Source organism: Bos mutus, chromosome 28 (genome assembly GCF_027580195.1).
Source record: "Bos mutus isolate GX-2022 chromosome 28, NWIPB_WYAK_1.1, whole genome shotgun sequence".
Lineage (NCBI taxonomy): Eukaryota > Metazoa > Chordata > Mammalia > Artiodactyla > Bovidae > Bos > Bos mutus.
The window spans coordinates 30,092,023-30,236,201 of NC_091644.1; the positions used below are offsets into that span (position 1 = coordinate 30,092,023).

At 43.9% G+C, this 144,179-nt stretch overlaps 2 protein-coding genes across 4 annotated transcripts in view; both read left to right on the forward strand.

Moving 5' to 3' along the window:
- The first annotated feature begins 1,249 nt into the window (after positions 1–1,249).
- On the forward strand, positions 1,250–113,734 carry CCDC6 (coiled-coil domain containing 6). Its single transcript, XM_014477649.2, has 9 exons — positions 1,250–2,004; positions 55,397–55,546; positions 71,035–71,163; positions 84,841–84,944; positions 89,573–89,733; positions 95,333–95,489; positions 99,018–99,118; positions 108,187–108,311; positions 109,366–113,734. The coding sequence occupies exons 1-9, from the start codon at positions 1,693–1,695 to the stop codon at positions 109,558–109,560; spliced, it is 1,434 nt and encodes a 477-aa protein (XP_014333135.2). The 5' UTR covers positions 1,250–1,692; the 3' UTR covers positions 109,561–113,734.
- A 26,341-nt stretch (positions 113,735–140,075) lies between these two features.
- The window catches only part of MRLN (myoregulin), a 17,425-nt gene continuing 13,321 nt past the window's right edge, over positions 140,076–144,179 (forward strand). Inside the window, exon 1 of one of the 3 annotated variants that reach the window (XM_014477651.2) lies at positions 140,076–140,220. The gene's annotated coding sequence lies outside the window, so the exon portion shown is untranslated. The remainder of the gene's footprint in view (positions 140,221–144,179) is intronic. The other 2 variants (XM_070364618.1, XM_070364617.1) reach the window with 2 other exon arrangements.

The following is a 144,179-nucleotide window of genomic DNA, read 5'->3' on the forward strand; positions in this document are numbered from 1 at the left end:
ATTGCGGTTGGCATTTTGGAGCTGGCTGCCAGAAAGCAGCCATCTTGGTAAAGGATGATGTCATTTGGAATACTTGGAGGTTTCACTTTATTCCTGGGTACCAGTTTTCATTAGCCATTGAATAACTGTAATCATTAGGCTAAATTTAGTTTTAAAGATAATGGAGGAGCTGAAATAAAAATCATTAAAGCCACTTCTTTATCCTTCCTAACACATTATAAACTTTCCCCAAAGTTCAAAGCAATAGAAAAAACTTCACTCCATTTTCCCTCTATATTTTGCTTCCATATGTTTGTTCTTCTGTTGACTAAGCTTGGGTAATAAAACTAGTCTGGTCGGTTTCATTTTCTGATTTTCATACATAAGTGAAAGTTGTTTTGTGTCAACAGTGTAAAGTGTTAAGAATTATCTCACCTGCTGGGCCAATTTCCTGTAAGCCTTTGTTTGGGAGGGGAGAAAGGGAAATGCAAGTTTTGATTTTGAATTACTTATTCTTTAAAACTAGAACCCCGAATTAAACCACACTAGCATAATTAATCTGTGTTTAGTTTTGACCTACTTAAGTCTTCTAGGAGTGGGCAAGATGATGGGAAAGAAAATGATGGTTATGTTGCATTCCCACTTGCATTCATCACTATTCGTATAGCAGAATGCTCTGCCTGCAGTTGCTTTGGAAAACTGGCACTTCAAAGAGATGTTTTAATCCACAAAAATTGTTTGTCTTTTTTTTCTTTTTGGATTAGATAAATGTTACTGTCTTAATCCTATTGCCCAACAGGTCCTGGCATTGTCTGCAAAATGCAGAGAGAAAAGAAAAAACTTGCACCTCGTTTAGACAATTGAGCGCAGGGTGGTTTATGGGATTATTAGGAGGAGTAAAGAGGGCGGTGTGTCTCTTCTGCAGATCTTTTCTTAACGAGGTTAACCTGTGGCTCCTGTCTCGTCGCCCTCCTCCGCTCCTCGGAGGGGAACTTTCTGTTCCGTGAGCGCTATCCGAAGCTTCCCAGGCAAGCTCACTGAGAGATCAAACTAAAAGGGCTGCGTGTCTGTTTGAAACAGATAGAGGGAGACAGGAGCACACACGGTCAGCGGAAGATGGGGCCACGGAGTCGGCGGGGGCTGGATCTCCGAGCCGGGCTGACCTTTCCACGTGTCCCCAGCACCTGCGAGGCTAGTGGGGCATTAGGTTTCTTTTTCCCAGGAGCGGGCGCGAGCCCGGAAGAGGCTGGGCGGCCGCGGGCTTAGGTCAGGGGGCTGGGAGGCCCTCCCTCAGAACACGTGCGGTTGGCGAGCGGCTGGTGCGGAGGCTGGCCTGGCTTTCCCGCCCGGGTCCGGCCAGCGCGTCCCCAGCCAGCCGGCGGACGCCAGGAGGGCGGCGGCGGGCGAGTCTCGGAGCTTTCCGCCGGCTTAGCCGAGCGGCCTAGCGAGCGCGCCAGGCCCGGCTGGAGCGAGCCCCAGTGCAATACTGCCCGAGCCCGGGCGGGGTCTCTGTTCTCTGGCAGAGGAGGTCCCTTGGCAGCGGGAAGCTCCCTCTCTTTCTCTCGCCGCCGCTCCGAGTCTGCGCCCTGGTGCCAGGCGCCCAGCTCGGCGCTCCCCTGTGCTCGCCCCGGCGCCCACTCATTCGCAGCCCAGCCCTCGCCGCCGCCGCCTCCCTGCTCCTCCTCCTCCGCGTCTCCTCAGCCCGCCGCGGCCATGGCGGACAGCGCCAGCGAGAGCGACACGGACGGGGCGGGGGGCAACAGCGGTAGCTCGGCCGCCATGCAGTCGTCTTGCTCGTCGACCTCGGGCGGCGGCGGCGGCGGTGGCGGCGGCGGGGGAGGCGGCGGCGGTGGGAAGTCGGGGGGCATTGTCATCTCGCCGTTCCGCCTGGAGGAGCTCACCAACCGCCTGGCCTCGCTGCAGCAGGAGAACAAGGTGCTCAAGATCGAGCTGGAGACCTACAAACTCAAGTGCAAGGCGCTGCAGGAGGAGAACCGCGACCTGCGCAAAGCCAGCGTGACCATCGTGAGTGCCCCCCCGGGGTGCGCCGCGGTGCTGACCTCCGCCCGCCCCTGGGAGATGCTGCCTCCCGACCCGGGGCAGCCCCAGGGCTCTTCGAGGCTTCCGATGACCTGCAGCGAGCACACTCGCTGCTAAGACCCGCCGGCCCCAGAGGGTGGAGGGAGTGGGAGGTGTCCCTTCGGAGCCGCGCGGGTCTGCCCTCCCCGGGGTCCAGGCCCCTCGCGGGGTGCTGGAGGAGGCTGCTGGGACCACCCCCACCCCACCCCCACCCCCCACGTCCCCTTGTCGCCCCTGGGGGAGGAGGCTCCTCCGGGAGGAGCTGGAAGCTGGCGGCGTGGCTGGGGGAGGGGGGGGCGGGGTGGGACTTTTTTCAGTCCTAGTTTGCTTGAGGGGTGCGTCCAGAATCGGGGAGTCCTACGCTGAGGGAGAGGCAGGAAGCCGGGGCCTGTTCCGGGGGCCTGGCCGGGGGTGCGGGGGGTGTGCAGCTGGGCTGGGCACTTGGTTGGCATCAGAACGGCGCTAGCTGGATCGCCCGGGGAGGGGGCGGGAGAGAGTGGCCGGGAATCCGGGAAGTGCAGTTTTTCTGGCCAGGATCGAGAGGGAAGGGCGGGTACCGGAGCTGATGCTCCCACCTCCGTTGGAAGTCCTTTCCCTGGGTGGGGGGTGGCGGCGGCCGTGTACTGCTGGGAGAATGCAGCATCTTACACCGGCTTGGACGGAGCGAAGGGTATGAAGCCTGGACCGGCTGAAACCAGGGTGAAGGGAATCGACTGACTCCTTCGCCGAGCAAGAGGGAGTTGTTTTTTTTTGGTTTTTTTTTTTTTTTGCGTGTGTTTGCTTCCTTGGCGGTGGAGTGTCTGTCTGGGGGATATTTTGGTTCGGCGTCTAGATACTTGACGGGAGAACGGGCTGTCTGTTCTCTTTCCACCTGGTCCCCGGAGGCTCCCCCAAAGAGGATAAGATTAGGTGTGTAGGTCCTTCTCGTGTAGCAGGCCTTTGGAAAGGCCACTATTAGCTGTGATGAGGCGAAACATAACTGGGAAAAGTACAACGTGTGCTCTCACCTACTATCCCTGCCGGCTAGCCACATCATTGACATGCAGAATCCCCATACTGGCAACCCTGTTGAGATCAAAACAGTTTCCCAGCCAGGAGGAGAGAGGAAAATGTCAAGAAAGCAAGGGGATGAATTGCCATAGTTACTCCACAATAGCTGATTAGGTTGAACCTTCAGATGGAGAAAAAATCGTGCATTTGGGGATGGATGGAAGATCACAACTCTGCAAAGGAAATGCGGCAAGTTTAGGATGTCCCTGTACCAGAAAAAAGTCTTCAGTGGAGGATGGACTGTGTGTATCCACCAACCACCCCTCCCCCCACCCCACCCAACCCCCCGCCCTCTGCTGGCTTGCACTTGGGGACTGGATGGCATTCTGAATTTGCTTAGAAAGCAGGTTTTCACCAAAGTTTCATTGGGATGGGCAGCCTAAATAGAAATCGATTGCTGAAAGACACCCCGCATGCTCCGATCCAGCTCTGGTGAATGGCATTGGAGCAATATTCAGACTGTAAAGTTCTTGAAGTGCCCTTTTGGTAGGATGGGGAGGAATTTGCAGAAGCAGCCACTTCCAAGCCTTTTCTGAAGCTTTCTTGGCTGAGAGAGATGTCTTTGGTGAGTGGAGGTTTGAGAAGAGGGGGAAGTTGGTGGAAGCAGTTTATTTAAGATTGGAGTTAGTAAATGAGAGGGTGAGTCTGGTCTCTTGGAGAATGTGAACCACGGAAAGTTGTAAAACTTGCATAAAATGGAACCTCTGGCTTCTTGCATACTGTGAGCAATTCAGGCTGTTTTTGTTTGGGAAGGAGGATGGCGGGGTGGAGAGACTGTGAAAGGGTTAGCTGTTTGACACTTGACCATATTAAAAGTAGGTCTGTAAATTGTACACAGTCACATTCATTCCTGGTGTGTAAGATCACAGGCCACTGAACACTTGGCATGAAGAGTTGTGCGAGGTGGTGGCTTCCTTGGAACTAACTTCCCTCAACTAAAACTGACATCTCACCAAATATGCTTTGTGAAAACTTCTGAGGCCTCACTGAGTCAAATTTTAAAATTGCTTTGGATGACAGCCTATAGGTACCAGAAACCTCTCCATTCTTTGATCTCTGATGAATATATTCAGGGAGATAAATAAAAAGTGCTTGTGGTTTATTGAGTTCCCTGATACCTGGCAGGTGTTACTCAGGCAAATGCAGAGTAGAGATTCCTTTGAGGGTTCTGTTGGAGTTGACTGACTTAGGACACAGATTGTGGTGAGTGGGTTTGACCTTTAGGGTTTGTAATTTGGGAGGAAAAATGTGTGTGACTACATGAAGTAAGTCTGTGGATGTAAGGATTCCGTCTATGTGCAACACTGCCATAGTCTGTGTCAAAGTTAAGCTGCATGAAATTTGCTGCTAGCAATCCAGGAAGTTTGTGAAAAGACTTAAATATTCAGTTAAGTGAAGGCCTTGGTAGATTTCTCACTAATTTTATTTGAAGAGAAGATGGTACCAGAATCTTATATTTGTCTTCATGGCTCTTACTAGTTTCTCTAATTATGATATTAACTTTAATATTTTTGAGCACAGAAGGTGATTGTGGATGTCTTTTCCTTGAACGTATTCAGCAAGGTACCTTGCTGATCAGCTACACCCTGGGAAGAGAGAGGTGTTGCTTTTTTTTGGGTGAGGGGGAGTAGTTTTAGGTTAGCAACGAACTTAAGCAGAAGGTACCAGGATTTCCCAAATACTCCCTGCCCTTCTTCCCCTCCTCCATTATCAACATCCCCCACCTGAATGGTACATTTGTTAAACCGATGAACCAACTTTGAAGCAACATAATCACCTAAAGTCTACACAGTTCACTCTTGGTGTTGTACATTCTATGGGTTTGGGCAAGTGTACAATGACTTGTAGCACCATGATAGTGTACAAAGCAGGTCCAGTGCCATAAAAATCCCCCGTGCTCAGCCTTTTCATCCCTCACTAACCCCTGGCCACCACCAGTCTTTTTTCTGTCTTCCATCAGTTCAGTTGCTCAGTCGTAACCGACTCTCTGCAACCCCATGGACTGCAGCATGCCAGGCTTCCCTGTCCATCACCAACTCCTTAAGCTTGCTTAAGCTCATGTCCGCGGAGTCGGTGATGCCATCCAACCATCTCGTCCTCTGTCGTCCCCTTCTCCTCCTGCCTTCAGTCTTTCCCAGCATCAGGGTCTTTTCCAGTGAGTTAGTTCTTCACATCAGATGGCCAAAAGCATAGTTTTGCCTTTTCCAGAAAGTCATATAGTTGGAATCATACAATCTGTAGGCTTTTCAGATGGTTTTCTTTCACTTAGTAAGATACATCTAAGTTTCCTCCCTGCTTTTTCATGGCTTGGTAGCTCATTTCTTTTTTCTGTTTTGGCTACGCTGAGTCTTTGTTGCAGCACGCAGGCTTCTCTAGTTGAGGTTCAGGCTTAGCTGCCCTGCAGCGTGTGGGATCTTGGTTCCCTGACCAAGGATTGGACGCATGTCCTATGCATTGGAAGGTGGATTCTTAACCACTGGACCACCAGGGAAGTCCCTCTTTTCTTTTTAACATCCAGTGAGATTTGTTTGGCTGTACCCCAGCTTACTTATCCATGTAACTACTGAAGGACTTGACTTGGTGGCTTCCAAGTTTTGGCAGCTATGAGGAAACCTGCAGTAAACTTCTGTGTGCACATTTTGGGGTAGACAGAAGGTTTCTGCTCATTTGGGTAAGTAGGGAGGAGCTAATTGCTGGTAGTATGGTGAAAATATTTTCATTTTGTTAAGAAACTGCCAAACTTAACAAACTTAACATGCCAAAATGTACCATTTTGCATGCCCACCAGCAGTGATGAGAGTTCCTGTTGCTCCACGTCCTTGCTGGTTTTGGGTGTTATCTGTCTTGGATTTTGTCCATCCTAGTAGGTGCGTAGTGATATCTCATTATTGGGCCCTCATTTTTTAAGCCAAGTCCAAAGGCTAATAGAAGTTCTTAACCAGCAGTCATTTCTATCTCTTTTGGTATGTAGGTGCTTCTTCTAGTCAAGCTACCCTTTTAATAAAGGATCGGTTTCATGGTCTGTATTCTCCACATCTGTAGGGAAGAATCAACTGTACAAGGCCCTTCATCCTTGTCTACAAGTGTCCACTGCCACAGCTTTCCCCGGTGTGTTTTATTTGGGTTAGGGGTGGAATGGAATGTTTTGAGTGATTATCCAATTTCTCCCAGTAAATCAGCAGTGGAGCCAGACTGGTGATTATCAATCATAACTACTTCTTTGGAGTGGAGAAAATAAACAAAACAAAACAAAAAATGCTCAGTTACACTGTTGAGTAGCTTTCAGATGTTAGGCTTGATCTTTCTGACTTGTCCTGTGGGTTAAAATGTAATAGGAGATTATCTGAGTCAACATAGAGGAATCCAGGGGTCTCTGGGAAGATGAAATGTAATTGTGGGCAGTAATTGAATGGCTTCTAAGTTCTGGACTAGTTTCTCCAAGTATAAGCAGGGTCTTATTCCTGGGATGCTAGTTCACCAAGGTGTGTTTTCTGGACCAGTTCAGACCTTTGCCATGTGTTTGGTTTGGAAGTAAAGGCCCATGACAAATTACTAGAATTTAAGTGTCTTTCTCTATCTATAAAATTCGTCTTTCATTATAGAAGTTGAGGGAAATAAAGGAATACAAAGATCTTTTGAAGTTATAGAAGAAAAATGTGTTGGTATGGCATTTAGATTAGAAAACTTGGCTATTTTAAATACCAACAGTGTAACAATTTCATTAACCAATAAAAGCCACCATATAGTTAACGTTGTGGATTTTGGATTATTTACTCTGGAAGCCCAATACACTATTTTCCATTTCTTAAGACTTTGTTTTGGCAGATTATGAAGCTGTCAGATCAACGTTGCCCTTATAAAAAGGGGTAGTGTGTGACTTTTTTTTCCCCTTGCCTTAATTTTTTTTTTCCCCCTTAGATTCTAGTGAAAGCACCCAACTTTAGGTGCAACTTTGAGAAAAGTATGACCTCACAGTTAGGTCTGATTATACACAAATCCAGTCTTCTTACAGAGGCTATTCTTAGATTTCTTCTGTGTGTTTCATATAATCTCTTTGTATTTGATTTTTTACAAAGCCCTACAAAAGTGTAGAGGAGGTCAAGACAGTCTTTTCTAGGGCTTTTATTTATTTTGCTGAGGATGGGAAATAGTTCAGAGAATCACCAGTATCTGGTTTGTGCTGACTCTTGTTCAAGACCAGAGACACTGGGCTGGAGCCGAAATCTGAAGGGACTGTTGATTGCTCAGACTGTCAATGGCTTCCATTGCCCTCTGGCTCCGTGAACTTTCTGTGGTTTACCAGGCTCTCTGTGATCTGGCCCCTGCCTGCTTCAGAGACACACCCCTCACATTCTCAAAGCTCTCACTCTACTGAACTGCCGGCTCCTGAATCTCAGTAGGTTTCTCTGGCTTCTCTAAGATGTACCTCCTTGCCCTTAAATGTCCTTCCCTACCCTTCAACCTGTAAATCCAAACAGACTGTACTTCCTTCTGACCTCTGTGTGCACTAGTACCGCCTCTTTGCCAGCCACACGCTGGGTTAGTTGCCCATTCATGAGACCGCTTCCTCTCCAGACCCCCAGCATGTAGGTCTCTCCTTTGGGAGCAGAATTTGCCTTGTTCACGTCCATTCTTCAGTGCCTGGCATGCAGTAGACACAAGAGTATGTTGGGCTGACCTCAGAGGCATTAAGTTATGAAGTTTTGTTTTGTTTTCTCTTGGGCGAGGGAGCCAAGACTGTCTCCAATCCTTGTGCTCCTAGAGCTGCTCTCCTAACTGTGTCAGCAACAACAGCAAACACCATCTTCACCATCCTTCTATGGATGAATGGATACACTGTATACTTTGGGGGGCCACCTCAATTAGTGTGTGCCCCAAACCTTTGCCTTCTGGTTATGGGTGATATTGTGGGCAACCTTGGAGCTCATACCTAGGCATTTGTGATAACGTTTTCACCTCTAAAAGGGGACACAGTGTCTTTGGGTTCACTTTTCCAAGGGTTGTTTGAACAAGGCTTAGAGGAGAAAGGGCTCTGTTGGAGGGGTTCACATTTGCCACTTCCGTTTGGTTGATGGTGACAGGTCACTCCAGGCATTCCTCATAGCCTTATTTGATGTTGAAATGCCCCATGGTTGCTTCTGGAAAACAGCCTGTGGGCCATCACAGCGAGGAGGTATCAGTGCAAATAGCGGGCACCTGAAGCTCCAATTGGGGCGGTACCTGCAAACAGGACGGCGAGATTTGTTGAATCCTGGTGGATTTCCGTGTGTGGTTTGCAGAGTGGATTTTGGGGGGGTTGATAGTGTCACACAATGTATACTTGCATTCTTGTTTTCTTCTTCCTCAAATCCTGCGTTGTAGCATTTACTCCTAGAAATGCTGATCTGAGCCTTTGGATTCATACAGCCAGGTTGAGGAAGGAGTAAGGTCACCTTCTTTGTTCCCTCATGTACTTTGTCCCTCAGTGGTTAGGTGTTGCTTTTTGTTTTCAATCATAGGCAGTTAGTTGCTTTTATTAATAGATGGATTGAATGATCGTCAGAACTGGCGATCACAGGTTCAGGGTGTTCCTGCTCAGTGGTGGTTGAAATTTTCCTGACAGTGAAACGAATGCTCTGAAAAGTATTTCTAATAGTCAGGATCTTGGAGAGGTATTAACTTGCAGACTCTTCCTACCTCCCCAAGGCTATCAGATTTTCTTACCTTTTATGCTTGTCAAGCCCACAGCTATGGATTTTATCCCAGTGCTCCAACTCATAAATTGCAAATATCACTTTGTGTAGGTGTTCTTTTTTAGGGAGAACTAACAAAGGATTAATAGTTTGATGGTTGTTTAGAATGAATTCACCCCCTTATTATTATTCATCCCTAGATCTGAGGCATGGGGTGCAGATTAGTGCTTAAAATTCATTTTGATACTCACTTGTTTAACGCTGGGAAATTTTCACCTCTTCAGTAAGGCACAGAATGACGAGTCATAAATACAGCCTACAATAGGCAGGATTCAACCTACAAGTACTTGGGAACTGCCTACCGGGTGTCAGATGCTCCAAAATACCCAGAAGGAATGTAAGGGCTTCTCCAGCAGGATTGCACTTGACTGGTGTTCAGCTTGGCCTTGGCTGGTTGCGGCAGGGAATTCAGAGCAGAGAGAACTGGCCTTCCCTCTCCAGCACTTTGCAGCCCAGAGAGTTGTGAGGTGCGGAAATAACCAACATACAAGTGGAAGCCAGAAAGGCGGTCCAGGCTGACAGGTGCCAAGGTTCCAGGGAGGGCTGGCTTACCTTCCACCTTCCAAAATAAAGTTCATCTCTTATGGTGAATACCTTTAAGGGAAACAATGTGTCGTATTCACTCACAGTTTAATTAGCTTAGAGTTTATTTTGTAAGGCAGCGATGGAGAGAACTGTGGCTCAATTTGTCTGTATCCAGGTGGCACCGAAAGGCTTTTTTTTTGTTTGTTTTTAATTTTCTTTTAATGTGGTGATGATTGAAAAGAAATGTCAGTGATGTTTTTAATTTCATAATTTACATCTGCCCATAGACAGAAATTATCTGGGTGGTTTTTTCATCTATTCCTATTACACTCCGGGGCCCACCCACTTTCCTTACACAGACATTATTGGATAGACCAAATTTCTTAAATCTTTAATGGAAACTGTGAAAACAAAGACTTCTTAAGGTTAAAATGGATTAGAGATACTAGTTTATGGGCAGTTGCAAACTCCGGTTTTGTAAAAAAGCAGTGTTGATGGATGGGATAATCTTGCACACGCATCTGCTCCAGATCAGACCAGCCTCCATGGGTGCCAGGTGTGTGTCCCGAGTGAGCGGGTTAACACCCTCCGGGGCATCTCGGGCCACTTGGGATCAGATGAGGCCATTCGGTACTGAGTAGCAGAGCTGGGATATTTAGCCAGACAGATGTAGCTCATAATTCAAAAAAGTTTTCCATAGAAGGAAAGAGGAAAGTGAGAGAAGGAAAACAGCATGGGCTAAGGGTGAGGCTGAGGAAAGTTCTTAGAAATCTACTACCTGCATTAAACCCTTCCCATGTTTATTTCACTAGTGAGCTGAGTCTTGGGCAGTCAAGGATTTTGAGAATGAATTAGAAGGGCTAAAATAGTCCTGAGAGGATGGGGAACACATGTATACCTGTGGTGGATTCATTTTGATATTTGGCAAAACTAATACAATTATGTAAAGTTTAAAAATAAAATAAAATTAGAAAAAAAAAATAGTCCTGAGAGAAAAATTACTTGGTGTTTTAATTATAGAAAGAGCTTCTCAACGTATGAAATTATTTGCATATAAACAATGTTTTTTTTTTCCCAGTTATCTTAATACACTAACTCAAGTAATAACTTATTCTATTGAGATTTTTTTGTTTGGGTTTTTTTTTGGTTCTTCACTAGGCAGGCCTTAATTTATCTAAACAAAGACATTTGCTTAGAGTCAAAGCATTGTGCCTCTGCTTCGTTTAGTAACCTCTGATTATAGAAACACAAAAATTTGAGAGAGAAAAAAAACCGGCTAGATGATTTTAACGTCTTTGTTAACCAGAGTACAATTTTAAGTGTATATGCTATAAAGTAGCAGTTTGGACTTCTTTCGGTCCAGGTGACTACCTGGTGAGGTACCATGTCTTTTGAAAAACGTTGTTAACTGTTTCACATCATTTTAAACCTTGAGTGCATGTAGCTTATCATTTTGAAGTACTGAAGATACAATGACGTTTTTTGGTGGTAAAATATACACAATATAAGTGTTGCCCCTTGAACCATTTTTCAGTGTACAATTCAGTGACGTTAGTTAGATTTACAGTGTTAGGCCACCATCACTACTATGCATTTCCAGAACTTTTTCAACATCCCAAGCAGAAACTGTTTACATTAAACAGTAACTCTTCATTTCCCTCCTACCTCCAGCCCCTGGTAACCTCTATTTCTAGTTACTTGAAAAAAAATTTTTTTTTTTTAATTTTTAAAGGAAAAATGGAGTCTGGTGTGCAAAAGCAGCTAGCTGCTTTTTCTTGTTTTAGTGTTGAAGTTGTGAATTAGGACCTAAAGCTTTAATTAAAATGCTGGTTGATATCTTGCTCCAACTTCAAGTGTTATTGCCTCCTGGCTAATCCGTATCTGGTTCTTTTTGGTCATTCAGCAAACATATGGTACCCTAGCTCTAGGCTCCACGCCATAGGTCTGAATCTGCTCTCAGAGGGGGCACCCAGATGTGGAGAACTGGGGAGGGACTAATGCACAGGGAAAGGTTGTCTTCTGGGAAAGAAAAAGGATTTAGCCCTAGCACCTTGTAGATGATGTTTGCCATTAAGAAAAAAAAAATCTAATGTTTAATTTCCTTGATAGCATTGCAGATAAACCATCCTTTAAGAAAGTCTGAAAAAGAAAAAAGATGCTTGAAATTCTTCCTTATCAGCATTGAACTACTTGCAAGTAGTTGCTATGACAACCACCCATGTTTACCCGGTGCTTATTGTGGCGTGGGTACTGTTGGGAGGGGTTTACTTATATCCTGATTTAATCCGCACCTCTGATGTGTAGCCTTACAGATTTGCAAATTTACACCCAGAGACCTTCTACAACTTGCCTGAGGACCTGTGGCTAGAATGGGAACTCTGACCTCAGAGTTTAAGCACAAGGCTACCCATAAACAAAGTTATGAACAGTTGTGTCTTGATCCTGTTGGGGGCGTTTTTCTCTTAGCTGTGTTCCCACACTATCGTGTTCCTTCATTTAGAGTAGTCAGGGCTGCCCCGTTCCTGCCGCACATTCCCAGGATGCCAGCCCAGGCCTCAGGGAGTGTTTCCAGGGTTGCAAACTCTCTGCTTTGGAAAAGAAACAACGATAAAGAGGGTGCCTTCAGTACGTGGGGTGTGCAGACTTTCTGACTGACTGGCCTCCAGTGTTGGGTCTGGGTCTGTTGCACCCCTTACCCTGTCTCGTGTTACTGCAGACTGTGCCACCTCTGCTGATAGCTGTGCCATGGGGGCCCCCCTCCTCCGCTCTCCCGCCTCATCCAAGGCTGGAACCAGTCTCTTTATACTTAAGGTATAACCTCTACTTAAAAATAGTCTGACGAGCACAAGAGGAGTGGATTTTTTTCAGCCACTGTATTGATCACCCGCTGTATGCCAGGCAGTGCGCCACGGATAGCAGCTGCGAGGAGAGCTGGTGGAAGGCCCCTGACTCAGGCCGGGAGAGGGGCGGCAGTCACCGAGGGCTCTCTCTCAGGAGGTGGTGTAGAAATGAGAACCTGAAAGATGAAGTTCATCTAGGCGCAGGCGGGAGTGGTGGAAGGAGGAGGCCTTTCATCAATGTGGGGAAAGAAAGGAAAGTGGGGGGTGGTGAGCAGGGCCTGGCTGCCTCTGTTCTTGGGTCCCTTCTGGGGGCTGATGACAGAAATGGGCAGGGACGGGGAAACAGTTGGAACGTTTCTGGATGTTCAAAATCTGCTCTGGCTGCTTAGTGGAGACATTTGTGTTTTCCTTCTAAACTGTGTTGTCATCTATAAGATGATCTGTCTTATCCCATGGTAATAACAGCTCGGTATTTTTGTCTCGCTCTGTGCCTGGCGCGGTTCTAAAACACCTTACGTTCAGGGCCTCACTTGATGCTCACTGCAACCCCTTTGCTTCCTCTGTGTCCTGGATGAAGAAACAAGGTGGAACAGCCTCGGAGTCCTGGTGGTGGTGCCGGGAGCGGCGGGACAGTGATTTGAGCCAGGTCGTCTGTGACGGTAGCTTGACCAGCATATAAAACCTTGCCATTTGAAGCATCACTTGCCTTTTTCCACAGTCTTAGCACAGCCACTGCTCAGTAAAGTTCATGGAATGTATTTGGGGGATGTCCAGGTTTACTTTGGTTAAACTCGCTAATGGAGTATAGCATACAGTAAAGCAGGGGCCCCCAGCTTCCCAGCCATGGACTCACAGCAGCAGCGTTAGATTAGAAACACAGTGCTCAGTAAATGTGATGCGCTTGAATCACCCCAGACCAACCCCCCACCCCACCCCACCCCGGCCCTGTGGGAAAATTGTCTTCCTCGAAACGAGTCCCTGGTGTCAAAAACGTTGGGGACCACTGCAATGAAGTCTCCAAGCTTTGAATGCACAAACTGATGCAAAAGTGCTCAGTGAATTTACCCGTAAATTCACCAGTGTAAATCACTACCCCACTTAAGATGCATCTAGTATCAGCACCCCAAACACCCCCCCAAAGTTCCCTTGTACTCTGTTCCACTCACACCACACCCCCAGAGTGACTTGTTCTTACTTCTAACTCTGTGGATTAATTTTGTGCTTCTTTTTGAACTTTATATTGTAAGTAGCTTTATACAGAATGTATTTTGTATGCGTGCAGATTCTCTGGTTTCACATCCTAGTTCCTACATTGACTAACGTTAAACAGCGTCCGTGTTACCTGTGGCAGTGGTTCTTTGCAGCAGCTGTGCAGTATTCCGCTGTGGAATTGCCTTTGGCTTAGCTTTGCCCCTTGCGTAGCCCCGCCTCCTTCCCTAGTGTTGATCACTGGACATTGGGAGGCAGCACGGGCCCTACGGAATGTGGCTTCCAGTTGAGGTTCTAGCTACATTGCTAGTTCGTTATGCTGCCCTCAGAGCCTTTGAGCCTCCATGGACTCACCTGGTAAAACCATAGTCTCTAGGGTTAATACTAGTCTTGCTTCCACCCACTGTCATTACGAGGATCAGATGAAACAGTGCACGTCAAAGTGTTTTGATAATTTGTGAGTTATTCTTGTAGAAAATAATATTAAAGATGATGCGTAAACACCCACCCCACAAATGTACATACATACTTTCTCTTGTTCTCCAAAATGTGCTTCAGAATCAAAAGTGTTCTTGATAACCCTGTTTATATGTAATATGATGGTGCAAAAAAACGTCTGAATTGCTGAGAGGGGGCGATCTCTCTGGAAACCTCAGGCTGGGGAGCTGTGCAGTCTGACTTCTCAGGGCCTGTGTTTTTCTGGTGCTTGGGGATGCCTGGGAGCTGGGCTGATTTCCTAGGGTTTGATGAGTCAGGATAAAACTGACCTGTGTGGCTGTGCGTAAGTAATGAGAGGCAATCAAGTTTCCTAAAAGACCCATTTTTTCTTTAGGCTGGTTGTCGGGCTCTTTCCATTATTTCATGAAAAAAGACCCAATGTGCACCTTTGCCCAGTTTTCTGCCTTTAGCGCCGTGGGCAGCAGGCAGACAGCCTGCTTCTCTGTTGTGTGACTTTTGACCCTTTTCCACGGGGGTGTGGGTTCCAGAGGGTGGACTTTGATGGCGAGACATGCGTTCCACTCCTGCTTAGCGGCTGCTCTGAAGCACAGAAAGCACAACAGGACTCTTTGAAGCTGCCCGCCTTTGCAGGCTTGCAGTGCCCCTGTGCTGGAGGGACTGCGTGGCCTGGGAGCCCAGGGCGGGTCTGTGGAGGTCTGCGGTGGGACTGGTTTTCTGTCTGTCACCTCTGGCTGTCTCTGTAGCGGTAGCAGTGGCAGCCTAGGGGTTTCGTGAAGGTTGAAGGAACGTGCTTTTCACCAGGGCACTGTTGGGCTTTTAGTGGCCTGGTATGAAGGCTTTTGTTGTCATGAGAGGGGGCAAGAAGACAGTCGGTGTATTTCAGGAAGTCATAAACAAGTTGAAGTAAGCCTTCTGGGAGCCAGGAGTGCCCTTCTGTCTTTCTCACCTGTCTGCTTCAGCCAAGGCTGCTGGGGTCTCTTGGTTTCTCCCTGCCTTCTTCCTAGACCACTTGGGGGGCCTGCCTGTCAGATTCTTTCAGGTTGAAGGAGATCAGCGTTGATGACTTTGAATCCCTGATTCGTGTGCTTCTTTCTTGGCCCCGTGCCTTGCAGCTCTGGGTACTTGGAACCTGATGGGGATGTGAAGAGGCACCTGGGGTCCACCTGCCAGCCCACACTTAAAAGCCAGTAGGCTGCGCTGCTTCTCATAAGTCCGGTGCATTCTGTTCTCAAATTCCCATGGGTTCCACTGCTCCCCCTTCTTTGTTCTTTAGCTTTAAGTTGATGTGTTGCAGATTAGCATCCTCCATAAGGCTGTCTGTGTGAATCATCCCTGTTTTCCTTTTATTCATTAACTGTTTTCTATTTTTCCACACCGGGGTTCTTGGAGACAGCTTGGTATAATGAAGACTCGGAAACCAGATAGGGTTGCCACATTCAGCAAAAATACAAGATGAGGAGCCATGTTTAAATTTCAGGTAAATGATGAGTAGTTTCTTAGGGTATATGTGTTCCCACTGTGGAACATATATGTACTAAACGGAATATATATGTACTAAAAAAATTATTTGTAGTATTTGTCTGAAATGCAAACTTAACTGGGTTCTTGGTTTTTTGTTTTGTTTTCTTTTGCCCTGCCTCTTGGCATGGGAGATGTTAGTTTCCCAACCAGGGGTGGAACCTGACCCTCCTGCATTGGAAGTATACAGTGTTAACCACTGGACTGCCAGGGAAGTCCCCGGGCATCTTGTATTTCACCTGGAAATCCTGAAACCCTAAGATTTAGAAAAAAAAAAATCTCAGTTCTGCTCCGGCCTCCCTCTGTGATCACATGGCATCTTATGTGACCCGTAAGCCACCGTATCTTCTCTCAGAAGGGTTCATGGTCTCTCAGAACTCAGGTTTGAGGGATACCTGATGAGGCTCATGGAAGCCCTCAGGACGTGTTCAGTATCTTCCTTTTCTGCCTTTATGCAGTGATGGTGGGTTTGCTTCTTGCCTGTCTTCCTTTTCCTCCTCTCCTCCCCTGTGAAGCCAGCCCACTGTCCTCTCCTTTAGTGTGGCTATTTTGTTTTGGTTTTTTTTGGCTGTGCCGCCGGCATGCAGGATCCTAGTTCTCTGACCAGGCATGAAACCCATGCCCCCTGCAGTGTAAGCACAGGGTCTGAACCACTGGACTACCTGGTGTAGCTTTTTGGGTCTTCTCAGGGTGTCACCTCCTCTCCTTCCTCAAGCTGCTCTGAATTCACTTTCACTTTTTCTGCCCTTCCTCTACCAGCTTCCTTTTTTCTTTTTCCCTGGAAGCCGTCTTTGACCGTATGTCTCAAGTAGCTCCCTTTATTTGGCTGCATGTTACCGACCCTCTTGTTCAGTTTCTCCTTTCCTTCTGAGCCTATAGTGACTCAGGGAGAATGGGACCCTTTGGCCTTACTGGGGGGCTAGGCAGCACACACACATCCTTTCAGGGCCTTGGTTTTTGTCTCGGTTTGCTGAGAAGGCTTGTTGAGAATTCAGGGGTTGCAGGCTGGCGGGCTGCCTTTGGCCCACAGGTGAGTAGTTTGGAAAGCCCTTGAAAAGAGACGTCTTAAGGAAGGAACGGCTCGGATGCTCTCGCCTGCCTTGGGCAAACCTCCCTGTCAGCTTCTCAGGCTGATTCATTTTGTGCCCTGATGGTACTTGGGTTTGAGACTGCTGAGCTCTGCTGCAGATAATGACTGATGCAGCCAGCGTGCAGTCCTTCACGAGTTGAGCTCTTGGAACAAAGCCACAGGGCACAGTTGGTGCAAATTTACAGATTGGGAGAGCAGAGGTAGAGGGAGGTACCTTGCCAGAGTCATTGGATTGGCAGCCCTTGTTCTGAACCACTGTGCTGTATTTCTGTGACCAGGTGCAGCTGTGAGGGTCTATGAAATTCCTTGCAGGAGTTCAGACTAGAGCACAGTTTGCTTGTCTTTTAGATTCATAATCTCCAGTCCTTGCCTTAGAGTCTGTATTCTTGGGTAGTGAATCCTTAGATTCTGTTTCCTCTCAAGGATCATTCTTCTTTTTCTTCGTATCCTGAAAACCGGCTTCACATCTTAGTGGGTGTTGAGCCACAAGACAAAGCCAAGCCAGTGATCCACAAAAGGAAGGATTTATTTGCAGCAAGTAAGGAGAACACCTGGGATCTTCCCCAAAGCAGCGACTCCCCAGTAGCAAAACTGGGGAGGTTTTAAGCTAAGGGTACATGCATATTCAGGGCTTCCCAGGTGGCTCAGAAGGTAAAGAATCTTATCTGCCTGCCAATGTAGGAGACCCAGGTTCGATCCCTGGGTCAGGAAGATCCCCTGAAGGAGGAAATGGCAACCCACTCTAGTATTCTTGCCTGAAAAATCCTATGGACAGTGCAGCCTGGTGGGCTATGGTCCATGGGGCCGCAAAGAACCAGACACAACTTAGCGACTAAACAACAGCAACATTTATACTTGTGAAGGGGCTGGGGCAGAGGATTCAGTGTAGAATTGGGGCATGGTTTAACAAAAGTCTAAGCTTTAGTTCATTGAAGTTGTGAGGGTCAGAAAAGGTCAACTTCATCATTCCATCTTCCACTGGGTTGAGGCCTTTGTTCTTGCAGAACTCAAAGATCAGTATCAGATTGTAATGAATACCCCTCGAGGAGGAACTGGGATTCTATATGTCGCTGGATTGTTGTCTCTTGACTGCTTTTCCTTTGTTCCTGCTTCCCTCACTTCCCTTAAGATCTTTAATGACTGAGACCTGTTCAAGTAAGGTACTATGTATGGCCAGGCTTAGATCACAGAGTGGCTTAAGCCAAAAATGGCTTCTCATGTCAAGAGAGCCGTGGCTGGTTCTCTTTCTCCAGGAACCCCCTACTCTTATCTGCATACACTGTAAAGATGTTTCGAAGAGTTTTCTCTTCCTGTGCCTGGCATCTTTATAAATGATTAGGTATCCTTGGCATTCATTTAAGTAAGTTTAGTTTGGGGGCACCTACTAAGTGCCAGCTATATGCTTGAGGTGTCCTTTGAGGAGCAAGGCAGGGTATAAGTAGTGAGCGAGTGCCCTGCCCTGGGTGGAGGACATCTAAAGCCAAAGAAGACTTTGTGAAGGAGCTCAGAGGCTGCTAGGAAACTGGTGAGAAAGTGATGACCATAGCATGGTTGAAGAAAGATGGAACCTGTTTAGGGTTCACACAGGAAAGTAGACCCTGTAGAGTAGGAGGGAGAGAATTCAATCTGGGGAGTTGGTTATCCTACTGGTAGAGTTGCTGAGAATAGAACTCACCAGGAGGTGCAGTGAGACAGCCCAGGGGATTGGAGCAGCAGGACACCACTCCTCTGGAGGACAAAGGGTGGAGGTAGTGTTATCAGAGCCCAGGGCAGGGGTCACTCAGAGAGCTGGAAGCACGAGGGCCTTGAGACCAGAATGCTGCCCAAGGTGGGGCGGAGAAGGGAGACATTCCCCCACCCTCCCTCCTTCCAGCCTCCAGCCTCTTGCCTGTACTTTTCATTGGCTGAATTTGGCTGGAAGCCTGGAAGTCTCTGACTTGAGGGAGCAGGGAGAGGAAGCCTGCAGAGGTTTCCCCCTCTCCCTTGCCGAGCAGGACAAGGGCAGTGCAGAACGCTTGGGCCAGACCAACGAGGACTGGCTCAGCAGAAATGAAAGTGCAGTGATGACGGTCGATCGGGGTGGTTGCTGAACGCTTCACAGATGGCAGGATGTTGGAGCACTCGGAGGTTTTTGTTCCCTCTGGAGGAGGGTGCGAAGGGCATTCCAGGCATTGCATGGACCAAGGCCCGGCAGCCGGAATCGCAGGCTGCACTTGTAGCATCGCAGGCGGCTCCGAGTGGCTGCAGGGGTGCCTGTGGTCTTGTTCCCGTCCCGCTTTCTTCTGCCTCAGAAGCCACTTTCCCAGAGTGCTTTCTCCTGTCCGTGGTGACACAGGGAAAGCCTGGGTGGGCAGCTCTGCACCCCAAATATCCTCAAGACCCACTGCCTCCTTCACAGAACACAAGTGTTCCACAGTGCTCACACCTCGGGCGTTTCACAAGTTCCAGACAGCAGCAATTCAGGGCCGAGGCGAGTTACCTCTGATACCTGGGACCTGTCACACCCCCAGGGCTCTGATGAAGATGCAGATGCTTGGGAGGAAACAGAGCTGTTCGTGTTAGTGACTTTCAGCGACTTGTCTCCAAGCCCTGAATGGCTGGCACTCAGTCATGCTGTTAGAATACGTTTCTCACATCCCCCTGCTGTGAAATTCGTTTTTTATGATGATAGAGGATATTGTTGAAACTTTCTTTATTATGAAAAATTTCCAGCAAGCACAAAAGTAGAGTGAACATACAAACCACCCGGCTTTACCGGTGACCATCACAGTCAGTCTTCAAGTGGTTTCACTGGGAAAGTTTCATTCACATCTCTGATAAGGGTTTTATAACCACCACACCATTATCTCACTTATATAAAAAAGTAGTATTTCCACTAGTACATTTATGTTTGGAAAGTCAACAGCAGAGAATTTTCTGGAATCATATGTGTTATCCTTGCTTCCCCTCTGCTTTGAAGCTTTACCTGTGTGACCCGAGGCTGTTCGCCCTAGATGGAAATGTCTTTCTCCTTAGTGTGCTGCCGGCAGGCTCTGGGACCTTTTACCTGCTGCCCTGTTTTTCTCGGTATAAGCATCTCGGTCATGCTGCCGCTGCCTCTCCTCAGGAAGGTATGTGGACTGGCTTCCCACACAGGGGTGTGAGTCTCAGGTCACCCACCATCCTTGTATATGTAGGGTGAGAATCTTGGCATGCATTTGCAGCTCTGCTGCAGGAAAATCTTAGTCTTCCCCTGGAAGCTTTGAGCTGGGAAGCGTCTGCCGAGCATCCTGGGAGGAATCATGCTGTACATAGCAAGGTGGGCCGGCATTGAGGGCTTCTAAAAAGTCTGGCACAGTGTCGGGTGTGAGGCCATTCAGGATTCGAGAGCACCAGACAGGAAGCCGTGGGCAGCGTGTGCAGGCAGATGGCTTCTGGACAGGTAGAAAATGAGCGTCCCGGTGCAGAATCTCCAGCTAGAAATCTGCAGCTCGTGCAGCATCCACAGAGTGGTTCCAACTCAGTTATTTCTCTGGACTCTCACAGCAAAGTCTCTTCAGTGGGAATCTCACCTGAAAAATAAAGGACCTGAGGCTCAGGGGAAACTGAAATTCCTGGCCAGGGAGGAGTGCTGGTAAGTGGAGCAGTGGGATTGCAAGGTAGCCGCCTGACTCCCAGGCAGAGGTGCTTTCCATTTGGTCAGCTCTTCATCAGAAAAGGGGAAAAAAGGGATCTGTTCATTCAGCACTTAGAAACAAGGGGAACTTAAGGGAGCTTTGACAGTAATTCGTGAAGGAGAGTGAGGTGACCAGTAGGAAGTGTTCTTTTACCAAAAATTACCCAAATACTTGCCAGATCTCTTGCCAGCTAGGACCAGTCCACGTGGGTAATGAAGCCTCAGTGGGGGTTGGGGCAGGATGGCCAGGCCCTTCACTTATGTGAGTCTAGGAAAAGAAAGGGTGGGTGGTCCCAGCTGTTGACATCCAAGGGATGATCCGCATTATTTGACTCTGCTCTTATGTCAGCTCGTGTTTAAAGTGGGCCACTGACTTGGGGGGCTTGGGCCTCTGGTTACTTTCAGAGCCACTGCCCTTTGTAGGAATCATTTGACCTCTGCAGGCAATAGCCTTTCACCTTTCAGTGTGTGATTCCCAGACTTTGCTCTCCAGATAAGTCACCTGGAGAACTTCACACATCCTGATACCTGGTGTCACATCCTTCAAAGTCTGGGGATCAGAGCCAGGCGTTATTTTTGTTGTTGTTGTTGTTGTTTAAGGTTCCTAGGTAAGTTCAAAGTTGCTTTGGACTCAGCAATAAAATCTAAAAGTATACATTTGTGAATATATATCAATCTCATCTGAGTCTTGAGGAAAAAAAAAATGTGTCTGTGTGCTCAGTTTTGTCCAACTCTTCTTGGCCCTGTGGACTATGGCCCGCCAGGCTCTTCAGTCCATGGAATTCTCCAGGCAAGAATACTGGAGTGGGTTGCCACCTCCTACTTCAGGGGATCTTCCTAATCCAGGGATCGAACCTGCATCTCTTGTGTCTGGCATTGGCAGACAGATTCTTTACCACTGCTAGCGCTACCACCTGGGAAGCCCTGAGAAAAAAATACTGCCCCTTTAAACAGTTCTTTTGTGTGTTTTTCCCTATTGGTTATTTTTTCTCAGCTTTATTGAAGATGGAGTGGATATAAAACATTGTGTAGGTTGAAGGTGTTGATCTGAGAGACTTTAAATTGCAAAATGATTAACTGCTATAGCATCCGTTAACTACCTGCATGGCGTCAGTCATGTAATTACCTAAAATGTTCTTTGATTTTTTTCATTGTGTTTTTTGAATAGCAGAGGCAGCCCATTATATGCTTTCTCCTTTTTTACACAAAAGGTGGTTAACTGAGTCTTTGTTCAGTGCCTCTCGCACTTAATTATATTTTGGAGATTTTTCGTAAGGATCCACTGACTGCTTCCTCATTCTTCTTTACAGTTGCATAGTAATCCATTGTATGACTGGCTCTTACTCTTGGGTACCTCACTTGTTTTCAGTCTTTGGTCTCAGAAACAGTGTTACGATAACCTTGAACTTGGATCATTTTCTACATGCGTAAGTATTTCTAAGGGGATATATTGCATTTGTTAATGCTTACCAACCACATATTATACACTGGCCACTCTCTTAGACCATTTTCTTGTATTGGCTCAGTCCTCACATTAGTCTGTGAGGTAACCAGTATTCTTACCTCTATTTTACAGATGAGGAAACTGAGTCTTAGAGTAGGTTGGGTGATTTGCTCAAAGTCACAGCCCAGAGAGTGGCAGAGTCAAAATTCATACTTAGGCAAGTTAATTGCAGAGGAGCTCCTTCACTCTGAGATACTGCCTTTCTGGGTAAATTCCCAGACATGACATTGTGGGGTCAGATGCACTATGCATGTGTAATTTGAATAGATGTTCCCAAATTGCCTTCAACAGGTCTTATACTAATTTATTTACACTTCCATGTGCAGGGTATGAGAGAGGGTGTGTGTGGCCCGAACCTCATTTTTATCAGACTTGAATTTTTGCCAGTCTGGTAGATCAAAAATGTGATGTTGACATAGTCTCTCTGTATTTCTCTCAAGGAAAAACAGGTCAGCGTCTTTTCATATGTGTGGAAGAATATTTGGACTTCTTTCCTGTAAATGCCTAGTTATAGTCTTTCTCATCTCTCTTCGGGGACGTTGGTCTTCCTCTTAACCCATTTTTCTCAATACTTTGTTTATTACAGAGAATTGCTTCCCCCCTTTATTTTTTTCTAATTTCCAGTTGCAAAAAAATTTCCCACTTGTCATTTATCTTTTGACTTGGCTTTGGTGGGTTTTTTTTTAAGCCACAGTGAAACATGTTTATGCTTTCTTAATGCCATTTTTAATTTACAGGAATTACTGTTATGATATTATGGTAAAACTACTGTATATTTATGCTTTTGGGAAAAAAAAGTAGGACAGATGATTGCGATTTTGTTTCAATAGTAAACAGTACATTTAAAAGGGATTCAGAAGACATCAAAGAAGAAAACATGCTAGATACTCTTGAGTTCCATTAAACTTGAATTCATAGCTGAATAATAGAGGTACAGCTACTGGTGTGCCTCATCTTTTTTAAAAAAGTTTTTATTGGAGTGTGGTTGATTTAACAATGTTCTCCACATCTTCCTCTACAGTATCACTTTATATTTCATGTAAGATCTTGTATTAGGAGAAATCCTCTTCTATGAGGGACTGGTCAATTCCTGAATTATGTGCATTTTGTATATTCTTACTGTAGCCATTTCCTCTCTCCAGAACCTTCTTAAATGACTTGCCATCTAATTGGCATTATTTCTCTCTCCTGCTCAGTTTCAGACTGTTTATCTGGTGGTTTTATTTTACTCTGCTGTATTTTCCATTTCCCCTGCTTTAAAGAGAGGTTAGAAGCTCTGGACCTTAAATTTAATCATCTTCCATATTGACCAATTAGCAAGTCATCTTTGTTCGTCTCACAAATATTTTTGAGGATAGGCCTTGTGCCAGCTACTGTACTGGGTTTTAGGAGACAGTCTTTGAGTCTTGGAGCTCATATTCTAGGGGGAATAGACATCAGACATCTAACTTTAAGTTATAGAACTAAAATTGTGAGAGATGCTTTAAAAGATACGCCTGTGGTTCTCAGAGGATATGATAGGGGAACTGAATAAGTGTGGGGCAGCCCGGCAGAGTTCCCCAGAGACGGCGTGTGGGCTGCCGTCCTCTGAAAGATGAGTAAAAGTTAGCTACACAGAGGATTGGTAAAACATGTTCTGGGCCAAGATAACAGGCCATGCAAAAATCCTGAAAGCAACAGCAGCAGGGTGAGTTTGAGGAACTGAAAGATGTGTGATCAGAGCACGATCTGGATGTGGGCTGAGGAAGGATCTGGAAGTAGGTGGGGCCATGTTGATGAGGTTGACAGTCTGCCTCCTACGCTACCGAGTTTTCCTTTGAATAAACCTTGACCACTTAGTGAAATCTGTAAGATGTCCATTTGAAGAGAACAGACCTACTCGTTAGCTTTGTCTTCAAATTTCTGAGTTGGAGAATACCTTCAATGTTGCTTATTGCTAATCTGATGCTCACTTTTACAGATGACAGTCCAGGGAAAGCCGGTGACTGGTAGGAGTCCATGCTGGTAGCCAGTGTCAGAACTTGAACTTTGGTCTCCTGGTTTGTAGACGGTGCTCTTTGTACTCTGCACTTCCTCTTCCCTTAGAGAACATGTGTTCTGTCTAAAAATGGAAATGTGTTTTGATGTGTAGTTTTTTCTGATTTTCATGAGAACACTTATGAAGGTATGAAAAGTAAATCCTTTAAGAAGTTCATTGAATGACATTTATTAAAAAAACACCATGCAAAAGGGGAGACTGCCTTCTAGATGGAGAGATCTACTGAGACTATGTACATGCCTCTAATCTTACAGCTTCTGTATATGCTTTATTATCTAGAGCGTCTAATTCAAGTAGCAGTGCAGGCATATGTGTCTTTTCAATCAGGAATAGGTGTCTATTCTAGGGTCTGTGCCAATCTAGAACATTCTTTGGATGAATGAATTTGGCCTGCAAAAATGGCATTTTAATCCATCCTTTTTTAGTTTTTCTTCAGGACATGTTTTTGTCAATCATCTTCATGTTTCAAAGACCATATGTAGCCAAAAGATTTACTGCTAATCAAGCAAACCTCCACTTCACTGAAGGACTAAAGAAGGAATAAAGATGGGAGGACCATCAGTATGTAGCAAATGTGTCCAAAAACGGGTTTTGTCCTTCCTCCCCCTGGTTCACACTTGATTATGTCCCCCTTTGAAATTAAAGGATGGGTAAGCCTGCTCTGTGCTTTTTTTGTACAAGGGAAGGAAAAAGGGGAGATAGTCAAGGGTCTGTTCTTCCTACATCTATAAGAGTCTTAGGTCCTTAGGTGGTGGAGGGCTCTTGCCTGTCCTCAGTGGGATTCCTTGACATCTTATTGATGTGTTGAGTTCTGTAACCTGCCCCTTGAGTGAGTCAAAGCCTCAAGACCTTCCCTTATTGGACCCTGTACATTTATCCTCCTGTAATGCAGGAGTCGCAGGAGACATAGGTTTGATCCCTGGGTTGGGAAGATCCCCTGGAGGAGGAAATGGCAACCCATTCCAGTCTTCTTGCCTGGAGAATCCCATGGACAGAGGAGCCTGGTGGGCTGAGTCCATGGGATTGCAGAGTCAGACACGACTTAGTGACTTAGCACACACATTTTTGTGCTGTATTTACCTCTAAAGTGTCTCGTGTGCATGTTTCAGGTCTTGGCTGCTTACGTGGGGAATGGAAAGGAAGTCTGGAAGAAAAGGTGGATTCAGTGGTGTTAGCAATGAGGTAGGCCAGAGGCTGGCACCAGTGGGGGAGGTTAAGGTGAGTGGGGAAGAACAATTAATTTTAGGGTCTTAGATAGGCAGGGGTCAGACATAGGGAAGTTCCTTCCTGTTGGGATCAGCTGCCTGGGGGAGTGGGTGGAAAAGAGTCAGGTTATTTAGGAAGTGGTCTGGTCAGCAGAGGGCACAAGGAGCCTGGACAGGACTTGCTTATCAAGGTGGGAATGTAGGAAGCTGGTTTTTGTATTTCTGCCCAAGGTTGTCAAATCTCTGCTTAAGTCTATAGATGAAGACAACCAGCAGTGTCCTCCTGGCGTTTTTCCATTTTGTATTCTGTGTTCTTTCTTTTCTCCCTTCCACCATTAAATATTATTATTTTAAATATTATTGTCCATTTTGGGTGTGCTGGGTCTTAGTTGCAACTAAGACTATGCTCCCAACGCAGGAGCCCCAGGTTCGATCCCTGGTCAGAAAACTGGATCCCTCATGCCTCAGAGACGATTGAGGATCCCAGTCGTCGCAACTGGGACCTGTCACTTGGGATCCTTGATCTTCACTGCGGCATGCAGGATCTTCAGTTGTGGCATGTGGAATCTAGTGCCCTGACCAGGGATCGAACCTGGGCCCCCTGCTTTGGGAGTGCAGAGTCTTAGCCCCGGGACCACTGGGAAAAGTCCTGCGTCATTAACTCGTACTAACTGCTCATGCTTTGTCCCCAGGGCTGAGCTCTCTACTGCTGTTCGCCTTGTGGAGGTCATCTGAGGCCCCTCTTTCACTGATCGAAAATGCACAGGCTCCATGTTCACACTGAAAAAACATACATGGTTTTATTATTTTTTTAAGAAAGATGGGTTTAAAAAGTTACATAGTTGGTGCTTTTAGAAAGCAAGCCACATCAAAATCAAAGATAGGTCCCCCCTGTTGTGGACCCTAGTTTGTTCTCATAGACGTAAATGCTGACACTGGTTTCTTAGGCAGTTTCTTAAGGTATTTTCTGGATGTTTTATACAGATGCACTTGTGGGCCTCTGTGGTCCCCCTTAAACCATACACAGGAGTGGGAGCGCACTGTACGTGCTGTGCTGTCTCTGGGAACAGAGAGACAACAGAGACAGCTTTTTTTCACTTAGCAGCATGTCTCATGAATTCATCCCTGTTGGCCATAGAGCTGCCTCATTCTTAGAAAGGGCTCTCTATAAAGGGTTCCAGTCCATGGGGGTTGCAGAGTCGAACACGACTGAATGACCGAGCACACACTCATTCATAAGGGTTCCATGAAATGGGAGCTCTGTATTTCTGCAACTCTTCCTCTTTCGATTGTTTCCAGGCATTTGCTTTTTTACAAACAAAACCACAGTAAACATTCTTTTCTTTGATTTTTTTTTTTTTGGCACCTGTAATAATATTTGTTTATTTAGCGACACTGCACTGCTTATGGGGCTTCCTAGGTAGCCCTAGTGGTAAAGAACCTGCCTGCCAGTGCAGGAGATGTAAGAGACATGGGTTCAATCCCTGGGTTGGGACGATCCCCTGGAGGAGGGCGTGGCACCCCACTCCAGTATTCTTGCCTGGAGAATCCCATGGACAGAGGAGCCTGCAGGGCTACAGTCCATGGGGTTGCAAAGAGTCGGACATGACTGAGGCAGCTTTAGCACGCTCAGCTTATGGGATCTTAGTTCCTCTACCAGGGATTGAGCCTGGATCCATATCAGTGAAAGCCCGAGTTTTACCCACTGGACTGCCAAGGAAATTCCCTACAGTAAACATTCTTTTTAAAATATATTTGCATAAATCTTAGCAATAGTTGGTGAGTATTTATGGAATAAATATCTAGGGGTTGGAATTATAGATTCAAGCAGTATGGGTTCTTTTTTTTGAGTAGGTTTGATTTTTTTTTTTTTTAATGTTTATTTGGCTGTGTTGGGTCTTAGTTTCGGCACGTGGGATCTTAAGTTGCAGCATGGGGAACCTTCTGTTGTGGCTCACGTGCTCTCTAGTTGTGGCAAGGCCTCAGTAGATGCAGCACACAAGCTGTCTGGTTGTGGCACATGGGCTCCAGAGCGTGCAGGCTCAGTATTTGTGGCACGCAGGCCTAGTTGCTCGGTGACATGTGGAATCTTAGTTCCTTGACCAGGGACTGAACCCGCTTTCCCTGCACATCAAGGCAAATTCTACACCACTGGACCACCAAGGGAATCTGAAAGAGTATGTGTTCTTTATATATATATATATATGTGATTTCATATATTTATTTTTGACAGTGCTGGGTCTTCATTGTTGCGCAGACTTTTCTTTCATTGCGGTGAGCAGAAGCTACCATAGTTGCAACATGTGGGCTTCTCATTTTGGTGGTTTGTCCTGTTACGGAGCACAGGCTCAGTAGTTGCGGCGCACAGGCGCAGTGGCTTCACAGTATGTGGGATCTTCCTGGATCAGGGGTCAAACCTGCGTCTTCTGCGTTGGCAGGCAAATTCTTTACCACGGAAGCACCAGGGAAGCCTGAGTTCGAGCGTGTGTTCTTAAATGCTCTCGTGTATTCTCTTGGGCAGTTTTAAGTCACGTTTTGCTGATTGTCATCTCTCTGCACTTGTCATCCTTTCTTCTTTTCACTCTCTTGTGTGTTTTGGCCTTTTCTTTATCTCTTTCCTTTATTCTTTATCAAGTTTTGAAGGGATTGGTTTTCCTTCAAAATAACTGCCATGTTACTTACCTACCTCACCCCCAAACTTAGCACTGAAATTCTCAACAGCGTAGAAGTCAGTGAGAGAACAGAGATAAATTGAACACCTGACTTTTATGACCAAACTCTCCTTTTACTAAGAACCTGTGAATTGCTAGATATTGAAAGTTCAAAACTGTTTTTGGAATACCACGCAAGGCTTGTCACTAGTGTGACCTCCTGCTTCAAGTGACAGAAAGAGGTGATGGTTTTGTAAAATGCCAGGAAACATTAGGAAGTTTGTTCAGAGTTTGAGGCTCTCTCCAGAAGTTTGAAGGTTTTGAACTCTGACATTGACACATTAAACTTCATCCGGTGTGTAGCATGTACAGAGTCAGGGTTCAGGCTCATTTTTTAAATTTGTATCGGCGTATAATTGATCTACATGATAGGTTCAGTTTCACAAAACGAGCTGTACTCCCATCTCCATCAGGTCAGTGTCATGATAGGAGTCTTAGCTCTATGTTCTCAAATATATTTTAGGGCGTTTTAAAGTGGATTTCCTCATTAAATACATAATCAATTGAATTCACTCCAAAGTATATAAATTGAACCAGTAAAAGGAACACTCTTAATGTTACGGTTTGGTCAGACAGGACTTATAATTTGAGCAACGTCTCAGTAAAACTTTCTAGTTAGTTAATAATAGTTCCTATCATTAACTTGTGCTTACATGTGTTCAGTTGACAGAAAAGGAACATGCAAAGAGAGGGAGAAGGGAAGCCTGGATTTATAAAAACAGAGCCACGTGAGGTGGTGGCTCCCACGAAAGTGCTCGCACCGCTTCTAGTATCGCTCGTGACAAGTCGAGTCATCAGCTACGTCCGAGTGTGTCTGTTTTTGACCCTTTGTAAGATGTCAGTGCTGTCCGCTCACTTGGTGATCGTAAAGTGGTGCGTTTATCTCCCTTCCCAGTCCCCCAGCTTCGCTATCGCATTTACATTCATGGCTAAACTTCAGTCTTTTGCAGAACTGATGTATATTGCAAAGACTCATAGTGTCTGAACTCAAAGCCTAGGATGCTGAGGGCATTGCTGGAACAGAGAAATGGAGAGAGAGCGCCATGCGTAGTGAACCCCGCCAATTACTGACTTGACATGACCCTTTAGAATCCCTGTTACTCACTGTACTCTGGGGGTAACAATATATCCCTTTTTTCCTTTTTCCTACTGAGTTACATTTTTTTTTTTTTTTTAATTAAAATGTAGACAGATCGGGGAATTCCCTGGCTGTCCAGTGGTTAAGACTCTGTGCTTTCACTGCTGTGGGCCCAGGTTCGATCCCTGGTTGGTCCCACAAGCTGCGCGTCCAAACAAAAAATGTAGATCAGGGCAATGGACACCTTTATACTGCTCGCCTGAGCTCAGCGATTTTTAACGTAGGATTCTATCACACAAGCCGCTCCATTCCTCCCTTCCTGTCTCTGTCTGTTTCCTTTTGCCCAGCCATCTGAAAGGAGGTTTCAAATATCAGGCCACTTCATTCCTAAGGAGTCAGCGTGCATCTCCCAGGAGCAAGGACATGCGAGCGAGAATATTTTTGAGGCTGCTATCCACCCTGTCGCACTGTGTCCCCTTTCTGGGGACTCAAAGATGACACTGTTTTCTTCGGTCTTAATACCAAGTAAAGCTCTTCAGCTTTCAGGCCATACCAACCGCTGGGCTGCTAGGATAGTCAGGACTAGAGTTTCAAAATGCATGCGACCTGTCGATTAGCATCTGTACAACTTTTAACTTTGTTTGACTCTTAAGCCTCTTTCCCCGCCCATGACCATTCATATCTCTTCGTTTTAAAAATCTTACATGTTTATGCAGAGAACCCCCATGAACCTGAGAATGAATTGGTGAATAAAAATTAACTTGGGACTTCCCTGGCAGTCCAGTGGTTAGGACTCAGCACTTTCTCTGCTGAAGACCCAGGTTCAATCCCTGGCTGGAAAACTTAAGATCCTGTGAGTTGCGCAGCATGGGCCCCCACCCCTACCCCACCCCTGCAAAGCTTAACTCGGAGTGAATCTGAAATGGCGGTGTGCCCTCAGCCGGTCCCTCCCAGAGGAACCTCATTATCCAGCCTCCTCATGCCGCTTCTGGGTCCTCAGGGCAAAGGGGGTGGAATTTCCCCCACCTAAAGTCCCACTACTTTCTTTTTTTCTTTTGAATATACCGCCTCGATGCTCATCTTAAAGGCATTCTCATCTTAAGTGTCACAGGACGTGTCACACTGCAACGCACCCACACCCACCTCTCAGAGAAATCCCCAGGCCTCATGGTCTATTTGAGAGAGCTCTGGGGCCTGGAGTGAGCATCCTTTGAGGGTTGCATCTGTGAGAAGTGAAGATAATAGGAAGGGTCTTGACTGTATGGTACAGACGGTGCTGTGCAGTTTTGAGAATGGGGATGGGTATCTCCAGAATGAGTAGAGATGGTCAGAAGGTACAAGCAGCTAGAGGAGCTTGCTGAGACCTGCTGAGCAGGACAAGAGTCCCAGGTCAGGGGAAGGGGAGATAAAGGGATTGCAGATGGGGTTGGTCAGATTGTGGGGTTGATCTGCTCGGATCATGCCAGAAGTGACCACCCTCCCTGAGTGTAGGGAGGGGACCCTGGGCAGAGACTGGATGGTGGGACATCCAGTTGGAATCCACCGTGTTCTGTTCACCAGGCTGTATGCAAGCGTCATCTCGTGTAGTAGCCCCCACTGGAACCCTGTGAAGTATAAGGAGCTTTCCTCATTTACGGATGGGAAAGTTTACGCTTAGAGAGGCTCAGAAACTGGCCTTAAAACGTGGACCTGTGCTGCCTCCAGAGTCTTAGTTAAGTGGAGGCTGCTCTGTGACATGCTGCTTCATCTTTCCCTTAAAAAAAAAACAAAAAACTTCCTTTGAAGTATAACTTAAATAATTTACACATATGCTAAATGTACAGCTTGACGAATTTTCACAAGGTGCTTGTATTGATTGAAGGCACTTGTATAACTGCTTTTGACTGCACTGGGTCTTGGTTGTCACGTGCGGTCTTCGTCTGGTTGTGGCATACAGGCTGCAGAGCACACTGGCTCAGCTGTTGTGGCTGGGGGGCTTTAGATGCTCCACTTGCTTGTGGGATCTTGATTCCTTGACCAGGGATTGAACCCACCATTTCCAATGAGAGCAGAGTAGAGTCAGTTGAAAGCTGTAATTGGAAAAGCAGCAGCAGTCATTGACTTCAGCCGAGAGAGGGGATGTTAGGTATTTTGTGGGTTTCACGGTGATCTTGTTTCGTCTCATTCTGTCATGGTCTCAGAGTGACCTTGTTTGATGGGGATGTTCTATGAAATTGTTCACGTCCTACGGGAGAACATGATGCCCTGGCTGTGTCACATGGGTTTGTAATGTTGAGCTTTGGCTGTGAGCCTCAGATCACCTCATGGATACTGGGGCCTCTGTTTTGTTTTGTTTTGTTTTTCTCAAGGAAAACTTCTAGGCTTTTGTTTGCCATAAATCTGCACTTTGTGGGTGTTCTTAACATAGGATTGACCTTTGGTAGATACTGATGCCTTAAGATGCTGGATAAGAATTCTAAACAGAAAGTATATTTAGAACACTGCCCTTTGGATTCTTGTTTCCAGGCTTCTTAAGTGACTGGGTTGCCCTATGTGGACTGGTTTTTAGGGGTTTTAGGTAATCCACGTGAAGTCACATGAGCCTTTGGCAGTTGCTCTTTCACACCAGACCCTTCTCTCCTTACCTGTTGAGTGAGGGCAGTTATAACAGTGACCCAAATTTCTTAATGGCTCTCTGTGATGTCATGTTCTAGTCTCATGATTGTATGATACCTGCTAATTTATACAGTAAGTAAGTAAAGTCGCTCAGTCGTGTCCGACTTTTTGCGACCCCATGGACTGTAGCCTACCAGGCTCCTCCATCCATGGGATTTTCCAGGCAAGAGTACTGGAGTGGGTTGCCATTTCTTTCTCCAGGGGATCTTCCTGATCCAGGGATTGAACCCAGGTCTCCTGCATTGCAGACAGACGCTTTACGGTCCGAGCCACCAGGGAATTTATACTGTACTTGCCTCCAAAAAGAATTTGAGGTGGCCAAAGTGATATTCCTTCCCTCTGAGCATTCCAGCCACATCTTTCCCCCGCTTTTTTCTTTCCTTTCCCTTATGGCCTGGCCTAAATGAACAGTCATGATTATGAGACAGCTCTTTGCCTGCAAAGAAAAAAAATTTTTGGAAGTGGGGGTGGTTCTTCATCTAAGAAAACTACATCTAAGGATATCCCATGGAAGTACTGAAAAAATTCATTGTCTTTGCTTTAAAATGTTTTAAAAATTTTTTCATAATTTTTTAGCTTAAAAAATTGAAGTGCAGTTGATGTACAATATCATGTTTCAGGTGTACAGCATAGAGGTTCACAACTTTTAAAGGTTATACTCCATTTTTAGCTATTATGAAGTATTGGCTGTGTTCTCTGTGCTGTATAGTGTATCCTTGTAGCTTATTTATTTTTATACATAGTAGTTTATGTCTCTTTGCTATCCCTAACTTGGCCTTACCTCTTCCTTCTTCCCACTGGTAGCCACTAGTTCTCCATATGTGTTCTGATTGCTTGTTTGCTTTCCTTTTTTTTAATACTTATTTTTATTTGGCTGTACCGGGTCTTAGTTGCAGCTCGAAGGATTTCTTGGTTGTGGCATGTGGGACCTTAGTTCTCTGACTAGGGATCAAACCCAGGCCCCTTGCATTGGGAGCATGGAGTCTTAGCCATTGGACTGCCAGGGAAGTCCCTGAGGGCTTTTCAAGTCGGGAGTGAGCAGAAGTATCTTACTTGGATGAACCCTGCATTCTGGTGGTTCACGAAGCGTTAGGGGCTTGTATGTCACGTGGGATCCTCTTAGACTCCTGCCCTTTCACAGGGGCAAGGGACGGGGCTTGATGAGCATGTGCTTTTCTAATTTTCTTGTCTAACAGAGCATTTTACTTGCTGATCCCTGGCCCCTCCTTTGCTGCTTCAGTGCTTGTAAATGTAGCCTTATCTGTGAGCTGCAGCTGTGTGTTTCGTGGACCAGCATGGGAAACCAGCTTTGCGAGTGGCGAGTTTTACCTTGCATCATCCAGCATGCCCATATTCAAGAAAAGGGAGGGGAAAAGAGAGGAGGACTTGGAGCAATTGAATAAGAGCCTCAAACCAATGCAAGGAGGTGAAAGAAACAAGAGGGGAGCTAGAAAGTAGATATTTTGGGAGTTGTGTGGTACTTTGTGTGCATGTTTTGATTTACGTTTTAATTTTATTTTTGTCTAAATACATGGCTGTTTATCCCATTGAAATGCCTTGAAATGGCATCTAAATTCATAAATACCCAGTTTAGTTGTGTGTACTTTTCTGATATTTCAATCTCTGTATTCCTGTATTAATAATTACTGATTACTATACTTTTATAGTAGGTTTTACTGTGCCCTATAGCAAGTCCTGACATCATTTTCAGTACTGTTATGGCTGTTATGACTTTCCCCCTCCGTATCACAGCCCTTAAATCCTGTGAGAGTTTTAGTTTGAGGAGAATTAACATCTTAAAAAATCTCCCGTTTGTCCATTGATGAAGGTTCATATTTCTTTAATCTGCTAGTGAGGTTTTTGAAACTGTTTTCCTTCATTTAGGTTTTGCAGACTCTCCATCATTTTCCTTTTCGGGAAGGTCCCCTGGAGGAGGAAATGGCAACCCACTCCAGCATTCTTGCTTGGGAAATCCCATGGAGAGAGGAGCCTGGAGGGCTACAAAGGGCTACATGGGGTTGCCAAGAGTTGGACACAGCTTGCACACACACACACACACACAGTTCTTATTTCTTTAACCCTCTAGTGAGGCTTTCAGAAGTGTTTTCCTTCACGTAGATTTTGCAAATTCATCATCTTTTTCTTAGGTACCTTGTTCCTGCCATTATGAAGAACTTGCTATTTTACTTTGTCATAGTCAGGAAGGATTTTTGTGTATGTATGTTTTTAGTGTGTTTTTCAACAATTATTGGTTGGTTCTCTTGGTTTCTAGCTGGATGACATCTGAAAATGACAGACTCCTTTCTAGCAACTTCTAATCTTTTACTGTAGAATCAGTCCATACATTTAACTGAACATGTTGGCTATTTGGGGCTTCCTAGGTGGCGCTAGTGATAAAGAGCCCACCTGCTGATGCAGGAGACGTAAGAGACATGGGTTTGATCCCTGGGTCAGGAAGATCCAGGAGGAGGGCATGGCAACCCACTCGAGTATTCTTGCCTAAAGAATCCCATGGACAGAGAAGCCTGGCAGGCTACGGTCTATAGTGTTGCAAAGAGTTGGACACGAATGAAGTGACTTAGCACGTTCAGCTATTTACACCTAGTAAACAGAAGAGAGTATAGATTTCAACAGTACTGGCTCCTCTTTCTTACTGCATGAACATTTCTAGGCCCTGGGTTGGTCTCTCCTTCCCTTGGTTGGTTACTGATATTTCCTTGTACCTTTCCACAGGTACATGTGTTTTTTTGCTTGTTTGAAACAAACATATCCCAACCATATCATAGTCAAAGGAAAACTGACTTTGTCATTTCCCACTCACAAGCCTACTTTGGAAGCTAACCTAAGTGTAAGAGCCCCCACCCCGCCCCCACTCCGCACCGTATTTCCGGTTTAATTGTGTTAAGATGTTCTGTACAGAGTTGAATAATACTGATGAGGGCCGGTGTCCTTCTCTTGTTCCCACCTTCAGTGCTTCAACTGGGAGTGCTTCTAGTGCTGTATTGATGAATACATTGTCTGACAAGAGCGTTTGGGTAGAAGCCTGGACACAGGATTTTGCTTTGTTTGGTATCTCGTGTGAGCTGAATTTTTGGTGAATGTTTTGCATCTGTTAATATCTTAAAAATCTTAATATAATATAATGAAGTACAGTAATATAACACCTCACGTTGAACTATCCACTTGTTCTTGAGATAAACTTTACTAGGTAAGATTTTTCATTTTAATACATTGCTGTATTCATATTCATTCTGCTAATATTTTAGTCAAGGTTTCCTTACATGTATTATATAGAAATGGCCTTTGGCTTCTTTGTTGTACAGTTTTGGAAGCGGGGTCATTTTGGGTAGCTTTCCTTGATTTTTTTTTTTTTTTTCCGGTTTGTATAACATGGCAGTTGTCTTTATCGTAAATATTTGGTGGAACTTTATGTAAAAAAAAAAAAAAATCTGGCATGGTATCTTTTGTAGATAGGAGAGACTTTGAGAAACATCAGGCGATTTCATGGTGGGAAAATAGTCCTGGCAAGTAACCTATCCGGGATGCAGGTGGGCCTGTCACACGTCAGTAATGATGCTTTTTAAAAAATGACAGGTGTGGCCACACATTCTTGTCTGTATTGAGACAAGAATGTGTGTGTGTTGCTCACACATGGTTGGGGTCATGAAAATGCTCCTCAGGGCTTTTTAGTAACCACTGTTTTTTCAGGATTGCAGAATTTACCTTAGTATTTTGGTCGGAGTAAATAGTACCAGATTTATGTCCACGTATCAATATTCTTTGCGTAATTATCATCAGCCATATTCAGAATACCATTTGGCAGACTTGAGCTGGTCAGAGCTTTCAGCTTGGTTAGTTTTGGCCAGTTCTGTGCCTGTGCAGGTCTCAAAACATCCAAATGAGTACAGGATTTCTTTTCTAACATACTACATGATCTATGTGTTCCTTAAAAATACTGGATTCTGCAAAATCACACACTAAAGGTATCAGGGCTTACGGGGACAATAGTGTTAAGGCAGGCCAGCTGCTATGTCATGTAACCGGAGAACTAACCAGACAGTTTTGGTAACTTGGGAGATGTAACTTGGACTTGTGGAGTAGTTTTCAATAGATCAGCAACTTTCAAGTGAACTGCCAGTGCTAGGAGTGCCCGCTGTGTGCCCAGGACTCAGCCTTTGGAGATAGAAAGATAAAAAAGGTCTTTGTCCTTGAAGTTCACCTGGACAAGAGTCTTTGAACTTCTGTGGTCTTCTGACCTCTTAGTCCCTCTGCATGTTCTTCGTCACCCCTTAGAATTTGTCTGTCTCAGGCCTTCCCTGGTTCAGGCGTGAAGGGGCCTGTTACAGTCACCCTGGATGAGCAGACCTCTGCCTATTTTCAGTATTTTCATATTTTCAGTATTTTTTTTCTGGAGGATAAACAACTACTTATTGTAGAAACTGTGAAAAACAGATCCATTGTACAAAGACTGTGTCATCAGTGCCACCCCCCAGAACCCCCTTTACTGCTGTGGTTTATGTGCTTCTATCATTTCTAGTGCCTCCAAGGATTGATGTGGATCTTTTCAGCAAGCAAAATGGGGATCGTGTTGTTCATCCCACCCTATTCTTCTGCTGTTGAGTGCCTGTGACAGTCATTGCTTGTTCTTAATTATGGTTGTGTAATTATTCCTTTATTAGAAGAACAATCTGTTTGCAATAACAGATTACACATACAGTGTATGTAGCGGTTTGGTGGTGGTTATTTGCAAAGTTGTGTCCAACTCTTTGCAACCCCATGAACTGTAGCCCACCATGTTTGTGGTTTTGGACAATATAAATGCATTTTCTTACAGTTCCGTAGAAGTACAGCACAGGTCTCCCTGAGCTAAAACCAAGGTGTGGCAGGGCTGCCTTCATTTCTGGAAGTTCAAGAGAATCCATTTCTGCCTGGTCCCACTTGTAGAGGCTGTCTCTGTTCTTTGGCTGGTGGTTCCTCCTCCGTGTTCCAAGCCAGCAATGGCAAGATAAGTCCCTCTCATTTGGCCTCACTTTAACCTCTTCTCTGCCTCTATTTACCATTTTAAAGGACCCTTGTGATTACACTGATCTCACTCAGATAACCTAGGATAACCTCCTTATTTTAAGGTCAGATGATTAGCAACCTGGATTCCATCTCTTCCCTTAATTCCCCTTTGTCATGTAAGTTACATATTCACAGGCTCTGGGATTTAGGATGTCTGTGCCTGTGGGGCGGGGCGGGAGGCACTTCTGCCCTTGCTTGTCTCCTGTGGTTGTTTGCGTTAGTGTGGATGACAACTCAGTGAACACTTTCATATGTCCATCTCTGTGTATCTCTGGTTAATCCCATGGACCACCTTCCTGTAAATGGAATATTTCAAACTGATCATTTTCATACGCTTGACCAAAAAAAAAAAAAAAAAATCAAGGTATTAAAATTCCAGTCTTGATTGGGTAGGAGAACAGGAGGCAAGTTTAGTGCTAAAGAGAAATTTTCAGAGCTGGGAGGAGATCATTTTGTCCCTCTGTTGCATCTCACTTAGAGTGTATGGTTCTGTTTCTCATTATAGCTTTTTTGTATTCCCTGTGGCTTCTGACGCGTGTTAGACACGTATATTTGGTATCTATTTGCTAAATAAACAAGGAAGTTACACACACGTGCACACACACACACACACACCACCATTAAACAGCCTTTTTTTCACTCCATTCTTTTCTAATATTAAATCTTAGTAGATTTACCGTGGTTAATTCTTTAGTGTTTTGGACACTGCCAGCTGTTTTGTGTTTAAATGTAGTACTGTCAACATCATGGAAATGGGGGACGTTGGTTCTCATACCAAGCATGTACTTGGATGATTTTAGTTGTTCTGTTTTGCAATTTTTTATTTTTTTTTTGCCACACTGTGAAGAATCCAGAATGTTAGTTCCCCGACCAGGGATCAAACCTGTGCCCCTTGTAGTGGAAGCACTGAGTCCTAACCAGTGGACCGCCAGGCAGTTCCCCTGTTTTGCTCATTTTAAAGGCTAAACATGTGTCCTGTGTTCTCATTCCCTCCTTCTTTCTTCTTCTTTTTTTAATACAAAAAGTTTATTACAAGAACTCCACAAATTTATTTAAATACCAGTTGTCAGAACGAATGATACCAAGCGTTACTTTGATATGGTCAGAATAAAACGCTTGAAATGACCCTTACAGCCCTTTTTCCTTGGGACCAGATGTCTTTGAGAATTAAGGCTTTTGGGTGGGAGGAATGAACGTGTCTTCATTTCCCAGGGCTGCCATAACAAAGTACCACAAGCTTGGTAGCCTAAAACTGCAGAAATTTGGGACTTCTCTGGTGGTCCAGTGGTTAAGAATCTCCCTTCCAATGCAGAGGACACAGGTTCAAACCCTGGTCAGGGAACTACCATATGTTACAGGGTATAAGCCTGCATGCAGGGAAGACCCAGTGCAGCCAAAATGAAAAAACACACACACACACACACAAAATGACCGAAGTGTATTCTCTCACTGTTCTGGAGGCTGACAGTCTGAAATCAAAGCATTGGCAGGGCTGTGCTCCCCCGGCAGCCTTGAGGGAGGATCCTTCCTGCCTCTGCCAGCTTCCGGTGGTTCCAGGCGTTCCTGGGCTTGCAGCTGCAGCATTGCAGTCTCTGCCTCCGCAGTCACATGGCATTGTCCCTGTGCGTCTGTTTCCCCTTCTTGTAAGGACACCAGTCATGTTGGATGAGGGCCCATTCTAATGACCTCATCTTAATTTCATTACATCTGCAAACCCTCTATTTCCAAATAAGGCCACACTCACAGGTACCATGGGGTTAGGCCTTAAGTGTATCTTTTTGTGGTGGGGGCGGGGGGGGGGGAGCACACTTTTCAACCCATAACTGGGTGGGCTGTGGAAAGGTCACGCTGAGCATCTGCCACATACAGCACAACATGTCCATTGGGTTGGAACAGTGGTCCATCATCAAACGCGCAAGCAGGCACGCGCAGCCCGCTCGAGGGCTCATAATAAAGCTGCAAGCAGCCTCATGTGCTGCTGGGTCAGGCCTCGCCACCAAATGAACTCAGGTCAAGCTGGTTGGCTTCGTGCCCAATGGGTGCAGCTTTTGGTTTTCAAAATCTCCTGGATTTGGATTGACAACTTAATCAATCCTTGATTCCTAACAGTGGGTTAGTGAGCTTTCTGGGCACTTCTGTCAAGGGAGAGTTACTACACATGGACTAATTTTTTTTTTTTTCCCTCCTCCTATCTGGAAAGTGACTCAACCCGAGGTATCAAGAAGCTGACTTAGTTTGACCACCACATCTTCATGTCCAACCAGAATAGAAACTTTATTCTGAAAATTAATCCCTTGCTTGATGTTAAACCTTCTGTCTCCCTCACAGCAAAGCAGATACTCTCCAGATACCAACAACCCCCAAGTCACAAAGCCAGGCAGGCTTCTGTTGAACCAAAGCATCGTGCCTCTCCCCTCTCCAGAGGGGTTGGCGTCCACAGAACGTCAGCACAGAAGCCAAACCCCTAGCTACCTTAGAAGAAGCAAGCAGAGCATGAGTGGGAAGTCAACTGGCTACCACCTCCCCGCCAGCAACAGCAGAGGAAACAGACACAGCTTTGTAGCTGCGAAAGTAGGAAGCAGTTTGCTTACATCCCCACATCGTAACTGCTTACTGAAAGCTGCTAGAAGGAACATCCAGAACAGTATTAGACATTGCTGAAGCATGTTCATTGTAACAGTCCTTAGGGCAGAAGTATTGAAAACATCTGGAATGTCAGGGAGATGCTTATCAGTGAGATGGGACATTCGTGATATCAGAAATCTTCAGAGGAACATTTAGTCACAAAGAAAACTTACAATATAAGTGTGGGGAAGGGACGCAGTATCCCTATGTGGTGAAGTAAAAGTTGCTCAGTCGTGTCCAGCTCTTTGCGACCCCATGGACTATACAGTCCATGGAATTCTCCAGGCCAGAATACTGGAGTGGGTAGCCTTTCCCTTCTCCAGGGGATCTTCCCAACCCAGGAATTGAACCAGAGTCTCCTGCATTGCAGGTGGATTCTTTACCAACTGAGCTATCAGGAAGCCCTATGACATGAACCAGTTTTAATCAAATACATAAGCATAAGGTCTAACAGGGATGGATAACAATGCTTTGTGTAACAGACTGCTTATTTACTTCAGAGTCTTTTCTGCTTCTCTGTAATAGATCTGTTCTTTCTTTTTTCTTTCCCCTCCTCCCAACTAAGTCCCTTGGTCCAGGGGCCTGCTATCTTTGCGGGGAAAATTGTATTCTCTTATATTCAATCACAGCACTATCCTCATTGCAGCCAGGTATCAGCTGAGTTTGGGTGATGTCATAGGAATTACTGTTCCAAGCAGGATGCCTTGTACCCCCAGGGCAGGATGGTGATGGAGAAAGAGAACCTGATGGGGAAGAGAGATATTTGGCTCTGGTTTTTGCTTCCCTACTGGACAGCCCGATTGCATGGCCTCTGTTCCTTCCATGACAACAGGTTTTCCCTAGAGTCCCTCTTGAGTAAGTGACTGATTTTTCTCAGCTGCTGTGTCATAAAGGATTATCTCCCAATTTTACAGAGGGGGAGTGTCGGCATAGGGGAGAAGGAAGCTTGCTGAGGTTCATTAGACGTTAACAGCAAAGCCAGGACCAGTTCTGAGGTCTTCCAAGGGCTGCTGCAGTGTCCATTCTTCTGCTCCGGGTTTGCCAACTGGACTGCTGGCCAGAACCTCTGGCCCCCCTTCTCAGAGCTGGCCCAGAGTGCTGGGAAAGGGGCTAGGCATCAATAGTTTTGACTACCACCACCTCCCCCGCCCCTTTTTAAAAAAATGATTATTTGGTGATGCTAATGCCATCTTGGGCTTCCCTGGTGACTCAGATGATAAAGAATCCGCCTGCAATGTGGGAGACCTGGGTTCAATTCCTGGGTTGGGAAGATCCCCTGGAGGAGCACATGGCAACCCGCTCTGGTATTCTTGCCTGAAGAATCCCCATGGACAGAGGAGCCTGGCAGGGTACAGTCCATGGGGTTGCAAAGAGTTGGACACGACTGAGCAACTAAACACAATGCAGTCTTAGTACTGGATTTTGGGAATCCCTAAATTCCCGAAAGGACTGCAAGGCAGTCCCTACCAGGGGTGTGTGTGTGTATATGTACGTGCACACATACAAATGCAAGATGAGTATTTATTTTTATAGTACTTGAGTGCTTAGTATGTACAAGGCGATGCTCTTAGACTAGTGGATGTTGTATGACAAATTAGTCACCTAACAATTCTGAAGGCACTTTTAACATTGCTGGGGTGCACTTTTATTAATTTTTAAAATATTTACAGTGATTTGGATGTGTGATATTTACATACATTTGTATAATACACTTTTATAATTTATACTTTTTATTAAATGAGTGCATTTTACATATCCTTGTTACATATACCTTTGTTCATGGGATCATAACGCTTATGCTGTAGCTTTCTGTCTTTTTAATTTGGGGGAGATTTTCTTAGACCTGCCTCTCCTCTCATACTGATGAGTTTTCATTTCAGAAATTGTGTTAGTTACAGTAGATGCTAAACTGCTGAAAGGGAGACCCCTTTCCCAACTTCGGTAGCTCCGAGTGTCTTTTGCTCCCACTTAACAGCCCAGGGCTCCATGAGGTTGTTCACTTGCCAGTGGGGCACCGTGAGGGTTGGTAAACCTGGCCTCTGGGGTGGGAGCCGGCTCCTGCCTGCCAGGTCTGCTTCCAGCCTGTGGGAAGCAGACGTGAGCCTGGATGAAACCTCTTCCCTTTTTAAAGATGTGCCTCCAGAGTTACTGCCTGCCACTTCCATTTGCCTCCCGTTGGCCAGAAATGAGTCTCATGGCAGCACCTAGCTGGCGGAGAGGCTGGGAGGTGTAGTCCAGCTGGGGGGACATGAGTTCAGCTCTTACGTGGGAGATAACTGGTGGCACGAGGAGGAAGGAGAGAGTCCATCACTTTACCGTCGGGTGCAGCGTGAGCGTGGTCAGCGCCGATGATGGGGAACGGGATGGAAGTCCAAGCTGCCAAGCACAGGCTACAATTTGGCAGTGACAGCGTCTGTGAGAGCTGACGTTGGGTCGTGAAAGGCTGGGAAGGGTCTGGAGACACTGGACTGTGAGATCCTCCAAGAGCAGAGATAGTACCTTCCATCATTTGTTCTGTCCTGAGAACCTTTCCTAATGCTTTGACTATGAGGTAGCCAACCGAGGAGGGGAGGGAGAAAAGGCCCGAAGATGAAGAGGAGGTTTTTCCTGCCTGTAAGTGTGTGCACCTGTTGATCCAGCGTCCGAGCGGTTGTCCTCTGCCAGGTGCGGGTCTAGGCTCTGAGCCCACGTTAGGCCCCAGCAGACCCAGCCCTGCCTCATAAGCCCATACTCTAGTGAGGAGTGACAGGGGGGCAAACAAGAGAGGGAAGAGAAAAAGAAATCCCAGTGGATCCTCTGATGAAAAGAAAGCAAGGTTATGGGGCGGCAGATGACTTAGGGCTGCCTCTAAGTTTGGTACAGAGCCAGCCTCTTTGGGAGATGGGAAATGACAGGTGGCCAACCCGCCGTGGGTCAGAGGGTCTAGTGTAACTCCCACCACAGGAATTGTGACCATGGCCTGGGTGTGGATAGGTTTGCTGGTGTGGCCCATGTACTGTGAGCTTGGGCAGAAGAGGCAGGCAGAGGCTCCATCACAGATGGGAGGACTGGTGGATTATGGGAGGAAATCTCTATTTCTGAGGATGGTGAGAAGTCTGTGGAGAGCTTGAAGTAGGGCAGTGAAGTGATCAGTTTTCTGCCTCTGATACCACTATGGATGCCAGCTGGAGTGTAGATTGTATGAGAACAAGAGTAGAAGAATCAGCAGGGCCAGCAAGGTGGCTGTTGTAAACATGAAGAGAACTGGTGGTGGTGGCTGCCCCTTAGGTAATAAGAAGAAGGGAAAGGGATATTCTGGATCTGTTTCAGTTAGAAATGGGGCTTTCTGATAGATTGCATGGGCACATAGCAGGGAAGAAAAGGAAAACCAAGGTCCACTCAAGAGACGTGTTTGGTTTGTTTGAGGTGCCTTAATGAGCTCCAGAGTCTGGAGGTAGGGGGAGATTTTTCTGGCTAAGTGGTCTCAGGTCCATCTTAGGTTGCACTTAAATTTAGGTCTTTGGGTTATAGCTTATACCATTGCACTGAGATCATTAGGGCACAGTAGGTGTGAGGTGTGCTCTGTTCTATGGCTCCCTGTGGCCTTAGAAAGATGAAAGGGCATTCTTTTTATTTTTATATTAAAAATTTTTTTAATTAATTTTTATTGGCGTATAGGGGAGAAATATCAATCACCTCAGATATGCAGATGACACCACCGTTATGGCAGAAAGTGAAGAGGAACTAAAAAGCCTCTTGATGAAAGTGAAAGTGAAGAGTTAAAATAGTTGGCTTAAAGCTCAACATTCAGAAAACGAAGATCATGGCATCTGGTCCCATCACTTCATGGGAAATAGATGGGGAAACAGTGTCAGACTTTATTTTTTTGGGCTCCAAAATCACTGCAGATGGTGACTGCAGCCATGAGATGAAAAGATGCTTACTCCTTGGAAGAAAAGTTATGACCAACCTAGATATCATATTCAAAAGCAGAGACATTACTTTGCCAACAAAGGTCCGTCTAGTCAAGGCTATGGTTTTTCCTGTGGTCATGTATAGATGTGAGAGTTGGACTGTGAAGAAAGCTGAGTGCTGAAGAATTGATGCTTTTAAACTGTGGTGTTGGAGAAGACTCTTGAGAGTCCCTTGGACTGCAAGGAGATCCAACCAGTCCATTCTGAAGGAGATCAGCCCTGGGATTTCTTTGGAAGGAATGATGCTAAAGCTGAAACTCCAGTACTTTGGCCACCTCATGCCAAGAGTTGACTCATTGGAAAAGACTCTGATGCTGGGAGGGATTGGGGGCAGGAGGAGAAGGGGATGACAGAGGATGAGATGGCTGGATGGCATCACTGACTGGATGGACGTGAGTCTGAGTGAACTCCGGGAGTTGGTGATAGACAGGGAGGCCTGGCGTGCTGTGATTCATGGGGTCTCAAAGAGTTGGACACAACTGAGCAACTGAACTGAACTGACTGTTAGTTTCTACCATATAACAAAATGAATCAGCTGCATGTATACATATAAGCCCTCTTTTTTGGATTTGCTTCCCATTTAGGTCACTACAGAGCAGGGGATTTTTTTAGATATAGGGTTATCAAGAGTCCCTAACACCACCCTCTGGTTTGATGGGAGAACTCATAGTATTCAGAATGTAGTCATACTTGTGGCTAAGATTTATTACAGTGAAAGGCCTTAAAGCAAAATTAGCAGAGGAGAAAAGTACACGGAGTGAAGTCCAGGGGAAACCAGGCATGAGCTTCTGGGAGTTTTCTCCTGGGAGAGCTAATCAGGATGTGCTTAATGCCCCAGCAGCAAGCTGTGACAGCACCTGTGAAATGCTGTCTCCCAGGGAAGCTCACCAAGAGACGCAGCACGGATGCTTCTTACTGGGGACTGGGCCTGTAGGCACCCTCTGCTTAACATACACCAACATTTGAGACTCCTTCAGGAAAGCAGGTGTTCATCACAAACCAATTCTTTTCAGTTTTTTTTAAGTTGACTTATGGCTACACTGAGTCTTCGTTGCTGTGCATGGGCTTTCTCTGGTTTCAGCACGCAGAGGCTGCTCTCTGGTTGCAGCACACAGGTTTCTCACTGTCGTGGCTTCTCCTGTTGTGGGGCACAGGCTCTAGAGCGTGTGGTCTCAGGAGTTGTGATGCACAGGCTTAGTTGTTCCCCTCCATGTGGAATCTTTCTGGACCAGGGATGGCATCTGTGTCCTGTGCATTAGCAGGCAGATTCTTAACCACCGAAACACCAGGCAAGTCCCACAGACCATTTTGTTTGAAACTTTTTGACACAGTAGAGCCACTTTCATCAACTTGATGGGAACCCACCCCAAATCCAAGTTCTCAGTCACCAGCCCAGAGCTACCTTTGCAAACAGTCTTCCAGAAGATAGAAGTTTGGCCTGCCGCATTAACTCTTTTCTGCACAGCATGTGACTTTTCTTATCCTGCAGTTCTTCCTTGTAGACTTGAATCCATGTCCTCGTTGACCAGCTTAAGGCAGACCTGTCCCCTTGTCTCCTTGACATGTCTTTCTGTAGCCCTGAAAACTACCCCTTTATTCACTGTCTGAAGGAGGAGGGGAGAAGAGCTTCCTGTCAACACCCAGAAGCGATACATACACGTACACACATGGCGCGTGTACCACCAGGATACATGTGGTCTCCTTGTAGCAGCAATGGCAGCAGTAGCAAAAAGTGGCTCTTCTGCAGTTCTTAAAGATCACCTGTCACTCACCTAACATTTTGTTACCTTGTTCAGGCAAGGAAATTACAGGGTGTCTCCTCCCAAAGGTGAACTGCTTTGTGATGCTCAGGCACTGTGACAGTGCAGATGATGTTGGTTTTAGTAATTAGTGGGTATAGCTTCTGGAGCTTGGTTGGTTCTACATCTCTTGAACCAGTGAAAGACATTGTTCTTGGATCCATGGAATGACTAGGCGCTTGGGAGCTAGTCCAGGATTGAGGATTGAATTGTAACCCTGATATTTAGTAGTTTGGATCATTGGGCAAGTTGTTTCACCATTCTCAGCTCCTCTCTCCCCTTGTATGATGTAAGGCTGAAATGGTGGAGCCAAGGTGTGGATGAAATGAGAGACTGTATGAAGGAGCCTGCTGCAGTGCCAGAAATGTAATCAATGCTTCACCATTGAGTGCTGTTATCATTTATTATTGAAAGAGAGTCCATAGAGTTAAGCATTCATTTATAAATATATATACAAACACACTTATATATGTATACAATATAAAATTTGTATCATCATATATGATTACGCTCCTCGTTATGCAACAGGTGTATGGGCGCTCATGTACCAGGCCACTTCTTCTGTTACCATAGTGCATAAAATACTTAGCTTTTTCTTCTGTGCGTCTCAGTTCAGTTCAGTTCAGTCACTCAGTCATGTCTGACTCCATGAACCGCAGCACGCCAGGCCTTCCTGTCCATCACCAGTTCCCAGAGTCACCCAAACCCATGTCCATGGAGTCAGTGATGCCACCCAACCATCTCATCCTCTGTCGTCCCCTTCTCCTCCTGCCCTCAATCTTTCCCAGCATCAGGGTCTTCTCCAATGAGTCAGCTCTTCGTATCAGGTGGCCAAAGTATTGGAGTTTCAGCTTCAACATCAGTCCTCCCATTGAACACCCAGGACTGATCTCCTTTAGGATGGACTGGTTGGATCTCCTTGCAGTCCAAGGGACTCTCAATTGAGAGTCTTCTCCAACACCACAGTTCAAAAGCATCAATTCTTTGGCGCTCAGCTTTCTTTACAGTCCAACTCTCACATCCATACATGACCACTGGAAAAACCTATAACCTTGACTAGACGAACCTTTGGTGTCAAAGTAATGTCTCTGCTTTTGAATATGCTATCTAGGTTGATCATAACTTTCCTTCCAAGGAGTAAGCATCTTTTAATTTCATGGCTGCAATCACCATCTGCAATGATTTTGGAGCCCCAAAAAATAAAGTCTGTCACTGTTTCCACTGTTTGCCCATCTATTTGCCATGAAGTGATGGAACCGGTTGCCATGATCTTCGTTTTCTGAATGTTGAGCTTTAAGCCAACTTTTTCACTCTCCACTTTCACTTTCATCAAGAGGCTTTTGAGTTCCTCTTCACTTTCTGCCATAAGGGTGGTGTCATCTGCATATCTGAGGTTATTGATATTTCTCCCGAAAATCTTGATTCCAGCTTATGCTTCCTCCAGCCCAGCGTTTCTCATGATGTACTCTGCATATAAGTTAAATAAGCAGGGTGACATTATACAGCCTTCACGTACTCCTTTTCCTGTTTGGAACCAGTCTGTTGTTCCATGTCCAGTTCTAACTGTTGCTTCCTGACCTGCATATAGGTTTCTCAAGAGGCAGGTCAGGTGGTCTGGTATTCCCATCTCTTTCAGAATTTTCCACAGTTTCTGTGCATCTCAATCTCATTTTAAATCCCTTGGTTCTTGCAGGCTATTTTATATGGCCAAGATCATTCTGAGGCCAGTTGCTAAATGTATGGGTTAAATTCCTCTGTCTGTTAAATTCTCCAGGCGAGAATACTGGAGTGGGCAGCCATTCCCTTCTGCAGGGGAACTTGCCAACCCAGGGATTGAACCCAGGTCTCATGTATTGTATGCAAACTCTTTACCATCTGACCCGCTCAATCTTATTTTAAATCCCTTGGTTCTCTAGGCTATTTTATAGAGCTAAGAGTATTCCAAAGCCAACTGCTAAATGTTTGGATTAACTATGTTACTTTTCTTTAATTGCTGGAAGGATTATATATCTCTCCAGGGCAGGGGCAATGTCTGTGGTATTCGCTGCCCTGTCCACATAGAGCTTACTGTGTAGGAGATGCTGTGTCATGAGTGTTGGATTGCAATTTAAGAATCTAATGACTGTAGTTTGCTTTTACTTGTCAGCGGTTCTGACAAGGGAGTTTATTATTGGGGGAAGAGAAGCTTCTAGAAGTAGCATTGAGGCTGAGCACTGCTTGTGTCACAACAGTGGGGACACGGTTCGAAACTCAGGGTTCCTGTATTCTACAGGATCTGGGAAATGTTACAGTAGGAAATAAAAAATTTTGAGAGGGAAAAATGAGAAAATAATACCAAAGAAACTTTTTGAAAACTATCTTGAACAGCAGTCTTTTGCCAAAGAAGGGGCAGGGATGTGAGTATGGTGCTGTACCCCCAAACCTGAACTTTAAGAGAGAGCCACTTGGAAACCAGATAGGGTGGCCAGATTCGGCCAAAACAAACACAGCATGAGGAGCTGTGTTTATTTTTTTATTTTTGGTCACACCCCTCGGCTTGCAGGATCTTAGTTCCCAGATGAGGGATTGAACCCAGGTCCCTGGAGTGAAAGTGCAGAGTCCTAACCATTGGACAGTCAAGGAGTTCCCTCACGTCTTTCATTGGATTACTGCAGCTGCTAAGTCATTTCAGTCATGTCCGACTCTGTGTGACCCCATAGACGGCAGCCCACCAGGCTCCTCCATCCCTGGGATTCTCCAGGCAAGAACACTGGAGTGGGTTGCCATTTCTTTCTCCAATGCATGAAAGTGAAAAGTTAAAGTGAAATCGTTCGGTCGTGTCTGACTCTTAGTGACCCCATGGACTGCAGCCTACCAGGGTCCTCCATCCATGGGATTTTCCAGGCAAGAGTACCGGAATGGGGTGCCATTGCCTTCTCCGTTCATTGGATTAGTTATGGGATATTCTCAGATTGTATAGAAGCCATCATCTTTTTAGATATTCTCACTCTCTTTTTCTCTTTCCTGTTTTTCTTCCTAGTCTTATAATTAGTTGTGCTTGAAATCTTTTCATTTTCCTTCCTGTATCTATTGATATCTTCCATATTTTTGGTCTTCTTGTTTGTACATGTTTTAGGTAAAATTATTGTACGGTTGATGAGAATTTGGAGGTCTGAAGCCATTGCTTATCATGAGAGTAGGGCAGTTAGTGTCTGTGTGGATTGTCAACAGTTTCTGTTAACCGACTTCCAGTGTTTTGTGTCCTTGGCATGTGGTTTTTGTTTCGGAGCTCAATGTAGAGCCCTTCCACCTTTACTTTCTCTGTTTCACTTAACCATTTTTTGCTTTTTTAACATTTTATTTCTTTACTGGTCTGCACTGGGTCTTAGTTACAGCCCACGGGATCTTTAGTTGTGGTTATATGGGATCTAGTTCCCTGACCAGGGATCAAATCCTGGCCCCCTGCATCAGGAGCGTGGAGTCTTAACTGGTGGACCAGCAGGGAAGCCCCTGGACATCTTCTTATGACAGTACATGCAAACCATTTTTTTTCCTTAATTCTTCCACTGTATATTATTTTTCTGTGCCACAACTGTGTCCATTTCTCCTTTTTTCTTTTTAAAAATTTGATTGAGGTATAGTTGCTTTACAATATTTTGCCAATTTCTGCTGTACACCAAAGTGAATCAGCTATATGTATACATACAGTCCGTCTTTTTTGAATTGCCTTCCCATTTAGGTCCTCACAGAGCACTGAGTTGAGTTCTCTGAGCTGTACATTAGGTTCTCATTAGTTATCTGTTTTATAGTGTGTATCTATGTCAATCCCAATCCGCCAGTTCATCCTACTCCTTCACTCCCCTTTGGTGTCCGTGTGTGTGTGTTCTCCACGTCTGTGTCTTTATTTGTGCTTTTGCAAATAGGTTCATCGCCCCTTTTAGCTAAATGAAGTGAGATTCCCTAAGACTTCACTGTTGTCTCATGAATCATCCTGTACATACCCCCTCTTCAAGCTCTTCTGCTAAATGTCTCTCGAGTGCTTACTCATGCAAGGTATGAGCATGGTAAGCTCTTGATGTGAATTGTGTGAATTTATCTTCATAACCAACCTGGCGGGAGGTGCCATTATTTTCACTTTCTAGAGGAGAATGTCATGGCCCAGAGAAGTCCCGTGACTCAGCTGGGGTTTCACAGCTGGAGGTGGGCATAGGCACCTTATAAACCAGGCAGCCTGACTCCAGAGTCTGACGGCATGTATGCACTGTCCCCCTCGCCCACCCCAAGCCATGCTGTTCAAAGTTTGGCCTATGGACTTGTTCTGTTTGTCACTGGCCCAAGGGGAGACAAATTCTTAACCCATAATCCACTGTAAACATTTAGTAACTTCCCTAGCAATTTCTCATTGCTCTGTATCCAAGCAAATGACCAGGGCGCTTATCTTCCTGAACTGGGCATGGACCGGTTTGGGTGTTGTTGAATTCATGGGGCGAAGCATGTCTGTAGAGCTGTTTCTGCTCGTGTCCAGTAGGACACGCATGGAGGGATGTGTTGCCCCCTGCGGACTGGTGGTGAGGGCTGGTCTTTCACTAAGCTGGTGTGAGAGGCCTTGCAGCTTGATGAAACTGGCTAACCATTAAGGTCCTTTTTAACATCAAGATTCTCCGAGTTCTTGTCCTGAAAGTCCCCTTTGTTGTGGTTTCCGCCCTTGCCCTGCAGTCCTGGAACAATGGCCTGAGCACAGTGTCTGGGTCAGCTTAGCACACTTGTGAGGGCTAATAATGACTCCTTTCTGGCCCTTGTGTACTTAGTGATCTGCTGACGATACTGGGAGGAAATAAATAATATAAATGCTTTCATCTATCAGTTATTAATTGCTTTTACTGTGGGCTGGTACACAGTGTGTGGAGGAAGCATGAGATAACCTGGTGCTTCCATGGCCTAAATAGAGGATTATAATTCTCAGGCATGTAATTGACATCACTTCCTTAGTTCTTCTAATAGAAGAACCACAGGTGTGGGCCTTGGGCTTGTCGCATGTCCTCCCTGTCACCCACCACTGCAGTGTGTATTAGTCGCTCAGTCTTATCTGACTCTTTGTGACCCATGGACTGTAGCCTGCCAGGCCCTCTGTCCATGAATTCTCCAGGCAAGAATACTGTAATGGGTTGCCATCCCCTTCTCCAGGGGATCTACTGGCACTTAAAACGTTAGCCCGTGCAGGACCATGGCAGGATAGTAGTTTGTTCTGATAAACCCATGGGTATGACCGATGTCCAGGTTAATCTTGTAAGAGGTGCCAGCCCTCAGTCATGAGCTCCACCGAATGCCAAGCATCTCCCAGAACAATCGATACAGGCAGTGGTGTACCTCATAAACGAGAGCAGAGAGAGAACACAGTGTTACTCAGTTTCCTGGCTTGGTATTGGTTTCTGCCATCCTGACAATTTGGTTTCAGATGCTTTATCAAACTGAGGTGTTAAGATCGTTAAAATTTGAGTTGTAAGTTACTAAGCAACAGAACAATAAATTTAAATAATTAGAATAATGTATGTAAATAGGTTCCTAAATTTAAGGAATTTAAATAATTAAAATAATAAATACCAGCCTGCCTGAATTTTTAAAAATTAGAGCTCCAAGGTGTTTTTTTAAATCAGAGGATAACTGCTTTACAATGTTGTATTGTTTTCTGCAGTACAACCTGAATCAGCCATTAAGTGTGTATATGTGTGTATATTCCCCTTCCTTCTTGAGCCTCCCTCCCAACCCCCAAGGTATCTTAGTATTATGATTTTTTGTAATTAAAGCAAACAGCGTTCAAATTAAAGGTAATTTTGTAAAACAGTTGCAAAATCTTGGTAGGCACTTGAGCTTTCTCTTTATTATATCCTTTACCTGCGCCTGCTGTCAGATAGTTGGAGAAGGAAATGGCAACCCACTCCAGTGTTCTTGCCTGGAGAATCCCAGGGACGGGGGCGCCTGGTGGGCTGCTGTCCATGGGGTCGCACAGAGTCGGACACGACTGAAGCGACTTAGCAGCAGCAGCAGCTGTCAGATAGATAAATGCCTGTATTTTTTTTTTTTTTTTTTGCTTTGGAAACCATCCTTTTCTTACTCTTAACAGATTATGAGTTGCATCATCTTACATAATTTTGGTCTTGGTACTTGGAGTTTCTTGCCAGCAGTGAGTGCTCTTGTTGAGAGTTTTCAAATTCTCCTTTCTGTACTAACCCTTGATCTGCAGAATATCACTGATAGAGAATAGAAGCACTAAACAATCACGGGGGAATCTCCTATCAAATCTGTGCCCTGCTCATAATAGCAGTGGGTCAGAATGATTTCCTTATCAGCACAAAATTGTGCTCATTTGAGTATGGTTGCCTAAATAAATATGTGGTGACTCAGGAGGAAATAATTGTTTTCTAAGAATTTTTTGATGGATGTTTACTTTTCCCAGTTTGTTGTTTACTAGCTAAGTCGTGTCTGACTCTTTGCAGCCCCATGGACTGTAGCTTACCGGGCTCCTCTGTCCATGGGATTCTCCAGGCAAGAATACTGGAATGGGTTGCCACTTTTTCCAAAGACCTTGGTAAATTGCTCCTGTGTCTCCCCGACCCGTCCCTTTCTTTGTTTCGTTTTCTTTTCTTTTTTTTAATCAGACTTTTGTAGAATGAGTAAAGAGTGATGGAGACTGAGAATTGCTTTGTACTCCTCACATCAGCAGAAGTCAAGTGAACCCTGCTGGGTGGGGGGCAAAGTAGCAGACACCGATAAATGAATAAGGTAATGCTAGCATTCACTCAACTTCTGAACATAGCAGTTAGAACCTTATCGAACATGAAAATATAATCACATTTTAAAAATATTAGTATAGTTGCTGCACAATATTATGTAAATTACGAAGTGTACAATATTATGATTAATGATTTTTAAAAGTTTATTTATAGTTATTATGAAGTACTGGCTATATTCTCCATGTTGTACAATATTTCCTTGTAGCTTATTTTATGCCTGATTGTTTGTACCTCTTCCTTCCTTCCTTCTGTAGTCACTCTCCCCACTGGTAACCACTAGTTTGTTCTTTATATCTGTAATCACAGATTTTTTGATTTCCCCCAGATTTTTGCAGTCTTCAACTCTGCAAACATATGCAAAACAAAGAGTTTGTAATTGTTGGCTCATATTTTCTTTTGAGAGTTTAGGGAGTTATAAGCTAACCTTGATTGATTTTTTTTTTTTTTTAAGTTTTGAGAAGAGAGTTTGATTTTTGAATTTGGATGTGTTTAGGTATGCTGAGATTTTCAAGCATTTCAGATAAAAGGGAAATAGATTGATAAAACTTAGATTTCGTGTCAGCCTGTTTTTATATCTGTCCTGTCCACCTGTCCAACCCCAAGCTCCTTGCAAATAACACTTGGCCTGTTTTGCTCCTAGGCTGTGGTCTACCTAGCTCTTGGCTTCTTTGGGGGAGATAAATTGGAAAAGTGATTGCTTTTACAGCCTAAACAAAAAGGCCTGTTTTGGAATGTGTGTGTGTGCATATGTGCTAAGTCACTTCAGGCATGTTCAGCTCTTTGCGACCCTGTGGACTGTAGCCTGCCAGGCTCTTCTTTCCATGGGATTCTCCAGGCAAGAATACTGGAGGGGGTTGCCATTCCCTACTCCAGGGGATCTTCCTCACCCAGAGATCGAACCTCTCTCTCTCTCTCGGCGTTTCCTGCATTGGCAAGCAGTTTCTTTACCAGTAACGCCACCTGGGAAGCCTGTTTTGGACTTAAGGGGAAGAAAAAGCCAGGATTTGAGATGAAGATTGAGATTAATGCCTAAAGAGTAGGGGGAGAGCTGCAGGGGAATCCAAATGGATGCTTCTTGCTTGTCTGTGATGCCTGGCACCTACTGCGATGATCATGTTTGCCCATGGTCGTCAGTACACTAGAGCTGAGTCTTTAAACAATTTTCTCTGGAGCCGTATTGGATATAACAGCCTGTCTTTTTCCCTCATTTGTGAGTTAATTCCTAAAAATGCTCTGTGACCAGTTGGAGAAAGGGTGAACTAGTTTTCTGTTTGGGGACCTGAGTCTTATCTCCCAGATAGATGTTTTTTCTCTGTGTGTTTAGATGCTACGGGAAGCAGAGTAACAGTCCCCAGTGCAAAAACTTAGTGAAAGGAGCTCTGTGTCAGGCCTGGTTAATCCCTTGTTAAATTAGACAGACTTTAGCCAGCCTCTATACAACAGTTCCTCGTGTTGTTGGTGGGTCCTTGGAGGGCTTTTCCTATTTCTATTGCCTAGAAATAAGTGGCTATTCTAAAATGGTGACAAGTTTAGTTGGCTAAAGCCTGGGTCTCTCACAACCATCACTTACTTTGGAAAGCACTGACAGAACAGACTTAGCTTGCCCCCAATCCTTTTTATTTTTAAACTTTTAGGGCCTGGCCTCTTATTTTCAGCTTCTCACTTCTAGGTCCCTGTGCAAAGGGAGTGGTAGTCTGCTGGGCCGTGGAGCCTGGTTCTCTGTTCCTGGACTGTGGGTAAATTTACCAGTCATCTAAATAGAGAATGCCAGGTAACACACAAGAAGTTGAGTCTGATCTGATAATGAAGTGAGTTTATGGTAAACATCGTTTTGAAATTTAAGTGCAGAATCACCTGCTAAAGGCATTACAGTTCCCCTCTCTACCTTTTCGTCCTGTTCCTTTTAGAATAATCAAGATTCAAATCATATAGAACTTTGTCAGTCAAAACCAGAAAAACAGGTAACTTGAACAGATTGCGGGCTTGGATGTGTGTGTCATATATGCCCGAAAGAAATGCTTTGGATTCCTGCCCAGTGCACTAGTATGAGATCTTAAAGTCTGAGAGTTTTGAAGCCAAGTTGGGGGTCAATTTAAAGGGGAGAAGAAGTGCGCCGGTCCTGGGCTGTGCTCCCTTGACCATTGGGTAAAGAGCATGACCTTGAGAAGCACTGATGAGTTACAGAGCGTGTAAGGGAACCCTGAGAACCTCCGGCCTGCTCCCCTGGTGCGCTTGGCTGGTCATAAAACCTTATTAGCTGAGTGATGTGTTCTTTGTTGCTTACCTCTCCCGGCCTATGCCAGATGGTGTCTTAAAGAACTGGAGAGCCAGACTTCCTCCCCAAGCTTCCATTTTCTATGTAGCTCTTTTTTCAGTCTTAGTACTACATACACGTGACTTTCTTCGATAGATTTGCTTGGCAGGCAGTCCCAGGCACTGGCGTCCTTCCTGCCTATGATGGGGAGCAGGGAGGATGAACTCCTCAGAAACCAGGGCTCTCCAGGTGGGGGTGACAATCCAGCCAGCCCAGCCAGGCGAGTTAGGAGTGGCTGTCGGACCTTTTACAATAAAAGGTGGCGATTGTTTCAGGTAGGTCCCCTTTCTTCTCTTGCCCTCTGGCTGTCTTGTATAAGTGACAGGTGTTGGAGGCTTGGAATTGCTGCAGTTCTTTCCTTCCTGGCTTTGGCAGATGAAATAGGACTGCGTTACTGGGGACTCATGCATCAAAATGTTGCAGCTTAAAAGATACTTTGAAGAGAGTTGAGTCCATTCGGAACAAGCCCCAGTTTTCTATAAAAATTAGTTTCCTGCAAGGATGACTAGGTTTTTCTGTTTATTCTGTTAAAACACAAGTGGAGGGGGGAATCTATGGGAGAATATTTTCATCTCCATTGAATGATGCCTGACTCCCTTTTCTTATGTTTTTAACATTTAGTAATGCCTGTCCTTGCCCTCACCTCCAAAATATTCCCAGTAGGGAAATAAATAAGTGAAAAATGATGCTCCTCTCATCCATCCTTGTTTTCATCCCCTGGACTCTTTGCAACAGCTACTTTTTAGCTGTTTGCTATATTTCCTTCCAATAAGTATTTAATGAACATGTAAATTCATCTAAATCTATCTGTATTGCTTTTCAAATTGCATATCCAAACCCTTTCAGTAACATCTTGAAGAGGTGACACAATTTTACTTTTGGTAAACGGTACTTCTTTGCTTCAGTAAAAGATGTTACCTAGGTGTTTTAACTCTGAACCCTTCAAATGAGAAGACTATGGAGAGTTGTCATGAATTGATACACATTGGACCCGTCTGCCATAGGAGAAGGAGCTTTCTGTATTCTGGTGATTGATTTGGGATAGCTTCTAAAAACTGCAAACCATCTTTGTTAATTTCTTTGAAATATCTCCTTAATAGGGCTTGCTGGTGTCTTAGACAGTAAACAGTCTGCCTGCAATTCAGGAGACCCGGGTTCGACCCGTGGGTTGGGAAGATCCCCTGGAAAAGGGAATGGCTACCCACTCCAGTATTTTTGCCTGGAGAATCCCATGGACAGAGGAGCCTAGCAAGCAGGCTACAGTCCAAGGGGTCGCAAAGAGTCAGACACAACTGAGCGACTGAGACACTATCCATTTAAGATGATAGTACAGGGAGTCCCTTTGGGGTAACAGATTTACTTTTATGGTTGCTACTCAATTCCTCTGTTTTGTCATCTTGGGGTATATTGGTTCAGTTAAAAATAGAGCTCTAATTAAAATGGGCGCCCTCTCTGAAAATAAGAACTATATTTCAATTAGTAAATTCCTATTTGCTTAACGTATTTTTGTTTTGTTTTTTTTCTTTTTTTGAAAATTTTAACAGCAAGCCCGGGCTGAGCAGGAAGAAGAATTCATAAGTAACACTTTATTCAAGAAAATTCAAGCTTTGCAGAAGGAGAAAGAAACCCTTGCTGTAAATTACGAGAAGGAAGAAGAGTTCCTCACTAATGAGCTCTCCAGAAAATTGATGCAGGTAAATTACCTTTTCTGCCCTCTTATCTTCCCTGCCTGTTTTCTTCTCTAGGGGGAAAAAAATGACTTTGATCTAGCACTTTGCTTGAAACATTTGCTGATGAGGTTGTAGCTAAAATTCTTTAGAGATTAAAATACCTAAGTGAAGATGGCAGCAGTGTAATACTCAAGACTGTGGTTCCCAGCTGATCTGCTTAGGTGAGGTAAGGTATTTTATACTCTGACCATTTTAAGAAATTGCTGATGAGCCTGAGGCCTTAGCACAGGAGTCAATGATGTATGCAGTATTTTGGGATTATGAGAGTTAACGCCAAATGTGAGATTTCTTTCTTCTTTTATATTGAATCTGTAATGAATATATGGACATTTTTGGCAACCAGAAATAGGTCTTTTGTACCAATATATGAAGATACAAAGGGAAATGCCACTTTGAGGAGAGAAAAATATATGTATCTGTGATAGTCAGTTGTGTTCAGATGGGTGAGTAATATGTTACTGAACAAATAACAAATGTTGAAACTTAACATCAACCACTAATAGTGTATAGAAGACAACACACAAAACATACAGAAATTTTTATTTTTCTAGTTAGATTTTTCTACCTTCCCCTCCTGTTTGTTTTGTTTTCCTCTCCTTGAAGCTTACTAGTAAATTATAAAAGTAAGATTTGTTTAGGGCAAATATCATGCAGGTTATTTAGTATGAACTTGAGAACAAGTGGGACATTGAGTTTTCACTATTTAACACAACATGTCCAAAATAGTGAATAGGTATAAAATTATCCAAAGACAAATATTATTGGTATTTTTTTCAGATGGCTGTAAAAGGTAGAAATCTTTCCTTGTATTTTCTATTCACTGGCATTACTAACAATTTCACTCATTAATTTGATCGAAATATGTATTCTAATGAGATTATAGCAAAAGGATATTTGGAGCCTAAATTCTTCTCTTACCTTCTGACATATCAAATGTTGGAAGAAGATTCCAGAAACTTTAGTGTTAAGACCATGCAATGGTCCAGGTACCTTTTACCCCATCTTTTTATTCTTATTTTCCTACCTAATTATTGAATAAAGATACCACTATAATCTTGTACAAAAATTGATTTATATGGTAGCTGTTGGAATGTGAAGGATAGAGATCCTCGGTCAGTATTATCTAGTGGAGATTTATGGTGGAATTTCTGTGTTGAAATGTTTTCTTTATTCCTGTGCATTCTGATTTAGAGGAAAAATGAGGCAGAAGATTAGTTTGACTTTTAACTCTTATCGTACCTTGGCAGCATTAGACTAATGATTCTGCATGTTGCTTCCAGAACTGTAAGGATATGATTATGGCTTCCTTTTCTGTGTTTTGTGTGTAATCAGATGCCCTAATTTTTAACACTTCGAGAAACATTTTTTTGTTTTCAATTTGCATAGTCATTGGTATTTGGAACCTTTGATTAAAGTACATTATAAAGCAGTCAATATCCTAGCCAGATCATGCTTTCTTTTTCTCTAGAAAGACTCATTTTCATTATGAGTTGTTCTGTAATGTGTAATTTAGCATCTCATTAGCTTCTTATCATGACCCACCTACTTTCCAAGGACACTGATGTCCCTTGAAGCAAGCTACTGGATAGAGTGAACACCTAAGAGCCATGTGCAACAGAAAGAGGTTAATTATAGTAATATATTTGGCATAAGAAGGTTTGAACTTAAAATTTAATAAATAAAGCTATAACTTGGAGAAATGTAGTTTTTTTGGTTTTTTTTCAGAATTTTTTTTCAGATTATTTTTTCAGAATTCTTATATTAAAATAAATAGTTTTACTTGGTCAGGAGAAAAATTTTCATATATTAAAAACTTAAATTTTTTGAGGGGCATGGATCTTTCTAAAGAGACTGGGTAATACATTAATACAAACTGGACAGTGTGAAAAAATGTTCCCAAAGTAGTTTGTAATGTGGAGCCCTGGTCTTCACATGGCTGGGTCTTATGTTCACCCTCAGTCAAAACAAAGTGTTCAATATGAGGATGTAAGTCTGTTGTTTGGGGAGTTCTAGGTGATCTGTAGCTTATTAGTAATCCCACTTGCAGAACCTGGGCAAATGGATGGTCAACATGTCTCCGTTGACCATGCGGGGAACCAAGCGGGGAGACATAAATCCCCGCTTGGTTCCTAGGTTTTATTTTCATATATTATATATGCATATATATATCTAGAGAGAGAGAGAGAGAGAGAATGTGTGTGTGTGTGTGTGTGTGCGTGCTTAGTCTCTCAGTCATGTCTGACTCTTTGTGACCCTTTGAACTGTAGCCCACCAGGCTCCTCTGTCCATGGGAGTTTTCAGGCAAGAATGCTGGAGCAGGTTGCCATTTCCTCCTCCAGGGGATCTTCCCAACCCAGGGATTGAACCCATGTCTCCTGTGTCTCCTGCATTGCAGGCAGATTCTTTACCCAGAGTCATCAGGGAAGCCCTATATCAGGGAATTCCGTATGTGTATATAGTAATAACGGAGAAGGCAATGGCACCCCACTCCAGTACACCTGCCTGGAAAATCCCATGGATGGAGGAGCCTGGTGGGCTGCAGTCCATGGGGTCGCTAGGAGTCGGACATGACTGAGTGACTTCACTTTCTCTTTTCACTTTCATGCATTGGAGAAGGAAATGGCAACCCACTCCCCTGTTCTTGCCTGGAGAATCCCAGGGACGGGGGAGCCTGGTGTGCTGCCGTCTCTGGGGTCACACAGAGTCGGACATGACTGAAGTGACTTAGCATAGCATAGCATAGCATATAGTAATAAAATACAGGAGCCTCTGGTTTGAGTTCTGGGTCAGGAAGATCCGCTCGAGAAGGAATAGGCTATCCACTCCAGTACCCTTGGGCTTCCTTCATAGCTCAGCTGGTAAAGAATCCACCTGTAATGTGGGAGACCTGGGTTTGATCCCTGGGTTAGGAAGATCCCCTGGAGAAGGAAATGGCTCCCCACTCCAGTATTCTAGCCTGGAGAATTCCGTAGACTGTACAGTCCATGGGGTCACAAAGAGTGGGACACGTCTGACAACTTTCACAAAAGAATATATAACATAGATGTAAAACTCGCCATTGCAGCCATTTTTTAGTATATAATCCAATGGCATTAAATACACTCACATTGTTGTACGACCATTCCCACCACCCATCCCCAAGAACTTTTTCAAACTGAAACTGAATCCATAAGAAATAACCCCTTATTCCATGTTCCTGGTTCTTTCTAAGACTTTTGAAAAGACACGGATGGCAGATAGTGTGAGGTTGCGGTCTCTGGCAAGTTCCAGAGCTGTGCCTACTGTGACATGAATAGTGATCCCGCACTTGACACCAGGGATCAACTGCACGCCATTTTGTGGTAAGTCCCTGTACCTTTGGGCAGCTGGAAGGCTCTTGTATAACCGCTGGAAAGAAGGGCTGTAGGCTACTGTACCCATCCCCCAGGCTTTCCTGAAGGATTTCCGCCAGTCCTTTGTTGCAGTCTCACATTTTCTGCCACCCAGTGTGGTAGAACTAATCTCCATCTGGAAGATTTTTGGAGTAATTGGTACCAATAGACTTTTCCAACTGTGTAATTACTTTAATATGACTCTCTAGGATGCTTGCTTCTGGATAAGAACTTGTTATGATAGCCTACTAAGAGAAACTGTGCTGCCGGAGACACTGACGGACAGAGGAGTAAATTGACCTGTTCACCAGGGAGGTGTTTAACATTTTTCACCAGAGGCCGCTTAGAGGCTATTTATGGAGCAATTTTGGTTTTGTTGCTTGTGCTATGGCTGTTGTCTTTGATAGTGAGTGTGGCTTTTATGTGCATTTCAAAGGAATTCTTTGGTCTTAAGAACAAAATGAGATTATTACTATAAAGGAGATACCTCCTTTTCCATCTGCTGTGATACAGATGGTGTCAAATACCTTTAAAAACTGAATCAAATGTATTTAAGTAGATGAATAGAAATCTCTTTTTCCTGTTAAAAGATCATGTTTGGAAGATAGGTTCAACACCTCCAAATATGTTAATCCTGTCTAAAGCAAACAAAGAAATATGCACAAAACAGCATGCAGTTTTTCTCCTTTATTTTTGTATACATCTGCTAGATAGATACCTTGGTTTTGCAAAGACTCTTGTCTGAAAAATCTGCTTCTTTCTGAGCCTGGACCATGGGATCGATGACTTGACTGGTAAGAACTGTCCTAAAAAGGAGCCTTCTAGTCTAATGCCAAGCCTACACTAGGACTAAATTCAGCTCCTGAATGCCTTGAAGAGATGTTTGTTGCTTAATCATAATTTGTAATTAAAATGTATAAGGAATGTTTTGTGATCAAATTCTTCATCAGAATTTGATTCTTAATATCTATGCTAGGGAAAAAAAAAGTCTAAAAGACTATTCTCTGGAATGCTGGCTGTAATTGGGTGCTGAGCTTAGGGATGTTAGTTTTCTTGTGCTCCTGTCCTTCTCAGTTTGCAGAAGCAACACGCATTACTTTTGTAATTAAAAAATATCTTACTTCCTAAGAAGAAAATGTTAAAAATACCTGTTTTGTCCTTATGTTTTGAAACCTCCAGCTGTATCACTGAGCTTGAGAGCTCACAGTCTTGCAGTTGTTACCAAAGTAGACTGGGGTCTGCTTGCCCGATGTGCAGCAAAGCTGACCCACTGACGGGGCTGTGGTGAAAGAAAGTACAGTGTTTACTGCAGGGCACCAAACAAGGAGAATGGGCAGCTTGCGCTCAAAAGACATGAGCTCCTCGATGGCTTTTCAGGAAGGGTTTTGAAAGACATTGAGGGGAGAGAGACACAGGGTGCATGTTCAGCTCATGCCCAGTTCTCTGGTGGGTTGATGGTGAGCAAATAGTGATGTTTCAGGAATCTCAGCCATCAGTCTTCTGGTTCCGACCAGTCTGGGATTTATGTGTACTGGTGGTCAGCATGCAGCTAACTTCTTCCACCTAGTGGGGGTTTTAATATCTGCACAACAACTCAAGGACATGGCTCAGGATATTATTTACAGCCCTGAGGAGGAAATAAAATAAAGGTCTTTGTCTTTGTTGTATGACTTAGCTATTTGTCTTGCTTGACTATTTTCTCACTTCTCTAATTAAATCTGCTTTGTAACCAAAGAGCAAATTTAAAGCTTTTCTACAAACGAGGGGCAGGGGCGGGGATAAGATGGAGGTCTATCCCGGGGTGGTCCTGCAGGGTCTTACTCGGTTTCACTATCGTAATTGCATCTGTTTATCATGGACCGCATAGACTGCAGTGCAGTGGAGCCCCTTGCAAAGTCAGGAAGATTCTGGACTACCCAGATTGTTCATTTAGAGCTAGCATAAACAAAATGCTCTTATGATTGGCTTAACTGTCTTGTCAGCTGTGATACGATTCATTCCAATGGCCGCTCTTTAAAAAAAAAACACAAAGCCCCCTAATTCCTCTGGCTAACAGTTAAGCACCAGTCACCAATACCAACTGGAAGACCTATTGTTGCTGAGATGGATAGTGATTTTAGCCCCTGTGGATTTTCTCACTTGCTTTTATGTAAGCCCAAGGCATCAGGTTCACTTCCTGCTCTTGGGAAGCTCTGTTCAATTGTTGCCTACACTTTTCTCCACCAATACTGCTGCCAAAAGTTAATGAATATTTTTTTTTTCTTTATTTAAAAGCCTGGAACAGGACTGAGATAGGAGTACTGAATATTATATATCGCTCTGAATGTTTTCACTCTAATCCAATTTTCAAATTTTAGACCTTAAAATAACAAATAAGTTTGTAGTCTTGTACTGTAGAGTCATATTTGAAATTGGATCTAGTCCTCAGAAAACAATGCCACTGTAGCTATTAATATAATAGAAATGATTGTACTCATTCTCTTACTGAGGAGACACATCTTTCTTATTGATGGCGGAAGGCACTTAAGAACACAAGTTTTCTGGATCTCTTGTTAAGTGGCACGACTTATTGTTACTATTATTGACTTGGTCCCTGAGGTGAGAACGCCTCCGGGAATTACAGCAGTTGCAGTTTCCTAGCATCTGTGGAAAGATGATATATGGAGGGAAGGAAGGAAGTTGTGGGCAAAAACCGCTGCTGAAGCCGCCATTGCCAAGTGATACAGAGCTGAGTTGTTCAGAAGGCTGATCTGTAATAGCATTATTCTCCCATCTGTGTTCACACAGGAATGAAACAGAGTAAGGCTTGCGAGAAGTCCCTGAATCTGCCCATTGACCTAGACAAAGGCTTACTTTCCTGTACCTCTTCTCTCCCCTCCCCTCAACCTGGAGTAGTAGTTTCTCCTTCCATTGGCATCTGAACAGAGGCAGGTTTTCTTCTTTAGTCCCTTCAAGGCTGTGTCTGTGGAGGGCAGGCTTGTCTACAGGCTCTAGGAGTGAGCGTAGATGCCTAATTCCCTTCTCAAGCCTGTACGCCAGAATCTGAGGCTGCCTTCTTTTACTCCAAGTTCTCCAAGTCACTAAGATGGCAGTGCAGTGATCTTGTTTGTTCAGGCAGCAGAATCACATGTCAGGGTGATAAATATGTATGAAACCCTGTTTAGTTCATTTTAAAGGCACCGAGGCGAATGCTGCTGTCGAATCCATTCAGGTGAAGACTTGTTCTCCTGTGGCAGGGAGACCTTGAAATATGTTCTTCATTAAGCTGGCTCGACCAGTGGCCCTCTTGGCTTTTAGTTTTTCAGGGCTATTAATGCTGAGCAGAAAAATTGGCTATCACCTAATAGCTAACAGAACATTTGGGGCAAAGTTGAGTTGTGGGTTTTTTTTTTTTTTTTGTCGTTCTCGTTGTTGTTTTTCATTCCACATTATCTGACTCTCAGCTGTGTGTGTTCTTTGTTTCTTTTCATGGAACAGGGGGCTTATACATTGTGTTCACGATACATCTGCAGAGGGCTTCTGGGATGTGTTTATTGCATTTTAAATGCCACAACCACCAGAGGCCAAATTATAAGGCAGAATTTTCCTGGTAGCAGCATGCCAGAAATCTCTCAGTCCAACGTAATTTGCATTATGATTAGAAAATACAATAAACTTGAGGCAATTCTTTTAGTCTTCACAAATCACTGAGGGTTTGTTTTTTTTTTTTCCAAAATGTGTGTAGTATGTTACCATTATGGCTGGAGTTAATGTGCCAGCCTGGATTCCCCAAAGTACAAGAGCAAGGGTCAGGGCTTAGCAGCTTTTCAGGTTGACTTCTTTGACAAAATATGGAGAAATGCAGGTAGAAAGTAAAAGTAGGAGAAGGAAATGAAAAATACTGAGATGAAGCTGGAGTGAGAAGTTGCTTTACTCACTAGGGTAGGGGTAAGTAAGCATTGTTATTTCTAGTTGAAAAGGTGAAGGTGAATCTTGGAGATTGAAAGACTTGTCTGCACTGTAGATGGACTTGAACCATTGCTGGAAATGCTGTGCAAATTATTTTAAAGCTTTGCAGTTAGAAATGTTGCAGTGTTCTGCATTTCTTGGGTAATTTTTTTTTTTTTAAAGTTTACAGTCAGCCCAGTTATTAATTACCTTAAAATACAGAGAGATATCCTAACACTAATTATCTTTACTTTCCTTTTTCTTTTTTCCTTTTAATTTATGATAAGGTCTCAGCTTTGAGTACATTCTTTCTTTGGGTTAAATATTCTCTACTCCTCAAAGAAGAAAGGGTTAATTTTTACAAAATGGATTTTTTTTTTTTGCAGGTTGAGTCCAGAGCCTCAAGAATTCCTTTATCTTATTCATGGAGCATCTTTTTTTCAAACCTTCCTCCTAACTAGATTTTTTTCAAAGGTGTTAATATTTTAAGCAGCATGCTGCTGCTGCTGCTGAAGTCGCTTCAGTCGTGTCCGACTCTGTGTGACCCTATGGACTGCAGCCTACCAGGCTCATCTGTCCATGGGATTTTCCAGGCAAGAGTACTGCAGCATGATGCTATTAGGAATCAAATCTAGGAAGGTCAGACTTAGCCCCTGAGGTGTTCTAAGTGGGCAGGAAGCCTCATGTACTGGAGCCCTCCACTCAGGTGAGAGCTTGTCCTCAGTTTTGAGGAGGCTGACAAGAAAATAACATCCAAAAAATTCTGGAAGGGCCTACCAATTTTTTTTCCTTGCAAAAGTTAGGTATACTTTTTCCCTTTTTGAAAATCACAATTAGTTAATTCAGGCAAGCTTCACTGAAGATAAGTGGAAGGATTAACAAGATCATGAAGAACTGCTGGGGGGAGATCTGGGGAAGGTGGAAATCGAGAGGAGGCCCAGCACCCAAGGCTCCCTTTTTCGTGAGCACATTTGCTATTTATTTGTAACAGAACAGCTAAGAAGCTGAATTGTGCTTTTGGCAGTTGTGTAGAGCTGGGGTTTCAGAAGTCAGAGCTCAGGGCTGGCTAAAGGTGGGGACAAAGATAAATCACCCCCGCTTTAATCTGGAATCATGAAGAGCTATACCGTCGGAAAAGAGTGAACCTTTTTTTTTTTTGCTTCATTTGGATGAATCAGAGAACACAAAACTTTGGTTTTGAATTAAGGCAGACCGTGCTCATCCCAGCCTGAAGGAGGGGGAGTGTACATGATGCTTAGCGTGTGTGGGAAGGCGCTGTGGGAGGCGTCTTTGGAGCTGTCCCAAAGTTCCAGAAATTTGGAGGAAACGGCTTCAGGTACTCTAGGCAGAGGATACAGAATGATTAGGACTGAGCTTGGGGTGCAGTGGCTCTTGTTAGTGGGTGACCAGCAGGACATGGGGTCTGGAAGCCCCTGGACCAGAGTGATCTCTGGACATGTTTGCCCAGGATGATGGGTTTCTTTTTTATTTTTTTGATGTGGACGATGTTTTAAAAGTTTGTTACGATATTGCTTCTGGTTTATGCTTTGGTTTTTTGGTCGTGAGGCATGTGGTCTTTAGCTCCCTGACTAGGGACCAAAGCTACACCCCCTGCGTTGGAAGGTGCAGCCTTAACCACTGGACTGCCAGGGCAGTCCCTTCAGGTTTTAAAATGTGGGTTGTTGTTTTTTCCTCTAGGAAAAGAGTCTTTAGAAAAAGACATAAGGTTGGCCTTTAATCATAGTTGCCAGCACCACTCTCTGTGCTGAGATTCATCATTGTCAGATGCCTGGACCCTGAAGGCATTTGTGTGTGCAAACCTTAGGCTGTCCCTGGGGCTGAGTGTGAAAGTATGGGGAACTTGCATGGGGACTGGATTGAAGGTGGACTTGAACATCGTAGCGATGAGTTTGGGCTTACTCTGCAGGAATGAGGGAGCCATTATAAGGTTTTGAGCAGGGTGTTGAATGAAGAGAAAACCCTACTAGTTTAGTTCAGCGTGATCTACACACTGGACCTGGGGTATCGATTAGGAGCTTTGGCGGTGGCCCAGTGAAGAGGAGTAAAAGACTTGAGCCGGAGCACAGAAAGCGCAGGACGTGTTGGACAGCTGTTCTGGGGGCTGACTTAATGCCACTTGGTAACTGATGAGATGTGAGATATTGACTGAGAATAACAGTGCCAGTAACAGAAGGGGGAAGGAGGTGGGCTTAAGTCTGGGCCCAGGAGGCGTTTAGTGGTGATGCGCTGAATTGAAGGTGGGAGGTTGACTTTCTGCTCAGCAGAGCTGTTCAGATTGGTTTAGAGACTCAATATTGTGAGAGACAGTTCTTTTTTTCAAAACCTGTGTTAACTACTTGGAACAGTAAGTCCCCTACACATGAACCTTTAAGCTGCAGACTTTAAAAGATGCGAATGTTTGTTCACTTGTCCATTCACGTGAGTTAGTTCTCTTGTCTAGGGTACATTGTCACACACATGCTTCCTCTACAAGTGGTCGTGCTTTTGTGTACTTGCTGTACAGTTCTGTATAGAGTACAGTATCTTTATTTCAAGCCAAAGATGTCTGGAAGCAAGGATAAAAGCAGCACTATATAGCTGATTGTGTTAGGTACCTAGGCTTACTTGGTCAAATTGGACTTAAGAACACACCCTTGGAACAAAACTTGTTCACATGTAGGGGGCTTACTGTGTTAACTACATGACAATTATTTTTGGCAATCCAGTGATTTAATGTAGTCACTGTTCTATGGTGGGCTTTACTTGGCTTAGTGCAGATGGCTCTAATTCTTGGTAGTTGTCAATAAATGAGGGATGTTGGTTGCAAAACTGCAGGTTGTACAGAGAATGGTTAGCATTGACTGGTGTAAATAGAACTGGGGGTATCTTGCGTTTATCCTCGAGTTGAATCGAAAAAGCTGAGTCCGGGGCTGGTGGCAAGAAGGCGTGCCTCCCTTGGCTCTGGGTGGACTAACAACAGGCCCAGACTTGCAAACACGCTTCGCCAAGCCTGGGATTTGGCAAACCTGCTGCATGCTGGGTGGGTGGGCTGGCGTAGCAGCCAACCTTCACGTGTGCCTGCAGTGGTGCCTGTACCTGCTGGAGAAGGTTTTGCCCAGAATAAAAGCCATTCAGTGAAGAGTTTTGGAATCTCTGATATAAGAAGCCTGGTTCACTGAAAGTGGCTCCAGAAAACTTTGGAAATTATGAGAAAGACAACAATTATTGGTAATTCCGTGATGCTTAAGGCTAGTCTGTCGTTAGATCAACTTAATGCTATACTCATGTTTTTTAATGGGCTGGAAATTGGCTTTGGGATTTCATATGTGAGTAGATACAATGAGAAAATGCTCACATTTGAGTGCTTAGAATTTTCCAGGTTTGTAGTTGTGTTTTTGCTTATGGCTTTTTCACTTATTTTAATATATTTTTCATGCTGAATCCCAAGGAGCAGATCTTTATTTATATAACCCTAATTCCATTGTAAATGTGCTGCTGTGGATCGTCAGTTATGTAATTTCCATTCTACAAGGTTTTTTTGTTGTTAATGGTACAATATATTGCACAGTTAAGAGTTCTAAAGCTCTTCCATAATCTGTGAGATTGACTTTGTAAGTATATTTACAGGAAATGCTGATTCTGACAACAAATTTTAATCTACCTAAGCATTTTACTTTAGATATATTAAAGGCAAGCAAGTGAGTTTTTTTTTTTTCCAAGCACATTAATAGAATTTACTTGCCTGTTTACTTCTCAGTTTGATTTTTGTTCCAGTTTAGGATCTCTGACCTGATTAGTAAGATTAAGAATTGCTTACGACGTTTAGACCTTTGATTAAAAATTTAAAATCATGTCTTAAATTTTATACCCATCTTGAAGATGCTACTCAGAAATGAACCTGGAGTTTAGTTTTTCTGATAGGTCCTGAAAAGTAAAAGTGAAAGTGTTAGTCACTCAGTTGTGTCTGACTCTTTGTGACCCCATGGACCATAGCCCACCAGGCTCCTCTGTCCATGGGATTCTTCAGGCAAGAATACTGGAGTGGGTAGCCACTCCCTTTTCCAGGGAATCTTCCCAACCAAAGGATCCAACCTGGGTCTCCTCAACTGAAGGCAGATTCTTTACCACTGAGCCACCAGGAAATCATCTCTGATATGTCCTGGGTCACCTAAACCAGTCTTCCTTTTATGGTTTTTGTTTATGGTGTCATGGACTACAGCTTTAACACAGGCAGGTGGAGGGAATTCCCTGGCAGTCCAGTAGTTAGGGCTTCATGCTTCCACTCCATGGGGCGTGGGTTCTGTCCTTGGTTGGGGAACTAAAATCCTGTATGCCGTGAGGCGCAGCCAAATAAAAAAACTAAAATAAAATAGATGGATTCAGGGTGTTGGTTCAAGTCCTGTTGGGGCCAAATAGCTTGAATTTACATGGTATCTGTTTGAAACAAATAATTTCTGAAATTTTCTCAGGTTCATTGTCACAAGGAAAACTCTGTGGCTGTTAATTCCTCTCTATCTCTTTCTCTGCCTTCTCTTCTTGCCCATCTTAACTCTCTTCTCGTGATTGTTCTGGGGGGTTGTTTTGTATTTCTTGCTGTGTTTCTCTTTTTCTTGGTGGTTTCTTGGTTCCAGGGAAGAACCAGACTTTCTGTGTCCAGTGTTCTGTTTGGAACACTAACTCTGTGCCCTGCCCCTAGATGGCCAGTCACCCGAGAGATGGCAGAGCAAAACAGGCAGCACAGCTGCTTGCTCCAGGTCTGTCTTTGGGGGATGTTGAAAACTGTGAGTGTTTGGCTGAGTTATATCTAAGGATGGCTTGATATTTTCCAAACGGTTCATATAACCCAGGGACCTCGCTTGAGTTCTGGTAACAACAGCTTCACCATCACATTTTCCTTTGGGTACAGCTTTTGAAAGGAAAAAGCCTTTTAAAATTGAGAGCTTTTATAGATTTCATTACTAGCTGAATCAGTGTTCTTAAAGGAAATACCTTATCAGTTACTGACGGTATCAGCCCATCTGTCTGTATATGAGTCTTTTCCTCTAGGACAATGAGAATCTTACCTTTGCTCAGATTAATATTCTGTGACAAATTGCTGCCTGGGTTGGGGGAGAGATTTTTTGACATTAGATTGCATCCTTTATTGTTTTGGGCTTCCCTGGCAGCTCAGATGGTAAAGAATCCACCTGCAATGCAGGAAACTCAGGTTTGATCCCTGGGTTGGGAAGATCCCCTGGAGAAGGAAATGGCTACCCACTCCATCCATTATTCTTGCCTGGAGAATTCCATGGACAGAGGAGACTGGCAGGCTATGGTCCATGGGGTCGAAAACAGATGGACACAACTGAGCGATTTCTCTTTATTATTTTAATTTACTTAAGAGCACAAGAATAACACTAAAAAAAAGGGAAGAAGGAGGCTCTTTGAAATAAAAGTGGCAGCAGTTGAAAACATATTGGAGAGACTTCCCTGGTAGTCCAGTGGTTAAAAATCCACCCTGCAATGCAGGGGACGCAGGTTTGATCCGTGGTCGGGGAACTAAGATCCCACATGCCGTGGAGCAACTAAGCCCGTGTACCACAACTATGGAGCCCGTGTACCACAACTCCGGAGCCCGTGTACCACAACTCCGGAGCCCGTGTACCACAACTCCGGAGCCCGTGTACCACAACTCCGGAGCCCGTGTACCACAACTATGGAGCCCGTGCACCACAACTAGAGAATCCTTGTGCAGTGAAAAGTCACGCATGATGCAGCAAAGATCCTGCATGCCACAACTGAGAATGGTGCAGCCAATATTTAAAAAAAAACATATTGGAGGAAAACACATCTAATATTTAAAGAAAACTATGCAAAAAGTTTAAAAGTTTTAAGACAGAAATTCATTTTTCTAAAACCAGTAGATATCATTTAAGCTTAGCATTCATAAACTATTTTAGGGCAAAGATAAGGTCTTAACTATAGATTTCACTCCCTTCTGCCTCTACTGTGCAGGTGGAAGACACACCACACAGGTGATTTTTATAGAATGCAAGAGTCAGATGAAGATGTACTTGTTCTGCTTTTTTCCCCTCATAACTGATGCCTGTCCCATTGGGAGTCTTTGTGTCTGAAATGCTGAGAACTGTTCTCAGTCTCTGACCATTCCTCTTAGTTCTTTTAATTACTGCTTGATCTTCCAGAACCTGAATTTTAATGAGCTAGCTAAAAATAGACTTGTCACTGTAAGCACCTCTTCACATCTGCTTGCTTTCTGAGTCCCTGCAAGGTTGACCAGCTCTTTTGGAGTTGCATATAAAAAACAGTTGGAGGAAACCCAGCATCTGTTTAGTCACGGTTTCCCATGTTGAAAGACAATGTCAGATTTTGAACATTTTGTTTTCTTTTTAAACACCAAGTATGGTACTTTCTGGAGAAGGCAATGGCACCCCACTCCAGTACTTTTGCCTGGAAAATCCCATGGACGGAGGAGCCTGGTGGGCTGCAGTCCATGGGGTCGCTAAGAGTCGGACAAGACTGAGCGACTTCACTTTCACTTTTCACTTTCATGCATTGGGGAAGGAAATGGCAACCCACTCCAGTGTTCTTGCCTGGAGAATCCCAGGGACGGGGGAGCCTGGTGGTCTGCCATCTAGGGGGTCGCACAGAGTCAGACACGACTGAAGCGACTTAGCAGCAGCAGCAGCATGGTACTTTCAGAGCAATGGAAATTGTTTCAAATGAGGAGATGATTAAGTATAACCTTTGGGGTATTTAGGCCCACTGAGCTCTCTCTTTTGTCCAGTGCACCCTCTATGGGTTCACAAAGAGACATAGCTTTCCCTGGGCGCACATCCACGTCTGTATTTAGCCATTTAACCTTCCGAACGCCAGGGCCGCACTAGGCACTTGCGGACGGAAGAGTGTTCAGCCAGCCCCTCAGGTTTGCTCAGGATCTGGTAGGAGGACTCTGGTTTAGAGTTTAGAGCATGGTTTGGGCCCCAGGCTCTGCCACGTTCCAGCTGAACTACCTTGGTCTGGTAACCTGTTTTATCACAGTAGATATGGGGGTTGTCATGCTTGCCTAACACAAGCATGGTATGCAGCACCTGCCTGAAGAAATGGTTTTGGAGGTAGAATTAGGGAGCAGTGGTCATCTTAGACCTCAAAATCAAACTGTGTGCTTCATTGTTTTTAATAGCTTTTGCTTAATTTGCCTATGGTTCTGAAAAATCAGGCCCTGTGGCTCATTCCTATTAACCCCTACTATGAATCAACAGCCCCTCCCAACTGAGAACATTGTAAATAAGGCACAGTGATTCATAAGAACCCCAGTTGTGTGTCATTGAATTTCTTTTATTCTCTTTTGAAGTTTGGAGTACATTTTTTTTTAAGATTTCTTTTGTAATAGCACCATAACCTTATCTTTTAATTGCATAAATAAGAGGCTTTCCCTCTTGGTTTTCAGAAAAAATGTAGAAGGTGTGAGGTTGGTGTCATTACAAGAAGTTAATTATTCGTACTGATTTTTGCCAAGTATGCTTACTAGTACACTCGTAAATAGCATTCAGAATACTTTACCAGGTATTTTTGGTGATTGTAACTTCTCTTCCCTCTCTACATACATTGTATGAATGCAAGTAAATTGCGTGAATGCAGGTAAACTGTAATTCATTTAATAAAAACTGACAGTTGCAAATTTTCTATTTTTTAAATAATTTTTATGGCCAAGGTATAAAAATTTTCAAGTCTCCAAGGGTTATATATGTGCTGAAAAGTACGTTTCCTTCCTTTCCTCATCCCCAGTTCTTCCCTACAGAGATAACCACTTACATGTTCTTCAGAATTTAAATAGGCATTTAATCATGGTTTGATGTTCTGATATACATATATATACATACACACATATGTATATGTGTATATATACACACACACACATATGTGTGTACATGCATACAGACAAGTGCCTCTGATTATGCACTATAATTTTTGGTTATAAGTTAGAAGAATCAGGAGCAGGTTGTTAGGTGTACATTTGGATAGACGAGCAGAAATGAGTAAGGTAAGTTTTATGATGACCTCCTATACTTGGTTTAACCAGCTTTTAGAACCAGCATTATCATGGCTTTTGAGTGTCTTGATTTCCACATCTGTGTTTTTTTTTTCATTTTCCAGTTGCAGCATGAGAAAGCTGAACTAGAACAGCATCTTGAGCAGGAGCAGGAATTCCAGGTCAACAAACTGATGAAGAAAATTAAAAAACTGGAGAATGATACCATTTCTAAACAGCTTACCTTAGAACAGGTAAAAATGTATGGTTCTCTCTCTGTATCCTTAATTAGGATAGTTCTTTTTTTTTTTTTTCTCATATTGACTGTTCTTTCAAACTTTAAAAGGTCCTGTGGAATATCAGTGAAAAACATTTTTCACCTTTGTCTTCACACAGTGGGGACTTCTATCTGAAGCATGCCTTGACAGTTCTGCAGAGCACATCCTTACTCCCTCGTGCTCTTTTGTTCTTTTCAACCACAACTAATAAGGTTTCGAGAGATATGTTGTGATGTACTGATTTATAGGCCGGAAATGTTAGGTTCCTTTTGCAAAAGAGGGAAGAATATGTTTTGAACCACAGGATCCCTTCTGTGAAAGTTCTTGAGACAGTGAGACTGTGGAGCAAAAAGTTCTCTTTCAAGGGTTCTTCAGAACAATTAGCATTTTTGTCTTTGAATTATTAGCAGCCTTGTATGAACCTTGTCTTTTCCCACCTAGATTTATTGATACAGGTATAGAGTCCTAGATTCAGTCACTCATCCTGGTTCAGCCACTAATTCGTTTTGTGACCTTGCATTAACTTCATCAACTTCGCGGGGGTCCAAGATTTCCATGTGTAAACAAGAGAAGCACAAGCTCCAGTCAGGAGTGGCGAGCTTAGAAAGGTGTGAAAGGTAGAAAGCAACGGTCCGTCTGTGTGTCGCCCTTGGTAGACATTTGCCTTAGGAGGCCAGGCTGGTCCTTATCTGCCAACCCAGAATCGTGGCCCACCATTATCCGTCCTGCTGGCTGGTGTGCCAGGCAGAGGTTCCTGTTGTCTCTGGCCCAAGTTCCCCTAATGCTAATTTATTTAGCATTTATTAGCATAATTTATTTAGTATTCCCACACTAATTTATTTTCCTGAAGTTGGTAGCAAGCATAATGTACTGCTTGCTACCTGGCTTCCATGTAAAATTCAGTGTATTGACATTTTCTAGCTCTTCATGATTTGGATCCCAATTATCATTTTGATGATTTGGCCAAGGCTTCTGTGCAAAGTTGTCTGATTTATCGCAACTTTAGCATCTTTCATACATGGAGCTTAGTCCATGCTAACTGGTTTTTGAATCACCCTCAGGACCATTCTCATTTCATCACTGTACATGAGACTGAATCTTTGTGGGATTATCAGGTGTAAGAGAAAGTGAGAGTTTGTTTTATACTAATTGAACTGACTTTTATGTTTTTGTATTATTCTTCTATCTACCTATATCAAAGGATGCGTTACAGTGATTTCCAAGACTTTGGATAATGCTCTTGAAATTTTTTTTCCATTCCTTCTAGGTTAAAGAACAAAAAAGTTCCATTTCCATGGGCTGGCTATTTTGCAAAAATCCAGAGTAATCTAGTCCTACTATTCCTCTTTGGAATTCAGATGCAGTTTCCAAATTTAGAAGACTCCTCCACCTCTCACAGCTTAAAAACATCTTGTTCCGAAGTTCTCCGTTTAATTTCCAGGATAGATGGTAGCCAGTTCCATTCACGTTAGTTTTGAAAATTCTTGTGTAAGCCCCTGACGTCCCACAAACTTGTTACTGGTAATTGTTAATCAAGATGTAACCAAGTGGCCAAGTGGAATCCTCACCCTGGTTGGCATTGTGAGAACTTTACTTGGTCGGCACCTTCTCTGTGATGGCTGTCAGTAACGGAAGCAGCTTCTGCCTTTTGTTTGCTCCTAGGTCCCAGAGGAGACTTTGGAACCCTGACCCCCAAAGTTTAGCTGTGGCCACAAGGTGGAGTAGTGGCCTAGTCCGAAAGAGAAGGGAGAAAGGATGGATGGCTTCCCCGTGTTAAGGCTCATTGGAAACTTCAGTAACTAAATGCTTTGAAAACTAGGCACAAGTTATACCTTCTTCCCAGTTAATGATTTAGTCCATTGTAAGACTCAACACTAAAGAAATGGATTTCCACAATGGAGCGTGTACACTGTAAAGTCCTTAACTGGAAACTTAACTTCAGATGTGGGATGAAGTGAAAAAAAAGTGAAAGTGTTTGTGGGATATCAAGTCTGTGTTTTTTTTTAATTAAAATTTTTTTTATTGGAGTATAGTTGATTTACAGTGTCGTGTTTCAGGTATACAGCACAGTGAATCAGTTACACATACCTCCACTCTTTTTTAGAGTGTTTTCCCATTAGAGGTCATTACATCAAGTCCTTGTTTTAATTAAGATGGAGAAATGTAACATCATCATAAAACATTGCCCCCTTTCTTTTGGGTGTGTCAAGGATGATTAAATGTTGGGGATTTCACTCTATTTTGTTTAGCTACAAGTAATTTTAGTCTGTGTTTGGAGAGAACGTTTCTGTTCTACAGTAGAAACAAATCTCGTCTGTGTTTCCATGGGTATGCTCTGACCCTCTCTTGTGGCCATCTTTTGGGATTGTCATCTGTATTATAATATTTACTATATATGTCATAGTCTGTATAATATAATATATCCTATATTAAAGTTACTATAAGAAGAGCCAAGACAGGTGTTATATTACTCAATATGAGGATATATATGTGGTCATGCCTTTGCTCTTCTCTCTGACAACACATTGTTAGAACTAAAAGCTATTTGAAGGCATTTATCCTTTGGGTCCGGTGCCTTAGCACGGCTTTGTTGAAGAGTTTAAATAAAGTGTGGATTTGGACAGGTTACTGGAGAGCTGTCATTTGTACTTCAGAAGGCAGTGTAGGGTCGGGTGGGTTCAGGGCATGGGTAATGGACTTGGATAGACCCAAGCCCAGCCTTGCTGCAGGAGCAAGGAAGTGTGAGGAGACGGAAATGGGAACGCTACGCAGTGAACAGTGGATAGAGGTTCTGCATAGAGGTGCTGAGAACACAGAGAAGATGGCGAAGACGTAAAGTTGAATCCCTCTTCTTTGTTACTGGGCAGGGGAAGAGACGGGGTTTCGACAGTCTGCACACGTGGTGTCTTTGAGGGCATACCCTTGCCTTTAAAGTGCGTGTCTTGCAGAGGCAGCCACGGAGCCGTACTACGACTCCTGCAGGCCTCAGAGTTGGAAGGTGCCCAAGTGGTTCCCTTCAGCCACTAGCCAACGTCAGGTGACTGCAGAGGTTTGAGAAGACCCCAGCTTCCAGGGGCAACACCCACTTCTCCCAGTGTCCATCACCATATATAACTTTATCCTAGAAGCAAGGCTTTAGAATGAATTTCAATCCTCAGCACGAAATTTCTTGTTGCTCTTGCTCTCTTTATGTATCTGTTTGTGGCTGCACTGGGTCTTCTTGCTGCGTAGGCTCTCTCTAGTCGAGGGGAGCAGGGGCTGCGCAGTCGCAGTATGCAGGCTTCTCATCGCAGTGGCTCTTCTCATTGCAGCATTTGGGCTCAGTCGTTGTGGTGCACAGGGTCAGTTGCTCCACGGCATGTAGAATCTTCCCGAACCATGGGTTGAACCTGCGTCCCCTGCATTGGCAAGTGGATTCTTAACTACTGGACTATCAGCAAAGTCCATTATTTTTTTGTTCACTTTTTAAAAAGGTAATAAGGAAACATTTAGCATATTTTAAGTTTCACAAATAAGAAAGGAACAGTGTCGCTTTCTAGCTCCTAGTACAGTGGTTCTGAGTTAAGAATATAAGACTGCCTCTCTGCCTTACTTGTCCAGCGGGTAATACAAGCCAGCTGATGTCACAAGCAGTCCACATACAATTCTGGTGCTGCTTATTTTTAATGGCTGCAATGACTAATTCTAGTGAGTTGCACAGATCATCTGTTGTCCTTGTGACTTAGCAGCTAATTGAGTGGCTAGTGGCTTGTGTTCAGGTCTGCTTCTTTGATTGGTGGATTTTTTTTTTTTTAAGTTGGAATAAGATATTTCCTCAGTTCATGGGTAATTTGGGCATAGTGGGTTTAGTTAGAATTCCATTCATGCTGGCGGCTGCCCTGGCAGGCTCTGTTGCAGGAGCTCTTCAGAGAACAACCATGTTGCACGAGCCTTCATTTGCATTAAGGAGAGGAAACTTGGGGCCTTCCGGGTAAAGAACCTGCCTGCCAATACAGGAGACGCAGGTTCGACCCCTGGGTGGGGAAGATCCCTTGGAGAAGGGAATGGCAAACCACTCCAGTATTCTTGCCTGGAGAGTCCCATGAACACAGAAACCTGGTGGGCCATAGCGTCGCAGAGTCGGACACGACTGAAGCTACTTAGCGCACACGCGTGCACAGAGGAAACTTAATGACCCCTGTGCATGTTTGAAGTTTGATTTCACAGACTCATCTCAAATTATGGAAGTCTTAAACTTTCTAAATTATAAGACTAATCCATTGCGCTTTCCAGAAAATGTGGAAAACCTAAACATGGAAGTAGAAACATGAAAAACATCACCTCGACGATAGTCCCCCCCCAACAGCTGCTGTTCATATTCATCATCATCTTCCTTACCTTTGTCTTCTTTTTCCTCCAACAATAATGTTGTGAACAATGCACACTGTTGTCTAACACTAGTAATAACACTAATAATAATGTGTCTAACAATAGTAGAGAAAATTAGAAATACCAAGGGATAGTGTTGTTAACAATATATAGTGTTGTCTAACACTAGCAATAACACTAATAAGTGTCATCTAACAATAGTAAAATTAGAGATACCAAGGGAACATTTCATGCAAAGATGGGAACAATAATGGACAGAAATGGTATGGACCTAACAGAAGCAGAAGATATTAAGAAGAGGTGGCAAGAATACACAGAAGAACTGTACAAAAAAGATCTTTATGACCCAGATAATCATGATGCTGTGATCACTCACCTAGAGCCAGACATCCTGGAATGTGAAGTCAAGTGGGCCTTAGGAAGCATCACTATGAACAAAGCTAGTGGAGCTGATGGAATTCCAGTGGAGCTCTTTCAAATCCTGGAAGATGATGCTGTTAAAGTGCTGCTTTCAACATGCCAGCAAATTTGGAAAGCTCAGCAGTGGCCACAGGACTGGAAAAGGTCAGTTTTCATTTCAATTCCAAAGAAAGGCAATGCCAAAGAATGCTCGAACTACCACATAGTTGCACTCATCTCATGCACTAGCGCAATAATGCTCAAAATTCTCCAAGTGAGGCTTCAACAGTATGTGAACCATGAACTTCCAGATGTTCAAGCTGGTTTTAGAAAAGGCAGAGGAACCAGAGATCAAATGGTCAACATCCATTGGATCATTAAAACAGCAAGAGTGTTCCAGAAAAACATCTGCTTCTGCTTTATTGACTACACCAAAGGCTTTGACTGTGTGGATCACAGCAAACTGGAAAGTTCTTAAAGAGATGGGAATACCAGACCACCTGATCTGCCTCCTGAGAAATCTGTATGCAGGTCAAGAAGCAACAGTTAGAACTGGAGATGGAATAACAGACTGGTTCCAAATTGGGAGAGGAGTACGTCAAAGCTATATATTGTCACCCTGCTTATTTAACTTCTGTGCAGAGTACATCAAGCGAAATGCTGGACTGGATGAAGCACAAGCTGGAATCAAGATTGCCGGGAGAAATATCAATAACCTTGGATATGCAGATGACACCACCCTTATGGCAGAAAGCGAAGAGGAACTGAAGAGCCTCTTGATGAAAGTGAAAGAGGAGAGTGAAAAAGTTGGCTTAAAAGTCAACATTCAAGATCATGGCATCTGGTCCCATCACTTCATGGCAAATAGATGTGAAAACAATGGAAACAGTAAGAGACTTTATTTATGGGGCTCCAAAATCATTGCAGATAGTGACTGCAGCCATGAAATTAAAAGATGCTTGCTCCTTGGAAGAAAAGCTATGACCAACCTAGACAGCATATTAAAAAGCAGAGACATTACTTTGTTAACAAAGGTCCATCTAGTCAAAGCTATGGTTTTTCCAGTAGCCACATATGGATGTGAGAGTTGAACTATAAAGAAAGCGAAGCTCCAAAGGATTGATGCTTTTGAACTATGGTGTTGGAGAAGATCCTTGAGAGTCCCTTGGACTGCAAGGAGATCAATCCAGTCAATCGTAATATTCATTGAAAAGACTGATGCTGAAGCTGAAACTTTGGCCACTTGATGGAAAGAACTGACTGACTGGAAAAGACCTGATGCTGGGAATGATTGAAGGCAGGAGGAGAAGGGGACAACAGAGGATGAGATGGTTGGATGGCATCACCAACTCAATGAACATGAATTTGAGCAAGCTCCGGGAGTTGGTGATGGACATGGAGGCCTGGCATGCTGTAGTCCATGGTGTGACAAAGAGTCCGACGTGACTGAGCAACTGAACTGAATAATAGTGTATTATAATTTGCTGCCCTGCTTTTAATTTTGTAAAGTAAAATATTACAACCTGTGTCTTCACATTTTAGACAAGGTACACAGCCAGACATAGTCACAGTAGACCCTGAAGTCAACTTGATGGGGATTTGTAGCAAATCTTTGAAGATGGGTGGGTCACCTGAAGGTCAAGTACAGACATCCTGTGCTGTTTTTGCTTAGTCATTCAGTCATGTCTGAATCTTGTGACCCTATGGACTGTAGCCTGCCAGGCTCTTCTGTCCATGGGATTCTCCAGGTAAGTATACTAGAATAGATTGCCATGCCCTCCTCCAGGGGATCTTCCCCACCCAGGGATTGAAGCCAGGTCTCCCACATTGCAGGCGGATTCTTTACTGTCTGAGCCACCAGGAAAGCCCTACCTACTGCTTATCAGGGAGAGGTGGAGAAAAGCCTCAGAGCATACTGGAATATAAGTGAGAGTTTGTGGCTTGGTAGTAAACAAACCAGGGGCAGTGGTAGGTGGTACTCAAGGAGCTTCAGCAGGCTCTCTTTTCAGCTGATGTGTAATTGAGGAGCTGTCAGAGTGTGATGAAGCCAGCTGAGGGGCCTCCCCTCCACACCTGTGAGAGCAGACGTTGAGCTCTGTCAGGGACACAGATTAAGTCCCTCTGCAGGATATGAAATGAAAGAAGTCCTTCCTTAGGCCTTGTTTCAATTCAGTACCAAGACTGTGTTCCATCTTGTCAGGTATTATTTTGAAGCACCCAGATAACATTTGCCTTGTGCATCAGTTTGAACAGATGATGGCAGGGATAAAATTAAAAATGAGTTTTCTTTATAAAGAAAGAGGCACCTCACCATGATCCAAGCATGTATGTCCCTGGTCACGCACTGGTGGAAAAGCCGTTGCCTGTGAACTTGTAGGGCATGGGTGTGCTACGTACTGTAAGAGTAATAGAATGCAGAGATACTGTACTGAGACTTTCTAGTTACTTGGAATTAGAATGGATGAAGTCAGTTCTTTATAACTTTAAACTTTTTATTTTGATTGGGGTATAGCCCATTAATACTGTTGTGGTACTTGGAAGTCACCCATGTATATACATGTGTCCATTCTCCCCCAAGCCCTCCTCCCATCCAGGATGGCACATGACATTGAGCAGAGTTCCATTGCTGTACAATGGGTCTTTGTTGGTTATCCATCTTCAATATAGCAGTGTGTGCATGACCTTCCCAAAGTCCCTAACTGTTCCTTCCCTCCGGCAACCATAAGTTCATTTCACGAAGTCCATTAAAAAAAAAAAAAAAAAAAAAGTACAAGAATTTGGTGGGCAACTTAGAAAAGGTATTCTCCTTAGCTAAACATGTGTGGCAAATGGCTAAATCCTGCATCTATGTGTTACCCACCAATTCCTAATTTATCCCTCCCCCAACCTTCCCTCTTTAGTAATGATAAGTTTACTCTGTCTGTGAGTCTGTTTTTGTAAATAAGTTGATTTGTATCCTTTTTGAATTCCGCATGATACATGATATTTGTCTCTCATAGAGGCTTATTTTAGATGATGAGCTGAAGGTAGCCCTTGATGTGACAGTGTATTTGCAGCATGCACTGTGGTATGTGTTCTTTCCTGAGGATTTCTCCACTGTGTTCTTGATGTAGCAAAAAAACCCTGTATACCCAAGACTTTGAAACCTGCTTGCTTTCCACTGATGGTGATTATTTGGTAAAAGAGTCCCCTAGAATTATGAACCCACTATGCAAATTTGTATAATATTGCACTGATGTCAAAGTGATGGAAACTTAAGCCTGGAAACCATATAAATATGACTAATTATATGTGTATCTGTTTCATAAAAGACCTTGATTTTTCATTATCACTGAACAAAAGCAAAATTTATTGAGCTGGTAAACTATGAAAGTGTCACTTTTCATATATTAAATATTAATAAGGTATTACTATTGTCCTAAAGTTCTACCCATTTCAAAGAACAAATCTAGTTTTTATACAGATGCACAAGCTGTGGTAAAGAAGGTTAGTAACTCAAGGCTGTCTGGAAGATTCTCAGTCTTCCAGATAAGTAGCTGAGCCTTCAATATAATTTCTCCTCTTAGAGTGTATGACGGAGAAGGCAATGGCACCCCACTCCAGTACTCTTGCCTGGAAAATCCCATGAATGGAGGAGCCTGGTGGGCTGCAGTCCATGGGATCACTAAGAGTCGGACACGACTGAGCGACTTCACTTTCCCTTTTCACTTTCATGCATTAGAGAAGGAAATGGCACCCCACTCCAGTGTTCTTGCCTGGAGAATCCCAGGGACGGGGGAGCCTGGTGGGCTGCCGTCTATGGGGTCGCATAGAGTCAGACACGACTGAAGCAACTTCACAGCAGCAGCAGCAGCAACAGAGTGTATGAATTCATTCTGTGTTTTATGTATGTGAATTAATATCCTAAATTAGGAAATTGTTAATTTGTAATATTGTCTTCCCATTTTTTGTTATAAGCATAGTAAATGTTCATTAAAAAATTGTGTGGGGCGGACTTCCCTGGGTCCAGTGGTTAAGAATCTACCTGCCAATACAGGGGATGCGGATTCGATCCCTGGGTGGGGAACTAAGGAATGTGCCATAAGGCAACCACGCCTGTGAGCTGCAACTAGGAAGCCCAAAACAGCCAAAACACATAAATATTTTTAAAAATTGTGTGGGAGCAGGAAAAGATGGGATGATAAATTACCACCAATATTATTAATACTTTAACCCAAGGGCTAACCCTATTTATCTTGCTATTCTTTGTGATTTTTTTGTGTCTTTTTATCAGTATATATATTTTTTCTGTTCTTTTTTTTTTTTTTTGGCCACACTACACAGCATGTAGGATCACGGTTCCCTGACCAGGGACCATACCTGGGCCCTCAGCAACACAGTGGAGTCCTAACCACCAGACCGCAAGGGAATTCCCTTCTCTGTGTATTTCTGGTGTACACAGAACAGGCAGTTGTCATGGGCTGCCTTCCAAAATTGGGTTTTTAAGTCAAATGTTTGGAGTTCAAAATATATTTTCACATAGGAATGATGGTAATTTGGTGGTCAGACTAAAACTTTTCAAAGTAGATTGAGATGATCCACTAAAACCTTTCAAAATTCTGTAGTTGAGCACATGGTCATGCTACAATTCTCATCAGGCTTTTTTGCCAAGTATTCCTTCCCTGACCTCTGCGAGCATCCTGGTTCTCTCTAAGTGGGAAAATGCTCTCCTGAGAGAGAAGTGTGGTAATGTTGGAGCTGTCTTTTGGCTGCCCCCTGCTTTTTTTGCTTTTTGGGTGGTGAGTGTCAGTCCACTGAGAAGGACTGTGAATTCAAATGAGCCAGCTCTACTTTTATACACTAAGTTTATCCATTAAAGAAGTTATTTATTTGGGAAGCATAATAACTCTTGGTGCAATGTTAATTAACTTGCAATGGGAGGAAGAGCTACTGAAGACAAGTAAGGAGTTCGGCTGACAGTCCATTGACCTGACTTAATTACAAAGCCGCCCTCCAAATGAATATTCTACAAATCGGCTGTATCCACTGGTGCTGCGTGCTCATAGACAGTGTAGTCAGCAGGGGCTTGGGTTTGCCTGAGAATTTGATGTTTGGTAATGGAAGAGTGGGTACCTGTGACATGAACACTGAATTTAAAAGGAGACAGGGAAGACTGTTACAGATGGAGATCAGCATTGCAAAAGCAGTGAATGCAGCACTGAGCTGATGTTTCCATTCCAGCAAGAATTTCTGACTCAGTACCCTGTCAGTTTAACACACACTGTCAGATTTGAGGGTTGTTTGATATCACGGCAATGCAAGCACTGAAAATCTACTTAGGTCTGAAACAGCAGTACTGGTTTGTACTCTTTGGCTATAAATAAATAGGCTGTGGGATTAGATGGACAGGAGATGGAAGGGCAGCGCTGATAAAGAACTTCGGGAGGTTCTGAAGTTCTTCAGGTGGCAACCAGCTATCAGTCTACTGCCCACGTGAACCCAGGCCTCCAGAGGGTGAAACTTGGTTTCTACTAACAGGCTCCCAGGCGGCACTAGTGGTAAGGAACCTGCCTGCCAGTGCAGGAGACATGAGAGACGTGGGTTCAGTCTCGGTCGGGAAGATCCCCTGCAGGAGGACGCAGCAACCCACTCCGGTATTCTTGCCTGGAGAATCCCGTGGACAGAGGGGCCTGGCAGGCTGCAGTCCATAGGTTTGCAAAGAGTGGGACACAACTGAAGTGACTTAACAGACACACACACTCTCTCACACATAGCTCTACTAACTGGTACCAAAAAGGAGCTGAGATTCATGTTCAACTTCTGTTTTTCCTGCTTTCTTATCTGCTCCTGCATACTCTTGGACTCACTAAGGTACCCCCTGCTCCACTACTTCCAAGAATTACTGGATAATTTACCCCAAATCCTATTTGCCCCTCCAGATGCTCTGAACTTGCTGGTTAGAGGGGACCCAGCTTCTCTGGTCACCATGGTGACTGATCCCCATTCCTTTCCCTGAATCAGTGGTTCCTCAACTCTCAAATGAAAGAGTGGATTTAGATGATTTCTTTTGCTGCTTTTGTTTCTAAAAATCTCAACGGAACTAGCGCAGACTGAGACAAGTGCCATCTTGAGATTGACAGAGAATGATAGAATGGGTGGCCCTGGAAGGGACCTCAGATGTCATTGAGGCCAGCCTTCTCATTTCATAGATGAGGGCAGGTTGCGTGCGTGCATCCTAAGTTGCTGCAGTTATGTCCAACTCTCTGATCTTATAGACCATAGCCCGCCAGGCTCCTCTGTCCATGGGATTCTCCAGGCAAGAATACGTGGAGTGGGTTGCCATGCTCTCCTGCAGGGGATCTTCCCCACCCAGGGATCAAACCTGCATCTCTTAACATCTCCTGCATTGGCAAGTGGGTTCTTTACCACTAGCGCCATCTAGGAAGCCTGAGGGCAGGTTCAGTTCAGTTCAGTTCAGTTGCTCAGTCGTGTCCGACTCTTTGCGACACCCTCAAAACCACATGCCGAGTCAGTCATATGTGGGTAAAGACAGCTTTGTCTTGATTTTGTTTTTTGGAGTTATAGATTTGCATGGTGCATAATTAAAAATAAGCCATTGGGCATTAGTTTCTCTACTAGGCATCTATACTACAAAACGATGCCTTGCTTGAATTTTTTCTCACCTACCAAGTACCCCTTGTCATGTTTTAGTTAAACATGGCAATAGGGTCCTTAAAGGGTAAATGACTTGGCATTTTGTTTCTTTAAATAAACGACTGTGAATTGTATCAGTACTTCAAACCTTGGCCCAAAATGTGGTCAGAGGGTCACAAAGATTCATAGGAGTTCTGTGAGGTGTTCCTGGGTTTTTCCTCCTTGTGGGGAAAAGGAGCTGTTTAATATCTTGAGGAGCTTTTGTGCATTAGCCAGCTCCCAGCTTCACTACACAGGATGCTTCCAGCTTAGGCTGATTCCTCTCCCTTTGCCCATGCAAAGAAAATACAGTGAAGCTGTGTTTTCTGTTGACTGTGTGATCTTGGCTCATTGACTGGTAGAGTAAGGTATGTCTGCTTTGGTTGCTGTAAAAGGCTGCATTTTGTCCATGGAATGGGTCTCACTTTATGTCTACATAGGCTCAGTGAGGAGCTTGCCTCTCACCTGCTAAAGAAGTGTGAAGTCTGCTATTAATACCTGGACAGCTGTGTGTAGCTGTGCAATCAAAAATAATCTGTTAAGTCAGTAGTTGAAAAGATAAATTCCAGTTGGTTGAAGAGACAGCATGGGGGCGGTAATATAACATTGCCCCCTTTTTAAAAAATGATTTCTGTTAAAATTACTTAATATCCCAAGCAGATAGACAAGTATACAAAAGTGATACCACACATTTCCTTCTTCTTGATGCTGTGAACTCTGTTGATCATGGCACTTTCTGTCCCCATCACCAGCCCTCTTTTTCTTCATATCTCTCTCACTGTCTACTAAAACATATAAATGGTTTCTTTTAATGTCTTCACCACTACTAAAATATATTGGGCTGGCCAATAAGTTCATTTGGGTTTCTCACAAGCTGTAATGGAAAAACCTGAATGAACTTTTTGGCCAACCAAAAGAGTCCCCAGAGGGCAGACCTTTCTGATTCCTCAGTTCAGTTCAGTTCAGTCGCTCAGTCGTGTCCGACTCTTCGAGACCCCATGAATCACAGCACACCAGGCCTCCCTGTCCATCACCAACCAGTTCTCTGCTAAGTCGCTTCAGTCGTGTCCGACTCTGTGCTACTCCGTAGACGGGAGCCCACCAGATTTCCCCGTCCCTGGGATTCTCCAGGCAAGAACACTGGAGCAGGTTGCCATTTCCTTCTCCAATGCATGAAAGTGAAAAGTGAAAGTGAGGTCGCTCAGTCGTGTCTGACTCTTGGCGACCCCATGGACTGCAGCCCACCAGGCTCCTCCGTCCATTGGATTTTCCAGGCAAGAGTACTGGAGTGGGGTGCCATCGCGTTCTCCGCTACATCCCTATTAACCTGTGTCTGCTGTTGGTCTCAGTGTTTGCATGTTGCTCTGTGTTGGCTCAGACAGTAAAGAATCTGCCTGCAATGCGGGAGACCCGGGTTCGATCCCTGGGTTGGGAAGATCCCCTGGAGAAGGGAATGGCAACACACTCCAATATTCTTGCTTGGAGAGTCCCATGGACAGAGGAGCCTAGAGGACTATAGTCCATGGGGTCGCAAAGAGTCAGGACTGAGCGACTTAACACTTTCACTTTCTATGTTAATAGATTAAATTAATTGCTTCCCCAAATTGCTTCTTTTTATGAAGTAGAATGCAGTGTAGGGTTCCCTCTACAACCGTTTGCCTTCCCCTAAATCACATTTTCCTTCTTCCCCACCTCCCCAGAAGTAACCAGTATTGTGAATGTGGTGTTTATCCTTTTCGCACATGTTTTTATATCTTAGGACACATTTCTATGTACCCATTAACCACTTGGTAGAATTGTCTTCAGTGCTGGAGTTATTTCTGTAAATGGAAGTATAACCTTTCTGGTTTAATGTTGAAATGCATGCAAGACTAGGGAGACAAATCCGCTTATGTCCTGAGACAACTGGCAAGCAAAGCTCCTCAAACTCTCTTTAAGGAAGACTTTCCATGTGTCTTGAGTAACTGCTGAAGCAACCACTGTGATTGACCTACCAGAGAGCAATTAAGTGTTAACATCAAAGAATGAACGTATCTCAGTTTTCTCAATTAAAGTTTAAGAACTAAATGCACTTAATGTGTCTGTGCCAGAAAATTGACCGTTTCTTTGCAGTTTTCTCCATGGAAAGGGATCCTAGTGTTCCAATCAAAAAATCTAATTAACAAAGTTTAAGTGGCCTACAATTCTCAGTAAAACTTCTTTCTTTTTCTCCAGTTGAGACGGGAGAAGATTGACCTTGAAAATACTTTGGAACAAGAACAAGAAGCACTAGTGAACCGTCTCTGGAAGAGGATGGATAAACTTGAAGCTGAAAAGCGGTGTGTTGAGTCTTGCTGTTCTGTGTAGTGTCTGTAAATGTGTGTGTGTTGGATGTGGGGTCGGGGGACCATGCTGAATGTGACCAAGGAGTAACAATGGGACATTTTAATGCCTTGGTGGACACACGCTGTTTTAATTTGACAAATGGGGAAAATGTTGATAGCCTGTCCTCCTAAAGTAGGGGAAACCACTAGACCATTCAGGTATGACCTAAATAAAATCCCTTACAATTACACAGTTGCTGCTGCTAAGTCGCTTCAGTCGTGTCTGACTCTGTGCAATCCCACAGACAGCAGCCCACCAGGCTCCGCCGTCCCCGGGATTCTCCAGGCAAGAACACTGGAGTGGGTTGCCATTGCCTTCTCCACTGTGTGAAAGTGAAAAGTGAAAGTGAAGTCGCTCAGCCGCGTCCAACTTGTAGCGACCCCATGGACTGCAACCCACCAGGCTCTTCCATCCATGGGATTCTTCAGGCAAGAGCACTGGAGTGGCTTGCCATTGCCTTCTCCGACAAGTATACAGTAGAAGTGACAAATAGATTCAGGGGATTAGATCTCACAGACAGAGTGCCTGAAGAACTATAGACGGAGGTTTATGACATTGTACAGGAGGCAGTGATCAAGACCGTCCCCAAGAAAAAGGAATGCAAAAGGGCAAAACGGTTGTCTGAGGAGGCCTTACAAATAGCTGAGACAAGAAGAGAAGCGAAAGGCAAAGGAGAAAAGGAAAGATATACACATCTGAATGCAGAGTTCCAAAAAATAGCAAGGAGAGATAAGAAAGCCTTCCTCAGTGATCAGTGCAAAGAATAGAGGGAAACAATAGATTGGGAAAGACTAGAGACCTCTTCAAGAAAATTAGAGATACCAAGGGAACATTTCATGCAAAGATGGGTACAATAAAGAACACAAATGGTATGGATCTAACAGAAGCAGAAAATATTAAGAAGAGGTGGCAAGAATACAAAGAAGAACTGTACAAAAAGATCTTCATGACCCAGATAACCATGATGGTGTGATCACTCATTTGAGCCAGACATCCTGGAGTGTGAAGTCAAGTAGGCCTTAGGAAGCATCACTATGAACAAAGCTAGTGGAGGTGATGGAATTCCAGCTGAGCTCTTTCAAATCCTAAAAGATGATACTGTTAAAGTGCTGTACTTAATACGCCAGCAAATTTGGGAAACTCAGCAGAGACCACAGGACTGGAAAATGTCAGTTTTCATTCCAATCCCAAAGAAAGGCAATGCCAAAGAATGCTCAAACTACTGCACAGTTGCATTCATCTCACACCCTAGCAAAGTAATGCTCAAAATTCTCCAAGTGAGGCTTCAACAGTACGTGAACCATGAATTTCCAGATGTTCAAGCTGGATTTGGAAAAGGCAGAGGAACCAGAGATCAAATTAGAAAGCAAGAGAGTTCCAGAAAAACATCTGCTTTATTGACTATGCCAAAGCCTTTGACTGTGTGGATCACAGCAAACTGTGGAAAATTCTTAAAGAGATGGGACTAGCAGACCACCTGATCTGCCTCCTGAGAAATCTGTGTGCAGGTCAAGAGGCAGCAGTTACAACTGGACATGGGACAACAGACTGGTTCCAAATCGGGAAAGGAATATGTCAAGGCTGTATTTTGTCACCCTGCTTATTTAACTTCTGGGCAGAGTCCATCATGCGAAATGCCAGGCTGAAAGAAGCACAAGCTGGAATCAAGATTGCTGGGAGAAATATCAATAACCTCAGATATGCAGATGACACTACACTTATGGCAGAAAGTGAAGAACTAAAGAGTCTCTTGTTGAAACAGGACAGTGGAAAAGTTGGCTTAAAAGTCAACATTCAAAAAACTAAGATCATGGCATCCAGTCCCATCACTTCATGGCAAATAGATGGGAAAACAATGGGAACACTGAGAGGCTTTATTTTTTGGGGCTCCAAAATCACTGCAGATGGTGACTGCAGCCATGAAATTAAAAGACACTTACTGCTTGGAATTGGAAGAAAAGCTATGACCAACCTAGACAGCATATTAAAAAGCAGAGACATTACTTTGCCAACAAAGGTCCGTCTAGTCAAAGCTATGGTTTTTCCAGTAGTCATGTATGGATGTGAGAGTTGGACTGTGAAGAAAGCTGAGCACCAAAGAATTGATGCTTTTGAACTGTGGTGTTGGAGAAGATCCTTAAGAGTCCCTTGGACCGCAAGGACATCCAACCAGTCAATCATAAAGGAAGTCAGTCCTGAATATTCACTGGAAGGACTGATGCTGAAGCTGAAACTCCAATACTTTGGCCACCTGATGGGAAGAACTGACTGACTGGAAAAGACCCTGATGCTGGGAAAGATTGAAGGTTGGAGGAGAAGGGGATGACAGGGGATGAGATGGTTGGATGGCATCACTGACTCGATGGACATGAGTTTGAGCAAGCTCTGGGAGTGGTGATGAACAGGGAAGCCTGGCGTGCCGCAGTCCATGGGGTCGCAAAGAGTCCGAGCAGCTAAACTGAACTATCCTTCTGTTGGTCCATCTTTATACTCCCCTCTTACTGTCCTGGTAGAATTTCTTATTGAACTTGCTTCCCCCATTATTTTCTGAAGTGCTTAGGATGTGTGCTGTGTACCATGACTGATCACATATCTCTAGAGCGTACTTCATTAGGAAGGCTGAGATTTTAATAGCAAAATGATCATCTTTGTGTTTTAAGACTTACTAAAGTCTATAAAACTTTGTTTTTTATAGACTTACTTGTATATATTTAAGGTTAGTGTTTTTACTGTTAAATATATGTACATGGATATGAAAAACTCAGCAACACGTGTAATCTTGAATCCCTTTGTGCAAGAACTGGGGTGGGAGTGCTTCCCTGGTGGTCCTGTGGTTAAGACTGAGCTCTCAATGCAAGGAGCATGGGTTCAATCCCTGTTTGGGGAACCAAGATCCTACATGTTGTGCCACACAGTCCCCCACCAAAAAAAGATGTGGTGGGGCCCTTAGATTTAAGCACTGTGTGCTTTGGGGTGGGTGGAACAGGGCTAATGGCAGGGAAGTTCTGTAGATGGGATGTGTGTTTGGGTGTAGAAAGGAAACTTCTTGAAAATATTCATTCACCTACTTCACCAGGAACTTTAGTTTACTGACCAGAAATATTTGCCATAAATATTTGGTTTGGATGAATAACCATAGATTGAGTTCATCTCAAGATCTGCAAAACAGATTCAGGTGTGGGTTGTGCGTTAGTTGCTCAGATGTGTCTGACTCTGCGGCCCGTGGACTGTAGCCCGTCAGGCTCCTTTGTTTATCCAGTTCTCTAGCCAAGAATACTGGAGTGAGTTGCCATGGCCTTCTCCAGGGAATCTTCCACAGGCTTTAAAAAAAGTGAAGATCCAAGGTGTACCTATATGGAATTATTGAAGCAGTAGTTGAATCAGTTTTGTTTTGCCTTATTATAGTTGTACTAATTGAATCATGGAAAGTTATTTCATCTAATAGATGGAGAGACCATTACAATATTTAACCACCTAGGTTTCTCAGCAAGGGATAAACTCAAAGGTAAAAACCAAACTAAACCAAAAACTTCCCAGCAGTTTATAAAAAGGAGGCAGAGAGGTCTGCTGCCAGTCAATCTTTCTTTGAAGAAAGCAGTAGAAGGTTATATATATATATATAAATACCAGATTGTTGCATGGAACTTTATGAAATTGTCATTTTGTCAAATATTAGAGCTTTATGTACTTCAGACTAAAAATAATTGATAGAGAAGGTGGCACCACCCACTTATTAACCCAGTACATTTTTGGTTTTGTTTTGTCTTTAACTGTTTTTCCTTTTGCTGTGGCGAGAAGCAAAGGGCCTTCCATCCAGTTGGCCTTGCCCTTGTTTTTTCTTTTTGAAAATATTTATTTTTTATTTGACTGTGCCAAGTCTTAGTTGCAGCAAGCAGGGTCTTTAGTTGCGTGTGGGATCTACTTCCCTGACCAGGGATCGAACCTGGGCCCCCTGCATTGAGAGTACAGAGTGTTAGCCACTGGACCAGGGAAATCTTAGAATTGGTTTTTCAGGAGGGAAGTTGAGAAGTGTATCTGTCTATTTGACACAACCCTCCAAAAAGATTCATGATCTATAGTTCTTAAGTTTCAACTAAAAGCACTGAGAGGAAATTCCTCCAGGGTCTCCATTCCCTCAAGCCCAACATGTGGACCGTTTAGTCAGCAAATCATCCTGACTGCCCAGGGTATGCCCGGCATGATAATCAGAAGCCAGTGTTAGAGATTTTTTATGTAAGGCTTAATTACCAGCGGCCATTTAACAGGAAGAAAGGGAAGGTGGATTCTTCAGCTCTGTCCTTTGACTTGACTGTCAAGTAAGGGCGATTAAAAATACTGGAAGATGGGCAGAGGAGTTAATTTAGTGAATTTTGGTGATTAATATGAGCATGCTATTAAAACAAACCTCCCAGCTAGAATGTGTTGTTTTGTCTTTATTTTTCAATTACTAAGAATTTATTTATGTATTTTATTTTATTTTATTTTATGTATTTTAAAAATAGATGATGGTGAGCATCAGATCAGTGTTTTATATTTTAAAGACAAACTGTTTTTCATTGTTGGATTTTTCTTTTCAATGAAGAATCCTGCAGGAGAAATTGGATCAGCCGGTGTCTGCTCCCCCATCGCCTAGAGACATCTCCATGGAGATCGACTCTCCCGAAAACATGATGCGACACATCAGGTTTTTAAAGAATGAAGTGGAGAGGCTGAAGAAGCAACTGAGAGCTGCCCAGTTACAGCGTACGTGGGCTTGCTGTCACTGGTCATCTGTCCCCAGGAGTAATCCACTCCCCAAGGAGAGAGTTCTATAAAATACGTGTATTTCCCATTGAATTTGTATAAATTAAATTCATATTGTGTTTCATTGCCAGTACATAATTATATGTCTGTCATCCTGGAATAGTTTATTTTTAAAAAAATTACAGTGGGGCAGGGCAAATAGTTAAGAATACTAGAAAATCACATAATTTCAGGAGGGTCCAGGATCAGAGGCAGTATTTCTTTTCTTTTAATTAATTTTAATTGGAATATAGTTGATTAACAGTGTGTGTTAGTTTCTGTTATACAGCAAGCAGAGTGAGTCAGTTGTCCATTTACATACATCCACTCTTTTGGGGATTCTTTTCCCATATTGGTCATTACAGAATATTGAATAGAGAGTGTCCTGTGCTATACAGTAGGTCCCCATTAGTTATCTATTTTATATGAGAGGTAGTACTCCTCCCCAGCTCCCTGGTGTTCATCCCTTAGATGGTGCTAACACAAGCGATGCTGTAGGCCTCAGTGCACTTCGGGAGCATTAATGCAGAGAAGAGTATTTATCTTCTTTACTACCAGAATTGGGCCCCAGCTAACAGTTGTTCATGGTACTTGCCGAATCAATGCTTTTGAAGTATATTCTTTTTATTTTTGGAAAGCAAAGGAACTAATTTCTGGATGCATGATCGGTCACTGTGTATTTGCTTGCATTTCTCCTATTTCAGCTTTTAGACTGTTCAGATGTATTTGAATAGATAATACAGTACAAAATATGCAGGGAAAAAATAAGTCTCTTTCACCCCTGACCCCCAGCCCCCCAATTTTCACAATTAACACATTTTTAATATAGTCCTCAGATGTGTGTGTGTGTAGACTTCTTTTATATAAATAGTAGCACAATGAACATACTTTTTTTTTTTAAGTTTTCTCTTTTCACTTACTATCTCTTGCAATTTTTCCCCTGCCGATACATACAGAACTGCCTTACTCCCCCTTTTAAAGGCTGTGCAGTATTTGGTTGTATGGATATGCTGTAGTTTATTTAACTCATCCCTTATCAACAGACCCCTTTGAGCTGCCATGCACAACCACAGAGAACATCTCTGTACACATATTTCGATACCTGTGTAAGAATACCTTCAGGGTAAACTCCAGGGCATGGATTTGCTGAGTCAGATGAAATGCACATTTAAAATTTCAGCGATTCTTATCTTTATGTTTTCTTCTCTGAAGTGTATTGCAAGCTCTCGTCCAGCGCTGTGTCTGGGAGGGGACATCAAGGTCATCTTGGGAACCTTTAAGAAATAGCGTGTTATGTGTCCTATTGTTAACAAATGAGCACAAACTTAGTCATTTATTTTATTTCCAACAAAAGATCTCACATATTTATTAGTAAGATAGAGTACTAGCTGAGAGACACAACAGGAGAACCAGCCATTCCATCTCTTCTATAGAACACGTGCGGGCTGTTGAGACAGCAGTTGTGTGGTTAAGATGCAAGTGATATGGTAGGATGGAAGTGACCTTGACACAGCATAAATGTGTGCCATTCGTGTGTGAGGCTCCTTAGACCCAGCTTCGTTCTTCTCCCATGTCTTCCCTCGGAATTGTACCTGATTTTATTACCACTTTTCATTCAAATCCTTTGGGAAGTGGGACAATTCTGCTTTTGTTTCTCGGCCAGGAGTCGCTTGACCCCGAAAGTCTCATGAGAAGAAAGACATGGCGAGGAACAAATTCAACCACACGTAGGATGGTGAAGAAGAAAAAAGAGACAGACTCACTGATTTAAAACAACACTAATTTATTATGTTTTAGTTTTTGGAGGTCTGGGTTCAAAACAGGTCCACTGGGCTAAAATCAAGGTGTCAGCAGGGCTCGTTTCCTTGTAAGAGGCTCGAAAGGAGAAACTGCTTGCTTGCTTCAGCTTCTAAGGCGTCTGCATTCTTTGGCTCATGACTCCTCCTTTGCATGGGTACCGCTCCCACCTCTGCCACCCTTGTCACATCTTTTCACTCTGACCCTCCTGCCTTCCCCTTAAAGACCCTGGGGCTGCATCAGACCCACCCAGATAATCCAGGATGAGTTCCCATTTCAGGGTCCTTAACCTCACCATGACGACAGGTCTCTCTTCCCACGTCAGGCAGCATGGCCACAGGCTTCAGAGAGTAGGATGTGGGCATCTGTAGGAGGCCACCATCCTGTCTAACCCTATACAGGCTTCTGGGCTTACTCTAGGGGTGGAGCCTTGTCATCTGTATTTTTTTTAAATAAAGGCAATTCTGATCATGTACCCAGTTTGAGAATCACCATGGATGTGTATTCCATGAAAACAAGTCAGAGAGGGTTCTCAAGTATTGGTTGTTTTAGGTTTGGGTGTTTTTTGAGTTTTTGCTGTGTTGCACAGGCAAAGGTCTTTTAGCCCCTTTCTGAAATCTTTCAAGTGCTGTTTTTCTTTCCTGTGTATACTTGCCTTGTTGTTCCCCAGACAACATTTTTGGAAGAAATTTGGGAAGGGTATCTTATTTCTTCTACTTCCTTCCTACTGCAATGTTTGGTCCCCGGAGAGACTGTGGATATCAGCAGAGGCATCTATAAATGCTGTTTGGATTTTGTGAGGACAGGGAAAGCTGACCTGAAGCAGCTGCGTGTGGCTCCTAGCTGCTCACAGTTGTTTAGGTTGGGTTTAGAGGATGAGTTCATGAGACTTTCCTCATACCTGCATCTGTCTCCTTGGGTCGTATAATCTAGTCCCCTTTGAAAGCTCCTAGGGCACTAGGGCCTTTTCCCATTAATTCAGGCTGAGTCTGAGCTTGAACCTCTCTCCAGATGGCTCTCAACTCTGGATGAACGTTAGAAGCCTCAGGGGAGTTTTTGTAGACCAGTGGAGAGGCTTCATCCTTGTGGATTTTAATTTCAGTGGTTTGGATGGGATCTGGGCAGGAGTCTTTTCTTACCATAAACTTGAAAGGGAATGCAGAAGGTACAGGCCTTGGGACTTCCCAGGTGGTCCAGTGTTGAGGATGCTGAGGACATGGGCTCAATCCCTCGTCCAGGAATTAAGATCCCACATACCAGCCAAAAAAAAAGCCAGGTACAGGCCACCTTAGGATCATCTTTTGGGAGACTAGAAATCACCTTCAGTTAACACTATTTTTGACTGAATTTGTGAGGTGGCTGAAGATGGTAGAGGTATAAGCTGTGACTTCAAAGCTTTAGGGAGCTCAGTGTGGGAGAAAGAGAATGACTCCTGAGAGTAACTGAAGTGTTGCTCAGTCATGTCCAACTCTTTGCAACCCCATGGACTGTAGTCCACCAGGCTCCTCTGTCCGTGGGATTTCCCAGGTGAGAATACTGGAATGGGTTGCCATTTCCTTCTCCAAGGGATCTTCCTGACCCAGGGACTGAACCCAGGTCTCCTACATTGCAGGTAGATTCTTTACCATCTGAGCCACCGGGGAAGCCCTGAGAGTAAATCCAGCCCCGTGAAATCAGGTGTGGCGACCTGCCGGTAGAGGGCAGCCAAGGAATGCCACGGTCTCAGCCATCTGTGCCTGGGTCTCTCACACCCAGAGGCTGTGGGCCTGGTGCCTTCTCTGTGCCTCTGGTTTCTGGGTTAATTGCCAAACTGCCAGGCAGTCTTTTCAGCCATCGCTCCTGGTGACTGATGTTCTTGTCTATAGCTTATTGTTCAAGGATTCTCCCCTGCTGGTTTCCCCAGATGCTAAAGGATTGCCATTTTTCTTTGAAAGACAGGGTTTCCTCTTAAACAATTATTCTCAAAGCCTCACGAATCCTCAGTTCTCTCCTATTTATAGAAAAGAAAGGCAACTTTCTCTGACAGCTGCCCCTCTAGTTCTAGAAACAATAAATATTCCAAGAGGCTGATAGAGCACTTCCTGTAGAGCAAGTGAAAAATTCTGCATCCCCATATTTGGGATGAAATACCTTTAATCATTTATATTAAAAGTGTACTTTGTAAATATTTTCCCAGCATGCCTTCAATTAAGGAGATTTTTGCATCTGGATTAGACAGCAGGGTTTCTGGTTAGATTGAAAACAGCTGAGAGATTTAGTGTTTAGCGCACATAATAGTGTTTGATAATTTGGGTGTTTTCATTTGAATTTCTAAAATAAGGATTTTCAAAAACTTGGATGTATTCTGTCATGATGGTTTCTTGGAAATCATTGAGTACTTATCAAAAGTCATTATTTGCTAAAAATGCCAGACCTCCATTGAGTTATGTAAAACTGGAACTAATTTGGTAGACTTGGGAGTCAAGATAGGTTCAGTTTATGGGAGAGAAATTGTCAGTGTAGCAGTCACCACCTTGCTTCCTTCTTAAATTTGAACCAGACTGATAATATGGGGTAGTATCCTGTAGGACTATCTGTTAGACGTGGTCACGGCCAATCTAAACTTGTAAGTACTTTTCAGAAAAGAGAAGTAAATGGAGATTGTACTTTTCCCAAGTTCCTTGGCTGAGACGGGAAAATGAAGGAGCCAAGAAGATGGGTAGACACTGAGTTTTGTATGAAGTTTCGTTACTTAGTAGCAACACATTCTGTCTGGGGTAAACCAGGAAAGGAGGGAGGTCTGCCTAGGGTAAACCGGGAAAGGGCTAGAGGGTCATGTTTTACCTTTGGTGGCAAGGATGCCACAGAATCCTGCAGAGTCACTCCGGAGGGCAGACAGCTCAGCAGAAGGGGATTCCAAAGCCCCAGGAAGATGTTGGTTGCACATTTCAGATTCCTCCAAGAGATAATCTGGTTGGTTCAGCCTGAGTCTATAGCGTCTAGCCCTGGGGCCGATTAGTTCTGACTGCACCACATATGGAGCAGCTCCTGCGGAAGGGGTACTTGTCATAAGCAAGAGCCATCCCCAGAACCTGGCTGCACGTAGGTCTTGATTTGCTGTCTGCCTCCAAAACACTGTGCATCAGTGAGGAGACAGTAACACATACACCAAAAATTAGACTGATGGGAAATGTTGATCTAATGTTGGAAATGTTGATCACATAGTGCTTACTACGTCGGTTTCTGGTTTTATAAAAAGATTTATTAACTGTTAGCAGGTTTTCCATGTGCAACCCCGCCCCCACCGCTTGCACTGGGGGTGTGCTAACAAGTGTGATCTCTGGGTGTGCTCCCATAGATGACGTGCCCCACCGTGTCTGGTGTTGACAGGCAGCAGAATTGGTGCCCTGAGGGGAGCCCATGGGCTGAATTTATTTCCCTATCTAAACCCCTTCCCCTCTCCACTCCAGCAAAGTAGTGAGAGCTCTGGTAACCACTCAGGCCACACATAGCTCCAGCATGTCTTTCTCGACATAGAGCACTTTAGAAGGCAAGGAAGCGGGATTGATGCTGCCTAACCCTTTAGCACTGCTTTTCACATTTTTTTCCCTAAGTGCAGATCATTGGTCAACCTTGGTACTTGGGATAAACTTGAAATCCAGGTGTCTGTGTGTGGGGAGTGAGAACGGCTGTCTTATTCTTGGTCTGTGGCACAGCCTTGTCTTTTTAAGAGTGAACTATGACTGCACGGACCTTGGTTTAATCGAGAACTCTGGCTTTTCAGATTCCGAGAAAATGGCGCAGTATTTGGAGGAGGAACGTCACATGAGAGAGGAGAACCTGAGGCTGCAGAGGAAGCTGCAGAGGGAGATGGAGAGAAGAGAGGCCCTCTGTCGACAGCTCTCTGAGAGCGAGTCCAGCTTAGAGATGGATGATGAAAGGTACGTGTGTGTCCCGCAGACCTCGTGAGAACAACAGCAACAAAAACCAGCCTCCAGCCCCGCTTCACCTCCTGTGAGATGTGGTAGGAGATGGCTGGAACGTTTATTTATTGTCATGATGAATACTGTCACCTCAAAGTGATTGCCGAGAATGGGATAAATGAAGACGATTGACCATCCTCCTTAAACACAGAAAGATCAAGAAAGTGGCCTTTCCCAAATTACTGATAGGAGAGACATGGGGCAGGTCATGGGTAGAGAGGCAGCATCAACGTGTTGTTGAATTCATCTGATCCTATGTCATGTCTCTTTAGAGCATGGGTAATTGTTATTTAGTTGCTAAGTCACGACCGACTCTTTAGCGACCCCATGGACTGTAGCCTGCCAGGATTCTCTGTTCATGGGATTTCCCAGGCAAGGATACTGGAGTGGGTTGCCATTTCCTTCTCCAGGGAACCTTCCTGACCCAGGAATTGCACCCACGTCTCCTTCTTTTGCTACACTGAGCCACTGGGGAAGCCCTTAGAATATGGGTGGGAGCATCTTAGTTCACAGAAAAAATGAGCAGGCCATGCATGGTTCAGCCTGAGAAAGCAGACGTGTCCAGGGGGTGAAAGAATCTGCCAGAGATGGGCGAAAGTTGTTGAAAGCCAGAGGTTTTGCTTTTACACACTTGGAGACTTTTCAGCCTTTTTGCTGAAAAGGAAACAAATACATTTATCTGACCAGGCCTCAATATCAAGACCCCTCATTGTCCCACTGAGAAATGGGTTGGAATAAGAGAGTCATCCTTTGGTCAGCTAGTCAGATTTTCCTTTCCTTCCCTACCCGCCCTCCTGCTCTGTACTTTGAAGAGAGGTGATTGTTAAGACAACCACCATCCGACAGGATAGGGCAGCCAGTCTCCGACCAGGGTCTGCCAATGGCTGTGATGACTCATACTTGCTGTTGACACCAGAGTGTGTTGTTTGAACACATGTGGGCAGTTCTAGCAGATCAGCACTCCATTTCTCTTATTGAACAGATCCAGGGGGCTAACAGGCGTTCTGATTAATTCACTGTGGGCAGTGATAGTATTATCATTTCACAAAAAATGTATGATTTTTTTATAATGAAGATCTACTTTTATCATCTAAAATAGTTTAATAAAAACAGACTTAAATCTGTTTTTAAAACTATCTTCCTTGTTTGAAAAGAATAAAAGTGAGTCTTTTTTTCTCAGAAGTTTATATTCTAAAACTCTCATCCTTAACTCTGAATGTCACTGATCTGTTTCTGACAGTGTCTCATTCTTCCTGAAATTCTTATCCTCTTAAAACCATTTTGACTAAAAACATCAGCTAGAATATTAATTAACTTACTACTTTAGCAACTACCTGAAGACATGGAGCAGAGGATGTGTTAATATACACAGCACCCTATGCTTGATTTTTTTTTTAATTGGGATATAGTTGCTTTATACTGTTGTTAGTTTCTACTGTACAGCTAAGTGAATCAGCTGTTTGTATACACATATCTCCTCTTTTTGAATTTTGAATATGACACATTCTGAGGGACAAGTTCTCTGACTACAGTGACAACACTAAGGCTACTTCAGGCTTCTGGACAAAAATCGTTTTTTCCCCAGAATTGGTATTTACTGCAGAAGCTTTGCCTTGCTTTCTTGCTTTCTTTTTTTTTGACTTGTCCAGTGTGCATGGTAGCATCAGAAACAAGGTTTGACTCCCAGCCCCGCTCTCCCACTTTTTCTTTAATGTTGGAGTATAGTTGATTTACAGCATTGCGTTTGTTTCGGGCATACAGCACGGTGATTCAGTTATACAAATCCAGATACCTGGGCTTCCCTGGTGCCTCAGATGTAAAGGATCTGCCTGCAATGCAGGAGACCAGGGTTCAGTCCCTGGATTAGGAAGGTTTCCCTGGAGAAGGGAATGGCTATTCACTCCAGTCCTCTTGCCTGGAGAATTTCATGGACAGCAGAGCCTGGTGGGCTACAGTCCATGGGATTGCAGAGAGTCAGACATGACTGAGCAGCTAACACCTATTCATCTGTCTCTTCTTTTCCCTGTAGGTCAATACGGAATATTGAATGTAGTTCCCTGTGCTGTGCCGTAGCTCCTCGTTAGCTTTTTTAGGTTGGATTATCAGGAGTCAAGTACAGCTGCCCAATAAAGACACCTGCTGTCCCTACTGGGGATAATATCACATTTGGGAGAAAGAAAATAGGCACTTGAGACTTGTATATCTTTAAGTCCTTAAAGACCAAGAAGTCGTCTTAGTAGCCTTGCTGGCTGCAGAATTACAAGGCGTCTGGTCTAGCAGCAGCATGGTGGGCTACACTAAGGAGAGCAGGGAGAACTGGTGGTGAGAGCTCACTAACAGGTGCGTGCCAAATGTGGGAGCCTTGTTTTCTTCGAGTTGACTAAACCGGCATAGAAATAACTGTGTTCAAGTTCCTCACGTGAGCTGATTAAACATCAGGGCTGAGATTGCCTCTAGGGTAGATATGTCTGCACGTGTTCCTTCCTTTGGCTGGAAAGCCTGGGAAGGATCACTTCTTAGAGAGTCTCTCAAGCAGAAATTCGCCTTCGTCAGCTCTTTGTGCTTGTTTACCAAGTGAGGTCTAATATGATTTCTGAATCCAGGAAGAAGTCTGATGCACACGGTGTGACCTACTGAGATACTCACCCGAGTGTCTTTTATTACATCCCCCATTCAAACATGTGACTGTTCGTTAAGCAAGGCCTGCCTTGTAAACAATTGACATCCACTTCAGGGAACCACATACCTTTAATTTGATGACATACATCTCAGAGGGCTTGTTTGGGTTGGCTTTTCAAGGAACAATTTACATGTAGCCATTATAGCATTTACATGTAGCCACTGAGCCCCATTGGTAGCTCAGACCATAAAGAATCTGCCTACAATGTGGGAGACCTGGATTTGATCCCTGGGTCGGGAAGGTCCCCCTGGAGAAGGAAATGGCAACTCACTCTAGTATTCTTGCCTGGAGAATCCCATGGACAGAGGGGCCTGGCAGGAGTCACAAAGAGTCCAACACGACTGAGCAGCTAACGTACACACACACAACACACACTCACATATGGAGTGTTGTAAGTCCATGGAGTCACAAAGAGTCCAACACGACTGAGCAACTAACATACACAGACACCACACACACTTACATGGTTGTGTCTCATTCTTGGGACAGGGCAGTGAATTCCTACGTAACTGTTCCGTGATGGAGAAAAGCCTGGTCCTGTCTGTGACCCTGCTGTCACCAGGCCTCCATCCTGAGTAAAGACAGCCTGGATTCCCTCGCCCGCACCCCTGCAGAGAGTGCTGTGCCAGGCAGTGCAGCAGCGTGGCTCTGGCGCCTGCATTATACACGTGTCCTCGCTGCAGCGGCACTTTCTGAACGCTCATGAGTTCTACCTCATGATGCAAACGTCTGACATTTTCTCGGGGAAGCGTTCTGAGGAACTGCTGGGATGCAGGGGGTGCTAACCATGTCATCCTGCCTCTTAGGTATTTTAACGAGATGTCTGCACAAGGATTAAGACCTCGCACTGTGTCCAGCCCGATCCCTTACACACCTTCTCCCAGTTCAAGCCGGCCAATATCACCTGGTGAGTATGTGTTCTCGGCTGCCTCTGCGACTCATTTCTGCTGTATTTATTAGCTACCCCGGAATACGTTCCCTCCCAGCATATAAAAGTCTTGTAAACAGAGAGGGGTCATGTGTTGTCCAGAAACATCAAAAAAAAAAATGATCAATACCATCACAACAGAGTCTTTGCTTCAAATTTTTAAGCACAAATACTGTAATGCCAGCTGGTGGTTTTCTTCAGTTTTTCTGGAACCAAAAAATGTAATTTAAGGCTACAAAACCTTTGTGAAAAGACTATCTTTGACTATAATTTTAGGTGCCAATGAATTGACAAGAACCTTGGGTAGATTTTTCTGAGATGCATCAAAGCTTATTATGGGTTCTCTCTTCTTCTTATGGGTTCACCATCTCTGTTTTACCCTCAGAATAATTAATGCAGGTGTTGTATTAAAATTGAGGGAGCAGTGATGTGGAGGTTCCGCAGCTACTGGTCAGATGGCCAGGAAGTGGCGAGGCAGGGCGTGTCGTATTTCCAAGGCCTGTGTCCTTCCAATCACAGGCTGCCTCCTGCTCTCTGCAGTGATGGTGAGTGGGCCTCGGCCCTGGGACACAGACCGGGCGAGAAGGAACTGGCTTTGCTTCTGTCTCTGGCTTTGCTCCTCAGAAGCCTTCCCCTCAAAGGCAGGCTTGTCTTCATCTGACCCCGAAAAACTCTCTCCCCGGGGTCCCTGGCTCCATACCCGCACAGCATGGGATTCTCGGGCCAGGAGGGCAAATTAATGATCCAGCAGGGAAGAAAGAGGAAGGCAGGGGAGGGAGGGCAGTGAGTGGAGGGAGGAAGGAAAAGGTAGCTGGCCAAGGGCTTGTGTCTTGTGACTGAAGTGTCCAGGCTGCTCTTCTTGTGCTCGCTGGTAAACAGATTTTCAACAGAGTTGGGGGGGAAATGTTGGGGGTGGGGGAAGGGAGCTGGAGGGACAGTTTCACAGCAGAATAAAGTGAGGTGATGGCTCAAAAGGGTAGCAGCAATAAAGGTTTTGTGGTCTGGGACAGTGAAACAGCTTCACATTAGGGTGTCATCTCATTTCATCTGTTGTAATAATGGGACACCAAGCATGGATGCCCTTCAGGTTGACAGAGGGGAAGTGCCGCAGCCGGGCAGGTGGCTGAGGATAGCAGGAGGCAGAAATGGCTTGGTGAGTTTAGGATCCAGCCCAGCACTGTGCTGTTATGACTTTTTGTAAGAGGGGTCACACACTTTTTGGTTTTGTTGGCCTGTCTATTTTTGCCCAAGCCATGTGGCGTGCAGAATCTTAGTTCCTGACTAGAGATCAAACTCATGCTGCCTGCAGTGGAAGTGCAGAGTCTTAACCACTGGCCCACCAAGGACATCTCTAGAAGGGTTATTTTTAAAAGCCCAACACAAAGTGTGGCAGCTTTTGTCCACTTGGGGCCAGCACGGTCTCGGGCATCTGACAGGGTGAAGAGGGGCTGTTTGCAAATCCAAAGGACTTTCTGTTGTGGATCTTCAGCACAATCATCACTTGTTCTTGCCCCAAAGGATGTTCCTGAATCTGTTTCTTCTGCTCTGCAGTGGCCTTGAGATCTCTCCAGAAGCTTCTCTCCTGAGCTGCCTCTCAGGTTTCCCCAAAGAGCATTTGGGTTTCACTACCAGGAAGATAAAGGTCTTCTTTGCTTTCTGATTTATTGATGGGGAAGAAAGTCGTGAGTTAGGAAGAAGCAAGAAAGAGGAAGGCTTTTATAGCTCATACTGATACTGATTCATATTAAGTATAATTTAGTGTTCTCTTTGTTTTATTTAAACCTAAATGCATGTGATTTCTAATTCATTAAATGTAGGGTTGTGGTCACTGAAGAAACCAGAAACGAAAGTGAGACCTTGGTTGGGAGTATTAACTTCTATGGTAACAAATACTCTGCAGGAAGACGTATTGCCTGCACAGAATTTTGGCTTTTGCTGTCCCTGTTGCTGTAATGTGAGGCTTCCTTGTATAGACAAGCTAGTTGGTTATCCATTAATACTACATCATAGTAAGTAACAACTAGATTTTTTCTTTTTAAATTTCAGCCAGCTTTAGTGAGAACATTTGTACCATCTTTGAAATTCTAGAATATCATCAAAGTAGATTATAAACTCCTTTTGGCAGTGGAATTACTCCTATTCTCTCTAGTCCGTTGCACGCATAATATATGAGCAACATCTGAATTTTCAAGTTTTCTTTTCACTTTATTTTTTATTGAAAGAATTTGTGGTTCTCAATATTATGAATATCTAATCACTGCTTCAGTGGAACTGTGCTGTTTGTAGTTTTCATTTCCATTTTAAGTATTTTGGCTCTTCTTCCCTTACCATTTCTGGTTAACATTGGCAGTCTTGTATTTTCATTAACTTGTTGGAATATTTTGAGGGCTATCTCACAACTTGATTGAAAGGAACGTTTCCCAGAACTGACGAAAAGTTCTCGCTTATATGTGGACTTGTACATGTGGATTATACAGAGTATTATTTTTTCCAGCAATTTTTTTGAAGTTGTTCACTATTTTATATAGCCTAAGAAAAAGCCATTCCCACTTAGCATGTTTTCATGTGCCTACAGTAGGCATGGGGGATAATGAAGTTGTTAAAAGGATCTATACTGCACTAGCAACAAGCATAGCTGCTGCCCCTGCCTTGGTTTCTAATTCCTGTCTCCAGGTAAAAGAACTGAGGCTCTTTGGAGAAATGTATGTTTCTGGGGCCTGGGGCAGGGAATATATGAGATGAATGTGGACATTCCAGTTCTGCCAACATAGTAAGGAGAAGCGCAAAAAACACAAAGATAAGGATAGTTCCAAGAGACACAGGAGCTAGCCGAAAGGGCTCCCAGAGGCCAAAGCTGGAACATTTGAACGATAAGCAGTGTAATGGTAGGTTGTAACCCAAACAGAAAACAAATATCCATCAGTTCACACTGATCTAAATAAATGGCTAAGTGAATAGACAGGGAGAAGAGATAAATCTCTCATTACAGAAGAATGCCAAATAATTGATGCAGATAGTCTGTCCTCATGGAAATGGAACTAGCTCCCTGATCTCTAAATATGGACTGCAGATGAGGACTTGCAGAGAATGTCGTGTGAGAAGGAAGGGGAAAGAGTACCTTTATAATGGAGAAACGTCACAGGTACTGCCTCAGCCAGGAGATCAAGGTCAACATAGACAGTGGTCAGTCATGTTGGTAGTATGTACCCTTGATATGAGGGCTTCCCATTTGGCACCAGTGGTAAAGAACCCGCCTGCCAATGCAGGAGACATAAGAGATGCAGGTTCGGTCGTTGGATCAGGAAGATCCCCTGGAGGAGAGCATGGCAACCCACTCCAGTATTCCTGCCTAGAGAATCCCATGGACAAAGGAGCCTGGTGGGCTACAGTCCATAGGGTCACAGAGAATCAGACACAACTGAAGCGACTTAGCACACACACAGCCTTGATATGACGTGATGAGAAGAGCCCTTTACCTCTGCGGTCTTCCTCCCCAAAGCTCATCACCCCACGTGGAAAATGTCAGACAGTAGACGGACACTCTGTCTGTAAAATACCTGATCAGTACACCTGAAAACTGACGAGGTCATAAAAAAACAAGGAAGTTTGAGGAACTATCTCAACCAAGAGGTGCCTAATGAGACATGACAACTATGCGTAGAACATGGATTCCTGAAACAGGAAGAGGACAATAGGGAAAACCTCAGGAAATCCAGATAATGTATGAACCTGAGTTAGTAGTAATGTATCAACGTTGGTTTGTTAGTTGTGACAGAAGTACCACAGTGGCATAAAAAGTTAGTAATAGGGAATCTGTTGGAATTCCCCAGCAATCCAGTGGTTAGGACTGCACGCTTTCAATTCCAAGGTCATGGGTTCACTCCCTGGTTGAGGAACTGCTGCTGCTGCTAAGTCGCTTCAGTCGTGTCCGACTCTGTGTGACCCCATAGACGGCAGCCCACCAGGCTCCCCTGTCCCTGGGATTCTCCAGGCAAGAACACTGGAGTGGGTTGCCATTTCCTTCTCCAGTGCATGAAAGTGAAAGTGAAGTCACTCAGTCGTGCCCGACTCATAGAGACCCCATGGACTGCAGCCCACCAGGCTCCTCCGTCCGTGGGATTTTCCAGGCAAGAGTACTGGAGTGGGGTGCCATTTCCTTCTCCAATGCATGAAAGTGAAAAGTGAAAGTGAAGTTGCTTAGTCGTGTCTGACTCTTAGCGACCCCATGGACTGCAGCCTACCAGGCTCCTCCGTCCATGGGATTTTCCAGGCAAGAGTACTGGAGTGGGTGGGGAGCTAAGATCCTCCAAAGCATGTGGTGTGATCAAATAATGATAATACGGAATCTGAGTGTGTGAAGTGCAGGAGCTCTCCCTATACTTATTTTCACCACTTTTCTGTAAACCAAAAACTATTCTAAAATAAAAACTCTATTTTAAAGCTACTAAAATAGAGAAGATCACCTAGTCATGGAAGGTACAGGGAGAAGAGAAAAGCCCTTCCGTCTGATCCAGAAGTGACTGTAATATTTAGAGGTCATGTACAGGAGGAAACCTGGCAAAGGAGATTGGGAAGTTGCTCCCAGGGAAGGGGAAGGAAACCAGTATCCGATATCACTGAGGTGAAGACCAGCCTTTCAGCAAGAAGGGAGGGGTCAGCTCTGTCCTCATTGCCCCAAGGTCAATTGCAATAAAGGCCAATTGCAATAAAGGCCAATTGCAATAAAGAACGGAGAATAGCAATGCAGCTGGCAGCGCAGGAACGCTGCCTGCCTTGGCAAGAGCAGCCTTGATGGAGTGATGAGGACAGAGCCAGATCAGGGAGGGCTAAAGGAGAAATCTTATCTCTAGTGCGTCAATGTTCACAGAGACAGTGTTTTCATGAATGACTTGTAGAACTAAAATAATATCCAAAGGAACAGAATCTTCAAACTTCTGCCTTTTGTTTGGTTGTATGGTGGTTTTTTTTTTTTTTTTTTTCCTTTCAGTTCAGTTCAGTTCAGTCGCTCAGTCGTGTCCTGTTCTTTGTGACCCCATGAATCGCAGCACGCCAGGCCTCCCTGTCCATCACCAACTCCCGGAGTTCACTCAAACTCATGTGCATCGAGTCAGTGATGCCATCCAGCCATCTCACCCGCTGTCATCCCCTTCTCCTCCTGCCCCCAATCCCTCTCAGCATCAGGGTCTTTTCCAATGAGTCAACTCTTCGCATGAGGTGGCCAAAGTATTCGAGTTTCAGCCTCAGCATCAGTCCTTCCAATGAACACCCAGGACTGATCTCCTTTAGAATGGACTGGTTGGATCTCCTTGCAGTCCAAGGGACTCTCAAGAGTTCTCCAACACCACAGTTCAAAAGCATCAATTCTTTGGCACTCAGCTTTCTTCACAGTCCAACTCTCACATCCATCCCATCTTTTTTCCTTTAGCAGAGGTGCATTAGAGGGAATTTGGGGGCAGTCAGAAGAAGCAGAAATAATCATAAAACCATCCAGAATCCTTATATCCAAAGTGTTAAGATTTTAGTGTTTTCAGGTGTCTTCTCTCCCCATGTCTCCCCTCCCACATGTCTTGCAACTTCCCTTTCGGTAGTTGATTTTCTATTGTTTATGTATACATTGGTATCTTCATTTTGCTTAGTGGTATTTTGTCATGAATTGCTTTTAATGAATCATTTTTTTTAATTCACAATCTTGAGCTAGTGGACAATGAAGTATAAATCTTAAAATTTTTGCTCTAGGCAATGCATTTCTGTAGTAGAGCAAGAGCAATTTATTCCAACAATAACTTCATAAAGCCACAGTATTCTGTTTAGGAGGCATTTTCTATTTAGATTTTTGGGGGGATTTTTATCCTTTATTATATTCCTGGGCCTGAGGGTCAGATATATGATGATTATAACTTAGGAGAAAAAGAAAATTTTAAGACATGGTCTCTGGCCTCTAATGCTTATGATCAACAACAGGGCCTAAGGAAACATAAGAAATAAAATACTGTTAATGCAAGGCCAAATATAATGAGTTTCATGTATTTTATGTCCCCTAAAATGTTAAGTTGTGGTGCATCCATACTCAATGACATATTACCCAGCACTAAAAAGGAATTAACTTGATATATACAATAACTTGGAAGGATCATAGGGGCATTGTGATGAATGAAAAACTAATCTCAAAGGATTGTATACTGTATAATTTCATATCTATTAATATAGCATGCTCAAAGTGAGAAAATTACAGTGATGGAAAACAGATCAGTCCTTGCCAGGGGTTAGGATTAGAGAGAGGGCGTAACAGTTAAAGGGACAACACAAAGAAGTTTGCTTGTGGTTTTGTAATGATTGTGTGTGCTGATTGTGGTGACAATTACTTGGATCAGCACAGGTGATAAAGTTACACCTGTACGTGTACACACACACACACACACACACACACACACAATGAGTTTGTCTCTTAGTCAGTTGTTTTGGTTTTGACAATGTGCTGCGGTTATGTAAGACATCATTGAGGGAAGCTGGATGAAGGGTAGACAGAGATCCTGGAGTATTTTTGCAACTTCTTATGAATCATGAACTATTTCTAAATAAAAATTTATGATAAAATTAGAAGGTATAATTAAAAAAAACTAATTTCAAGAAAAATTCAAAGGAGAAAGAGCTACCAGCTTAGAGAGCTTTTGAGACGAGCCTTGAAGGAGAGGTTGTTGTTGCTCAGTTGCTAAGTTGTGTCCAACTCTTCGTAACCCTGTGGACTGCATGCAGCCCAGGCTTCCCTGTCCTTCACTATGTCCCGGAGTTTGCTCAGACTCATGTCCATTGAGTCGGTGATGCCCTCTAACCATCTTGTCCTCTGTCGTCCCCTTCTCCTGCCTTCAATCTTTTCCAGCATCAGAATTTTGCCAGTGAGTCGGCTCTTTAGAGCAGGTAGCCAAAGTATTGGAGCTTCAGCTTCAGCATCCGTCCTTCCAATGAATATTCAGGGTTGATTCCCTTTAGGATTGACTAGTCTGAACTCCTTGCTGTCCTGGGGATTCTCAAAAGCCTTGCCCAGCGCCATAATTTGAGAACATCAATTTGGGAAGTGGTTAAATACCTGTTTCTTTGGGGAGGAACATTGGGATCTATAGAGCTTCTCGTTTTCTTCGTTTAATATCCTGAAGTCGCCAAGTTTTCCGTGGTGGCTTTTTGTTTGCGTTTGTGGCTACAACAAACACGGCAGTTTTGTCTTGTTATTATTGGTGTATCTTTTGACACCTTCCCTTTTCTTGCATCTGGTCTTTACCCCTTCACTCTGTTTTTTCCACTCTACTCTTACTTCGTCTGTCTTCTACTTTTGTAATGTCTCAGTTGTACTCCTCTCAAGCCTGGACTTTTTTTTTTTTTAGTGGAGGTAAGAGCACTTCACATGAGATCCACCCTCTTACCACCTTTTTAACTGTTCTGTACAGTACTGTTAAATAGATACAGTGTTGTGCAGCATATCTCTGTAACTTATTCTTCTTATAAAATTGAAACGTTATACCCATCAAATAATAACTCCCCCATTCCCTCTACCCCCACCCCCGGTCACCCACCGTCCTGCTCTCTGCTTCTATGAATTTGACCTAGATCCTTTGTGTATCTGTTGTCATGCAGTATCCATCCTTCTGTGACTGGCTTCTATTAGTTAACATAATGTCCTCCAGGTTCATCATGTTCTTTAAAAAAAAACAAAACAGAGTTTTCTTCTTTTTAAAGGCTGAATAATATTCCACTGCATGTTTACATCATGTTTTCCCTATCCATTCATCTGTTGATGGAACTTCTGGGTCGTGTCTATGTCTTGGCTACTGTGAAGAGTGTTGCTATGAACCTGTGGGTGCAAATTTCTTTTCAAGATCCTGTTTCCAGTTCTTTTGGATAAATACCCTGAAGTGGGATTGCTGGATTGTTTATGGTAGTTCTATTTTTAATTTTTGAGGAAGCTCCATAATGCTTTCTGTAGCATTCGCACCCATTTACATTCCCATCAGCAGTGCACGGGGTTCCCTTTTCTCCACATCCTTGCCGACCTTTAGAAATGTTTATTTTTATTTTTTTTAATAGCTATGCTGACAGATGTAAGATCATATCCTGTTGCGGTTTGGATTTGCTTTTCACTGATGATTAATGATGTTGAGCATCTTTTCATGTATCTATTGGCCATCGGTTTGCCTTCTTTGGAAAAGTGTCTGCTGAGGTTCTCTGCCCATTTTTTATCAGGTTATTTATTTGCTTTTGCATTGGATGAGTTCCTTACATATTTTGGATATTATTCCATATTATTCCCTTATCTGATACATGATTTATAAATATTTTCTCCCATTCCATAGGTTACCTTTGTGTCGATTATTTCCTTTGCTGAGCAGAAACTTTTCAGTATGCTGTAGTCCCATTTGGCTATCTTTGCTTTTGTGGCTGTGTGTTTGGTGTCATATGTAAGAAATCATTGCCAAGACCAACGTTATAAAGCTTTCCCCTGTGTTTCCTTATAGGAGTTTTATGGTTTCAGGTTTTATGTGTAAGTCTTTAATTCATTTTGAGTTGATTTTTGTGTGTGGTGTAAGTTAGGGCTCCAGTTTCATTCTTTATGGATGTGAATGTCAAGTTTTCCCAGCACCATTTGTTGAAGAGACCACCCTTTTACCATCACATATTCCTGGCACCTTCATTGAAATCATCTGACCATTTATGCGTGGACTTATATCTGGACTGTCTAGTCTGTTCTAGGGCTTGACTTTTATATCCTTTGTTATCCATCCATCAGGCCATTTGGTAAGCCCATCACTCCTCTTACCCGTTTGCATTTTTGTGGATGAATAAGAACTTCTACATTTTTTTTTTGGCCTCAAGGCATGTGGGATCTTAGTTCCCTAACCAGGGATCGAACCTGTGCCCCCTGCATTGGCAGCTTGGAGTCTTGACCACTAGACCACCAGGGAAGTTCCAGAACTTCCCTATTTTTAAGCCTCCTAGATGCTTAAGACACCAGAGAGTTGAGTCCAGAGTAGTACTCACAAGTTGTTGTTATATTTCAGGTCTCTCATATGCAAGTCACACAGTTGGTTTCACGCCACCAACTTCACTGACTCGAGCCGGAATGTCTTATTACAATTCTCCAGGTCTTCATGTGCAGCATATGGGAGCATCCCATGGTATCACAGTAAGTATCCATGCAGGAAGCAGCACTTTACGCCTGATGGTGGTAGCGACTGTTATAGCGACGTGGGAGCTGGTGTTGATGCCCTTGGAACTTTACCTTTCTTATTCCTTCAGTTCATCCTAAACTTCTAGATATCTCCCAGCAATCCGATGCCGCATTGTGGTGTTGAAACTGAAATCCTTCTCAGGAGGCAAAAACTTGACCTTCACTTTCTTTGAAAAATTGCCCTTCATGAAATGTACTTTGAACTCTGGCCAATGCCGTGATTGAATTCTATGCTCCTTGCCATAGTGAATTATTGTTGGTTGCCATCACATCTAAAAGTATTTATTGTCTGCATCTTCACAGTTCGCTGACCCTCAATATTCTTCCTGAAATTAGATTCATTTCTAGTTTCATCCAGAATTTTCTTTCCTGAAATTAGAAGGAACCTTATGTGTATCTGGTTCGGACCCTACTCAGTGGAGTGTTTTCTTTAGAGCTGGCTATGTAGTTGAATAAGAGGCTTGTTGGAAATGTCTCTAATAGAGATTTGAGAACAGGGTAGAATGGAGGGTGTTCCCAGTGAGGGAATCTTGAAAAGAAGAACCCTATTCTACAAAAAAAAGAGTGTGTAAATATTTCTGAAGCTGTTTTGCTGGTTTGATGAGCTTTACATAAAAGCAGGCATTTTTGGTTGAGCCATAGCTTTCAGGATATTGAAAACTTATTTGAGGGATTGAAGGAACTAGAGGCATACAACAGAGAGAAGAAGTTTAAGGGGAGGATGTGACAGCTGTTTTTTCATTTTTGGACAGTCTCATTGAAGGCCCCAAGTCCAGTCGTTTGATCACATGTCATGGTGATTTTGTGTAGCCTTTTCATAGGTGTCAGTGCACACTCTACCTTGTTGAAGTTTTCATGACGAGTTTGAAAACCACTGGGGAGGGACAAGGACATGGCTGGTGTTTTGTCTCCGTGGGTCCGCTTCTGGGCAGCCTTAGCCCCGAGTCAAGCTGGGTTAGGGGTGAGCCTGTATGCCTGGTCTGACCTGCTGTTCCTGTCCTCTCTACAGAGGCCTTCACCGCGGAGAAGCAACAGTCCTGACAAATTCAAACGGCCCACGCCGCCTCCGTCTCCCAACACACAGACCCCCGTCCAGCCGCCGCCGCCTCCACCTCCGCCACCCATGCAGCCCGCGGTCCCCTCGGCAGCCACCTCGCAGCCTGCCCCCTCGCAACATTCGGTGCACCCTTCCTCCCAGCCTTAACGCATGTGCTTAGTCCAGACCCCACCTGGGGACTCGTTCATACAGTGGAGCCGTCGACTCGACGCCAAAGGCTTCCTTCCCTGGCATATTCGGATCTGACTTATTTGCACTGAGGTTATCTAGGCTTCACTATTCATTGTGTTGTAAATGTGTGTCGGAAACGCAGCCAGTGTTGTGGGTCTACAACACTAAACAGACGACTTTTTTCCATCGGTGTTCTACTTGAATCTACATGTGCGTCCATTCCCTGGCTGGGACCTCGGCTTTTCGACTCTTTGGTAGTTAAGCAGCAGTGTGCAATTTTTCGCTTGGCCCCCAGAGCTTCATTTTCCTGGCTTTTAGGTTTGTAAAATAAAAAGGGATCTCTTTTTTATATTTTTTTCCATGAATTTGCAGGAAATTACTGAGCTGTTATGACTACCCCCCACCCCCATTATAATGGTGTTTACCAAGCAAACCAATAATTCAGCACTACAGTTCAGACCTTTGAAAATCTAGCTCTCAGTATAGAACAGAAAGTTAGCTGGATCAGTGCCCAAGATCATGTTTAACAGAGCTTTCTAACAGATACACTTTGTATGGGGTATGTTCAGTATATCTCAACACCCACATCTCTTGTAAAAGAGGTCACCTAAAGTATTGGCTCACATGGCTGTATCTTTTCCATATACGTGGGATGGATAATTATTGTATATCTAGGTGTGATTCTGTCTTTACCCTTGATGTTAACCTACCCACACTAGCCCCCTCTCCTGTGAGTTGCTAACTACCCACCGGTGGTTGCGATGGCTGATAAGAACGTGCTGTGTGATTTCTGCTGCCAAAGGCAGTGTGATTGTAACAAAAACAGCTATTTTCCCTTTCCATTCTTTACTTGTGTTCCCCTAAAATAGACTTCGAACAGATATTTTAAAGGTGCAAAAATACTATTAGAAAAGACTTTGCAATGAACATTATAGGAATACCTTGGTATAATGGCCACAAAATACTTTATCTCTTAGCAGGAAAGAGCTGTAGAGGCAAGTAGCACATTAGCCTTGAGGACTGCTTATTTTGCCCAGTAAAAACAAGTGCAGTGTTCAAAGAAATATATCCTGAATGCGTTATTTTCATTCATTCAGCACAAATAAATTGTTTGGTTTCACTTTAAAGTGGAACACTGAGTCACTCTTTTCTTAACACTTGGAACACCTTTATTTTGGCTTTTCAGCAGTTACTGTTTTGTACTTTGGTAGTAAAGTGATTTTTACCACCTGTGTTTGCATATTTATATATGCTGTGAACGGAAATAACTTACTAGAGAATGTATATTTTATGATGAGAATGTGTATCTGTTGGATATAATCGGAGAACTGAAAATTAATTTATCCATAATTTTTAAGAGTCCATGTTTTGTGACTACCACCTCTCATAGCTAGCTCTTTACTGAACACACTCCTAAGTATAAGGAACCATAACATTGTAGATACTTAATATTGTACAGTAGAGAAACCTCCATTTTTGCCTTCAAATGCATATTTAAGAGTTACAGAATGAGAAAAAGTCTTGTTGGCTAATAGTGTTTGACGAGCATCTTAAGAACTTGAAAGTAAAAGCAACAATAGGATTTTTTTTTTTCTAGCTCTTTCAGTTTCCACCCCCAAACTGAGAGCATTGCTCCTCAATTGTTTGAAAGAAATCATAAGTCTATATAAATTTTATTTATAATGTGTAATATACATAATCATAGTACAGTTCTCAAATACGGGGAAGAAGTTTGGCATTTGATTATTGAGGCTTGAGGTTTTTAATTCAATCAGATGGGGTCCTGTCTAACCTGAGTATTTCACCAATGGCTCACTGTCCCTCCTGGTATCTGGCCATTTTGAGGAATTCTGAGAGCAGGCAAACATGTGTTGCCTGCATGGTACAGTTCTCAGTTTTTCTTAGAGGAGAAATATGATCTATGTTTACAAGAATTTTCTACAAGACTGTAGGTTTCAGTGCTGTTGGATAGAGGGTCTTGCATTCAAACAAGAGAGTCTAAAATGTAATGATCTTCCCTCTGCTTGCTAGCAATTTAGCGATCTCCGGAAAGCACAAAAGTTAACACATTGTCCTATGGTGACTGAAAAAGCACTTGGAGGAGCAAACAGTTCTGATAAATGCCTTCTAGAGACAGTCCTTAACATTCAGATTTCTACAGGAAGGTGACGCCAGTTTCCCTAGACTAGTCATTTCATTGCAAAATGATACACAGCTCCTTCAAATAACACTTTTTCACTATGAATCTGTTGCCTCTCCCAGTGGACATTCTGGATTGATAGAACAAACACTACTCTTCTGAACTGATGCCATTCCGGGTCCTGTTGGAGTGTTTTGTATCCCCATGGGGAGCCTGTCACACTTGGGGAGTACCTGCTAGGGCAGCTCCTTGGCAGTTGTTTAGCCCCCAAGGACCCCAGAGATTTCCACGTCAAGAGCACAGAGGCAAAAGCCCCCTCGCCCACAGGAAGCTGACATACCTGGAGCATGTCTTTGGGGGGCTGAATGCAGTTTCTGCTGTTCCTGTTGCCCACCCACAACCCTGGACTGACTCCCAGAGGCCTTGGAAGGCAGGTGGGAGGCACAGCAGGTTCAATAGCTTCGTTTTCCTGTCTCACTGACAGAGACCCTTGGCTATCACTGTGCTGCTAATAGAGTAAGTACTTGTCGCCAGATGACCATGCCTTTTATTCAAAACCAAATTACTTTCCCTGACACCTGATGCCTCTCTGGGCTCTGAACTGCTCTCTGTCATTCAGCATGCTGGCTTTCTAGACAGACTTCTAGTGATGTGGCAGATGGTGGAAGTATTTAAGATTTGATTTAACTCACTCCTTTGTTCTTTGAAAGGAGTTTGAAATTTTGAGCTCCTGAGAGCCTGACCACAACCATGGAATGAATGTGTGACCAGAATGTGGCTTTGACACCAAGTGCTGCTGCCGCCCCTTTGTAATTGGCTTCTCACTGATTTGACCAGAAATAATGGATAATGTGAATTTTTGTTAACTGTTCCAATTGTAGAAAGATAGAATATGTTATCGCCCTTTGTTAGGTAGACATGAACTTTTCCTGCACGAAGCCTTGCTTATAGAGGATGCCCTTACAATAAGGCAAGAAAAAGCATAGTAACTTGTGCTTGGAGAGCTCACTATTTTTATCTTATCGATACAGAAGAAATAATTTCTGCATAACTTGATTCTTCTATCTAGTACTTGTATTATAGGTAACCAACACTGATAACTTTGTAGCGATGACTACCAAAGAAATGCATAGTAAAACAACCTTTTATTTCCAAATTACTAAAGAGCCAGCCATTGACGCTGCTACGTGAGTTCCATGCTCAAGAGCCATTGTAAGAGATTAAGGGGTTTTTAGGTTTTGGGGTTTTGTTTTGGTTTTGCTTTTTTTGTTGTTAGGGGTGTTTTGTTTTTTTTTTTAGTTTCTTTCCTTTTTCTTTCTCTCTCTCTTTTTTTCTTTTTTGGATAAAACACACACAGCTGTTAGGATAAAATTTTAGGGAGCATGTTCCAGAGTGCTCAGCAGTTGCGGTTAACTGCCAAGCCCTGGTTGCCTCTTGCTAGGCAATGGAAGGAATCTTCTGTTCATGATAGTGTGGGTGATGTGTGTGTGCAAGCGTGTGTGTGTGCATTCATGCCTTAACTGGGGTTACTGCTCAACTTTAGTTCTTGACCTAGTCTGCACTGTCGTCTAGATTGTATTGTACATCTCGATCTGAACTTCATCCTGGCAAAAACAAAGTTGCAGGCACAACAGTTTGCGAATGCATTCCTCCAGCAGAGTGTTGGATCAGGTTGACCCTGAGCCTTCTTTGGACTTTATTGGGAACTAGGCATGGAAAGCAAAAGTGGGCCGTCCCGAGGAAAGACATCAGCGAGGAAGAGGAGAGAGCCAAGTGCTAGCATGTCTTCGGCCTCTGCGTATCTGTGCACACTGTATGTCGTTCATAATAGCTTGTCTACAACTTGACTAGGTTGGAGTTCTGCTAATAGTGGCAATCTTGACATTTCTTGGTCAGAATTTAGAGAGATGTAAGACTTCCAATTAATGTCTTATTTACTTCTTTATGTTGATTAGCCTTTGATACATGTGCTGAATCAGAACCTAAATAAAGATAATTTTTTAAAATGAACCTCTTGAGCCTTCTACCCTATCTCTTTCTTTCTGGTCTTTGAGTCAGAAAATGAATATTGTTTCCCTGTGGCTCCTGATAGATATTCGTCTCGGATTCTGAATACTGAAGGCTGCCTTAGAAGGTGAGCTTAAGAAGAGGAAACAAAAGAGACTGGTACTGCTCTGTTTCTTAATCAGGATGCTGGTTATCTGGATGTACTGAGGTTTTGAAACTACATTGAACTGTGAGTTTATGATCTGTGCAGTGTACCATATATATATGTCTTGCATTTCACTTGAAAACCATAAACCTGGGAGATTATGAAAAGGAAAGAAAAACCACACTCATTCTCAAAATGTTACCTATAAACAATAGATACATGTATATACACACACGTGCTAAGTAGCTTCAGTTGTGTCCGACTCTTTTCGACCCTATGGACTGTAGCCTACAAAGGTGATCAGTATACTTGAGAGCAAGGGTTTGAGTGGGTGTGGCTCTGTAGTGCCTTTCTCTTCCTCAAGAAGATAAAATTTCTGGTCTCAGCAAGAGTGAGGAATGAGGAACCTCATTGTGGGGCTCCCTGCATTGTAAGTGGAGGGATGGGTGTCCTGAGTCCAAGCAGTCTACTCTGTTAGGGAACCTTTGCAGCACTGTGAGCACACAACCTGGTTGTGTAATTTCATTACACACACACACACACACACACACACACACAAAATATATGTACTCTGTCGCTTCAGTTGTGCCTGACTTTTTTTTTTTTTTAAAAAAATTTTTTTATTATTATTTTTTTTTTTTTTTTTTACTTTACAATATTGTATTGGTTTTGCCATACATCCACATGCATCCGCCACAGGTGTACACGTGTTCCCAATCCTGAACCACCCCCCTCCCACCTCCCTCCCCATACAACCCCATGGACTATAGCCCTCCAGGCTCCTCTGTCCATAGTATTTTCCTGGCAAGAATACTGCAGTGAGTTGCCATGCCCAGTCCAGGGATTGAACCCCTGTCTCTTACATCTCCTGCATATAAGGTTGGCAGGCAGGTTCTTTACCACTAGCACCACCTGGGAATCCCATATACATGTACACACACATACATAGTCAGGCTTGGGAAAATACATTTGGTATATATTCTTAAATCCATCTGTAGGGTTTCTGCTTCCTAGTTGTAGGAAGCAGAGCTTTAGGATCAGTTCTAGGTTTAAGTACCAGTTCCTTCACTGGCTCAGATGAGAAAGAATCTGCCTGCAATACAGGAGACCCAAATGCAATCCTGGGTTGGGAAGATCCACTAAAGAAGGAAATGGCTACCCACTCCAGTATTCTTGCCTGGGGAATCCCATTGGCAGAGGAGCCTGGGGGCCTACAGTCCATGGGGTTGCAAAGAGCCGGACATGACTGAGTGACTAAGCAAAAATGATAAGAGTTTTCAATTTGATTGGTTATTTGATGAGTTGACCAAAATCTTTTCATGGCAGCGAAGTTTTAGTTGTAACTTGAAAATATTGACCAAGAAATTACCCAGGACCTCTGAGTTCAGGACTTGGCTTCATTTGCCAGCTTCAGTTTTCTAATCTGCATGTTGGAGATAGCCATTCTTATTTCAGGTAGAATTTGAAGAAAATGGGATTTCAAGCAGAGTACTTTAACAACACGTAAGTTACAAAGTTTAAGCTATATGTGCACTTCTTTTTTTTCACATGGTGCTTCTAAAATCGAAATGGTTTAGAAACTTTTTTGGTGTTTATGTAAAACTATAGGTAAATCTGGGCCCTTGCTTTAATGTATAAGCTATTTGAATTAAAAAAAATACTTGGGGAAAATACAGTTGTTTTCAGTGACTAATGTATTGATACAATTCAGACCCAAACTTTTAAACATTTTCCTAGAAATAGAGGGAGAAGTCAGTACTTGGTAAATATTTATTGTTCAGTGGCTAAGTCGTGTTCAACTCTTCATGACCCCGTGGACTGCAGCATACCAGGCTTCCCTGTCCTTCACTCTCTCCTGGAATTTGCTCAAACTCATGTCCATTGAATCAGTGATGCCATCCAACCATCTCATCCTCTGCCACTCCCTTCTCCTCCTGCCCTCAGTGTTTCCCAGCATCAGGGTCTTTTCCAATAAGTCAGCTCTTCACATCAGGTGGCCAAAGTATTGGATCATCAGCTTCAGCATCAGTCCTTCCAGTGAATATTCAGGACTGATTTCCTTTACGATTGACTAATTTGCTGTCCAAGGGACTCTGAAGGTATGGTTTGTGTCAAATGTTTATGTCAACATAGACACTGAGTTTCTGTCCTTTAGAACTTTTCTGTCTTTCATATCTCCTCTAATTCCATATTACATTGAATTCTTTTGAACTAAATGTATTAGCTCTTTTTCTAAAGATCTTATTTTCTGATACCCTACTAATGATTGAGTGTAACTTTTAGAAACTACTAATTATGCTAAGGGATTCCCTGGTAGCTCAGCTGGTAAAGAATCTGCCTGCAATGCATGAGACCCCAGTTCAATTCCTGGGTCCAGAAGATCCACTGGAGAAGGGATAGGCTACCCATTCCAGTGTTCTTGGGCTTCCCTAGTGGCTCAGCTGGTAAAGAATCTGGCTACGAAGCGGGAGACCTGGGTTCTATCCCTGGGTTGGGAAGATCCCCTGGAAAAGGAAATGGCTATCCACTCCAGTATTCTGGCCTGGAGAATGCCATGGAGTTGCAAAGAGTCAAACATGACTGATTGACTTTCACTTTCAATTATCCCAAAAAGAGGTCTGAGTCATTAATCTGAAGATTTTTCATATTAAAAATCAAGAAAGAAAAAACAAGACTCAGAAGTGAAACAGATGATAGAATTAATAGACAAGGATGTGAAAACTGCCATTATAATCATTCTTCACATGTTCTGGAAGGCAGACTACATGAGCGTGATGAAGAAAATGGAACATATAAAAAAGATCCCAATTGAACTTCTAGAGGAAAAAAAATACCATATCTGAAACAATGTAAAGCAACAAAAACTTGTCTTCACTCTTTTGTGGGGTTGTATTTGTGCTCTTTAAATGTTCCTTTGAAAGGCAACTGCTGAAATTCAAGTCCAGTTAACCTACTTTTCTTCCACCCCTCTCCCCTGAGATGGCTTTGTCTGGGTGCTGGTTAAATGCTTTTGGGAAATTATTAACCCTGGGAACTGCCTGACTACTGCTGTTCATCACTTTAATGCTGGGCACGAAGCCTCAGATTTACCGTAGCTAGGTGGAGGAAAAAGTGTCTTGTGATTTCAGTCTGGTCTCAATTCAGTTTTCTGGGTTTTGGCTTCTTCACCTGTAAAATAAGAAGGAGACTGTATTACCAAGTCCAAGCTCATACTTCTTACCAAATGACAGGCCAGTGAATCAAGAGACAAGGTGTTGTGGCAAGGAACAGCACCTTTATCTGGAAAGCCAACAAACTGAGAAGATGGTGGACTCATGTCCCAAACAACCATGTTACCCGAGATAGAAAGGGATGGTTGTGGGGAGAGGGGGTTGGTTGGTTGTTGCAAACTATTTGGTGTCAAGAATCCTTTGTTCTTGCAGCTGTCCATGTAGGTCAGGTCACTCTGTTCCTGTAAACCTCCGACAACACAAATATTCTCTATTCTGCAACTTTTCATCTCTATGTGATGAGAAAAGTGTTATACCTTTAACGGTCAAAGCCTTGAGAATGGGCTTTCCTATATATTTCAGGCTGTAGATGACAGTATTTTTACAGGAGATGGAGAACCAGCATGAGTAAGCATAGGCAACAGAGCCCAAGGGTTCGAGCTAAAGGAATAGACTCAATGTGGAGTCAGATTTGTTCTCTGTTACAAATGGGATTGTTGGGATCCAGTGAACATTGTTAAAACTTGGGAGAATGTAAGTCTTCATGTTGTCACTTCTTAACTGTCTCTAGTATTTCATTCATTCTTGTAGTTGTTCGGTCGCTCAGTGGTGTCTGACTCTTTGCAACCCCAGGGACTGTAGCATGCCAGGCGTCCCTGTCCTCTGGTGGTCCAGTGGTTAGGGCTCTGCACTTCCACAGCAGAGGGGCCTGGGTTTCAATCCCTGGTCTGGAAACTAAGATCCTGCATGCCGCATGGTGCAGTCAAAGGGGAAAAAAAAAAGTTGAACCATAATTTAATCCATTTAAGGCCTTTTGAAGATAAAACTAGGGTTCAGCTGATAGGGTACTTTCAGTCTTCCACAGAGTCTTATGTTTCCAGCTCCTCACTGATGTTCTAAAGAACATAGGAATGAAATTTGTGCCGTGTGCCGAAGCCTCCACAGAAGATCCTGTTTCTCAAGACAACAAAACTGTAATCTGTGTTGAAATAGCCTTCCTAGAATGTCCTTTGTCCCTTTTCACACCGTCTCCCAAGACCCAGCAGCAGTCTTCTCTTTAATCAGCAGATCATTTTCATGATCTACCTGGAAGTTTGCTTCTTCCCTAGTCACCTCCTTCCACCGCCACTGGGCAGCTACTAATCTGTTTTGTGTCCCTATGATGGCCACCCCGTGTTTGATGAGGGGTGCTGGAAAGGTGTGTGAGGGATCTCAGTAAAATGAGGTGGGCCAGGGAATGTGATGTATTGCATCCGGTCTGCTACAGGTGGCCTGGGGGCTAAATACCCCTAACCACCTGGTCCCACCACTCAATGGCAAATAGATGGGGGAAAAGTGAAAACAGTGACCAATTTTATTTTCTTGGGCTCCAAAATCACTGTGGACAGTGACTGTAGCCACTGATATGGTTGGATGGCATCACTGACTCAAACATAAGTTTGAGGAAATTCCAGGAGATAATGAAGGACAGAACAGAGGAGTCTGGTGTGCTGCAGTTCATGGGGCCACAAAGAGTTAGTTGGACATGACTTAGAGAATGAACAACCAAAATCATTTGATTTGGCCCAAGTATGCATGAAAAACATTTTCCCCCCAAAGTGGAGAGATGTAATGTGTTTTTTTTTGTTTTTTTTTTTTATTGGGTTGCCCCAGGTTTTAGTTGTGGCAAGCAGGATCTTTAGTTGCAGCATGTGGGATCTAGTTCCCTGCTGCTGCTGCTACTAAGTTGCTTCAGTCGTGTCCGACTCTATGCAACCCCATAGACAGCAGCCCACCAGGCTCCCCATCCCTGGGATTCTCCAGGCAAGAACACTGGAGTGGGTTGTCATTTCCTTCTCCAATGCATGAAAGTGGAAAGTGAAAGTGAAGTCACTCACTCAGTCGTGTATGACTCTTTGAGACCCCATGGACTTCAGCCCACCAGGCTTCTCCATCCGTGGGATTTTCCAGGCAAGAGTACTGGAGTGGGGTGCCATTGCCCTGACCAGACATCAAACCCAGGACCCCTGCATTGGGAGCATGGAGTCTTAGCCACTGGGCCAACAGTAATATGTTTTATTTTCCTTTTTCCTCTTTTTCCCCAGCTTCATTGAAAAATAACTGACCCATCACATGGTGTAAGTTTAATATATATTGCGTAATGATGACCACAATAAGGTTGGTGAACACATCTGTCACCTCACATAGTTATTTGCAGTTTATGAAATTTGGAATACCTTTGAATTTACAATAAGGGAGATTTTTCTTTTTAAAAAAATCCAGATTTCTGATTACTCAAAAAAATAAGAGCTCAGCAGGGCCTCGCCCCTCCATTGCTCAGTCAGCCAGGCTGAGCAGAAGCTATGCCCAAGGTGCAGAGAACATCTGCCCCTTTCAGGTGGGCCCTGCAGGCTTTGGGTTTCTGAACACCTGGCATAGGGTCCTCAAGGAATGAAGGCTAGAGCTTGTGTGTGCATGAGAAAGAAAGGAGGGGGAAGAGTAGAAGAGTGAATGAGAAATGAAAATTGAAGCCCTGTTTGGAGAGAGGCTTACACCAGAAGCTCCCAGCAGAAGTCCAGCTAATAAGGCGGTTTGTAGACGCACAGTGGGCTTTGGGAAATTAGTCTTTTATTTATGTATGTGTGTAATTTTGGCTGCACTGGATCTTTGTCGTGGTGTGCGAGCTCCCTAGTTGCAGTGCATGGGCTCAGTAGTTGCAGCAGGCAGGCATGTTACCCTGTAATATGTGGCATCTTAGTTCCCTGACCAGGGATCAAATCCATGTTTCCTACGTTGGAAAGTGGATTCTCTACCACTGGGCCAACAAGGAAGTCTCAGGAAATCAGTCTTGCGAGCCTCATGGGGAAGATTGGACAGGATTTGAGAAGATATGAAAGTATTCCTGGATTCTCTTTGCTGTGCTGCCATCTAATTTGCCCCTTGCTCTCTCCAAATACAACAGACAGCATGGTTTCAGCAGGCTGAGGACGAGGATGTGCCCATGGATGGAGAGCTGTAGAGGAGAGGCAGAAAGGGATGTTGAGAAGTGTAGCTGTCTACCTTCTGGGAGAATAAGCCTTGGTTTGTATTGCTTACCAATGGTCACCGTGTAAATTCTCCCCACCGTGGCTGATTTCACGTCAGCAACATGAAGTCACTAAACTTGGAGAGAGAGGTATAATAGTAACACCATTATATGGTATTTCTACTGTACAGATATATTAGGGGTTCAGTTCATTTCAGTTCAGTTCAGTCGCTCAGTCGTGTCCGACTCTTTGCGACCCCATGAATCACAGCACGCCAGGCCTCCCTGTCCATCACCATCTCCCGAGTTCACTCAAACTCACGTCCATTGAGTCGGTGATGCCATCCAGCCATCTCATCCTCTGTGGTCCCCTTTTCCTCCTGCCCCCAATCCCTCCCAACATCAGAGTCTTTTCCAATGAGTCAACTCTTCTCATGAGGTGGCCAAAGTACTGGAATTTCAGCTTTAGCATCATTCCTTCCAAAGAAATCCCAGGGCTGATCTCCTTTAGAATGGACTGGTTGGATCTCCTTGCAGTCCAAGGGACTCCCAAGAGTCTTCTCCAACACCACAGTTCAAAAGCATCCATTCTTTAACTAACCTTAAATACATAATAATAGTAAAATTATGCTGAAGCTGAAGCTCTAATACTTTGGCCACCTGATGCAAAGAGCCGACTCCTTGGAAAAGACCCTGATGCTGGGAAAGGTTGAGGACAGGAGGAGGAGAAGGGGCGACAGAGGATGAGAGGGTTGAATGACATTACCAGGTCAAGGGACATGAGTTTGAGCAAACTCTGGGAGAGAATGGAGGACCCAGAAGCCTGGCATGCTGCAGTCCATGGGGTTACAGAGTTGGACATGACTTAGTGACTGAACAACAACAAATAGTGAAATAGAGTAAAATAATTAGGAAGTGGAATGGTTTAAGTATTTGTTACCTATGTGTTTTTTTTTTAACCTATGAGTTTTGTGGTTTGGGGGGCCATAGGGCACCTTAGTTGGAGAAGGAAATGGCAACCCACTCCAGTGTTCTTGCCTGGAGAATCCCAGGGACGGGGGAACCTGGTGGGCTGCCATCTCTGGGTCACACAGAGTCAGACACGACTGAAGCGACTTAGCAGCAGCAGCAGGGCACCTTAGTTGCCCCACCAGGGATCGAATCCATGCCCCCGCAGTGGAAGCATGGAGTCCTAACTACTGGACCACAGGGAAGGCCCTTAACCTGTGTTTTTAATACAATCTTTTATCTTAAATAATTGTATTCTAATAGTGTCTGTGTTTAACAACCAGCTCACAAAATTCCTGGCAGTTGAACAGTCAACTCTCTTGAGACTTTTGAGCTAGCTCTATGATACCTCTGGGCCAAAGGTCGAAGCAGGCTCCTGTATCAGAGGCCTCTCGTGTTTACAAGTCCCACTGCAAGGAGTAATGGGACAGGAAGTGATTTATTTGGGGGCGTTCAAACCCCAAGCACAGGTGCAAGCACCGAGCAAGGCTGGATCTGGACTTGGCAGAGGACAAAAGGTTGAGGGTGAGATTCCCTTTGGAATCTTAAGGCAGCTGCGGCAGCTGCCCTTGTGGGAAAGATCCCAAGATTAGACCCAGGCACACTGGCCTCAGTCACACTCAGGTGGCCCAGTCTCTGCAGTCAGTTGTCCCCGTGTTCTGCCTTTGCCTTCCCTCCCCACCATCCTAAGTTTCAGCAGAGACAGGAGGTTGGAACTTTATTCTGCAGAAGCAGGGATGTTACCAGAGGGGCTGAGGAGCTCTGTAGGGGGTACGGGTTGTCCGTCAGCTGTACTTGAGACTGGCCTCCCCTTGTCTTGTTCCTCTCTGTCTGGGTCAGACTATAAACTGAGCACCACACGTAAAATTTAAATAACTTGCCCAGGGCTTCCCTGATGGCTCCGTGGTAAAGAATCTTCCTGCCAATGCAGGAGACTTGGGTTCGATCCATGCTCTGCAACAAGAGAAAGCACCGCCATGAGAAGACCAAGCATTGCAACAAAGAGTAGCCCCCACTCACAGCAACTAGAGACAAGCAGTGAAGACTCAGCACAGCCAAAAATAAATAAAATTTTTTGCCCAGAATCACACAGTAAGTGGCAAGACCAGACGGTCTGGCTCCAGAGCATGCAATCTTCACAACTTGATGGAAAAGAAATGTGGCAATTGAGTGGGTGTATCATTCCTAATGACAAGAAATTCCAGAGCAGTGGTCGTTTGCAGCTGCTAAAAATGCTTGGGGAGATGTTGGGAATATAGAGCAGAGAAGTGGGGTTGGGGTTGGGAGTGCTGGTTCAGATTGGAGTGAAGGGAAGCCTATGAACATTGGTACATCATTCATCTCTGTGTTTAGGGCTGGGGTGGGTAGAGGGAACTGGGCTCTCAGAAACAAAGAGGCCTCCTCTCTCCACTTCCAGGAGAGCACCCAAGAGACCAAGGCCGCCTAGATCAAAGCAGAAGTGGATCGAACACCTCCTGGATAGTTGATGTTGAAGGATTATTGTTAATTTTGTTTTCCTTTAAAAATTTTTTTATTAGAGTACAGTTGCTTTACAGTGTTGTATTAGTTTCTGCTGATCAGCAAAGTGAATCAGCCACATGTGTATATATATATATATATATCTCCTCTCTTTTTTGGATTTTCTTCCTATATTGTTGATTTCTTTTCCAGCTGTGATAATGGTATTATATAGCTATTTCGCCTTCGCTTTTTTTTTTTTAAGTTTTTTATTTTAGCCGATGACTATTTCCCATAGAACCTGGGTCCCAGATCCATGAGAAATATCAGGACCCTAGAATGAAGGTGCTGGAGAGGGCCACAGAAACAGAACTCCATTCAGGAAAGATTCCAGATTCACCAGGAGACCTTTCTCGGGGTTTTGGGTGGGTTAATTACTTGGGGGAGTTTTGCCCTTAAACATTAAGTTCAGAGCCTTACTCAGCAGAGCCATCAGAGATAGGGTTGCCTGAGAGGTCACGAAGTATAACTGCAAAAGGACAGAATTTCAAGCAACAGAAGATGCAGTTTAGAGATAGACTAACTCTTGCCTGACTCATGACTTCATGGAAGTTCCTAAATCTCTCCATAATTTTCTTTTTTTGTTTTCTATTTCTTATTTATATATAAGATGCATTCATCCTATTTCTTATCTGTAAACATTTCCAAAAGATCTGTGTCTTTTAGAAGTTTTATAAATACTTACTGATGCAATGATATGACATTTGGGGCTCTCTTTAAAACAGTTCATGGGGGTTAGGCAGGTTGATGTGTGTATAGAGAAAACAGGATGGGGAGGATACTGAATTAGGTGATGGGCACCTGAGAGTTTGTTACACTATACTCTTGTATGTTTGAGATTTTCTTAGCAAATTTTTCAGAAATACAAGGGAGGGGATCAAGAGATTTTAAGGATAGAAAGGGGGAAGGGCAGGCATCTCAGGAAAGACGGTGCTAGAGATACCACCGTAGAAAATTCTAATTTTTGCAGGAAGGCAGGAGTATTCTGTACCCCACCCTCCAATGTGAGAAACCTGGGGGGAAGTTGCTCTGAACTGAGTGTGAGTTTCTGGGTTTGGGACTTGTGGACTCTGGGCAACTGGCTTGGAGTGACTGATAACCTAGTGAAATTCATCGCACAAGGATGTCCTCTTCTTTTTTCCCATTTTGTTCTCGTATCTGTATTTCCACAGGAAGCAGGGCTGGCTGGTGTGCTGGGGCTTCTGTTTTGCTTGAGAAAAGCCACTGCTTGCAGGTGTCCTGGGGAGTTCTCATTTTTTCGGTCGAGATGTAAGGTTGCTGTCATTACATTTGGGGTTGGCCTTATGGAACTTTGGGACCATAAGAGGGTTGGGATAAATTCATGTAGTTTGGGAGTCCTGAAGAAAGCACATTTGTAATAAGGTTTCTAAAGAGACAATCTGTACCTGAGTATCGAGTGAGACTCCCATTAGAACCCCTGAGCTTATGACTGGATTAGGGGAAGGAAATCACTGGGCTTCATTTTACTTTGGCTTTTCAATCTCTTTGTGGGACTGTGAGTGTCAACTTCTGGTTGCTTTTATTTAATTAATTTATTTTTTGACTGAGCCATGCGGCATGTGGGATCTTAGTTCCCAGACCAGGGATTGAACCTGGGCCCCCTGCACTGGAAGCACATACTCTTAACCCCTGGACTTCCAGGGAAGCCCCTGTAGGTGCTTTTTAAGCTGCTAAACTTTCCCTGTGGTGGGTATTCGTGACTCATTGTATAAGCCTTTCAGGTTATATAACATATGACCCCAGGTTGGGTGGCACAGCTGGGCATAAATTCAGGTGAGATGCAGAATAAAGGGTTAGTCCTCTGAGAGTCCAGCTCTGAAGTATCTTAATATCAAGTCTGACCAGCTTCGTACCTTGGGAGCAGCTTCTGTCTTGTCCCACTAGCCCCAGGTCAGTACTTAAGAATAATCATTTAAAAAATCTAAATGGCCACTTGGGTGTGGATAGCACATTTCTGATATTCTGAGCTCCTTCTCTGAAGGGATCATCACAGATTTAGTGTTGGCTGTTAAATGGTTTAATAAAACTAAATGTAAAGAATTTTAGGGTGGGAAGAAAGCTCTTAAATTCTCTACTCTGCTCCTAGTTTCCCCCAGGGTACATTTTGTTCGTGTGATTGGGTGAGAGTTTGGGACAGTGACACTGAGCCATGGAATCAGCAAAAGTTTGGTTAGACTCTACATCCCCAGATTTCTAGCCACCTTCCTCCCTAGTGGCTCAGACAGTAAAAAAAAATCTGCTTGCAATGCGGGAGACCTGGGTTCGATCCCTGGATTGAGAAGATCCCCTGGAGAAGGGAATGGCTACCCACGCCAGTATTCTTGCTTGGAGAATTCCATGGACAGAGGAGCCTGGTGGGCTTCACTCTAGGGGGTTACAAAGAGTCGTATATGACTGAGTGACCATCATTTTTACTTTCCTCTTCTCAGGAACCCTGTCTTCAAATTCCATTCCCTCATCTGAAATATTTGGCTTCAGATCCTTGGTTTCCTTGATCCTAAAGAAAGTACTTTAACATTAGCTCATCTCCAGAGTTGATTTACCAGATGGCAATAGTAATAGCTTAAAAGGGAAAAGGAATGGTTTTATTTGTAAAGCAATTAAAAACCAAGTGCTCTTTAATGTTAATTACTCTCTCTGTGTTAGGAAAACAAGTGCCTTAAATTGTCATTAAGATCCTCAGCTGTTAAACAAGCTTTATTACCATTTAGATGAACTGCACATTATTCATGCTATTGGCTTTTTAAAACTGCATTCAGAGTCTCTTCAAAGGTTAGGTGTGAAATGCCCTTCAAACCTGAGCCCCAGGTCATCTATAAGCTCGGATCAGCCTATTTATGTCGCTGACGGAAAGTTCAGTCGGTATTTAAAAAGGGTGCTCACTTTCCCTTTTCACTTTCATGCATTGGAGAAGGAAATGGCAACCCACTCCAGTGTTCTTGCCTGGAGAATCCCAGGGACGGGGGAGCCTGGTGGGCTGCCGTCTATGGGGTCGCACAGAGTCGGACACGACTGAAGCGACTCAGCAGCAGCAGCAGTGGCGGCAGCTGGTGCTCATCTGCTTGATCTCTCTGATCAGCTGGTGTGAGGTATGGCTCTTTTCTCTCCTTTTTTCTTTGCATCAAAACATATGCTTTGTGGGAATTCCCTAGCAGTCCAGTGATCAGGACTCCATACTTTCACCACAGAGGGCGTGGGTTCAATCTCTGGTTGGGAACTAAGGTACCACAATTGGCATGGCGTAGCCAAATTTTAAAAAATCTCTGTTGTGTCTGACTCTTTGAGACCCCATGGACTATATACAGTTCGTGGAATTCTCTAGGCCAGACTACTCCCTTCTCCAGGGGATCTTCCCAACCCAGGGATCGAACCCAGATCTACCGAATTGCAGGTGAATTCTTTACCAGCTGAGCCACAAGGAAAGCCCACTGTTGTAGCTACCCTTGTATATTTGGAAGCAAAGGTGAGAGATTAGGCATTCGTACCTGAGTGCCTGATTAGATATTGGATCTGATATTTAGATCCTTGGACAGTTTGCATAATCAACCAGAGGCCATTTTCTCATCTACATAGAGCTGGGTGGAAAAAATATCTTACTGTAGATGAAACTCTTAGGTCAGGAACTTAGAACTTAGGACCAGTTAAACCCTCAGTATGTGAGAACGGGTATTAAACATTTCTGCATTCCATGACTTTACCACTCTAATATTGTCAATCATATTAAATTCTAATGATAGACATCAACTTAACTTCTCATAGCTCCAAGTTTTTCTTTTTTAATGTTTACTTTCTGAAAATGCAATTTAAAGCTCTTTACAATCAGCAAAAATCAAGATCAGGAGCTGACTGTGGCTCAGATCATGAACTCCTTATTGCCAAATTCAGACTTAAATTGAAGAAAATAGGGAAGACCATTAGACCATTTAGGTATGACATAAATCAAATCCCTTACGATTCTACAGTGGAAGTGACAAATAGATTCAAGGGATTAGATCTGATAGAGTGCCTGAAGAACTATGGATGGAAGTTCGTGACATTGTACAGGAGGCAGTGATCAAGACCATCCCCAAGAAAAAGGAATGCAAAAAGGCAAAATGGTTGTCTGAGAAGGCCTTACAAATAGCTGATAAAAGAAGAGAAGCTAAAGGCAAAGGAGAAAAGGAAAGATATACCCATCAGAATGCAGAGTTCCAAAGAACAACAAAGAGAGATAAGAAAGCCTTCCTCTGAGAAAGCCTTCCTCGGTGATCAAGGCAAAAAAAATAGAGGAAAGCAATAGAATGGGAAAGACTAGAGATCTCTTCAAGAAAATCAGAGATACCAAGGGAACATTTCATGCAAAGATGGGCACAATAAAGGACAGAAATGGTATGGACCTAACAGAAGCAGAAGATATTAAGAAGAGGTGGCAAGAATACACAGAAGAGCTATACAAAAAAGATCTTCATGACCCAGATAACCACGATGGTGGGATCACTCACCTAGAGCCAGACATCCTGGAAGGTGAAGTCAGTGGGCCTTAGGAAGCATCACTATGAACAAAGCTAGTGGAGGTGATGGAATTCCAGCTGAGCTGTTTCATCCTAAATGATGCTGCTGTAAAAGTGCTGCACTCAATAAGCCAGCAAATCCGGAAAACTCAGCAGTGGCCTCAGGACTGGAAAAGGTCAGTTTTCATTCCCAATCCCAAAGATAGGCAATGCCAAAGAATGTTCAAACTACTGCACAATTGCACTCATCTCACACACTAGCAAAGTAATGCTCAAAATTCTTCAAGTGAGGCATCAACAGTACGTGAACTGAGAACTTCCAGATGTTCAAGTTGGATTTAAAAAAGGCAGAGGAACCAGAGATCAAATTGCCAACATCTGCTGGATCATGGAAAAAGCAAGAGAGTTCCAGAAAAACATCTACTACTGCTTTATTGACTATGCCAAAGGCTTTGACTGTGTGGATCACAATAAACTGTGGAAAATTCTGAAAGAGATGGGAATACCAGACCACCTGACCTGCCTCCTGAGAAATCTGTATGCAGGTCAAGAAGCAACAGTTTGAACTGGACATGGAACAACAGACTGGTTCCAAATTGGGAAAGGAGTACGCCAAGGCTGTATATTGTCACCCTGCTTATTTAACTTATATGCAGTGTACATCATAAGAAATGCTGGACTGGATGAAGCACAAGCTGGAATCAAGATTGCCGGGAGAAATATCAATAACCTCAGATATGCAGATGACACCACCCTTATGGTAGAAAGCGAAGAACTCAAGATCTTCTTGGTGAAAGTGAGAGAGGAGACTGAAAAAGCTGGCTTAAAACTCAGCATTCAGAAAACTAAGATTATGGCATCTGGTCCCATCACTTCATGGCAAATAGATGGGGAAACAGTGGCTGCCTTTATTTTTCTGGGCTCCAAAATCACTGCAGATGCTGACTGCAGCCATGAAATTAAAAGACACTTGCTCTTTGAAAGAAAAGTTATGACCAACCTAGACAGCATGTTAAAAAGCAGAGACACTACTTTGCCAACAAAGGCCCATCTAGTCAAAGCTATCGGAGAAGGCAATGGCACCCCACTCCAGTACTCTTGCCTGGAAAATCCCATGGATGGAGGAGCCTGGTAGGTTGTAGTCCATGGGGTCGCTAAGAGTCGGACACGACTGAGCGACTTCACTTTGACTTTTCACTTTCATGCATTGGAGAAGGAAATGGCAACCCACTCCAGTGTTCTTGCCTGGAGAATCCCAGGGGCGGGGGAGCCTGGTGGGCTGCCGTCTATGGGGTCTCACAGAGTCGGACACGACTAAAGTGACTTAGCTTAGCTTAGCTTAGTCAAAGCTATAGTTTTCCAGTAGTCATATATGGATGTGAGAGTTGGACCATAAAGAAAGCTGAGCACTGAAGAACTGATGCTTTTGAACTGTGGTGTTGGAGAAGATTCTTGAGAGTCCCTTGGATGGCAAGGGGATCAAACCAGTCAATCCTAAAGGAAATCAGTCTTGAATATTCATTGAAAGGACTGATATGAAGCTGAAATTGCAATACTTTGGCCACCTGATGTGAAGAACTGAACCAGAAATAAGAAATGGGTGTTAGAGGTATTTAAGTTTATATGACTTGGGTTACGCTAAAATAAATAAAATAAAGGAATTTGTGAAGGGAAGGTGGCTTGAGGTACACTTCTGTTATATATTTATTTTGGTATAGAAAGCCCTGACAATTCAAAAATACCCCTTCTCATCTCCCCCAGTGTTGAATTTTCCTTGTTGGTTCCTAAGAGTTAAGAGCGGTGATATGCAAGGCAGAAATCTTATCCCTGGGAAGGACCCAATTCTCTGACTAGAGTGGGGTGTGTTGGAAAGAGCATAAACTGGGTTTCAGGAGACAGAGTTTTGGGTCTTCTTTGGCCACTTGCTTGCTCTGGCCCTGGATCAGTTTCTCAGCATCTCTTGGCATCAAGCATCTAGCTGTGTGCCTAGCACATAGGAAGCACTTACAAGCTCCTTATCTTTCTATATCTTACCCACTCAAATTGCCTAAACCGCACATCTGATGCCTCCTGGGCTTCTTATAGTCCTTCCCACCCAGTTCCAGCCAGGCAGAAAGTCTGACCAGTTTTACCTGCTAAATGCTGCTGAATCCTGCTTATCCTCCCCACCCCTGCCCCAGGTCAGTTCAGCCCTTATTGTTCACTGGACTCTTGTAGGAAATCATTTCTCTGTGCTGGCCACAGGTCCCGCTCCGATAACCATCTCTCACTCCTGCTAAGAATAGGAGAATTAACCAGATCTTGCCTATAAAAGAATAAAAATAGCAAGCAATCTTTTCATTCTTACTCTGTGCTCTTCTATTGATAAAGGTTTCGTGTATGTTAACTCAATCCTTGCAATATTTTTATGTGAGGATGACTGTTCTGATTTTTAGTCGACAGATTAAAAAACTGAGGTGTAGAGAGGTTGAATAACTTGGTTGGAGTTAAACTGCTAGGAAGTGAGGAAGCAGAATATTAAAATTTTATATGTCTCTTCTCAGTCTGTCTTGTCTCTGGCCACTTCTGCCTTGTTCTTTTTTTTTTTTTTTTTTTTTGCCACGTTGCGTCTGTGCCCAGGTTTTTTCTAGTTGTGGCAAGCAAGGGCTACTCTTTGTTAAGGTGCATGGGCTTCTCATTGCGATAGCCTCTCGTTGCGGAGCACAGGCTCTAGGGCACGTGGGCTTCAGCAGTTGCAGCACGTGGACTCATCAGTAGATGTACATGGGCATAGTTGCTCCAAAGCATGTGGTATTTTCCCGGACCAGGGATTGAGCCTGTGTCCCCTGCATTGGCAGGCAGATTCTTAACCACTGGACCACCAGGGAAGTCCCTGCCTTGTCCCTGCTAAGCCTTCAGGTGTGTAAGCCCCATGATGTTCTCATCCCACCCATATCCATTCCACTCTTCCCATATTATTGCTTCCGTTAATAGCTCTGCTTGGAATGCTTTTCCTGTTAACTCCTTGGCAAGTTCCTACTTATCCTTTTGATACTGAGCAGGGTCCTGTAGGGTTCCTGGGCACAGAGTCTCTCAAAGTTTCTTTGATTATAGGAAATAGCCTTCATTCAGCCTCCATGACCTTCCCTGAGTTCCCATGGGCAGATTCAAGCAGTTGTTAATTAGGGAAGGGAAAGGAGGCGAGACCAAAGAGAAACAAACAGCTAAGAGCAGCCTTGAAACAGGGTCCTGTTTCCCCATCAAGTGATACACACAATATCTTTGAGCTATGTTGCAGATATTGAAACTCCTCCAGGTGGGAGAAGTTAACAATTAACAATGGTATGCTGCCCACAGGGATGTAGACCCGAGACCAGTTGGACCTGAAGATTGGTGATGCAGACTCCTTCTTACCTCACCACCACCCCATCAGAAGAATGTCCATGAGAATCAATCACTCCCTCTTTGAACAATTACTCTGAAACTTCTCACAGTCTTTCCCAAGTGGGGACATATGCCTTTGAGGACATGAGCCTGCTGGGTTCCCCTTTGCCTGGCAAAGCAATAAAGCTATCCTTTTCTACTTCGCCCCCAAACACTCTATCTCTGAGATTTTATTCAGCACCAGTATACAGAGAAGCTGAGCTTTTGGCATCACTTTCAGACTTGACCCTGGCATCACCTCCCCCATCATTCAGTCTTCCCATCTGGGTCGCCCTTGTGCTCTGTGCACACCTTCAAATATCTGAGGGGCTGCCTTGTATTAGGAATGAGACAGATGATGGAAACCCAGATTGGGAGGTGGTCTTCGGGATTTCAGAATCATTTAGGGAAAAGAGGCAAAAACCCCGGAGCAGAATAGCATAAGCAATCCTGGAAAGGTGAGCACAGGTCACTCAGAGGTCTCTAGCCTGGGGCTTGGGGAAACTAGAAAGAAATTCACAGTGAAGAACTGGGGCAAGGAAAGGCCATCTAGACAGAAGGAATGGCCATTTGCAAGCTCAGAGCCAAGACAGCTCGTAGTAGGCCTTGGGAAATAATTGAGTGCATTCATCTATTTGCTTGTTTCCCCCAGTTGGCTGAGCTCCTTGAGGATATCAAGTCCCTTCTGCATGACTCACAGAGATCTCAGTGGACCTGCCCCTTGCTGCAAACTTATATATAACCTGACCCCTCTCCCCACCTCCTTGGAACAGTTCTCTCAGAGTCCCCTGAGATGCTGTCTCCTGGGCTTGACGTCCTAAAAATTCCCACCAAATAAAATATAACTCTCAACTTCAAGGTTGTAACTACTTTTTAAAAAATATTTATTTATTTATTTTAATTGGAGGCTAATAACTTTACAATATTGTGGTGATTTTTGCCATACATTGACATGAATCAGCCACGGGTGTACATGTGTCCCCCATCCCGAGCCCCCCTCTCACCTCCCTCCCCATCCCAACCCTCTGGGTTCTCCCAGTGCACCAGCTTTGAGTGCCCTGTTTCATGCATCAAACTTGGACTGGTGATCTATTTCACATATGATAATATACATGTTTCAAAGCTATTCTCTCAAATCATCTCACCCTTGCCTTCTCCCACAGAGTCCAAAAGTCTGTTCTTTGTATCTGTGTCTCTTTTGCTGTCTTGCATATAGGGTCATCGTTACCATCTTTCTAAATTTCATATATATGCGTTAGTATACTGTATTGGTATTTTTCTTTCTGGCTTACTTCACTCTGTATAATAGGCTCCAGTTTCACCCACCTCACTAGAACTGATTCAAATGCATTCTTTTTAATAGCTGAGTAATATTCCATTGTGTATATGTACCACAACTTCCTTATCCATTCATCTGCTGATGGACATCTAGGTTGCTTCTATGTCCTGGCTATTGTAAACAGTGCTGTGATGAACATTGGGGTACACATGTCTCTTTCAATTCTGGTTTCCTCACTGTGTATGCCCAGCAGGTGGATTGGCTGGGTTGCAAGTGACCACCTTTGCCCCCTTCTGTCAGGTAGGAAATTGTAACTACTTTTCAAGTCGACAATACTTTCCCTTCTCCAGACTGGAAGTGGAAAACCTCTTGCCAATATCCCTGGCCTGCATATAGACTCCTCTGCAGGATTGGTCAGATATCTGAAAGCCTCTTCTAAATGCAAGGTCCCTGTAGAGCCCTGAGAGACTGAACATACATTGGCCAGACTATAAATAAAAATAGAACCCTGGCCCACAGCTTGCTGCAATCTGCCCAGGAAGCCATCCTCCTAACAACAGTAGCCAGTCCAGAAAGCCAAATCTTAATCCCTGTGGCAATTGATCCCAAACAGCCAGGACTTGATTAATAACTGACAGCCTCCCTAATTTTTGTCCCTACTTCCGCTATAGGACAGACAGGAGAAAGCCAGAACGCACCCGTAACCAATTACACAGGAAAGCTCCATGTCTCACTGGCCTATCTACTGCTTCTCCACGCTAACAGCCTCCAATCAGGGCTTCCTACCCTTTTTATCCACCAGAAAACTGTCACACTCTAACCTCTGCTCTGTTTTTTTTTTTTAATTATTTTTATTATTTGTGCCTGTGTCGCTGCATAGGCTTTCCTCTAGTTTCGGTGAGCGGGGGCTCTTCCTCGTTGAGGTGTGTGGGCTTCTCACTGTGGTGGCTTCTCTTGTTGCAGAGCAGGGGCTCTGGGCACATAGTAGTTGCAGCACTGGGTTCAGTAGTCTCAGTGCCCGGGCTCTAGAGCACAGGCTCAGTAGTTGTGGCACACCGGCTTAGTTGCTCCATGGCAGGTGGGATCTTCCCGGACCAGGGATTGCACTCACGTCTCCTGCATTAGCAGGCAGATTCTTTACCACTGAGCCACCGGGGAAGCCCTTCTGCCTGCTTCTGAGTTTCTGTCACGTGCAAGTGATGATGGTCAACTCCCTTGCTAGAGCAAGCTCTAAATCAATAGCCTTTGCTTGTTCTCATATGGGTGGTCTTCATTCACTTCCACGGATCAGAAGTTTCCTGAAGCTCGGGGTATTCCATTGATTTTTTTCACTCTTGGATACAACTTCCCTTTCTTTAAACACAAGATTGTTTTTAACCAACGCTTTTCAATAATTTCCCCAAACCTACTCTAAACATTGACCAGAACTGAGCATGTTTGTGCTGTGTGGTGCTAGTGGTAAAGAACCCACCTTCAATGTAGGAGACATAGGAGACATGAGTTCGACCCCTGGGTCAGGAAGATCCCCTGGAGGAGAACATGGCAACCTACTCCAGTATTCTTACCTGGAGAATCCCGTGGACAGAGGAGCCTGGCAGGCTACTGTCCACAGGGTCACAAAGAGTCCGACAGGACCGAAGCGACTTAGCCTGCAAGCACGTGCTGGAAAGAGCACTGTTTCCTAGGAGATAAGAAATAACACCTGGATTCCCAAATCTGCGCTCGGTGCTGTGAGTCAGCAAGTCTCTTAGACTTCTGCTACCTCCATCTCCTTACCTGTAAAATAGGACTAAGACATGATTGTCTGGTTAAGTATTTGGACCATACCCCATAGTCCTCTGGCCTTCCCTGATAGCTTAGTTGGTACAGAATCTGCCTGCAATGCAAGAGACAACTGGTTCTATTCCTGGGTTGGGAAGATCTGCTGGAGAAGGGATAGGCTACCCACTCCAGTATTCTTGGGCTTCCCTTGTAACTCAGCTGGTAAAGAATCCACCTGTAATGCTGGAGACCTGGGTTCAATCCCTGGGTTGGGAAGATCCCCTGGAGAAGGAAAAGGCTACCCACACCAGGATTCTGGCCTAGAGAATGCCATGGACTTTATAGTCCATGGAGTTGCAAAAAGTTGGATATGACTGAGCGACTTTCACTTTCACTTTCCATAGTCCTCAATATTTATAACACGGGGTACACCTCTCAGCACTTTCCTACAGTAAAAAAAAAATTCTAGAGGAAGATATGGAGATATTTTATTTGAAAAGACTATGGCAATGGGGGGCAGGGGCACTGTTGTAATAGAGTGCTTGGAGCCAGAGATTTGCAAGGGTCTCCGACAGGTTTCAGAGAAGGCGATGGCACCCCACTCCAGTACTCTTGCCTGGAAAATCCCATGGATGGAGGAGCCTGGTAGACTGCAGTCCACGGGGTCACGAAGAGTCAGGCACGACTGAGCAACTTCCCTTTCACTTTTCACTTTCATGCATTGGAGAAGGAAATGGCAACCCACTCCAGTGTTCTTGCCTGGAGAATCCCAGGGGCGGGGGAGCCTGGTGGGCTGCCGTCTATGGGGTCGCACAGAGTCGGACACGACTCAAGTGACTTAGCAGCAGCAGCAGCCGACAGGTTTCGTCAGGAAAGACTGTGCGGTGTTCTGATGCTGGCTCAGGTTGAAAGTGGGTCAAGGTTCAGGCTCCTCAGGGGAGGGAAGAAGCCAGAGTAAAGTTAGGTCAGGCCATGTCAGCAGGCGTTTTGTCCATAATGGTTAGTAGTGTTAGTCGCTCAGTTGTGTCAGATTCTTTATGACCCTGTGGTCTGTAGCCTGCCAGGTTTCTCTGTCCATGGAATTCTCCAGGCAAGAATACTGGAGTGGGTAGCCATTCTCTTCTCCAGGGGATCTTCCCAACCCAGGGACTGGGGTCTCCTGCATTGAAGGCAGATTCTTTACCATTTGAGCCACCAGGTACACCTGATGGTCAGTGGGCTCAAACAATTTAGCTAATCATTGATAGACAAATAAGGGGGGCTGGAATTTGTGTCTAGGTAAATGAGGGAGTATCTATGAATCTCATCCAAGTTACATGAAGGGTGTTTTTTTTCTTCCCATTTTATTGAGATATAATTGACATACAGCACTATATTAAATTTAAAGTGTACAGCATAATGATTTGACTTACACATATCATGAGATGGTTGCCCCAATGAGTTTAGTGACCATCCATCATCATATATATATATATCATAATATCATATATTTATATATATAAAGCAATAGAAAAAAAAGTATTTTTTTGTGATGAGTACTCTTAGAATTTACTCTCTTAACAGCTTTTATACCTAACATACAACAATGTTTTGTTTGTTGTTTGTTTTGGGGCTGAGATACACAGCTAGGAAGAAACTGTAAAAAAAAAAAAAAAGGACATAAATCATCTATACATCAATTTTTAAAAGTTTGTTACAAAAACAGTGCAATTGATGAGGAAATGTGGTTGTTTCTGGCCATGTAAAACAAAATAAAATCAATTTGAAATGAAAGTGACAAATATTTTTTTAAAATAGAAGATCACATGATTGTAAAGAACTTTAGCTCTTCCCAAAGTGAGAAAACTTTGTTCCTTTAAGTCATCAAGGACGTGGTAAAGTCAGCGTAAGGCACAGGAAAGTATTCCGGTAAGACATAGAATCCTTTGCCTTTTAGGCAGACTGAGAACACTTTTCTAATCTCTTAAGAAGCAGATCAGTAATCCAAGAAAATTTTGTCATTTGGCAACGAGAAAATAGAATTTCAGTTTTTCACCAGTATAATATTTGATACTAGTGATCTTTTAAAGGCAATCTTATAATAAGCCCATTAACCCTCTTACAAAGGAGGCTTCCCTCATAGCTCGGTTGATAAAGAATCTGCCTGCAATGCAGGAGACCTGGGTTCAATTCCTGGGTTGGGAAGAGTCGGACACGACTTAGTGACTAAACCATCACCAACCCTTGACAAATGTTGACCATGACAAATACAGTTCCCTTTTTGTGAGCCTTCTACAACTTTCTATATCCATGCAGATTTTGTCCTCTGCATCCCTGCTCCTCACTCTCAAACAACCAATCATCTTACTTTAGGACAAAGCTACTCTTCTTTCCCTTAACAAAAACACATCCTGAATACCTTGCATACAAATTTATTTTCCTATGCAGTTATTTCTCCCAGAGACTCATTCACAGATAATGATCATAACTTTTAACCCCAGCAACTTCTGTTCCACAGAAATAACTGAGAAGTGGATAATTGTGAATTGTCACACACTGTTTTATAGCAAAGCTTATGAATGTACATCTCACAACTTTTTATGGCCACATACATCTTTACAGTACAGCTTCTTGATGTGGCAGAAGAAAACACATCCACTAACAGATCAAAATATATAAAGTCTTAAAATTATGCTTGGTTGTTAATATTTCAGTATTTTATCTTATTAGAAATGAGGTAGGGTTTCCCTGGTGGCTCAGTGGTAAATAATCTGCCTGCCAATGCAGGAGACACAGGTTTGATCCCTGGTCTGGGATGATCCCACATGCCACGAAGAGCTAAACCCGTGTGCCACAACTACTGAGCCTGTGTTGTAAAGCCGGGGAGCCTCAGCTGCTGAGCCCACGTGCTGCAACGACTGAAGCCTGTGTGCCCTAGAACCTGTGCTATGCGACAGGAGAAGCCACCACAGGGAGAAGTCCCTGCACTGCAACCAGAGAGTAGCTCCCCCTCTGCACAACTAGAGAAAAGCCTGCACAGCAACGGAGACCCAGCACAGCCAAAAATAAATACATTAATTAATTAGATTATTTTTAAAAAATAGTTATTTGAGGTGGTTTACAGGGAAATTTAAAAAAAGAAGAAATGATGTATATAGATCATTTGCATAAATCGGGTCATGCCAAGGACTACAGGCAGTCACCAAGCTCCAGGACCAGATAAGAAAAAATCTTCCCTTAGAACCTGCAAACCATCCCTTAGAACCATCGTCCCTGGTGGCTCAGATGGTAAAGCATCTGCCTACAATGCAGGAGACCCGGGTTCAATCTCTGGGTTAGGAAGATCTCCTGGAGAAGGAAATGGCAACCCACTCCAGTATTCCTGGCTGGAAAATCCCATGGATGGAGGAACCTAGTAGGCTATAGTCCATGGGGTCACAGAGAGTCGGACACGACTGAGCAACTTCACTTCACTAGAATCTACAGAAGGAGGATGGCCCTGCTGACACCTCAATTTCAGATTCTAGCCTCCAGAACTCTGAGACAACAAATTTGTTGTTCAAAGCCACACAGTTTATGACATTTTGTTAGGACAGCCCTAGGAAACTCATCCAGTTAGTAACCCATGGGATTAGATAATCACATCAGACATAAAGACCTTAAAGAAGACAGGAAAGATCATCCCCCTCATGTTACTGCTCTAATGCTTCTCACACTGTCCCAATGCAAAGAATCCTCCTTCATTCAATCCTCAGTTGAGGAGCTGAAGGAACTTCCTGGAAAAATCTCAGAAGAGGAACCAAAGAGAAATAGGAGGGGCCTCGCAGAAGAGCCAGAGGAAAGTCACCTTGCCTGGAAGAATCACTGTAACTCAGCATGTCATGTGAGACGGCCGTCCAAAGCCTGAATGAAGATCCCAGATCCCTAGGACACAGAGGCTCAGAGAAGCCAATGTGAAAACCTAGGTGAAGATGGCCTGGTCCACGGGAGGGCTGCCATTCAGTCTGAGACATGGCACCAGCAAACTGTCCGAGACAAATCCAGATTTAGGTAAGGGGGAGTATTTGAAAGGACTATTGTAAGTGTTTGCCAGAGGTTGGAGGAAAGGCAGGCAGTGGACAGTGGCTCTCTAATGCGGAGGAGAGTTTCAGTTCTGCAAGATGAAAAAGTTCTGGAGATCTGTAGCACAATAAAGTGAGCGTACTTAACATGACCAAACCACACACTTAAAAATGTTTAGGGTGCTAATGTTTACGATATGTGCCTTTTACCACAACTTAAAAAAATACTCAAAAAAGAGAAAAGACTTATAATATGGGGAAGGGGCCAACTGCAAAATAACACGTTGAACAAGATTGCAAGCATCTCAAAGGTCAGGTGAAAAATGGCTTTTTAAAAAAATTTTGTTGTTTGTTGTTCAGTCAGTAAGTCGTGTCCGACCCCACGACCCCATGGACTGCAGCACGTCAGGCTTCTCTGTCCTTCACTGTCTCCCAGAGTTTGCTCAAATTCATCTCCATGCTATCTATCTCTCTCATCCTCTACTGCCCCCTTCTCCTCATGCCCTCAGTCTTTCCCAGCATCAGAATCTTTTCCAATGATTCCGCTCTTCACCTCAGGTGGCCAAAGTATTGAGCTTCAGCTTCAGCATCATCAGTCCTTCCAATGAATATTCAAGGTTGATTTCCTTTAAGATTGACTGGTTTGATCTCCTTGCTGTCCAAGGAACTCTCAAGAGTCTTCTCCAGCACCACAATTCAAAAGCATCAATTCTTCAATGCTCAGCCTTCTTTATGGTTCAACTCTCACATCTGGACATGACTACTGGAAAAGCCATAGCTCTCACTATATATATCCTTGTCAGCAAAATGATGTCTCTGCTTTTTAATACACTGTCTAGGTTTATCATAGCTTTTCCTCCAAGGAACAAATGTTTTTTAATTTCATGGCTGCAGTCACCATCCATAGTGATTTTGGACCCCAAGAGAATAAAGTCTGTCACTGCTTCCATTTTTTCCCCAAAGGAGAGTAAACAAGACTGGAAGGAGCTGGATGTTGCCTATGGGGTGAACGAGGTGATGGCTGGACCATTGATCAGGGAATGTCCATGTTCATGGTCAGCTTTTGGGCTGGGGGAGGATGATTAAGGAAGGGTTGTTCTGAATTATGCTGATTCAGGTTGAAGGTGGGTCAAATGTCAAGAGCCTAGCTGGAGAAGAGACGCCCCAGTTGAGTTTGAAAAATAGAATAGTTACTAGGCCTGAACCAGGGTGGCAGCTGGATCCTTACAAATTGGACATTTGATGAGCGTTTGTTCCCTTCAATTCTGTATCTTTGTATAATCTAATAACTTTTGTGTGATCCTCAGCTTTCTTTTAACACTTCAGACAGATGCAGAACCAGTGTTTAATGTAAGTTAGATCATGTAAGTTAGAAGACAGGTAGTTCTTGGTCTGAACAATTTGGTGTCAGTGGTTAGGGGAAAGGAGGCATGCTGCTGCCAAGTTGCTCCAGTCGTGTCCGACTCCGTGCGAGCCCATAGACAGCAGCCCACCAGGCTCCCCCGTCCCTGAGACTCTCCAGGCAAGAACACTGGAGTGGGTTGCCATTTCCTTCTCCAATGCATGAAAGTGAAAAGTGAAAGTGAATCGCTTAGTCGTGTCCGACTCCTAGCGACCCCATGGACTGCAGCCTACCAGGCTCCTCTGTCCATGGGATTTTCCAGGCAAGAGTACTGGAGTGGGTTGCCATTGCCTTCTCCGAAGGAGGCATAGACTCATCATAATAAAGGGAAACCTGTAGAATTCAAGTTCAAAGAATAGAAATAATCATGACCTGGCTACTGGTTTACAGCGGGTCTTCCCTTTTGAAAAACTATCAACTATTTCCAAAAAAATCCAAGGGAAGCATAGACTTAGATTTTTTTGGAAATAGTTGATAGTTTTTCAAAAGGGAAGACCCGCTGTAAACCAGTAGCCAGGTCATGACTATTTCTATTCTTTGAACTTGAATTCTACAGGTTTCCCTTTATTATGATGCTGTCACAATGCACCCCTCCCCCAACACACATACATGCACTTTGCCAGGAAAGGTTTTGGGATTATTTGTGGGAGAGAGACTGACACGCTCACAAGAAAACAAACCTTAACATATTGATAATGTGCATTTGAAAATCCATCTGTTTATGTATTTGAAAAAGAGGAAATTCAACATAAACAAAGCAAAAATTTGTAGTCTGAGAAGATATTCAAATATTAATATCCATGGAAAAGAATTGCTCAGAAGAACAAAGGAAAGCTTGACGTTGCTTGAGTCATGACATTTTCCAAGAGAGTAAGATAGTAGAGAGTGGTTAGTTGATATTGAACTTTTAGCACCTTTGACATGAGTACTGATTGTGGAGGGGCCCACCCCTACTCATGGGTTATTTGCACTGTGGGCCTAAGGGTATTTTTGTCATCATTTATCCCATTTATCCCACCTGTGTCTGTCTGTTCCTCCCCACTCGCCTCCTCCCATGACAGCCTGGCTCATGTTTCTCAGCAAAGCGCTAAGCCAGTTATTAATAACAGCCCAGCAAGTCTCCCGAGCCACCTAGGAGCAGATGGTGTTTTTCACAAAAGAAAGAGATCATCTCCTTGACTTTGGACTTCGCTTATCGAACCCCTGAACAGTAAGTTTTTTTTTTTAAGTGGCCTTTTAAAATGTTGACAAGAGGAAAGTTTAGCAGAAGTCTTGCTTGGTTCTGGTAGGGGAATACAGGAAGCTCAAAGACTCTGGAAGACTATTTTCTCTCCTTATCTTTCAATGTCTCTCCAGTTTTTGTAAGGCTGGTTATATGATCTAATATGAATTAGAATTCTATCCCCTCCATTTCCTTCTGGATTAATAAAGGCAGAAGGAGAAGCAAGGGATTAATATGATCTCAAAGTTTGACCCAGCCTTGTGGTCATGCCAGATATTAATATTTATTAATAATTATTTTATATTAATTATTATTATTAACAGCATTTCTGTCTTTCTGTGTCCCCTCCCCAAAGAGAGGATGTCAGTGATTTCAAAGAGAAGTTTCACATATGGAAAGTGTCTGCAGGGGAATATTGGACTGGACACTTGGGTCTTGTCTGTCATTTCCCCGTGTTTGAGATTTGCTGCAGAGAGAGGGTGTCTGTCATGTTGCTTGAATTTATTGCCTTCTTGAGTGTTTACCAAAGGCTTTGTCCTTGAAGCCTTTTTTTTTTTTCTTTTGAAATAATGGTTGTTTCTGAGAGTCCTGAAAAGTAGGTCACTGTGTTTTCAGTCTAGAAAAGGAGGACCCTGAAGCTGGGGCCTCGCCCAGCCCTCTCAGAAAAGATGAAAGCTGACACTCCAGTCCCTCCTCAGGATTACAGACTAAGAGAATTTCTGCTTTGGTTACGTATGTTCAGTCCTCTTGAACACGTGCATCAGGCTGCTAAATAAGAGAGGCATCACGGGAACTGGAAGGAGGCAGATGCTGGCTTGGTACTGAGGCCTGGCTCAACAGGCTGTGTGACCTTAAGCAAGTAGTCACCCTCTCTGAGCCTCAGTTTCCTTGTTTATGAGATGAGAGTTATAACCTCTTTGATAAGGTGGTGGGTTTTACTCACCATGTTTCTAAGTGGCCGAGTATGGAAACATTATTGATGAAGTCCCTCATTTGAATTTTTTCTTGAATCTTCTTAATCTAGAAGAATCTAGAACCTCCAACGTGGTCTTTGATGGGAAAGTTTAAACTGTAGGGACAATAATTGGCTTTCGGTGCTTTTAATAACTTCATCCTTAGGATCGTATCAGCCATGGGAATGCTGAGGATGGGGCCATTGGAGGATGCCATATGGTAAGCAGTTCGGGACATTAGGCTATGGCTAAACTACAAGAGATAGTGAAGGATGAGGAAGCCTGGCATGCCGCAGTCCATGGGGTTGCAAAGAGTTGGACATGACTTAATGACTAAACAACTACAAGATCAACGATGGTGGGGAAACTTTCAAAACAATTTCAAAGCACAAGCTATTGTTTTAATAAACTTTTCTGCTCTTCTATAATCAGCATTCTGAATTTTTTCTTTTGGTTCCATGCTTCTGTCATTCTGAAAGATCTGGTTACCCCACTTCCTAGCTCCAATTCTGTGTCTGGATGAGACAGAAAGGAGGGTTGTTTCAGACAAAACCTACTTCCCAAAGTGTTACCCTGTATGCTCAGGAGACAGGATGAGATTTTTGTTTTCCACTGCAAGCTTTCATTCTGCAAATGTTTATTTAATTCCCACTATGTGAAGACACAATGCTAGATTAGCAAAGGGTCAGTAAACTCAGAATAAGGTAGGAGAGAGAAGTCATTTCATGAGCAACTGATGTAAGTCAGAATGGCCTTGATCCATGGTACATGAGAACTACAAACAGTGGGCCGGCATCCCACAGGGCCATCATTTCCAAAACTTATTCACTGGGGATGGGTATTATCATCAGACCTTACCTTGGAGAGCTGTGCATTCTTAGAAAACAGCTCATTGCTTTTCAGTGTTCCTCCCTGGGTTTACCTTCTAAGCAACAAGCTTGGGAGGCACAGAAAAACTCACCATGAAGCCGAATCTCAACCTCCCCACCCCAGTTTTTTTGTTTTTTGTTTTTTTTGGAGTACCGGTTTTGTTCCAAAGTGAAAGTGAAAGCTGCTCAGTCGTGTCCAACTCTTTGCAACTCCATGGACTATACAGTTCATAGAATTCTCTAGGCCAGAATACTGGTGTGGGTAGCCTTTTCCTTCTCCAGGGATCTTCCCAACCCAGGGCTCGAACCCAGGTCTCCCTCATTGCAGGCAGATTCTTTACCAGCTGAGCCACAAGGGAAGCCCAAGAATACTGGAGTGGGTAGCCTGTCCCTTCTCCAGCAGATCTTCCCAATCCAGGAACAGAACCAATGTCTTCTGCATTGCAGCTGGATTCTTTACCAACTGAGCTATCAGGGAAGCCCCAGCCCTGTGCTAAATGCTAGAAATTTAATTTGGCCTTAGGAGAGGTTACAGTCTTTCATTGAACCTGAAATTCTGTTACTCCAACCTGGCCATCTGCCTTCTCAGCTTAACTTGACTGCAAATAACACTTAGCTGGCTTCAGAAATCAAGTATTAGATTAAAAAGACAAAACTGCTAGCAGTGAATTTAGGCAAAGGAGTGTGTGTTGCAGGCCAAGAAAGTAGTTTAAAAGGTTTTCCTGAATGCTTTTAAGAAGTCAAACAGGTCCAGAGACCTCCCCTCCACTCGCCAAACTTAGGAGGACACTTGTTTCGATATGAGAGCTCTGCAGATAAAACCCCCAAAGCCAACAAATAAGCACCCGGCCTCAGCTCCACTCCTGCTTCATCACACCATGGAAGGTGTCATGTGGCACTGCCCTGTGGGGTTCTGCAAGGAAGCTTTGTAGGGCTGGTCCTCGCCACAACTCTGGACAGTTTGGCCTCGTAAGACTGCGCTACAGCTGTGATTCCTGGCAAGGGTTGGGGAACTTGGCAGGGAGAAGGTTGAAAACATTTTGATTGTTTTGGTTCCAGAATCTTTCTTAATGTTAAGTGCCTGTAACTGAGTAATTTATGTCTTCTTAGGGGCAATGCAATCTCCTATTTGGTTTAGGAACAGGGTCTCGGAAAATTTCAGCTTTCAGGAATCTCGGTACTGGATGATTAAGAGGAGATGTTTGTTCATAGGTAGAAAAACTGTTCATTTTAGGGCTGGAATATTTACTCAAGATGTGGGAGGCAAGGGACTTCTCTGGTGCTCCAGGGGTTAAAGCTCCTCACTTCCAACGCAGGGAAGGTCCTTCCCTGGTCAGGGAACTGAGATCCCACATGCTGTGTGTTCCTGTGTGCTCACTCAGTCGTGTCTGACTCTGCAACCCCTTGGACTGTAGCCCACCAGGCTCCTCTGTCCATGGGATTTCCCAGGCAAGAATACTAGAGTGGGGTGCCATTTCCTACTCCAGGGGATCTTCTTGACCCTGAGGCTCCTGCATCTCCTGCACTGGGAGGCAGATTATTTACCACTGAGCTACCTGGGAAGCCCTGCCACATGCTGTGCACATGGTCAAAACAATTAATTAATTAATTAATTAATGGTCATATATGGCTTGGGAAAGCCCAGATTGGACAGATATTGACATGGAGAGAAAGCTTGAGAACTACAGTCGAAGAGGAGGAGAACAGAGGGATTCCACAGAGGTCTAGGACCCTCTCTGCACTCCTAGGAGTCATATGGACCCTCATCTAGCTCTGCCAGGCCAGACAGTGCCCTCTGGCCCACATCTCTGCGCATCTGTCCCGGCTTCCTGGGGCTTGCCATCTCTTAAGTCCATCTGAGTCCCCCACCTCCCTCCATCATTGTCGGACTGCAGGAAGTGTCCACCTTTTTGACTCTCAAGCTTCATCATATCAACCATTCTTTTATCTGTTGCCAGGCAACATGCTGGGCTCTTAACTCACCTTTTTCTTTTGACTACCACTGAGATGCTGCAGTGGCTAAGGCTTTGAAGCCAAACTGACCTCCATTCAAATCCCTGGTCATCCCCTGGAGTGTGATCTCAGATAGCTCCCTGAGGTCTCTGGTCATCAGTCTTTCCAACTA

Coding starts and splice junctions, on each gene's coding strand:
- CCDC6 (XM_014477649.2), top strand. CDS start 1,693: ATGGCGGACAGCGCCAGCGAGAGCGACACGGACGGGGCGGGGGGCAAC. Junction 2,005..55,396: donor GCAAAGCCAGCGTGACCATC/GTGAGTGCCCCC, acceptor AAATTTTAACAG/CAAGCCCGGGCTGAGCAGGA. Junction 89,734..95,332: donor GAGAGCTGCCCAGTTACAGC/GTACGTGGGCTT, acceptor CTGGCTTTTCAG/ATTCCGAGAAAATGGCGCAG.